The sequence below is a fragment of the Neltuma alba genome, unplaced genomic scaffold (genome assembly GCF_004799145.2).
Source record: "Neltuma alba isolate B1F8T4 unplaced genomic scaffold, ASM479914v2 tig00002902_pilon, whole genome shotgun sequence".
Lineage (NCBI taxonomy): Eukaryota > Viridiplantae > Streptophyta > Magnoliopsida > Fabales > Fabaceae > Neltuma > Neltuma alba.
In genome coordinates, this window is record NW_021633064.1 from 47,322 (window position 1) to 177,303 (window position 129,982).

Here is a 129,982-nt window from a genome sequence, read left to right on the forward strand (position 1 = left end):
TAGGAATTGAATATTCAATTTGGAATTTGATTAATGAGTGTTCATATAATAACTATATTTTCAACGCAGAAAAAGTTCATAATTTCATCATTACCAAAAAAAAAAATCATCATATACCTACCAAACAAATAAAGAGGGAATCATATAACAGTCATACTTAAATCCTACCTTCATCAGAAGATTAAGGCATTCAAGTTATGAGTCTTTATTAGTCATATGCTCCTAATTATCTACTGGTCCCGACTATAATGTGAGACCTTAACCTCCCCTTCAATTCACACTATCAATGCTGATTTAAATTAAAGAAACAGCTTATAAATACATATATATATATATATAATACAAATGTAATTTTTTTCACATTAGAATTGAAACTTGGGTTGCGACTTGCGACGTAGGTGAAGGAAATAACAATACAATTGGGGGGATTAATTATGCGTACACAAAGGCAATCACGACTTAAGAATCATAATCAAAAGTGGGAGATGACAAAACTGATTATAAATTGGCCGAACAAAGACAAGGCAGAAGCGGGTAGTTGCGTCCCAAAGAATAGTTTCGAACGAACCTTTTGAGGAGAAAAAGCTACTCTAATGTTGAAGAAGAAGCCAATCGAATGTTGATGGAAGCGAAGATGAACAACAAGTCGGCAGACCGCAGCAACTATGGAAGCCTCAAAGAAAAAGGAGGAAAGAGCGGCAGAATAGAAAGGTTAGGGCACACAAAAGGGAAATTGAAAACTGAAAAGGAGAAAGACGAAAAGTGTCTTGGATTATTGGATTGGGCACTTGGGCTTGGGCTCATATTTTGCATTCTATTAAGTCACATATATTTGAATATGTAATAAAATTCCACCTGGACCGGGCCAGACTATATGGTCTGATGCATCAGTCTTTAACCCGGTCTTACCCGGTATTTTGGTCTAACCCGATTGGTCTAGTCTGCTCTTCAGGTTGTTTTTTACAGACCGGGTCGGTCCGGGTTCGTCCGGGTTGGACCGGGTTGACCGGGTCCCGGGTTTTTTTGCACAGCCCTACTGAAAGGAATGAATGGCCTCGGAGGACTAATAAATTCATAAAGATAAGGTTAACGTGTTTATTATTTTTCTCTTCTATCATGATAGTATTTTAAAAAAGGAAAATTTGTAAATTTTTATAGTTTCATCTGATTTTAAATTAAGTTTATATAGTTTCTTTCTTTTTTATTATGTCCTTAATTATAGTTGCATTTGATTTTTGATCAGGTCTTTATAGTTTCTCTTTTTTTCTTACCAAGTCCTTATAATAATCATATCTCTTTTGCTTTATTATTTATTATTAATATTAATTATTCCAAATTAAGAAAATCAAATTCGTTTTAGTTTTAATTTTAATTTGAATTACTTTTGAATTATTTTTCCATTTTTATTTGTTTATGCTAATATTTACGCTGCTTTATAATTAATAGTCATTATTTTATTTTTTTTTATTTTCTGGCTCAAATTTATTCTAGTTAAAATTTTCTTATTTTATACATTTTTTGTTTAATTAATAAGTGAATTTTTTTATTTCTTTTTATTTGTTAAATTCTTAAAAAGTGTAGCAGATTATGGTTTAATTTGACGATGGTGATGTCCTCCGTGTGTTGAAAAAATAATACTATAAGATATTTTTCTTAACGAACTGAATATACTTTATCAAATGATTGTATTTGTATTGAGAAAAACAAAGCAAAATGAATGTGTATCAACAAATAATGAAAAGAAAAAGGAATGTAAAAAAATTCGAGATAAATTCTCATTTGAGAAATGTATTGGGTAATGGTCCCTCAAAGGTTTGTGAAGGATTGACGTTTTCAAGAGAAATAAATATGCTCATGAAATGATCACAATACTCTTAACGAAGATGCGTAATATATTTTGAATAGAATGAAAGATAGGTGGCATGTAAGGGAACTTAGTTGCACTTCCTTGTGCAATTGGACTTTCATACATACAAAGCATATTTCATTAAGTGCACCTGAAATTCCCTTGCATACCATGTGTCCTTCTTTGTGCAACTAAACTTCCATACCTACAAAGCATATTCCATTTAGTGTAATTAAGCTTCATTACATGCTATTTATCTTTCATTTTATATAAAATGTGTTATACACAACTAAATTTCCATATGTGCAAAGCATTTTTCCTCAAGTGTAACTAAATTTCTTTGCGTGCTTTCATTAAAGGTACTATGGTCACTTATCCTTCACAAAGTTCTAAGGACTAGTGGCCAGTGGGCTCAAATTTGCAGCTTTACAAAATTTAAACAAGCTTTTTTCTTTTTTACTACATAAAAAATTTAAACAATGTACTGTGTTGTTCATTCTCAAATGAAATTTTGAAAATAAAGGAAAGGTACGTATTACATAATCCAGGTTAAAATTATTTAAAAACAATAAATATATAAGATATATAATTTTTTCTAAATATATTATTACTTATGGAGAGAGCAAGTAAAATTTGAGTAGAAAAAATTAGAAGAGAATGTTTAATAATTTATTGAATGAGAGAAAATGTGTAATATAATCAATGTACATACACGTATTTATAATTGAGGTGAAAACGAAAAAAAAAAAATTAAATTTTCAAGTAAAAATAAAGTGAAATTTATGCATAGAACCCGCCCTTTCTTAAGACGTATAACTTATATATAGGATTCGAGGGACGGAGGAGTAATATTCAATGTGAAGGGAAGTTTGAGGAGATTTCCAAAATAAAAGAGAACTCTTTGCAATAAATAAAAATAAAACGAAGTTCAGTGCATTTGACTCTAAAATTAATCATCATATCATCACCAACCAAAGATGACCAAGTTAGGCCCTAATGTGATTATCCCCTGGAAGGAGAAAGAGCGTCTGGCGAAGAGATGGAAAAATAGATGTAGGCTTTGAACCGGAGTTGGAAACAACCACTAAAATAGCTGCTTGGATTCGGATAGCAAATTTGTCCTTGGATTACTGTGATGCAGGGATTCTTCATGTGCTAGGAACTCAGATATGGAAGGTGCTGAAAGTGGACAAGACTACGTTGAAACGCAAAAAAGTTCACTTCGCCCGTATTTGTGTTGAGTTGGATTTGAGTACACCATTGCGATCGTTTGTTCTGGTAAATGGGAAGGCAAAGAGGATTCAATACAAAGGCATGCATTTTATCTGTTTCTCATGTGGACGCTATGAGCCGATCGAGGGGACGGCGGCACCAGGCTATGAAGATGAGACGACGGCTCGCAACCAGGGATCACTACAAAAAAATTGACTTTCAGTGGCGACTCGCCGACGAAAGTTTTTTGCGGCAACAAGTCGTTGCCGTAGCAACCGTAGCTAAAAACTTTCAGTGGCGACTAAAAAGGTCGCCGCTAAAAGATACTTTCAGCGGCGACTTTTAGAAGTTTCGGCGGTGACGAAAACACTTTCAGCGGCGACAAAAAAGTCAGTGGCGACAAGAGTGTCGCCGCCGGAAGTGTTTTCTGCGGCAATTTTTTTGTCACCACTGAAAGTAACGCCTAAAAAGAATTGGCTTTACCAATGTCATATTATCACCGCCGGTGCCACGTCATCGTCTTCAGCCTCCACGTCATCACCGTCGACCGCCACATCATCACTAGCCACCTCCACATCATTGCCACATCACTCCTCGCCACGTCATCATCCAAATATTTTCACCTTAAATGTGTCTTCTTCCAGGTTCGAACTCGTGACCGCCTCCTTTTGTGTCCAACCTTCTTGCTACTGAGCCAGATTGAATTTGTTTATTAATATTGTAAAATAAAATATATATTATTATATTATACTTTCAGTGGCAACAAAAAAAGTCGTCGCTGAAGATCCACTTTCAGCGGCGACACTTTTGTCACCGCGGAAAGTCTTAGTTTCAACAGCGAACTTTCAGCGGCGACAAAAAAAGTCGTCGCTGAAGGTCCACTTTCGGCAGCAACACTTTTGTCGCTACTGAAAGTCTTGGTTTTAATAACGAGCTTTCAGCGGAGACTAAAAAAGTTGCCGCTAAAAGTCCACTTTTGGCGGCGACACTTTTGTCGCCGCTGAAAGTCTTGGTTTCAATGGCGAACTTTCAGCAGCGACTAAAATCGTCACCGCTGAAAGTCGTCGCCTAAAGTCTGTTTTTTTGTAGTGGATCCAGAAAGAAAAACCGTCGGTGAGTGTAGGACCTGTTAGACGCAGCACGGCGGCGCCAATGAAAGGTGATGAACAAAAATTTTCGAAATGGATGATAGTACAACGTCCCCGCCATAATCATCACGTTGGACCTGTGGAAGGGAAGGTGAGTAATGAAAAGCGGATTCTGCGGATGAAAAGCGGATTTTCCCCTCCCCCCGAATTAAACACGGATAAGGTATCTTTTTAATAAGAGGTTTTTACAAAAATCTAAAATTAATTTGTAATAATTTCAGAGTTTACCTGAAAATATGGTTTACACTTTTGATTTTTGAGTAAAATAAACCGACCACCTTTCTATTTTATCTCAATTATAAAAACCTCCCCTCTATTTTGAAAACATATATAAATCTTCCTTACAATTAAAATGTATGTTACACAATCCTTAAAAATATAAAGACTTCAATATTGCCTGAATAGATTATTCTTTAATTGCAGCAACAGTTTTTGTCTTAAACTGATATTAACATGTCTTAATCACCCAACGTTCAGAAACTATCTCATTAAGCCGCTTCATTGCTTCAGCGTTTGAAATGGTGATATTAACACATTTAAACGTGGCTAAACAGGGTTCAACGGTGTAGTGGGTTGAGGCCTATATAAGGTGCTTCAAGACAAAGGCTTATGCATTTACACTTGAGCTTTCATGCATAGCTCCTTACTCCTCTAAAATTTTTGCTGCTTGGCTGGGTTTATCTTTTGCTTTCTGCTGTTTTGTTCATCCTGTTCTTATAGGAAGAGTCTGTTTAATCATGGAGAGTACTGCTTTCTCATCTACTGATGGTCACAAAAATAACTTTTAACAACAGTATTCATAGGATATGATTTGGACTAATCATTTTTTGCAGGTGCTACTGCCAGCATTAATTTATACCCTAGACAATATAATATGTTTCTTTGTGCTTTCCCAGCATTAAAACAATGAAATGTTTTCAGATATTGGACCGCAAGCACATATTTAATTTCTCACTCACACGTCTCCTTTATGTTTCTCTCTTCTTCTTCTTCGTTATTTTCTTCCTTCAGTACAATGTCTAGCATTTTATCTTCCTCTGACAATACAATGTCTTTATCTTTCTCGATCGACTTGGATTAGCTAGTTCTTTTTCTACTAGTTATTATTCTTATAATCATCAAAAAATTTTAGATGAATTTGATTGATGATTGAGTTGTTTGATAATTTGCATTAATAAATGATGAGATATTTTTATTTTGGGCCATTTAACAACCACATACTCCAAGTGCATGTTTATGATGACGTCATATATCATATCTCAATTTTCTTGAATCAACACTTGCTCATACAAATGTTAACTACTTTAAGGAGCAACACATTGTACAATATCCCGGGTCCATGACGCTAAAATATGTCTCATTTAGGCTTAAATTATTGAAAAAGTCTGTATATATAAGTTCTTATAATATTTTCATCATCAGCTTTTTCTGGGTTAATCCATGGCAGGTGTAAGAATTTTATTAAAAAAGAAATTGTGTATTTCAAATTCAATTATACAGCTCGTTGAATTGTTGTTGAAACTCTATCATTCTTACAATAAATGAAAAGGATAACAAACAGGAAATAAAAATTTAAAATTAATCAAGTTTTTAAGACGTGAAAATGATTTTTTTAAAGAATATTTTTAATGTTTAGGAACATAAGATAATGCATTATAAAAAGGCCAGTAAATAATCAAATTAAAGTCATTGCGGTAGAATATGTTTAAGAAACAATTTTTTGGGAAATAACGTAAGAATTAAAAAGATATTATGGTTGATAACCTCAAACTGGAGATATTTCTAAAGCTATTTTTCCTTGTGTTATTTTTAAAATTATTTTAAATCACTCAATGATAAAATAAAGCCTCAAATTTAGGTGAAGTATGGCCAAGTAGTTAATCAGCTTTTGCCTTGTGTTTTAATTATTCACATTATCACTTAATCTTAGTTAAACTGTATTAGCACCAATCCTGTGAAAACTGAAAAGGCGGCCATCGAAGTTGAGTTGCACCTTAGAAGCATTGTTGGGTTGTTTCGTATAAAAACTAATTGATTAATTTAAGTAGATTAATCAAATTGGTTAAATTAGTTATTTGTAATAAATAGGTGTTGTCCTTCCTAAAATATCTTTACTAATTAAGTGTTGGCTAGAACTACTATTATTACAAAGACTATCTTAAAAAAAAAATCAGAGATAAAATGGATTAGGGTGTTATATTTAGGACTAAAATAAAAGATAAATGAACTCTTATATTGAAGACTAGAGGGAGGTAGTACATTGATTGTTTTCATCCATAAAACCCAAAAAGTCTCGTGTCTCCAAAAATCCAAGGTTAGGTGTCTCACTCTGAAAATTAATTTAGTGTCTGGGAGTATTTTCTCATTAAGAAAAAAGGTCAAAAAGGACTTTCAAAAAAGGAAAATTACAAAAAGGGATCAATTACAATATTAATATAAATTTTGACAACAATTAATAAGTAAATAACAATTTTTGTGAATGAGTTGCTGTATGTAATTTTCTTCATTTTTAAGGTTTTTTTCCCCCCAATTTTTCCTTCTTATTATCCTCCTTGTAGCCTTACTGTGTCATTATAGGCAAAGTTTCCGAGGTCTGGAAGATTGCATCAGAGGAACGATTTCATAGTTTGAAGCTATGCGTCCACTCCTTCAATTTCGATTGGGTCGATCAATTTTGGGAGATTGAATCGAGTAACCTTGGATTCCCGGGCAATCGTAAGTCGACTTATTAAGGGGTACTTGGATAGAATCAAAATCATAATTTTAAAAATATTTTTAGGGTATACGAAATAAATATGTAAAAAAATTTAACTCGATGTGCGAAAAAGTGCTTTTCAAAAACACTTTTGGTGTTATCCAAACTCCTCCTTAGGTGGCTACCTTTTTAGTTACTTGGGTCTAAGTATGGGTATGCCTAATAAAAGTGTGGCAAAAGCTAATTGACTACTTTGATATATTTGATCTAACTAACTTGATTTCAGTTTGATCTTAAAAATATATATTTACATATTTTTCATTCTTAAGTAATTTTAGCAGATTTCTTAAATCACAATTATTTGGATCATATAAAATGATAAAAGCTATGTAAAATTAAAATTTAGGGAAAAAATAATAAAAGGATGTGTGTTAAAAAAGATGATAAAATACATATTATGAAGAGTAATTTACTACTTCTCCGGTTTTTAATATAGAATCTAATTGTTAAGTTAGTTTTGGTCATAAATATAAGATCTATTCCTCTTATTTATCAATTTTTTCTAAATTACCCATGTGGATACTCCCTCAATCATAATCAAGTGAAAAAAGGAGAGGGAGTATTAAGAAAGATGATTATAATGTTTTAGGAAAAAAATTTTACATTTCTTATAATTAACTAACTCACTTAACTTTCTTAATCTAATCAAATTAGTTAAATAGGTCTTATATTAAGAACCAAAAGAATACTATTTTCAGAGTTCATTGGCTAATTTGAATAGATTAAAAAATTAATTAAATTAATTATTTGTCTTTAAAATATTCTTACTAATAATATATATTAATTAGAATTATTATTCCATAAAATCTTTTTAACATGTATACTACTCTAATGACTACTTTAAAAAGAAAAGATAAATATAAAAGATAAAAATAAAATAAATTTAAATTATATATTTAAAATCAAATTAAAAATTAAATTACTTTTTATATTAAAAATAGTTCTATATTTAGGACCAGAAAAGTAATATAAAAATAAATTTGACATCACGAATTCTGGTATCCCTACGATAAAGCCGCGTAAAACATTGCTAGCTAGGGCACCCCTACGACTTCCGTCAGCATCATGTCGGTCTCCACTGGAAAAATGAATTTGAGGGGACAAAACCATACCTGCTATTATTTTTTTGGAAAATATAGATATTTATAGTGTCAGATAAAGTTTGTTAAAAATAAATAAATTTCTGGTATTTCAAAATTATAAGAATTTCTTCTTTCTTAGAGAGTAGAGACCATAATTTTAGTTATGAAAATTAGTTTATGTAATTGTATACCTTCTGTAAAATATATTTTCATAATTAATGACAAAAAAATTATACGGGGAGACAGATGGAAATTTATACGGGGACACAAATGTAATTTGATTGAGGAGGGCGAGTAATAAACAAAGGGAAAATCACTAACAGGTCCCACAGAAGACAATTTATTACTCAGAGGTCCCACGAAATGTCAAAATCACTGACAGGTCCCAAGGGACCTCAGAGTAATATTTTCGTTTTGTAAAATGACATTACTGCCCCTCATATTCCAGATTCACATTTGCTCTGTCATTACGATTTACAACCTCAGCAGCGACTATTAACAACCTAATGAGAGGGCATTAACAACCCTAGCAGTATCCGTTAACAACTTACTTTATAAAATTATATAACCTCTACATAAGAGTAAATTATAACCAAATAATATAATACAACAACTTTAACACTAAAATGGGAAGCTTTTTGATATCATTAAGAATTTTAACTAGATCCAATAAGATTATAGTAATATTTTAATGCGAATATCCATTTACAATCTCAACAGCGATTATTAACAACCAAATGAGAGGGCATTAACAACCTAAGCAGTAGCCGTTAACAACTTACTTTATAGAATTATATAACCTCTGCATAAGAGTAAATTATAACCAAAGAGTATAATACAACAACTTTAACACTAAAATGGGAAGCTTTTTGATATCATTAAGAATTTTAACTAAATCCAATAGGATTATAGTAATATTTTAATGTGAAGATCTATTTACAACCTCAATAGCGACTATTAACAACCGAATGAGAAGGCATTAACAACCTAAACAGTATCCGTTAATAACTTACTTTATAGAATTATATAACCTCCGCGTAAGAGTAAATTATAACCAAATAGTATAATACAACAACTTTAACACTAAAATGGGAAGCTTTTTGATATCATTAAGAATTTTAACCAAACCCAATAGGATTATAGCAACATTTTAATGCAAAAATCCATTTACAACCTCAACAGTAAGTATTAATAACCTAAGGAGAATTGTTAACAACCTTAGCAGTGTCTGTTAACAACTAACTTTATTGGATAATATAACTTCTAACTATAACTAACTAAACTATAACTAAATAGTCTTAAAGTTAATCTTATATAGTTGTTAGAGGTTATATTATCCTATAAAGTCAATTGTTAATAGATACTGCCTAGGTTGTCAACAGCTCTCTTTGGTTATTAATACTCACCATTGAGGTTGTAAATGGATCTTCGCATTAAAATGTTACTATAATCCTATTGGGTTTAGTTAAAATTCTTAATGATATCAAAAAGCTTCCCATTTTAGTATTAAAGTTGTTGTATTATACTATTTGGTTATAATTTACTCTTATACGGAGGTTATATATTCTATAAAGTAAGTTGTTAACTGATACTGCTTAGGTTGTTAATGCCTTCTCATTCGGTTGTTAATAGTCACTGTTGAGGTTGTAAATGGATCTTCGCATTAAAATATTACTACAATCCTATTGGATCTAGTTAAAATTCTTAATGATATCAAAAAGCTTCCCATTTTAGTATTAAAGTTGTTGTATTATATTATTTGGTTATAATTTACTCTTATGTAGAGGTTATATAATTCTATAAAGTAAGTTGTTAACGGATACTGCTAGGGTTGTTAACGCCCTCTCATTAGGTTGTTAATAGTCGCTGCTGAGGTTGTAAATCGTAATGACAGAGCAAATATAAATCTGGAATATAAGGGGGCTGTAATGTCATTTTACAAAACAAAAATATTACTCTGAGGTCCCTTGGGACCTGTCAGTGATTTTGACATTTCGTGGGACCTCAGAGTAATAAATTGCCTTCTGTGGGACCTGTTAGTGATTTTCCCATAAACAAATGAGCAACACGGCATGACTCATCGTGCAATTGGACCTGCAAAAGGGCACAAAAAGTGGGACCCGTGACGGTCAATAATTGTACGACGAGTGACGACACTTGCTGCCAGCATCCGTAATACGTATGCATTTCATCATCATTTCTGCCGTGCATGCTCCTCTAATCTTATTTATAAGGTATTTTTAACATGTTTCACACAGATAAAAAAATCTTAAATTGCATTAACACTTCATTAAAATATAATAATTTTTTAACTTTATTATATATTCCTTTAAAAAAAATAAATATCCACATTATAATAAATAAAAGACAATATAGTATATTCATGGTAAAAATTTAATGAAGTGACTTATAAATATGACAAAAAAACCTTCTCTCTCTGCCCTATAAATAAGATTAGAGGAGTATTTGTTAAGAGTAAAATATATTAACCACCATTTTATTTTACACAGAAACTTCTTCCCTATTTTAAAAATGTACTTGAATATTTCTTAAATTTAAAATGTGAGTTATACAAATCTCTTTTTTATAATTTAGAATTTATTTTCAATCACCCAAATTGTTAATTGACCATAAAATTTGACTCTTAAATTTTTGTTTTGAGTAAAATATTTTTATTTAATACAAGAATTATTTAAACATTTTCAAAAATAATTTTTATATAACTCAAAAATTACTCAAATGCATGTATTTTCAAACTTTCTAATATGCTATAATATTTATTAATTTTGATTATATCATCAAAATTTTATGATTTTAATTTTTTATTACATTTTTCTAATAATGGCTAAAAAATATTTTTTAAACTCATATTTTTTAATCATGTCATATAAATGATATAAGTTTGAGATTACGTAAACCAATTAGATTTATAATTTAAAATTTGTCAACACATTTTTTTGCCACAGACAAATATAAACATATTTAGTCAAGTGTTATTAATTAAAAAAATTAATCACAATTGTAATATCTGTTTTAATTAAATTACTTGAATTTTTGGCCTAATATGTAAAAAATAAAAAAATAATTAATTTTCAAAAGGAGAGAATAAAATCAAACAAGAAAACTCTTAAATTCTTCAAAAGAATTTTAGTCGATATTAAGGATTTAGTACAGTGAATGGTAGATTAGTGAATAAAATTTATTTAAATATAATTTAAGAAGACTCTTAATAGAGTTAAGTACAGATCCATGTAATTAGGATAAAAAGCAAAGAAGATTAGAGTAATTTATTCATTTATCTATTATATAAGCTTCCCATTATGTTCGAACTTTCCTGACATGGGCAAGGTACAAAAATCTGAGCAGGTTAATAAACTGGTTAAGGTAGCATTTCACGGTTAGCAATTTAGACCGGAAATAATTAACATAAGAAAAAATGTGTAAAACTATTCATATCTTAATAAATAATATCTATTATTATACTGTTTTTGATTAACGGTGATTTACAATTTTTTTATAAGTATTGATTACATTTTAATAACTATTAATAACTTGGTTCCAGCAAGTAAGAAAGTCACTTTTTAAAGCCATTCACAACTTTTATAAATATTGATTACATTTATAATGTTAGATAAAATTTATTAAAATTGGATAATCTTATGTTATTTTTTAAAAAATTAAATAATTCTTTGTTTCTTAGAGCCCAAAATTTTAGTTGCTAAACTTTAATTTATTTTATTATATAATTTCTCATAAATTTTAAATTCATAATTAATGTGAAAAAATTTTAGGTTTAATTAAGTCAGTCCAAAAAAAAAGTTTGTTTGAGATTTTAAAGTGTTAAATAGGGCACAAATGGAATTTTATATGGGGACACAAATGGAATTTTGATGTTCCAGTTGGGGTAGGGAACGTGATGTCGTTTCCAGTGATTTGCCACTGGCTAGAGTAACGTAATTTGCCGCTGGGAGTGAGAGCGCACTGTCCTCAAAAGAGGTCGGAAAGTGGGACCGGCAACGGTTAGTCGGTAACCAATAATTTGGAAAAAGAAAGTGCATGGAAATGGAGTGTGAGCGAGGAAGGCAAGTGGGAGAAATTCTATACATGCGCGAAGAGATAAAAATCCTTCAAATCGCATAGTAGGATCCATACTCATAATTTTATTTATAAGACACTTTCAACGTGTTTTATATAAATTAAAAAAAATATTAGACTATATTAACTCTTTATTAAAATATAACAACTCTCCAACTTTACTCTTAGTTATATATACACCTTAAAAAAATAAGTATATATACTACATTAAATAAAAGACAATATGGTATATTCATAATAAAAATTTAATAAAGTGACTTATGGATAAAAAAATCTTCTGTCTTTACCCTCTAAATAGTACCAGAGGAGTATCACTTTTATTTTCACACGCGCGTTCTCTTTTCTGCCTTTCAACTCTCCCTTTTTTTTTTATATTTAATTTTCTCCCTCTTTTTAATAAAACTTCGTCCACTCATTTTATCTCTCTGTTTTATTTTCTCACATACTCACACACTCTCCCTCCCTCTCTTTATTTTTAATTTTATTTATCTCTCATTTAAATAATAGTGCTGCTTTTTCAAATAAAAAAATTGTAAAATAATTATATGAAAATGGAAATTTTAAAACATGACCGATACATAATTTATATTTTACAACCTAAACTCTAAATTCTTTCTCAACTTTTTAAAATTCCCTTCTTTTTTATGGTTTATTTTATGTTGACATGTGAACATTATTTGACAAAAAAAAGGGACATGTGAAAATTATAAGCAGACTTTGATAAAGCGAGTCAAACTAAATAAAATATCCATTTAGGTCTTTTTTAACTTCAAATGACATACATTTGCTTGTAATAACTTGTGCTTATAAAAAGTATTTTTTGTTTTTCTTCATTTTTTTCAAAAAGTAATTCTCCTTGCACCGAAAAAGTGAATTTTTCATTAATATTCACGGATGATAGCTTATGTTTACAAAGGTATTTTATTTTTTCTTATTTTTTGATTAAATTGCTGAAACAATTATTTTAATAAGTATAAAATTTAAAATAATTTTCAAAAGATAATTTTTTTATTTTAAAATAATTAATTAAAAGTTTAGATCCAAAGCTCAGGGTGCAGACACCCAAACTGGTTCAGGAAAACCAGAGTACACTGGATTTTTCCAGATCCCCGTCAAGAGGGAAAAAATTCTTCCTAGATGTGGCGTTCAACCCCACCTCCATTGATGTGTCCTGTGGGATCGCGTTCTTTCCAAGCTAGTTTCATAGTATATACTGTTACTTGCAGGCTCACTTAGCTACCAATCAATCCATTGCTCCGTACAAAAGACTCAAGCATCTGCTTCATACTCCACCTTTCTTGTTCAGTCAACGAGCATCGTTGTATTCATGGCTCACCAAAACACCAGCATCATCTTCGCGATGATGATGATTCCCTGGATCCTCGAGTTGCGGAGGATCTTGACGAAATGCTTCCTGGTTCTGATTCTCAAGTCGTTACCAAGGAGCCTGCGAGAAATGAATGGCCTGAGGACTAATGAATTCATAAAGATATGGTTAAGGTGTTTATTATTTTTCTCTTCTTTATAAATTTATCATGATAGTATTTTAAAAAAGGAAACAACTTTTGCTTTTACCTATAAAGAAAAATTAATAATTTGTAAGTTTTTATAGTTTCACCTGATTTAAATTAAGTTTATATAGTTTTTTTTTTTTTATTATGTCCTTATAGCTGCGCTTGATTTTTAATCAGGTCTTTATAGTTTTTTTTTTTTTTTTTCATACCAGGTCCTTATAGTGGTCATATATCTTTTGCTTTATTATTTATTATTAATATTAATTATTCCAAACTAAGAAAATCAAATTCATTTTAATTTTTTAATTTGAATTACTTTTGAATTATTTTTCCATTTTTATTTGTTTATACTAATATTTGTACTACCTTATAATTAATAGTCATTATTTTATTTTTTTTATCTTCTAGCTCAAATTTATTCCCCTTAAAATTTTATTATTTTATAAATTGTTTATTTAATTAATAAGTGAACTGTTTTATTTGTAAGCCGTTATGTGTGATTTGCCATCATTGAAGCCCTCAAATCTGATTATTGTCACAAAAACCAAAGACACAACCAAGACCCGAAAGGCACACACGTAAAATGATAAACATTACTTTAAAGAGGAAGATTCCGCGAAAGACTCTCACCCCACTGACGAGAAAAACGCTCTCACCGCCCTGAAGAATCGAGAGAGGGGGAGAGAGAAAAGGCACTACGAGGTTCTTTCAACCTACTTCTCTCCTTTTCTTTAATATTACTTCTGATTCTATTTATACGATCTTATTTATAAATAATCTATAAAGAAGATCTTATAAATAGGATAGGAGGTAGTCGCGCATCCACCGCGTGTAACATAGGTTGATTCCTATTTCCTTTACCCAAAAAAAGAAAATGGATAAGTCGTAGTGATTCTACTTGCGTGTGGTTTTGGAACATGAAGGCAAAAGATCAACGGTTGTTCTCTCTATTTCCATCACTTTCAAAATAAGCAAAACTCAGATATTTAATTTTGTATGTTTGATATTTTTATCCAATTAAATTAGATCTAGAGGATTTTTTTTTTAACCATTAGATCAAGAGAATTTCAAAGTGCTAATAATAGTATTTGTTAAAGAATAAATAATCTATTAAAAAACCCGACATGCCATGAGGACACAATATAAGAACTAAATATCTAAGGCCTTTTCATTAAAAATCCATCGAAATCATCCATTTGAAATTTATAATAACTTATGTAATAAAGTATGTTAAATTTGAAGTTCTCTTAGTAATGAGATTAATATATTATTAGCGTTTTACGGTAATATTTTCATAGATCAAATCAACTTACATTGATTTCACTTTAAAAGCGACACAATATTATTTGAAATGAATACAAGTAATAATGTTCCAGCTTATCCTACTGATTTTTTCGCTTTTGCGGGCGTATTTGGATGCTCCAAACAACTTCTTCCCTCATTAACTGTCATATTGATTTCCGGGAAAAAAAAAGAGCAGAAAAAGATATTTAACGAAAAGGTAAACACTATTTGCACTAATGCTTCATTAAATCTCATTGTCTTTTCCTCTAAAATTCATAAAATAAAATTACAAAACAAGAATATAAAAACATGAAAATGAACTTAAGATCATGACTAATTCATTTTCACATGACATGATCGAGCACTAAAAAATGATAGAAGCAAAAAGACACAAAATAACGTAAAATCTGATTAATTAGTTAGCCGCCAATTATCATATTTGCAAATTATTCATAAAAAATCTACTGAAAAATGTATATTTTCAGAATTATATTGTTCAATAAAACATAATGTCTATTTGGAGAGTCAATATGTCGATGGTATCTACAAGCAAGTGACTTTATATATGATGATGAATTCATTTAGCAGTCACCTAAGTTTGAATAGTTTTGTACAGAAAGCCAGAGTTAAGTAAATTATAATGTTTTTGGGCCAGAAGTCAGTCAATGTAATTATATAATTTTGTTAGGTCTGGTTATTATATATCATTATCTTTCTAGCCTTTTAATTGATACATCCATCATTGACGAAGAAAAAGGATTTCATCCTACTCCCTCTGTTCCCACCTACAAGAGAAGCGACAATGAATTAATTAAGTTTATCAATAAATTAAACTTCTCATGTTTGTCTTAGTTACGTAATCGATTTGGTCCATCAATTTTGTCCCAACTTCCAAGACGAAGGGACAACGAAGGAGAACATAGAAGGCTTACCGGAGAAGGAGACGCACCATATATGACCTTGACGCAATGATTCCACTACTGCATAATTTTAATTAACAACTTTATTTATCCTTCAGAACGTAATGAAACTTTTGGAGGCGTAATTAAAGTTAGCTCGCAAACCCCACTCATCCCAAATCCATATCAACAAATTATTCGAATTGGACATCATACAAAATAAGAAGAGTAGAAGAAATTGGGTCTATATATTGTGTGTTTAGACTTAAATCTGTATAGTGTTCATGACAAAAAAAGAAAAATCAAAATGACAGGGGCTCTTAGGATATGAGACAAAGAACATAACATGAAGCAAGTGAATAGGTTCTTGCTTTTCATTAGGTATACTTAATTTTGGGAGAATTGCAATAAGGTCCCAAGGAAGTAAAATAATTACTAAAATAATCCGAATAACAATTTAAACAGCCTATAACAACAAGTTTCAGAGTAGGAAATGACACCTTCTAAAATTTATTTTGCAATTATTTTTCTTTCTTGAGACCTCATTGTAATTCTGCCATTAATTTTTTATTGATATCCTTTGAGTTTGGCAATATCATGAAAATATCATTCATCGTATTCTACTTTATCATATATCTAGTGGTCGTGTTAGATGGCGTTGCTAGGAAACGATTATTTCCTATTAAAGTGATACGTATGGGTGAAAGAGAGATTACTCTTTTTTTTTTAACCAGGAAAGAAAGATTACTTGAAATTATGATGATGCCTCTTATAATACTATCATATAAATTCCTAAATGGCTTTTAAACTAACTCCAGGGGATTAGATTGACCATAGAAAAAGGTGTATATAAGTAATCTTAGGATATCTAAAATATAAAATTGATGTAAGGACAAATCATCAAGAGATCAATTGTTTTGGACAGTTAACTGAGACATCACGGACACGTGGTCATGTTAAATCACTTTAATCTGAAGTAGGGAGGGGAGCATCTGTGAAAAAATAAATACATCAAGGTATGAGTGGGAGATATGGGGTTCTATGAAAGATCCACAAGTAAGGGATTTTGGTAAATAATATTTAATTATTTTTTAATTTATTACTTTTAAAAATTCAAATAATGATCCGTAGAGAAAAAAGTGGAAGAGGTTATTCTCTTTTGAAATAACTAAGCAAAAAGCTCCCCGGCAATTCAAGGCTAAGGGGATGTTTGGAATGTTTTGAAAAAAATACTTTAAACAAATACTTTTACATTAATCGAAATAAAATCTTTTTCACATATTTATTTAAAACTCTGTAAAATTAATTCTAAAATCATAATTTAGTTTTTACCCAAACATTCTCAAAACTGTATTATAAAGTTCATTTATATCTAGAAACTCATCTCTCCCTTTCTTTAATTAGTGGCGTATCCTCCACGGGTAGCATAAGGTGAGTCCTAGTGGTCCTTTTTTCACAAAAAAAAAAAAAAGGTAATTTGTCTGCCTGTCTTGTAAAATGCGAGTTTGAATAGTAAATACGATGGTTTTTTTTTTAAATCACCGTGAGTTAGTCCGTTAATAATCATGGTTAGATTAGTTGGACCAAAATAAATAATATTAAAAAATAATAATACGTGCACAACACACATCGTTATAAAGGGGAAGATTCCGTGAACGAGCTCGCCCCACCGCCCTGAAGAATCGAGAGAGGGGGAGGGAGAAAAGGCATTACGAGGTTCTTTACATCTAGAAACTCTTCTCTCCCCGCCTCCGGAGGTAGAAGAGATCCTCCAAGAAGATATAGTTGGAACTGAGTTTCCGCGTAGGATAGTAGTTTAGTTTTACTTGATTGTTCTGTTGTAACAGAAACAAACAAAAAAGAAACTCTTCTCTCCTTTTCCTTAATCTAGTCGTGTATCTACCGCGTCTGGCATAGGTTGAGTCCTACTGATTCTTCTTTCTTCTTTTTCAAAAAAGAACTGGACAAGTCACTTGCGTGTGGTCTTGGAAGATGAAGGCAAAACATCTTCCATCACTTTCAAATTAAACAAAACTTAGATATTTAATTCTATATGCTTAATATTTTTATGCAATTAAATTATGATCAAGAGAATTTCAAAGCGCTAATGATAGTACTTGTTAAAGAATAAATATTCTATTGAAAAATCCGACATGCCATGAGGAAACAATATAAGAACTAAATATGTATCTATGTCTTTTTAATTAAAGATCCGTCGAAATAATCCATTTGGAATTTATAATATGAAGTTATTTTATCTTTCTAATGATATGTCGTAATCTTATGAGCTCTAGTTTGTAACCTCGTGTGCCGGATAGTTTTTCACATTCAGAGTTCGATTTACATACAGATCAATATTTCTTCTTAAAGCCTCACATTCGAAACCGAGCATGTTCTTTTACACATAAAACACAAATTAAAAAATAAATCAATCTGGACTTCAACCTAAACTTTAAAGGTTGGAGGATCCAGTAAAAGAAAACAAACTGTGCAAAAGTACAACCAAGTGCCAAGACAACACGAAGCCAATCGGCAGAGACTTGGATCGATCATCAGTTAACCCGAGTTCGACACACATAATACAAACAAAGCTCAAGGATTACGAGCAGTATAAAAATACCATTACGTAAATTATATAGATATGTATCACATACTGGAACTGCATCCGTTTGCTTCAATCCAGCAAGTTTTCAGCGAGGGCAGTAAACAGTGGAGTTGGATTTCCGAGTAGAACTGATATTATAACGCTCAAACCTATCTTCGCCAGTTTGATCAGCCCACGAGTAAAAGATGATCTCGACGAGCGTCTTCTTGCCAAGGCCGAAGAACTTTTGGCTGATGTGATCGACCTTGAGCTTGCAGTCTCATGTATGGACAAGTTTCTTCCCCTCAGAGACGAAGAAGAACAAGAGGAACCAACATTGAAATAGCCACTTTTCCATTTTTCCAGAATCAATTTCTTCACACAATAGACATGGTAACAATAGTTTCCACAGGAAGACACGTAAGACCACCCTCTGAACGGCCTTTTGCTCTGTACTTTTAAATCCTTCTCCTTACATTCCACACACTTGGAGGGCATCTTGTCATTAAGAATCAGAGTCAGACTTTTAGAGGGATCAGACATGGTGCTCTTCAGGTTAATGCAACGAGGGTGCAAGTCAAGATTGTGTTTGCGATCATGATACACAAACCCCTTAACATCCCTCCCGCAAGCGTCGCAAAACCGGCGTTTCGGTCCGCCGCGAGGTTCCCAGAGAAACTTGAATCTGCAGTTACCCATCAACGGATGGGTTCTGGATGGATCCTTAGGGTGAGCCTTGAAACAGTCCTCGTGTAGGACAAAGGGACAACCCCTTTCACATCGGTACCTAGGGCCTAACCCCGGTTCTTTGCATCCACTGCAGTCAAATGAGTTTGGTTCGTCTCCTTCCAGCCTCACTGGGCGGTCATGCCGTGGGTGCTTCATTGTCTCTCCGAAATCACTTTCTATTTGATAATAAGCTTCTACGTTGGTACTTCCCGGTTCTTGATCAATGGGCTTATTATATAGATGGTGTTGCCTTCCTCTCACTTTTTACGCGGATCGGACGCGTCGCGAAAAAGCAGAGGATACAAGATGGAAAGGGATTTGGATATACATGAGGTGATGGGGGGGGGGGTGATAGAAATTAAGGGAGGGAAGAATAGTCAAAGTAAATTGATCAACTACAGATGATATCTAATTTTAAAACCAATCTCATTTTTTTTAAAAAAATTTTAAAAGTTTTTTAGTTATTATTTTCTCATCAATGTTTCATAATTGATAAATAATACATTGCTTACTTTAGATGCGATATGATATATATCATATAACGTGCGAAAAAAATGCGTGGAACATAAAAACATTGAAGCCTTCAAATCTGATCATTGTTACAAAAACCAAACACACCACCAATACCCGAAAGGCACACACGAAAAATGACAAACATTACTTATTTACTTCAAAGAGGAAGATTCCGCGAAAGACTCTCACCGCCCTAAAGAATCGAGAGAGGGGAAGAGAGAAAAGGCATTATGAGGTTCTTTACATCTAGAAACTCTTTTCTCCCTTTATTTAATCTAGTCGTGTATCGCGTATCCACCGAGTGTAGCATAAGTTGAGTCCTAGTGATCCTTCTTGTTTTTGTTTTGTTTTGGAACAGGAAGGCAAAAGATCAACCGTTGTTCTCTCTATTTCCATCACTTTCAAAATAAACAAAACTTAGATATTTAATTTCGTATTTCCATCATACCAAGCTAGTGGATCAAACTGGGATCTTTATGGTTGGGCTTCAAACGCGGTAACCATCCAATCCCAAAGCGATCCATTCAATATCTTCGATTAATAAGTTCTTTAGATGTAATAGTTAACGATAGTTTTTTCAAAAAATTTAAAAAATTACCCTTTTACAACTTCACCAACACGATTAAAAGTTAAATTAACAACTCTCACAGCACTATTAACAAAATCTTCATAGAAAAGTTGAAGTTTTTAATATCAGCTCTCTATGAAAGTTGTACAACAAAATTGTCCCATTTATTAAGCACTCACTATAACTACGAAAGTCATTAATATCATTACATGACTTGTTATTATTTTTGTTAATGACTTGTTATTAGAGTTGTTAATAATATTATAAGAGTTGTTAATATCATTACAAGACTTATTACATGACTTGTTAACCGAGTTATTAGGTTACTAAAGTTGTAAAAATACCTCTTTTTCAATTTTTCAAATAACCTGTTATTAAATGTCATATCAAACTTATTAACAACATTCCACAACTTGTTAACCACATTACTCAATTTATAAAAAGTCACATTTTAAATTTCCTAAAAACTAATTATTAACAATTATACTCAACTTTTTAATAACATTAAATAACTTCTTAGTCACATTATTGGATTTAAAATAAATCCTCAAAAAAAATAGTTACCGACCGCCAAAGACCGGAGCTCTAATGCCCAATGACCACAAAGCTCTAGCAAGGATATTTGGGTTGTTTTTTTGCCAAAAACAAAAGAATGATATTATTATTTCAGCCAATTTATATATCCCAATTTAGTCACCTATGTTTAAACTAAAACTGTGCTTATTTGGGTCACCATTTGAAGATTTCATCATTTAACTATCGTTTTTTTCATGTCTTGTTCCCTTCTTTTAATTGATAGCAAATGAAACAGAATAATTGTAAAGCTCAATAACATATAAACACATCAAAATAAGATATTGAAAAATACAAAACACTACCGAGTAAGTATACTATCGATCAACTAACTTATCGTGTAAACAAAACTATCCCCATATTTTCAGTTTTAAATTGTTCAATTAAAAATACTTTGAAGGACTTGAGACGACTAATTTTCACTGTCTCACCTAGCTGCATGAATTATGGCTTCACAGTTCACACAATTAAAAACAGATTTAAGTCTCTCAGAACGATCAATAAGTCAAAACTGCGCTGTGATCTGTATGATCCAGCAGGTGCTGATGCACATATCACAAACAACCTCGAGAGTCGAGAATCATAAATTCAAAGATCAAGTGTCCCGTTAGGGAAACAAGCTGTATTTATCTTTGCACATGGATATCCCATAAAAATGGCCACAATACCCACACTGTACCGTCAATAACCCAGAATGATTTGGATCAAGAAAGCAAAAGTAAGATGCTGGTTCGACTCGGGGATACATATGTAAATAAATAAAATAGTGACAGTCAATTGTCACACCCCAGAAATTTAGAGGTGACCGGTACAGAACATGAGAAAACTCACACTCCTTAAGTCTTAAAACAACTCATCAAACACTTGATATAATTATAGTATGATTTCTAATATTACAATTAATGTAATAACCTCCACAATGTATCTATCAATTCTAAATCATATATATTTTAAAAAAAACAACCATAAGGTTTTACATTAGTTTAGAAATCTTTCAAACAATGCTTCAACTCTTAGTGTATTAAACTCAGTGATAAGAAAGAGGAACAAGGTCAATTACACTATCTGAGGCCAAAAATAATTTATTGGTGAATAATATCCCGTTAATAAGGTAAGAGAAACAAATGTTGAAAAAATAAATTATGCATATTTAATTCTATGAAATAAATGATTCACTGTTGCTTCCAATTTCTGAGTAAACTGCTAAAATATAAAAGAAAATATATAAAGCAGTTTTGATATCCAAAACTAATTGAGTAACTCATTTATAAAACAAAATCACAAAATAGTGTGAAAACCTCTCTTCAGTTGAGGATTGTAACAGAACGAGCAACAAGCGTGGACACACATTCTATGAGGGCAAGTAACCATCAACCGTAGTCAAAACCACGAATACAAGCACGGGAACTGTGCCCACGAATGTCAAGCGAGCCCGGTGTTAACCATAGCTCACCAATACAAGTGCAGTCGAAGCCACGAATAAGAAGCGCGACCGAAGTCACGAACAACAAGCGCAGCCAAAGCCACAAATACAAGCGCGACCTAAGTCATGAATAATAAGTGAGCTTGAGCTTAATCCTAGCACGCCAAGGGCTGACAGTAATGCTGTTAGCAACCAGCATTTTGTAGCCAGCCCTCTCAAAAACATTTCCAAGCATACATGGGATCAGTTTACTGTTAACAAATAGAAAGGATCTTTTTCTAGTGATAAAATCTCAAAAGCAATACTTTATAACGAAAGATCCCAGCATGTGAGTTTTGAAATAACATCTCATAAACTTTTCTTTCGAAGTCCAGGTATGAATGTTAATCAAAAACAAAATATTGAGGAGGAAGTATTCTCAAATAAAGTATGTCTTCCAAGAGCTAATCCAATAAATAAAAAGGAAAATGATGAAAGTAAAAAAAATTTATGTGATAACCATTTGGTAAGAAAGTTGATAATCTAATTAAATTGGTAACAAGCAGTAAAAATCATTTGTGAAAAATATTATGGGACACTGTTCACTCACTTGTTACGCAACCAAAAGTATAACCTACTCCTACTAAACAGCTTCTGGCTCATATACACTCCTAATCTCCTAGTACCCGAACAAAATCATTATTTTTCCTCTTTATGAACCTATTGAATTCATAACGTTATTCACGTCATCCAGGTCTTAATTTCAATAATAAATAATTCTTACACCATAAGTGATTCAATGTTACCATTAACATGCCCAAGTAAGCAAAACCAAGTTCTTCATAATTTATAGAACATTTAATGATTCTCTCTCACTCAATCCATCAAACGCTTTATGGGCATTCAAAAATTAAATTATAAACAAATATCTTAATTCATGGACTGCCATTCATGTACTCCCTAGCATTAATATCAATATAGTCTCCTTTCTCAATCCAATTTCTTCACAAAGCTTATTTGAGTTCTTGATTTATCATCCAGCTTCATTCCATAACATCATAAAATTTCACTGCTTCCAACTTTATCTTTAAGCAAGATTTAAATGAAACTCCTTTGAAGACAATTGAAATTATGCTCCACCGTGAAAAGGCTATAAAAACATATACTCAAGTAGGCCTCTTTCATTTAAACATTCTATCAAATAATTTTAAGGGCATTCCAAGGCCAACACAAAGTAAATAACTTCTTTAAAATTTCCTACAAGAAAATCCCCCACTTTCTCTTTATTATTTTCACACAGCAAATGGGGAAAAAACAAAAGGAATGAATGACCAAAGCTTCAAATCACCTAGCACGCATCAACACAACTGGAAAAGAAGAAAGCTTTAACCATACCACGTCAGCGCACTTAGACAAGCAGGGATGAAGGCTGACGCTTTTAGCACACAACAGAGGAAGGAGGGAGACAGAAATTGAAGCAGTCAACAAGAGAGAAACATCAACAATCTGGGCAGGGCAGTAACAGAGGAGAAGAAAAAAATCAATGCTGAACAGGGGAGACAAAATAGTAAACGGAACCTTGAACGGCGGAGGAGTCGACAGCTGTGAACGCCGGTGATGACCAAGACAAATGAAGGTGAAGAACTGGAGCTGGACGACATCTGCAGTCCTTCTTTTTAGAGTCTCGAAACCTCCCTCTTCACTGCTCCTCCCTCTCGCTCCAACTGGGATCCCCCCTCCAAAAAAATCTCTGATGCTCCGCTCCTCTCCTCTTCCCCTTCTTATGTTATTTTTTCCAAAAGGAGCATGTAAGGAATTTAGAGAGAGTATAAGAAGTTAAAAACAAAATAAAACTCTCGTGATGATAAAACTGGGCTTGGACCATGTGCCCCATGATACCCAAAAAGCCTCCAATGCCAGCCATTTATTAACTTCTCTTCGTTACCAAATTATATTGTTAAGATTCCTTCCCCACATTCCCTCCTCTTTTCATGTTTTTAGTTGTCCATGATGCTGCTGTTTCTTGGGCTTTAGACAGTCGCCAAGCTGCAAAGTAATGTGAAAACCCTGCAAGAAATACCCAGCAATCAAATAGTCTAACACCTCACTGGGATATAAAATAATACCCCCTCCAACTCTTAATATTTAAGAGCTAAATAACTAATTTGAAATATTAAGAAAATTAGTTAAATTAGTTATTTGTAATAAATAAGTATTGTCTTTCTTAGAATACCTTTGCTAATAATGTATATTAGCTAAAACTATTATTTAATGAAACCTTTAATATATGTAACTATTATAAAGACTACTTTGACAAAAAAATAGATAAATTTAAGAGACAAAGTGGATTGAGATATTATATTTAGAATCAAATTGAATGTCAAACTAGCTATTATATTAAAGACCGGAGGCAGCATATTTATTTATAGGTCTTCCACGTGTTTGAACATATGTAGGGCTTGTTTGGATTGACTTATAAGTAGCTTTTCAAACGTGATTTACGGAATACGAGGTAAGCATGTGATGAGAGTTTTGTCTCGGCTTACGTGAACTTGCTTAAAAGCCCGTTTTGAACGGAGCTCCAAACAAGCCCGTAAAGTGTTCAATTCTAGAGATCAATTTAAAAGTATAATAAGTTAATCATTTCTCAGTAATGCAGTCTGGCATGGATCCGATACAAGAAGTTAGATGGTTTTTTGAAGTTTTGCCGCTCCATGATTTCAAGTGTGTACTTTTTGTAAAAGTAGAGAAGTTACCTGGGAAAACAAAATACATACAAGAGAGAATTCCCCTGCGACTTTCAGCTTCATGATTCCCCTTCAATTCTTTGTTTCTTCGGCTTTTTCACCTTTGCATTTTGCAGGGAAATTGGTTCCCCAACCGCAGCACTTGTTCCAGGATCAGCGATTCTCCTTCATTTTCTCTCTTCTTCTTTGCACTTCTGTATGGATTATGCCAGAGTAAAGCGCAAAAATATCCCCTTCGCAGTAATGTTATCAGTCTAAAGATGCGTTACAGTATAAAAAAAAAACTGTCGCTTTGGGGAACATCTTCCAAGTTCTTATCTAACCAATGAATGCTGCCTGTAGTATCTGGCGTCACGGATCCAAACAAATGAAGTATTTCCTCATCAAAGCAGCAGAGATGAATCATTGATGTGAGTAATATGATGAATAACTTGCCCGATGAAAACTTGGCACACTTAAAAGCTACATAACCATATGATCTAATAATTATAACTCAAGAAGTTAGAAAACAAATATAATGAACAATAGCAAATCATGTTACGAAGTTGCAATATCAGTAGATATATCAAATGAATAAGCGAGGGAATGCTCTGTCCTTTCACCCGGGAAAGCATCTTCAAGAAAACCTCCATGAGAAAAATATGAAAACACATAGGAATGCATGAAACCTAATTCTTACTTGTAACAAATCAACCAACGAGTGACCAAGGCTCCAGGAAATATTTGACAGACCAAACAAGTAAACAGCAGAACAAGATGAACAATAGCTTTTACACAACATGGAAAAAATGATAATCACTTGATTCCTGCACATCATATTATTTAGGATAAAGGTGCATTCAGCATCTAATTTTATTGCTCATGTGCATCTAATACCCTAATCTTATTTATGGTGTCCTAATCTTATTTTTCTGGTACATATAGCATCCCGATGTTATGTATATCAGTTTATATATATCCAACACCATAATCTTTGTTGTGCTGGATGCACTATAAATAATATCAATGTGCAAGATGTATTTTTACCCTATTATTTAGAACTCATTAAACTCCTTAAGTTCAACGGACATTCATTATGCTCTATTCAGGATGCCCAGCAAAGAGTGCCTAAAAAGCAATCAGAAAGGCTTGAACACAAATATCTAAAATCAAGACTGACAAAAAAATCAACTCCAATTATTTCAGTTATGATGATTTGCAAAACCTTCACTTTCTAATGAATATGTTTTTGCATATTATTATTTTTAAGTAATTTTGACAAGCTTTTTAAATCACAATTATTTGGATCTTATAATATGATAAAAGCTAGGTCAAATTGAAAGTTTAGGGGGGGGGGAAATAATAAATGGATGTTTATTGAAGACGATCAAATACATATTAAAAAGAGTAATTTAGTATTATTTTTAGAGTTTATTAACTAATTTGAATAGATTAAAAAAATTAGTTAAATTACTTATTTGCGTCTAAAATGTTCTCACTAATCATATATATCAGTTAAAATTATTATTTGATAAAAAAATTTTAACATATGCACTATGATAACGACTAGTTTTAAAAAAATATATAAAAAATAAAGATAATATGAATTTAAATTTAATATTTAAAATTAAATTAAAAATCAAACTGAAGAATAAAAACTAAAAGTAAAGTAAATTTGACACCTTCAATCCGGACATCCTACGATAAAGCTACGTCAAACATCACTAGCTACGGCGCCCCTACGACTTCTGTCAGCATCATGTCGGTCTCTACTCGAAAAATGAATTTGAGGGGACAAAATCAGACCGGGAAAATCACAAACAAGGACTGTGGAATTTGAATAACACAGATAAGAACCCGTAACAATAGGTTTTGTCAATAATAGTAGAAGTTTTGACAATAATTTTTGTGAATCGATCCTTTTCTATAGTTTTTCAAATTCTACAGTCTTTTTTTTGCAATTTTCCCAATCATACCTACTATTATTTTTGGGAAAATATAGATATTTATAATCTTAGATAAAATTTGTTAAAAATAAATAAACTTTTGGTATTTAAAAATTATAAGAATTTCTTCTTTCTTCTAGAGTAGAGACCATAATTTTAGTTGTGAACATTAATTTATGTAATTATATACTTTCTATAAAATTTATTTTCATAAGTAATGTGAAAAAATTATACGGGGACACAGATGGAATTTTATACGGGGAAAAATGGAATTTTGTTGAGCGGGGTGATATTTTTAATTTGGTGAGAAGAAGGCAGCATAAAAAGACAAAAGGAGAAAAAGAGGGCATTGGGGCAAGACTTCGGGAGTATTTGGATAGAAATCAAATTATGGTTTGAAAAATACTTTTACAATTTACGAAATAAATATGTGAAGGAGTTTGTCTTGTTTTGTGAAAAAGTACTTTTTAAAAACACTTTTAGATGATAAAAGTGTGAGAGATTATGTAAACCAATTAGATTTATAATTTAAAATTGGTCAACACATTTTTGCCACAAACACATATCAACACATTTAGTCAAGTGTTATTAACTAACAAAATTAATCAAATTTTAATATCTGTTTTAATTAAATTACTTGAATTTTTGGCCTAATATGGTAAAAAAATAAACAAATAATTAATTTTCAAAAAGAGAAAATAAAATTAAAAAAACTCTTAAATTCTTCAAAAGAATTTTAGTCGATATTAAGGATTTAGTACAATGAATGGTAGATTAGTGAATAAAATTTATTTAAGTATATTTTCAGAATACTCTTAATAGAGTTAAGTGCAGATCCATGTAATTAGGATAAAAAGCAAGGAAGATTAGAGTAATTTACTCATTTACTTATTATATAAGCTTCCCATTACGTTTGAACTTTCCTGATGTACTCCCTTATGAAGATGGAGATTCAGACGTGCACACGCAAGGAAAAAAAGTATTTATAAAATGCGTAAAAATATCCATATATTAATTATAAAAAATATTTTCATAAGAATAATATTTAAAGGTATTCTAGTATTAAACTTTTCTTAACATTAACAGTCATTTGCAATTTTTTTTTTCATAAGCGTTGACTACATTTTAATAAGTATTAATAACTTTTATCTAGCAAGTAACAAAGCCACTTTTTAAGGCTATTCACAACTTTTGTATAAATATTAATTATATTTATAATGTTAGATAAAATTTATTAAAATTGGAGAATCTTATGGTATTAAACAAAAACTAGCATTTACCCTGCGGGATGCATTAACATCACTAAAATCAATAATCATAAGCAAATTTAAAGCAACGCCAGCAAAATCAGTAATTCTAAATAAATGTAAATCAACTCTATCAAAACAAAATTGCATATAATTTATCTACAATTAATAATATCTAAATTATTGTAGGAGCGACTATATGGAAGTGAACTATTTTGAATTATAAATTTTGATTCAACTCTAACATTGTTTTATGGCTAGAGCTGGAATTAAAATTTACAAGAGCAGCATACAAACAATTAGTGGTTTATCTTTTATCATTGAGAAAAATAAACACGAAAGCCCTCAACCCCAAAAAAAGATTTCCCGTAATATGAACCTTCAATAAAGTTAGGCTAACATTAGTAAGAGGATAATTAGTGAGACACAACACTTCTGATTGTAAACAACGCTGGCAACAATAAATAGAGAAGGAAAACAACAAACATAAAAATACTGATATAATAATAGAGTGAGAGCCAACCTTGATCTCTATTCACAAAAGCAAATTGAATCACTCGAACTTGTTTTTCCATGTAAATTTAAGGCTCAGTTCATATCTTCACAACGCAATATCCAAGCAAAACACACCTTCTTCTATTCACGTTATCACAAATCAGCTCTATTACTTCCCCATGAAAACATGATCTGGACCATAACACTCAAGTAACTTATTACGCCATTCAGTCTTTTAACATATTTGGTGCAAGGATTCCAAAAGGCTAATGTTATATAATACTATCTTAATACTTAGGGCAATAGAATGACATGTCAGTTTGTGTTTCTAAACCTACTGATGCCTCCACATCATTTGAAACACAACGATCACAATTTTGAATTTATGAACCACCACAGCTTTGACAGAGTTGGAATGAGTTGGCAGGCCAAGATCTCACTCAAGATTGGGGATCATTTTCTGGACTTCCTATTAAATTTTATGATCCTTGATGTAACTACATACCAAATGTAAATCTCCAGTCCTGCTGCAAATTTGTATAAACATGAAATAAGGAGCTAAATGATATTAGACATATATATCAAATAATCAAGAAACCCAACAGCTACCCATAAAAACATGAAGAGGAATGACCACAAAGCTTAGCACATTAACATACATAATTTCCCCCTCTAAAGTTCATGGAGAAAAGGCTCATTGTACGACCACCAACCTATTAGGAATGCTCAAATTTATTCACCAACTTAGGAGGGATTTAAAACTTAAATTTAGAGGGGTAAAACAACATTCAAACACCACAATTAATGCAACCATTATTCACCAAGTATATCTTAGGAAATATAAACATGGGTGAGATATGATATTATGTTTTAGATTTAATAGAGTAACAATACACAAAGAGTTCACAACCAAGAAAAAAACAAATGAGTACAAGTTAAATTCATATAAGTCCTTTTTTAATGAAACATAATTCATGTAAGTTAACCAAGAATTGCACCATTTTTTGTGCATAATTTTTCAGAAACATAAAAGGTTGCTAGTCTAGAGCAGTTTTTACCAGTGTAAAAACCACTTCATTGTTCAGCTTCCTTGTTCTTTATTCAACGGCAAAGCTGCTGAGTTGGTAGAGTGCAATTCGCAAAAAATAAAAAGGTCAATAACCAACTTTAAGGAACACATGAATCAAAAAATAATGGTGCGCATTTACCAAACACAAATTAAAATTAGTTTTAGCAAGTTTTTCACTCGATGTAGCTGTGGCAAGCCTGACTGCCATCTTATTTTAGATTCAAATCCAACCACAAACAGAACATTAAAATTGAACCGATGATACACAAGGGGATGCGGATGAGAAACAAAGATCTCGTGGGCCAGCAATCATTCAGCTTCAGGTAGAAGCAAAAAGCAACAAAATATGCATCCATCAAAATAATCTTCATCTTCATTCACTTGGGACTCCTTTTCATTGACAGCAAATTATTACATTCACTCAATAATCTTTTATTCCCAAATATCAAAGATTAAAAATTATTGCACCATATATATTAGTCAAGCGGAAAAACAGAATAGAGAGGATATACCAAAAGGGGGGAAAAAAAAGCACCACCCACGCAAAAATTTCTCACATGTATTTTAACAAACACCCATCAAGCAGACATATTCTAGAGCAAGCTATATTCTCCCTCCCCCCCAAAAAAATTTTAATCTAGAAGAACCAAGCATAGGACAGCATAAAAATTAAGTTAGCTGAACATAGCAAAGTGAGAATAGCAATTTAACAACAGAAGAACTAAACCCATAAGAATCAAGCAGAAGATTTGTGTGTAGAGCATTGGTCGTGGCCTTGTTCGTCTGCGTCAAATCTCGCCATATTTGATTCTCACATAGAGGGACTTCAACTTCTCTTCCAGAGTCCAGTTCAATTTCCCAATCTTGGCTGTCTCTTCTCCCTTCATCCTCAACCTCTTCATCATCGCCACTTCAATTGCCTCTAAAATCCTCTTCGCTTGCCTTTTCTGCTTCTCATCTAAGACCACCCTCACGTTTTCCATCTATAACTGATTCCACAAGAAGAGACAATAAAGCAATAGTGAGAGAGAAAGACGTGAAGAGAAGCCTAGGGAGAGCGGATATGCACAACTGATGTGTAAGAAGGAAAGAGATCTCTCTCTTAATCCTAATTCTTGGCCTCTTCTATAAAGGAGCTAGGCACAGCCACCAATTCTCCTCTTTTCCAGCGATGTGAGGTAGAAGGTTTTATGCGAAATCCTTTCCCATCTATATAGAAAATATTACCCATGTAGAAAATTTCCTCCCTTCTTCCCTTCTTTCTTCTCAGGTTTGGTGAAGAAAAGAAGAAAATAAGGGGGAAAGGAAACAAACAGAATTTGAATTTTAAATTTAAAGTGGAAAAATGTTAAAAATGGGTAGGTGTAGACATGTAATGAGTGTACAAGAAAGTAGCAGCCTGACACACAAGCGAAGTAAAAAGAAAGGAAGCCGAAACACTCTTCACGGAAGCCGAAAATATGACAGATGTAAATAATATTTGCACTTTCTTAGCCAGCAGGAGAGAGAAAATTAAAAATGAAAAAAGTTCATCCCACGGATCTATGCAACCTCATGACAAAAGAACTTGGAGCCCCATGCATGAGCTGGTACTGTTGACATAGCTGTTACTGTTCTCTGTTCATAGCACAGTAAAATAAGAAAATGGCTCAACTTGACTTTGATTTTTATTTATTGTATATATAGATTAAAGAATTCCTTGTTGCATAGAGACCATAATTTTAGTTTGGAAATTTAATTTATTTTATTATATACTTTTTTTATAAAATTTATTTTCATAATTAATGTCAAAAAATTGTAGGTTTAAATATATATGATTAAGTCACCCCAAAAAATGTTTATGTTTGAGACTTTAAAATGGTAAATAGGGCAAATGGAATTTCACATGGGGACACAAATGGAATTTTTTGGGCGGCTGGGGGAGGTGAAGTGATTTTTACTTTTTAGGGATTTGCCAGGGTCGTGTGATTGGATCAGAGTTGGAGCGCACTGTCTTCAGAAGAGGCCAATAAGCGAGACGCGTAACGCCGACCAATAATTTGGATAAGGAAAAAGAGAGTGGAGGGAAATGGCGAGCAATGGAAGCAGAGAGATCTTTCAAGCATAAAAGCCTATAATTTTTGGGGTGAAAATCAGAAAAATCAGATTGGGTGGTCGTCATTCAAAATATATTAACCACCATTTTATTTTACACGGAAACTTCTTCCCTATTTTAAAAATGTACGTGAGTATCTCTTAAATTTAAAATGAGTTATACAAATCTCTTTTTTATAATTTAGAATTTATTTTCATTTACCTAAACTGTTAATTGACCATTAAATTTGACTCTTAAATTTTTGTTTTGAGCAAAATATTCTTATTTAACACAAGAATTATTTAAACATTTTCAAAAATAATTTTTACATAACTTAAAAATTCTCAAATGCATGTATTTTCAAACTTTCTGATATGTTATAATATTTATTATTCTTGATTATGTCATCAAAATTTTATGATTTTAATTTTTCATTACATTTTTCTAATAATGGCTAAAAAATATTTTTTAAACTCGTATTTTTTAATCATGTCATATAAATGATATAAGTTTGAGAGATTGCGTAAACCAATTAGATTTATAATTTAAAATTTGTCAACACATTTTTTGCCACAGACATATATAAACATATTTAGTCAAGTGTTATTAATTAAAAAAATTAATCAAGATTTTAATATCTGTTTTAATTAAATTACTTGAATTTTTTGCCTAATATGGTAAAAAATTAAAAAATAATTAATTTTCAAAAATAGAAAATAAAATCAAATAAAAAAAATCTTAAATTCTTCAAAAGAATTTTAGTCGATATTAAGGATTTAGTACAATGAAATTAGTGAATAAAATTTATTTAAATATATTTTCAGAATACTCTTAATAGAATTAAGTAGAGATCCGTGTAATTAGGATAAAAAGCAAAGAAGATTAGAGTAATTTATTCATTTATTATTACTCTTCCGGTCCTAAATATAAGACCCATTTCATAGTGTAATTTACACTACAAAAAGGGTCTTATATTTAGGATCAGAGGAGTATATAAGCTTCCCATTATGTTCAAACTTTCCTGATGTACTCTCTCATGAAGATGGAGAGATTCAGACGCTCGCGCAACAAAAAAGGGTACTTTTCTAATTTTTGATATAAGACCTATTTAACTAGTTTGATTAGATTAAGAAAGTTAGGTAAGTTAGTTAATGATAAGAAATGTGACACGTTTTTCCTAAAACAATATAATCATCTTTCTTAATACCCCATCCCCCTCTTCTACTTGATTATGGTTGAGGGAGTATCCATATGGGTAATTTAGAGAAAATTGATAAATATAATAAATGAGTCTTATATTTAGGATCAAAACTAACTCAACAATTAGGTCCTATATTAAGGATCGGAGGAGTATTTATAAAATGTTAGCACACTTCAAATTAAAGATAGACAGCATATATATATTGAGAGGTTTTTATTGAATGAATTTTGTAATACATAGATATATAATTTTAATTTGGGAACAGATATAATGGATAGCATGCTGCTCAAATATTTATATCCGGTCAATAAGAATTTATTTAATTAATTATATATTGCAATAACAAAAAAATATTCACGTGCACACTCTTATTGATATGGGCAAGGTACAAAAATCTGAGCAGGTTAATAAACTGGTTAAGGTAATAAGCTAGTAAAGGCAGCATTTCACGGTTAGCAATTTAGACCGGAAATAATTAAAATAATATAATAAAACTATTCATATCTTAATAAATAATATTTATTATTATACTGTTTTTGATTAACGGTGATTTACAATTTTTTTTTATAAAGGCCTGCGCTTCTTGAAGTATCTCAGGAAAGGCTGAGCATCGACATCAAAGTGTTGAGGGTAAAGATGGATTCCGGTATCCGGCAAGTAACAAAGTCACTTTTTAAGGCCATTCACAACTTTTATAAATATTGATTACATTTACAGTGTTAGATAAAATTTATTAAAATTGGATAATCCTATGGTATTTTTTTAAAAAAAAAATTAAATGATTCTTTGCTTCTTAGTGCCCATAATTTTAGTTGCTAAACTTTAATTTATTTTATTATATAATTTCTTATAAAATTTATTTTTATAATTAATGTGAAAAAATTTGGGGTTTAAACATATATGATCAAGTCAGCCCAAAATTTATTTTTATCCCTCTGTTTTATTTTCGCATATCCTCTCTCACACACACTCCCTCCCTCCCCCTCTCTCTCTCTCTCTTTATTTTTAATTTTATTTATCTCTCATTTAAATAATAGCGCTGCTTTTTCAAATAAAAAAATTCTAAAATAATTATATGAAAATTGAAATTTTAAAATATGACGGATACATAATTTATATTTTACAACCTAACCTCTAAATTCTTTCTCAACATTTTAAAGCTCTCATCTTTTGATGGTTTATTTTATGTTGACATGTGAACATTATTTGACAAAAAAATAAGGGACATGTGAAAATTATAAGCAGACGTTGATAAAGGGTGTCGAACTAAATAAAATATCCAGTCAGGTCTTTTTTTAACTTCAATGGCATACATTTGCTTCTAATAACTTGTGTTTATAAAAGCATTTTTTTGTTTTTGTTCATTTTTAAAAAAAGCAATTCTTCTTGTACCAAAAAAGTGAATTTTTCATTAATATTCACGGATGATAGCTTATGTTTACAAAGGTATTTTATTTTTTTTCTTATTTTTTGATTAAATTACTGAAACAATTATTTTAATAAGCATAAAATTTTAAAATAAAAGATAATCTCTTAACTGCTATTTTTTTTTTCAAAAGGTAATTTTTTTATTTTAAAATAATTAATTAAAAGTTTTAGATCCAAAGCTTAGCGTGCAGACACCCAAACTGGTTCAGGAAAACCAGAGGACACTAGATATTTCCAGATCCACGTCAAGAGGAAAAAGAATCTTCCTAGATGTGGCGTTCAACCCCACTTCCATTGACGTGTCCTGTGGGATCGCGTTCTTTCCAAGCTAATTTCACAGTATATACTGTTACTTGCGGACTCACTTAGCTACTAATCAATCCATTGCTCCGTACAAAGGACTCAAGCATCTGCTTCATGCTCCTTACGATTCCACCTTTCTTGTTCAGTCAACGAGCATCATTATATTCATGGCTCACCAAAACCCCCAGCATCATCTTCGTGATGATGATGATTCCCTGGATCCTCGAGTTGCGAAGGATCTTGACGAAATGCTTCCTGGTTCTGATTCTCAAGTCGTTACCAAGGAGCCTGCAAGAAATGAATGGCCTGAGGACTAATAAATTCATAAAGATATGGCTAAGGTGTTCATTATTTTTCTCTTCTATCATGATAGTATTTTCAAAAAGGAATCAACTTTTGCTTTTACCTATAAGGAAAAATTAATAATTTGTAAGTCTTTATAGTTTCACTTGATTTAAATTAAGTTTATATAGTTTTTTTTTTTTTAATTATGTCCTTGTAGCTGCGCTTGATTTTTCATCAGGTCTTTATAGTTTTTTTTTTCCATACCAGGTTCTTATAATAGTCATATATCTTTTGCTTTATTATTTATTATTAATATTAATTATTCCAAATTAAGAAAATCAAATTCATTTTAATTTTTTAATTTGAATTACTTTTGAATTATTTTTCCATTTTTATTTGTTTATACTGATACTTGTACTACCTTATAATTAATAGTCATCATTTTATTTTATTTTTTTTTATCTTCTAGCTCAAATTTATTCCCGTTAAAATTTTATTATTTTATAAATTGTTTATTTAATTAATAAGCGGACTGTTTTATTTGTAAGCCGCTGTGTGTGATTTGCCGTCATTGAAGCCCTCCAATCTGATTATTGTTACGAAAACCAAAGACGCGACCAAGACCCAAAAGGCACGCGCGAAAAATGATAAACATCACTTTGAAGAGGAAGATTCCGCGAAAGACCCTCACCCCACTGACGAGAAAAACACTCTCACCGCCCCGAAGAATCGAGAGAGGGGGAGAGACAAAAAGGCATTATCAGGTTCTTTACATCTGGAAACTCGTTTCTCCCCGCCTCCGGAGGTAGAAGAGATCCTCTTTACTACCTCGTGTCCAGATAGTTTTTCACATCCAGAGTTCGATTTACGTACAAGATCAATATTTCTTCTTAAAGACTCACATTCGAAACCTAGCATGTTCTTTTACACATAAAACACAAATTCAAAAAGAAACCAATCTGGACTTCAACCTATAATTTAAAGGCTGGAGGATCCAGTAAAAGAAAACAAACCGTGCAAAAGTACAACCAAGTGCCAAGAGGACATAAAGCCAATCGGCAGAGACTTGGATCAATCATCAGTTAACCCAAGTTCGACACACATAATACAAACAAACTCAAGGATTACGAGCAGTATAAAAATACCATTACGTAAATTATATAGATATATATCACATACTGGAACTGTATCCGTTTCCTTCAGCCCAGCCAGTTTTCAGCGACGGCAGTAAACAGTGGAGTTGGATTTCCAAGTAGAAGTGACATTATAACGCTCAAACCTATCTTCACCACTTTGATCAGCCCACGAGTGACAGATGATCTCGACGAGCGTCTTCTTGCCAAGGCCGAAGAACGTTTGGCTGATGTGATCGAGCTTGAGCTTGCAGTCCCATGGGTGGACAAGTTTCTTCCCCTCAGAGACGAAGAAGAAGAGGAACCACCATTGAAAGAGCCACTTTTCCATCCATCCGGAATCAATTTCTTCACACAATAGACATGGTAACAATATTTTTCACAAGAAGACACGTAAGACCACCCTGTGAACGGCCTTTTGCTCTGTACTTTTAAAACCTTCTCCTTACATTTCACACACTTGGAGGGCATCTTGTTATCAAGATTCAGAGTCAGCTTTTCAGAGGGATCAGACATGGTGCTCTTCAGGTTCATGCAACAAGGGTGCAAGACAAGATCGTGTTTGCGATCATGATACACAAACCCTTTAACGGCCCCCCCGCAAGCGACGCAAAACAGGCGTTTCGGTCTGCGGGGAGGTTCCCAGAGAAACTTGAATCTGCTGTTATCCACCAATGGATGGCCTATGGATGGGGACTCAGGGCAAGCCTTGGAACAGTCCTTGTGTAGGACAAAGGGACAACCCCTTTCACATCGGTACCTAGGGCCGCACCCTGGTTCTTTGCATCCACTGCACTCAAATGGGTTTGGTTCGTCTCCTTCCAGCCTCACTGGGTGGTCATGCCGTGGGTGCTTCATTCTCTCTCCGAAATCACTTTCTATTTGATAATAAGCTTCTACGTTGGTACTTCCCGGTTCTTGATCAATGGAAACGGCGGCTTATTATATAGAGGGTATTGCCTTCCTCTCAAACTTTTACGCGGATCGGACGCGTCGCGGAAAAGCAGAGGATACAAGATGGAAAGGGATTTGGATATACATGGGGTGATGGGGGGCGGTGATAGAAATTAAGGGAGGGAAGAATAGTCACAGTAAATTGATCAAGTACAGATGATATCTAATTTTAAAACCAATCTCAATTTTTTTTTTTTTAAATTTTAAAAGTTTTTTAGTTATTATTTTCTCATCAATGTTTCATAACTGATAAATAATACATTGCTTACTCTAGATGCGATATGATATATATCATATAACGTGCGAAAAAAATGCGTGGAACATTAAAAAACACCACAAGACCCGAAAGGCACCCACGAAAAATGACAAACATTACTTATTTACTTCAAAGAGGAAGATTCCGCAAAAGACTCTCACCCCACCGACGAGAAAAACACTCTCACCGCCCTAGTCGTGTACGGTGTATCCACCGAGTGGAGCACAAGTTGAGTCCTAGTGGTTCTTCTTCTTCTTGTTTTTTTTTGGAACAGGAAGGCAAAAGATCAACGGTTGTTCTCTCTATTTCCATCACTTTCAAAATAAACAAAACTTAGATATTTAATTTCATATTTCCATCATACCAAGCCAGTGGATCAAACTGGGATCTTTATGGTTGGGCTTCAAACGCGGCAACCATCCAACCCCAAAGCGATCCATTCAATATCTTCGATTAATAAGTTCTTTAGATATAATAGTTAACAATAGCTTTTTCAAAAAATTTAAAAAATTACACTTTTACAACTTCACTAGCATGATTAAAAGTTAAATTGACAACTCTCACAGCACTCTTAATAAAATTTTCATATAAAAGTTAAAGTTTTTAATACCAGCTCTCTATGCAAGTTGTACAACAAAATTGTCCCATTTATTAAGCAATCAGAACTATGAAAGTTATTAATATCATTACATGACTTGTTATCATTTTTGTCAATGACTTGTTATTAGAGTTGTTAATAATATTATAAGAGTTGTTAATATCGTTACAGGACTTATTACATGACTTGTTAACCGAATTATTGGGTTACTAAAGTTGTAAAAATACCTCTTTTTCGATTTTTCAAATAACCTGTTATTAAATGTCATATCAAACTTATTAACAACATTACACAACTTGTTAACCGTGTTACTAAATTCATAAAAAGTCACTTTTTGAATTTTCTAAAAACTAATTATTAACAATTATACTCAACTTGTTAATAACATTAAATAACTTGTTGGTCGCATTATTGGATTTAAAATAAATCCTCAAAAAAAAAAGTTACCGACCGCCAAAGATTGGAGCTCTAATGCCCAATGACCACAAAGCTCTGGCAAGGATATTTGGGTTGTTTTTTTGCCAAAAACAAAAGAATGATATGATTATTTCAGCAAATTTATATATCCCAATTTAGTCACCTATGTTTAAACTAAAACTGTGCTTATTTGGGTCACCATTTGAAGATTTCATCATTTAACTATCATTTTTTTCATGTCTTGTTCCCTTCTTTTAATTGATAGCAAATGAAACAGAATAATTGTAAAGCTCAATAACATATAAACACATCAAAATAAGATATTGAAAAGTACAAAACACTACCGAGTAAATATACTATCGATCAATTAACTTATCGTGTAAACAAAACTATCCTCATATTTTTCAGTTTTAAATTGTTCAATTAAAAACACTTTGAAGGACTTGAGACGACTAATTTTCACTGTCTCAGCTAGCTGCATGAATTATGGCTTCACAGTTCACACAATTAAAAACAGATTTAAGTCTCTCAGAACGATCACTAATTCAAAACTGCGCTGTGATCTGTATGATCCAGCAGGTGCTGATGCACATATCACAAACAACCTCGAGAGTCGAGAATCATAAATTCAAAGATCAAGTGTCCCGTTAGGGAAACAAGCTGTATTTATCTTTGCACATGGATATCCCATAAAAATGGCCACAATACCCACACTGTACCATCAATAACACTGGTCACTATGCGTTGTTAATCATCATTTTAATATATCCCAGTTATGAAGGATAACCCAGAATGATTTGGATCAAGAAAGCAGAAGTAAGATGCTGGTTCGACCCGGGGATACATATGTAAATAAATAAAATAGCGACAGTCAATTGTCACACCCCAGAAATTTAGAGGTGACCGGTACAGAACATGAGAAAACTCACACTCCTTAAGTCTTAAAACAACTCATCAAACACTTGATATAATTATAGTATGATTTCTAATATTACAATTAATGTAATAGCCTCCACAATGTATCTATCAATTCTAAATCATATATATTTAAAAAGAACAACCATAAGGTTTTACATTAGTTTAGAAATCTTTCAAACAATGCTTCAACTCTTAGTGTATTAAACTCAGTGATAAGAAAGAGGAACAAGGTTAATTACACTATCTGAGGCCAAAAATAATTTATTGGTGAATAACATCCCATTAATAAGGTAAGAGAAACAAATGTTGAAAATATAAATTATGCATATTTAATTCTATGAAATAAATGGTTTACCGTTGCTTCCAATTTCTGAGTAAACCACTAAAATATAAGAGAAAATATATAAAGCAGTTTTGATATCCAAAACTAATTGAGTAACTCATTTATAAAACCAAATCACAAAATAGTGTGAAAACCTCTCTTCAGTTGAGGATTGTAACAGAATGAGCAACAAGCGTGGACACACATTCTATGAGGGCAAGTAACCATCAACCGTAGTCAAAACCACGAATACAAGCCCAGGAACAGTGCCCACGAATGTCAAGCTAGCCCGGTGTTAACCATAGCTCACCAATACAAGTGCAATCGAAGCCACGAATAAGAAGCGCGATCGAAGTCATGAACAACAAGCACAGCCAAAGCCACAAATACAAGCGCGACCTAAGTCATGAATAATAAGGGAGCTTGAGCTTAATCCTAGCACGCTAAGGGCTAACAGTAATGCTGTTAGCAACCAGCATTTTGTAGCCAGCCCTCTCAAAAACATTTCCAAGCATGCATGGGATCAGTTTACCGTTAACAAATGGAAAGGATCTTTTTCTAATGATAAAATCTCAAAAGCAATACCTTATAACGAAAGATCCCGGCATGTAAGTTTTGAAATAACATGTCATAAACTTTTCTTTCACATCAGCGCACTTAGACAAGCAAGGATGAAGGCTGACGCTTTTAGCACACAACAGAGCAAGGAGGCAGACAGAAATTGAAGCAGTCAACAAGAGAGAAACATCAACAATCTGGGCAAGGCAGTAACAGAGGAGAAGAAAAAAATCAATGCTGAACAGGGGAGACAAAATAGTAAACGGAACCTTGAACGGCGGAGGAGTCGACAGCTGTGAACGACGGTGATGACCAAGACAAATGAAGGTGAAGAACTGGAGCTGGACGACATTTGCAGTCCTTTTTAGAGTCTCGCAACTTCCCTCTTCACTGCTCCTCCCTCTCGCTCCAACTGGGATCCCCCCTCCAAAAAAACCTCTGATGCTCCGCTCCTCTCCTCTTCCTCTTATGTTATTTTTTCCAAAAGGTGCAGTGAGAAATTTAGAGAGAGTATAAAAAGTTAAAAACAAAGTAAAACTCTCGTGATGATAAAACTGGGCTTGGACCAGGTACCCCATGATACCCAAAAAGCCTCCAATGCCACCCATTTATTAACTTCTCTTCGTTACCAAATTACCATTAATGGTAAAAGATGTTCATTATGCCCTCATTCACCAGGAAAAAAAAATGTTAATTAACTCATAAATATTATTATTTTTTTCCATTCATTTTTCTTCACTACTGTTTTTTTTCCCCATGGCTATTGCAAGGATATACCAATCTTGGGTTTAAAGTAATGCCGAACATGGATTACAAGGTTCAACAAATTTGAGTTTCCATGCTCGTAAATAAATCTGGTAGCGTATAAGAGTAAAACTAAAAGGAAAAAGACAGAAAAATGCTATCTTAACTTTATAATGACTAGAACATCTGCTAAATTTGCAAAATACCATTTTAGTCACATAAGACCAAATTGGCATTATTATATCAAATGAAAAGACCAAATTGTCCTTTCTTTTAAATATTGTCTTTAAAGTATCACAACCCCACTGTCCGGCCGGTTGCCGGAGCTCCGGCAACGGCAGTCACCGGAGCTTCGGCGACTAACAGACAATTGGTCATCCGAGCTTTGTCAGTCAGAAAATTTTTTTTGGAAATTTTTACAATTTCAGTATAACGGTTAACAACTTTTGTGACGCTATTAACAACTTCAATATAATATTTAACAACAAGTTTTCTGAAAAATTCAACAAGTTCCGGCGGCCAAAAATAAAGTTTTTGCAAATTTTTACAATTTCAGTATAACAGTTAACAACTTTTGTAACGCTATTAACAACTTCAGTATAGCGGTTAACAACAAGTTTTTTGAAAAATTCAACAAGCTCCGGTGTCCAGAAATAATTTTTTTGAAAATTTTTACAACTTCAGTATAACGGTTAACAACTTTTGTAACGTTATTAACAACTCCAGTATAGCGGTTAACAACAGGTTTTTCGGAATATTCAAAAAATAATATTTTTACAACTTCAGTAATACCGTTAATAAACTCAAAAACTCGTTGTTAACTATTATATCAAAGTTGTTAATAGATATACAAAAGTTGTTAACTATTATACTGAAATTGTAAAAATTTTCAAAAAAAAAGTTGTTAAAGTTATAAAAATGCCATTTTTTTCGAATTTTTAAGAAAACCTATTAGTAGATGCTATACTAAAGTTGTTGATACAGTTACAGAACTTGTTAACGACATTATTAAAGTTGTAAAACTGTTACTTTTTGAAATTTTTTGAAAAACTTATTGTTAACTGTTATACTGAAGTTGTTAATAACATTATAAAAATCGTTAACCATTATACTAAAATTATAAAAATTTTCAAAAAAAAATTGTTTCCAGTCGCCGAAGCTCTGGCGACCAATTGTTGAATTTTCCTAAAAACCTGTTGTTAACTGTTATACTGAAGTTGCAAAAATTTTCAAAAAAATTGTTTCCGGCCGTCGGAGCTCTGGCGACCAATTGTTGAATTTCTTCAAAAATCTATTGTTAACCGCTATACTAAAGTTGTTAATAGCATTATAAAAGTTGTTAACTGTTATATTGAAATTGTAAAAATTTTCAAAAAAATGCTGGAGCTCCGGCGACCAATTGCTGAATTTCTCGAAAAACTTGTTGTTAATCGCTATATTGAAATTGTTGATAGCGTTACAAAAATTATTAACCATTATACTAAAGTTGTAAAAATTTTCAAAAAAATTATTTCCGGACACCAGAGCTTGTTGAATTTCCGAGGTTTTGTATTTAATTTTCTTGGATGGGATTGTGTTTCAATTTTTCGAAAATCCTTTTCTCACCAAAAGGAAAAAGACATAAAAATCCTCCAAATGGACCCATACTAATTGTCGGTTTTTATACATCACCTTTGTTTTCGCGCGCGTGCTGTGTCTTCTGACCCTCAGCTGCCCCCTTTTTTCTTTTTGATTTAATTCTCTCCCTCTTTCTAATAAAACTTCGTAAGTTCACTTTATCTTTCTGTCTTATTTTCACATACTCACACCCTCTCCCTCCCTCCGTCTCTTTTTATTTTTAATTTTATTTAATCTCTCATTTAAATAATAGTTCTGCTTTTCCAGAGTTCTAAAATAATTATATAAAAATTTAAATTTTAAAATATGGCGGATACATACTTTGTATTTTACAACCTAACCTTTAAATTCCTTCTCGTCCTTTTAAAATTCCCTTCTTTTTTATGGTTTATTTTATGTTGACATGTGAACATTATTTAACCAAAAAAAGGACATGTGAAAATTATAAGCAGACTTTGATAAAGAGAGTCAGACTAAATAAAATATCCAGTTAGGTCTTTTTTAACTTCAATGACATACATTTGCTTATAATAACTTGTGTTTATAAAAGTATTTTTTTGTTTTTGTTCATTTTTTCAAAAAGTAATTCTTCTTGTACCAAAAAAGTGAATTTTTAAACCCGTTTTGCAGCTTCATTAATATTCACGGATGATAGCTTATGTTTAGAAAGCATTTTATTTTTTCTTATTTTTGATTAAATTGCTGAAACAATTATTTTAATAAACATAAAATTTAAAATAAAGATAATCTCTTAACTATTATTTTTTTCCTAAAAGATTTTTTATTTTAAAATAATTAATTAAAAGTTTTAGATGCAAAGCTTAGGGTGCAGATAGATTTTTCTAGATCCCCATCAAGAGGAAAACATCTTCCTATATCTGGCGTTCAACCCCACTTCCATTGATGTGTCCTGGGGGATCGCGTTCTTTCCAAGCTAATTTCATAGTATATACTCGGTTACTTGCAGACTCACTTACCTACCACTCAATCCATTGCTCCGTACAAAAGACTCAAGCATCTGCTTCATACTCCACCTTTCTTGTTCAGTCAACGAGCATCATTATATTCATGGCTCACCAAAACCCCCGGCACCACCGTGGTGGTGATGATGATTCCCTGGATCCTCTCAAGCTCACAAAAATTTCTGCCATGAAGGATTTACCACATACTTCGTCAGCTCCTTCATCGCCGTTTCAGTTGCTCCGCCAGCCCCTCGCTCGCTTCGCTTCTCTTCCTGGTGGTTCTGAGCAGAACTTTTCTCAGCTTGCGAAAGTTCTTAACGAAATGCTTCCTGTTTCTGATCCTCAAGTTGTTACCAAGGAGCCTGCAAAAGCTTCACTTGGTATGGTTTCTTTTCACATTTCAATTTTTTCGTCTTATCTCCTCATACCTCTTGCTATATATGGTTCTTCGCATGTATAAACAAAATCTAATCCTGGGTTGATTCTAACATAACCAACTTGCCCGAATTTGTATATATTATGCATGATTATTCAAGCATAATATGCTCAAACGGGTGATATTGGTGCCACAGAAACTCACCTCAGAGAGGCATGAGGATTGATGCACTTCCATTTCTCATATCAGTTCTGAGAGCAAAGGCATAAAGTAAAGCCTTTGGTCTTTATGAGGGAACGGGTAAGCATATATTTACAAACTACTACTTCCACTACTATTATTATTTTGAGGTACTGATACTTGGTAATGCTGCAGGTTGCCAGTATTCTTTGAAGCGTATTTATTTCAAAGTGATGAGAGAAAAAGAGATGTATGCCATGCCACAGTCAGGATTCCTCCCTATTTTCTCCTTTCTCGCTCAATTTTTACTTCAAAGGATCTAGAAAACATCAGTGCAAGACACAGCTGTTCTCAGATAAAGCAAGGACTTTGACTGAAAGGCCTGCAAAAGGAGAATATGACAACTCTCAAGTCTCATCAGAACTGATCCTTTCTTTTGTCAGTTTACTATAATATCCTCACCGCTGTTCTGTACCTCTAATTAGTTCTTTATTCTTGGAAGCATTTGCATGTACAGGATCCAAGTTGAAGGATGAAGAGCAAGCTCGTGGAGATGTTAATGCTGCCGTAATCAATTCTAATCACTCCCGTAGTTTGTCCTCAACAAGATCTATCACAAACAGTTCTGGCGATGTTTTTACTATTCCAAATCCTTCTGTTTCTCCCGAAATCTCAGTCCAGCAAACTAATTCTTCGAGGCCTAATGATACTTTCATTAATATGCCTGTGACCCATCCTCCTGCGTCATCACCGCACGAACACAACAAACTGGGGTTCATAGTTTTTCCTGTTGAACTTCTAAATGCTATAATCAGTCTTGCTGTTTCATCAAAGGCAAAAGATAACCAGGTTCTGATTTATGCTGCGGTGGGTTGTTCTACACTGGCATTCTCCATTTCTTCAACTGCTCTTGTGCTGCATAAGAAAAGGCCTCCGATGGCGAAGAAGATGCAAAAGGCTGCGTTTCTGATCGGCACGTTTGGATTCTTGGGAATGATGGGCATGCTTTTGCCTTCAAGCATCAGTTGGTGGTTCACTATCTCAGCCTTCCTTGTTTGCGTGCTGATGTTTGCCGTTGCAAATTTGATTGGGCGAGAGGAACCTGGGTGAACTCGAACGAGTCACTTCGCATGTTACGAGTGCCTATTGTCGTTGCCCTTGTCCATGCACTACCAAAAAACATGTGACGTGCATGTGGGTCTTTCTTGGTTCTTGCCTCAGTGTGGGTTTCGTGGAGAACACTACTTTATAAATAGGGAGAATTATAATGAAGTCCCAAGCAAAGAAGACAATTAAAAAACAAGTTTTAGAGGTTATCATTTCCACTGTATAACTTATTATTATAGACTGTTCAGATTGTTATTGGAACTTTTTGATAATTATCTCTCTTTTATGGGATTTGATTGTAATTCTCTGTTATAAATAATGCAAAGTGACGTGCATATGGACAAAAGTGATGTCTCCATTGTTCCCTTGATCTCTTGTGATGCATCATTCTTTCATCTTTCTTTTTTTTTTTTTTTTTAATTTTTCCCCCCAGAAAATGACTTATAGGACCACTGAAAGGAACGAATGGCCTCGGAGGACTAATAAATTCATAAAGATAAGGTTAACGTGTTTATTATTTTTCTCTTCTATCATGATAGTATTTTAAAAAAGGAAAATTTGTATATTTTTATAGTTTCATCTGATTTTAAATTAAGTTTATATAGTTTCTTTCTTTTTTATTATGTCCTTAATTATAGTTGCATTTGATTTTTGATCAGGTCTTTATAGTTTCTCGTTTTTTCTTACCAAGTCCTTATAATAATCATATCTCTTTTGCTTTATTATTTATTATTAATATTAATTATTCTAAATTAAGAAAATCAAATTCGTTTTAATTTTAATTTCAATTACTTTTGAATTATTTTTCCATTTTTATTTGTTTATGCTAATATTTACGCTACTTTATAATTAATAGTCATTATTTTATTTTTTAAAAACTTACAAATCTTCCAAGAAAGAAGTGAATGAAATGATATTTGCCAAAGAGCCGAATAAATTTCTCTATTTCCCTTCTTGTTAATGAGAATATTACCTTCAAAATTGCAGGGGTTAAAGAGCTGGGACCTTTAGAAGAAAATGTCGCCATAAGAGGTGCAGGCTGAGTTCCAAACACTGTCTTTGCTCTGAAAATTCTTGACGTGGGCTTACTGTTCAGCATCATAGAAAGCTAGATTAGAGAATAGCTGAGACCTAAGAGAGATCAAAAGAAATGTCCATACTTTTGAATGTAAAACAAACCGTGTGTTATTAACATAAGACAGAATCCTTTCTCCCGTTTCCCTTCTTACGATGGCTGGAGGAATTATAAATGGGATGGCAACATCTAGATCTAATTCATCAATAAGTATCATTCCCTCTCCTCCGGCCTCTTTCACCACTTTACTCTTTACTAGTTTTGACTTTGTTGAACTGTCTGCCTGGCGACACACCAGAACATTCCCTTTTGCCTTGGACGCATTGAGGGAACTGTCCAAACAATAACTACAGAAACAAATAGAAACAGAAAAAAATTTATGTTTAAGGGATCATTTTGCCTCAATGTTCATATAAATACCACTTTTCACGTTTCAACAACCTTGTGCGTCACCTGGATTGATAAGGGGTGAAATATCCTGCGAAGGCTTCAGATGCGGGAAGTATCCTTGTGTTGCCTTTCATTTCCAAGAGACTTAGACTCTCACCCTGTTCCAATTACACAGTAATCGTCCCGGTCTAAATACAGTGCCAAAAAAAAAAATTCCATCAATGAGAAGTGAACAGATTTACCTTGATGTTAACCCCATTTCCTAATCTAATATCGGATGTGAAATCCCTGTCTGTTGAGCTAGCAGCAAAAGTGATCATCCATGGTGCAAGATTTGTAGCAGAACCAGGATTTCCACTATTCCCAGCTGATGCGACCACAAGCACTCCATGACTAGCAGCATGGAATGACCCCACAGATATGGCATCACTGAAATAGTTTCCTTGGGGAGCTTCAGGACCGAGAGAGATAGACAGAATGTGAACCCCATCTCGGATGGCATCATCAAAGGCAGCTAGTAAGTTTGCGTCATAGCTACCTGAGTCCCAGCAAGTTTTGTACACAGCAATCCTAGCCTTTGGCGCCCCTCCCCTAGCATTTCCAGCTCCAAATCCCTTGTAATTCATGTTTGCCATGTGGCGTCCTGCGGCTATTGAGGCAGTATGACTGCCATGGCCAGAGCTGTCCCTAGGAGATTTGTAAGAAAATTTGTTATCTAGGCTTTCCTCTGCTTCAAATCCACTTGCATAGTATCTAGCTCCAATCACTTTCCTATGCCATTAATTATTGACCAATGAAAACAACACATCTACAAACCGAAGTCAATAAAGCTAAAAGATAAAGATGATGTTCAATCAAAAAACCTGTTGCAAGATGAAGCGTTGAAAGCTTCTCCTGTTTGACAATGTCCCTTCCATTTGGATGGCACTGGAGGCATGTCTGGGTCTTTAAAACTTGGGGATTCTGGCCAAATTCCTGTTTGAATAGTGATCATGATTCAAGTTAGATCAACTGTGATTAGGTGAACTGTGATTCCCATTTATTAACACCAGACCATCAATTAAGGCTTGCCAGAAGGGAAAAGAGACAATACAAGTCTTCTGAGGTTGAATTTTTTTAAGAAAATACTTTGCTCTTAAGGGGCAACTGATAAAATGAGAGTGGGAAAGAAACACAGTTTCTATTGTCAAAGTAATAAATGAAGCGTGGAAATAAATGCCTGAGGGCCGATGAAAATGCCTGTATGGAACAGTGATGAATTAGCGCGCAGGGAGTTTGCTTCGTAGAGGTAATAAAGAATCTTTCCATAACTGGGAAAACTGCTTACCCGTATCAATGAAGCCAACTATTACATTTGCTTGGTTTCTGGTGTAGTGCCCAAAAATCTTCATGTTTTCGTCGTCTGGAAGTCCCATAAAATCCCAGGAATGAGTTGTGTGCAGAATTCTCTTAGAATTGGGGAAAACAGAGACTACTCCGGGCATACCTGTCAATATTAAAGTAGATTACAGAAGCAATTTTTTTTTTTGAGCGTTAAAGCGTGACTACATATTTTAAAAGTAAAAAGAAAGAGAAATAAAAGAGATTACCAGAAATTTGGGAAGCTTGATCATCCGTCAACTTGGCTGCGAAGCCTCTGAAGCCGTGTCTGTAGCTGTAAACATGGGCAGCTTGTGCCTCCTCAACACTGCTCAACGTTTCCAATAAGGAAAAAGTAGAAAATCAAGCATCTGAAATAAAAGAGAAGGGCATAGAAAACTTTTCAGAAAAGGAAAAATAGCAAAAAGTCTGACCTCCCTTGTGAACAAAAGCGAGCATCTGATGGTGTTGCTTCAGAATATGATCAGGGTCTTCGCCAGTTTTGCTTCCCATGTAAACTACATAAACCTGCCATTCAGTCCAACATTAAGTCATCCCCAAAACCAGAACGGAGCAGTTAGAATTTGATTCTACCTTAGATGAGAAGCAAAATCTAGTCTCTGCACAAATAACCGCAAGAAACAGGTAAGCGATGGCAGTACGGCTTCTATCATAACTAGAATAAAACATATTGGAAGAAGACCTGATCAAGGAGAACCAGCATGTATAACAAAGGATGAAACAGATAGCAGAAATTGGCAATCAATTTAAGCCTAGGAGGAGAAAAGACCAAGCCATTTTTTAAGCACCAAGGACGCAGATAAAAAAACGTGGAGTAGTGTGATGGCAATGTTTAGTGTGTGAAACGGACGAGAGTGTCTGTTGCTTCTGTAGGAGGCCAAGTAACCACAAAGCGTTAGGGAATAAAGATGTATTTTGGGCTATCACTGAACTAGGCCACTGTGATCCTCAGAAGCCGGGATTCTTTTCTGACCTCAATAAACGATGATTGATAGCTTAATAAAATGTGTTATAAATTAATTTGTTTTGCCAGCGTGTTACAAATTAATTATTATTTCGTAGAAATAATAAATTATGAAAGTTTATATATCGAATTTGATTTACGAAAAATTACATCACTCAAATAGATGAAGGACACAAAATTTACAATCAAACTAAAGACTTCATTAAAAACAGTGAATTCTACCCTTAACGAAGCAAAAAAGAATCCTCATATGTTGCCAAAAAATGCAGTTGAAAAATTGAAAATTAGGAGGAAACGATGATGAATTGATGATGCGATGTAAGTACAGACGTAATCAGGACTGATAAGCAAACTAACTATTACCTAATTGGAATTCAATTGGAATTCAAACATACGGCTTCTCCTTTTCACTGATCATACGAATACTAGGCCATATAGCATATGCCATTCACTGAATTTTTCTCGGCTGCGTATGAGCGTGATCGATTTAATTTTACTGGTTTTATCGCTCACCTCAGCTCAGCTCGGATCTTGCGTCGCTGGATTCTTTTTTACCTTCATCGCATCCCTCTTACTTAAAGCACGGACTCTGCGATGGATTTTGAAATGTTGCGGGAAATTCCAGATACTAGCAACGCCTTCCTGAACACGGAAGATAACTTGGTCCGCAGTGAAATCAACTGAGGAAAGATTGCTCTTAATTCCATGTCGCATCCTCTGAGGAGTTCTACCTCTACTGAGCTCTGGACCAAACGCTTTGCCGTTGAAACTCGCTTCATTTCCCCAGAGCATTCTTCCAAGTTCAAAGTAGCTCTGTTCAATTAATAAGCAGCTCCTTCACTAGTTGAAGAAACAACCCCGTGGAACTCACAAGCATTGGAAATTTGGAATGCACAAGACCAGTGTGAGGAATCCATGTGGAAAACGGTAAGAAAGGGGGCACGCAGAGAGACGTTTTGATAGGCATCCGCCTCTGGTCGGTGCTGGGGGGCACTGACATAGATCATTCGATGGTGGAGTGTGGGAACGTATAAAATTCATCAGCATTTTTTCACAAGGCAAAGATAAATTTTTTTATATATTTATTTTTTATACTATAAAAATATTTTTAAAATTATAATTTCATTTCCATCCAAACACTTTTTAATTATGTTTAGAATTCTTTAAATTTTAAAAAATTTATATATCTTCTTAATAAAAAATTTACATTTTTTTTAAAAAAATAACACTTAGAATAAATTTAAAATTAATTATTTATACTTTACATTTAATTATTTTTTCAGCAATTACGTTGAATTGGTTTAAATTTTTATTGCAAAAGTGGCAAGGTAAGTTGGCTCACAACGAACAGGGCTAATGTGAAATTCATTAAAAAGGCTCGACCCAAGATAAATTTTGACATTTTGTAATCCTGATCCAATTAAAGCGGGTTGGGGAATTGAAGTAATTTACATTTTTGCCAACTCAAACTTTTTATTTGCCAATTTAACTCATAATACCAACTCTATTTCATTATGAGCATTTCAGACTTATATTTGATACGAGTATTGTATTATTTTATTTATGTTTGATATAATTTTATTCTTTTTTAAAAAAATCAAATTTAAGTATGAATATTTTATTTCAAGTGAAGAGACCATTAATCATTGGATTGAATTTAATAATTTAAATGTAATAACTCTCTCCCTAGCATCTTGACATAACAATTCTTAAACCTTTGAAATTGAACCAAGTATGATTAAGTTTTGATAAATGATACTTTATTAATATTTTTCATCTAATCTCACAATTTCTTTCTCTCTTTTTCCATTTTTTTTTAAAATTCTATCTTTTTGATTTGTGTGCCAATTGTGCATTGTTACAATTTTATCAGATTTTATGATGGAACATTAGGGTATCCACCAGCAGACCCAATGATTAATCCATTCGCTGATTTGTAGGCACTTCGATGGGTGGGACAGCTGGCCCAGGGTCAATTTTATCAGATTTTATCATATCAAATGTTATCCTAGAAGCCAATTGCAATTAATAAAACCCTATACCTAGTGTGGCTGGTGCGCAATGAACATATGCCCGTTCTTATATTCTTCTCCATTTCTTTCAATAGAAGCCAGGTATTTTATTGCACAATTTAATCTTGATAATTAGAAAGATCTATTGTTAAAAGTTTAAAGCTGATAATTTATAATTGGGAAAAATTAATTTGAATCTTTTACGCCTTGTAATAAAAAGCTTAAGAAAACATCACAGTGCTCCTATTCTAGACATTGCTTATGGGCGCTTTATACGTAACTTGTGATTAACTTAATTATATCATTAATTAATTCCAAGTGCAATGTGAGTTGGCAAAAATATAATAAAGTATATATTTGGTTTTTTTATCTTTATATAAGGTTTTGTTTTAATCTCCTAATTTTAAAAAAGTGTATTTTTAGTCTTTTTAGCTTAAAATTATTAGTCTTAAATGATTTTTTTTTTGTAACAATCATAGTGGTTTTGAAATTTAAACTTAATATATTAGCATTTAAAAATTTTTTATTGACACTCAAGATCCCAATATCATTATTTTTTATTAACCATTTTAGGATTAAAAGGACTAAAAATATACTTTTTAAAGTTAATGGACCAAATTGAAACCTTATATAAAACTAATTAAAGGACTAAAACTACATTTTAGCTTAAAAAAAAAAGTAAAAAGAGTAGGGTTATAGTCATCCGCAACCCTGCATCATCGTCCATGAATATAAACAAGTAACTTATCCTCAGATTTACATTCCTCCCCCCCCCCCAAAAAAAAAAGGATTTTACAAAAATAATTGAACAAGTCTTGAGTGTTGTTTATTCTCAAATTAACTATTCGAGACATGTAATCCAAAGCTATCCTCATTATATTGCTGATCAAACTATGAGTTTTATTGTAAAACATCAAAATTTGAAGAATACAAAACTTTTTACCATTTAAAATTTTTAATCTATCTATCTCTTAAACTATAACCTCATGTTATGATAAATAACTTGTACTATTATCATTTTCATGTTAATTAACTACATTACTTTGATAAACTATACATGCCTTTGGTTATATGGGTAACATATTATTTTTGAACTAGCATTTGATAAATGGACTTTTTGACAATCATTCATCTAGTGATCAAACTTCTTGTACTAGCAACAATAGGCTATGAATCCTTGTATTATATATGAAACCTTGAAGTGAGAGAATTCTAGGGCTTTTTTTTTCCCCGAAAAGAAAATTTTCAAGAGAACAGAAAGAAAGATCCTATAGAATATTAATGAATTCTACTTGTTACATATAGATCCCACATGGTGAAACTCATCATTTATGTTTTTATTTTCTCTTTATCATGATAAAGATACAAGTATAAGGGAAAAAATTGTGCCAAGTATAATTTTAAAAGTGATAATTAAGATCATATTTCTCTTTTTATTCCCTTAACAGTCTTAATTATGCCCTACACAATATAATTTGTTTGTCCTTTCCCAGCATTAAAAAAAAAAAAATGTATCTCTCTTCTTCATCATCGTTATTTTCTTCCTTCAGTACAATGTGTAGCATTTCATCTTCCTCTGACAGTACAATGTCTTTATCTTTTTCGATCGACTTGAATTAGCTAGTTCTTTTTCTACTAGTTAATATTCTTATAATCATCAAAAATTTTAGATGAATTTGCTTGATGACTGAGTTGTTTGATAATTTGCAATAATAAATGATGAGATATTTTTATTTTGGGCCCTTTTAATAACCATATACTCCACCTGCATGTTTATGATGACTTCATATACTACCTTCGGTCCTAATTATAAAACCCAGTTGACTAATTTGGAAAGATTAATGAATTTAGTTAAGTTAGTTATTTGTCATAAATATGTGTTGTTTTTCCTAAAATATTCTTACTAATCAAGTGTATTGGCTAGAGCTACCATTGTTAGAAGGACTATCTTGAAAAAAGTGGATAAATATAAGAGATAAAGTGGATTGAGATCTTATATTTAGGACCAAAATAAAAGTCAAATAGGGTCTTATAATTAGGACCGGAGGTAGTATCATATCTCAATTTTCTTGAATCAACACTTGCTCGCACAAATGTTAACTGCTTTAAGGAGCAACACATTGTACAATATCCCGCGTTCGTGATGCTAAAATATGAGGGTATTTGAATGAAACCAAACCATGGTTTAGAGAATAGCTTCTGAAAAATAGATTCTTGAGAGAATAGCTTTTGTGAAGAATAGATTTTATAAAAAAGTGATTTTGATAAAGTGAGAGTGTGTGGATAGTTGTTATCAGAAACATTTTTTATATATACAAATTACTCAAAAAGACATAAATTAATATGATAATTACATAAAATATAGATTTTATTATATATTTTAATTTGAAGGAATAAAATTATTAATAATATATTTTTTACCAACATAATTAATAATACATAAGATAATGTAATTAATAAATAATTAATATGAGTGTATATATTTATAAGATATAAGATTAAATATGTTTATAAAAAAAATAATTGAGGAGTGTTAAAGTAATATTATTGTTGAGATCTACTCTGACAGGTACAATCATACTCTCTAATTTGAGTTAGAATCAAAATGGATTTACTTCTTGTGAAACCATGGTTTCGGATTATTTCTTCTTGTTTGGCTCACTCTTTCCCCAAACCATCGTTTGGGTTCCCAAACCATGTTTTGGGATGATACTCAAACACCCTCATAGGCTTAAATTATTGAAAAAGTTTGTATATATAAGTTCTTCTGATATTTTCATCACCAGCTATTTCCGGGTTAATCCAGGACAAATATAATGAATCTCCATGATCATTACAGGGCAAGTGTAAGAATTGTTTTTTTAAAAAATAATTGTGTATTTTCAATTCAATTATACAGCTCGTTGAATTGTTGTTGAAACTCTATCATTCTTGTAAAGAACGAAGAGGATAACAAAAAGCAAATAAAAATTTAAAAATAATCAAGTTTTTAAGACATAAAAATGAGTTTTTAAAAAATATTTTTAACGTTTAGGAACATGAGATAATGCATTATAAAGAGGCCAGTAAATAATCAAATTAAAGTCATTGCGGTAAAATATGTTTAAAAAACAATTTTTTGGGAAATAAAGTAAGAATTAAAAAGATATTATGGTTGGTAACCTCAAACTGCAGATATTTCTAAAACTATTTTTCCTTTGTTAATTTAAAATTATTTTAAATCACTCAATGATAAAATGAAGGATCAAATTTATGATAAAATGAAGGATCAAATTTAGGTCAAGTATGGCCAAGCAGTTATACGCATTACCACTTAATCTCAGTGAAACCCTATTATAGCATTGACCTGTGATAACCGAAAAGACGGGCATCGAGGTTGACCTGCACCTAAAAAAAAGGTGGTGGATTGTTTTTTTACTACTTTTTATTCTTAATATAATAACTAATTGATTAATTTGAATAGATTAAAAAAAATTAGTTAAATTAGTTATTAATAATAAATAAGTATTGTTTTTTTTAAAATATACTTGTTAATCAAGTGTATTAGCTAGAAACTACTAGACTATTTTAGGAAAAAAATGAATAAATATTATAGACAAAATAGATTGAGGTATTATATTTAAAACTAAAATAAAAGTCAAGCGAGCTCTTATACTACCTCCTGTCCCAATTATAAGACCTTATTTGATTTTTATTTTAGTGCTAAAAATAAGACTCCAATCTATTTTTTCTCTTGTATTTATATGTTTTTTCCTAAGATAGTCCTTGTAATAATAGTAATTCTAATTGATATACTTTATTGGTAAAGATATTTTAGGAAAGATAACACCTATTTATTACAAATAACTAACTTAACTTAGTTTTTTGATCTCCTCAAATTAGTCAACTAGCTCTTATTTTTAGGACTGAAAGTAGTATTAAGGACTAGATGTAGTCTATTGATCGTTTTCATCCATAAATCACAAAAACTCTTGTGTCTCCAAAAATCTAATGTTAGTCATCTCACTCTGAAAATTAATTGTTTAGTGTCAAGGAGTATTTTCTTACTAAGAAAAATAGCAACAAAAAAAAACCTTCAAAATAGAAAAATTGTAAATAAAGGCCTATTACAATATTATTATAGGTTTTGATAATAATTAATAAGTAAATAATAACAATTTTTATGAACGGATCCCTATATATAATTTTTAATTTTTAAGGTCTTTTTTTTTTTTTTTACGATTTTTCCTTTTTATTATCCTCCTTATAGCCTATCTGTTTCATTATACGTAAAGTTTCCAAGGTCTGGAAGATTGCATCAGAGGGACGATTTTGCAGTTTGAAACTATGCGTCCACCCCTTCAATTTTGTTCAATCAATTTTGAGAGATTGAATCGATTAACCTTGGATTCTTGGGCAATAGCAAGTCGACTTAGATGGCCGCCTTTTTAGTTAATTGGCATTAAGTATTGATGTGCCCAATTAAAACACGTGGCAAAAGCTAATTAGCTACTTAGATATACTTATCTAACTAACTTGATTTAAGCTTGATCTTTTAGAAAATTTTTTTTTTGCATATTTATTTATTTTAAGTAATTTTAATGGATTTTTTAAATCACAATTATTTGGATCTCATAATATGATGAAAACTATGTAAAATTGAAAGTTTAGGGGGAAAAAAAAATTAAAACAACGTGTATTGAAAAAGACGATCAAATGCATACTAAAAATGAATAATTTAGTGCTATTTTCAATCCTTAATAGTAGTATAAAAGTTAATTAACTATAAAAAACTTAGTTAAGTTAATTATTTATAATTAATGAGTATTGTCTCCTTTAAAATATTCTTACTAATTATGTACATTAGTTAGAATTATTATTTGATAAAATCTTTTAATATGTGCACTACTATAAGGAGAAAAATTTGACAAAATAGATAAATATAAAAAAAAATAAATTAATATCTTATATTTAAGATCAAATTAAAAATTAAATTAGTTCTTATATTAGAAAACAGAAATATTATAAAAAATAAATTTAGCATCACCAGCTTGGGCATCCCTCGATGAAGCCACTTAAAACATCACTAGCTAGGGCACCCCTACTATAGAGCCGTGTGAGTTTTGTCTTCATAACGTCGGTGTCCACTTTTTTGAGTGAATATGCCAATTTCGATACACTTTAAATAAAAAAAAAAAAACAGTTTTGACGTAAATCAAGTAAGACGTAGGAGTGACGAACGCTATTTTTGTTGTTGTTGGAAAATATAGATATTTATAATGTTAGATAAAATTTATTAAAATTAAATAAATTTCTGGTATTTAAAAATTATAAGAATTGCTTGTTTCTCAGAGAGTAGATACCATAATTTTAGTTGTGAAAATTAATTTATGTAATTATATACTTTTTTATAAAATTTATTCTCATAATTAATGTGACAAAAATTATATGGGGACAGATGGAATTTTACAAGGGGACGCAAATGGAATTTTGTTGAGGAGGGGGAGTGATTTTTTCATGTGGTGAGGATAGGGCGGCAAGACTTTATAATAATAATAAAAAAACTAAAGTATATTTTTTGTCCTTTAATTTTATATAATGTTTTATTTTGATTTCTTGATTTTAAAAAGTAAACTATTAGTTCTCTAATACTAAAAATATTAACAAAAAAATGATGATATTGAGTTTTTGAATGTTGATAAAACATTATTAGATGCTATAATATTAAGTTTAATTTTTAAAACAATCATGATTATTATAAAAAAATCATCATTTAAAACTAACAATTTTAAAATTAAAAGATTAAAAATATACTTTTTAAAATTATGGGACCAAATTAAAAACCTTATGTTAAGTTAAAGGATCAAAATTAAAAGACCAAAAGTTTATTGTAATTTAATATAAATAAACTAGAACGCGGCGAGACTCATCATGTAATTGGACGCGTAACGGTCAATAATTGGATGACGAGTGCCGACCCTTGCTGCCTGCAGCCGTACTACGTATTCATTTCATCACCATTTCTGACGTATTTAGTCAAGTGTTATTAATTAACAAAATTAATCAAAGTTTTAATATCTGTGCTAATTAAATTACTTGAACTTTTGGCCTAATATGGAAAAAAATAAACAAATAATTAATTTTCAAAAATAGAAAATAAAAGAAAAAAACTCTTAAATTCTTCAAAAGAATTTTAGTTAATATTAAGGTTTTAGTACAAGGAATGGTAAATTAGTACATAAAATATATTTAAATATATTTTTAGACTATTCTTAATATAGTTAAGGATAGGATAGAAAGCAAGGAAGATTAGAGTAATTTATTCATTTACTTATTATATAAGCTTCCCATTACGTTCGAACTTTCCTGATGCACTTTCTGATGAAGATGGAGATTCAGACGCGCACACGCAAGGCAAAAAAAGTATTTATAAAATGTTAACACTCACTTCAAATTAAAGATAGACAGCATATATATAGATATTGAATGAATTTTCTAATATATAGATATATAATTTTAATTTGGGAACAGATAATGGATAGCATGCTGCTCAAATATTTATATGCGGTCAATAAGAATTTATTTAATTAATTATATATTGCAATAATTAAAAAAAATTATTCACGTGCGCACTCTTATTGATATGGGCAAGTTCCTAAAATCTAGGTTAATAAATTAGTTAAGGTAATAAGCTAGTAAAGGTAGCATTTCACGGTTAGCGATTTAGGCCGGAGATAATTAAAATAATATAATAAAAAATGTGTAAAAGCATCCATATATTAATTATAAAAAATATTTTAATAAGAATAATATTTAAAGATATTCTGGTATTAAACTTTTCTTAACATTAACAGTCATTTACACTTTTCTTTGTAAGTGTTGACTACATTTTAATAAGTATTAATAACTTTTATCTAGCAAATAACAGAGCCACTTTTTAAGGCTATTCACAAATTTTGTATAAATATTGATTACATTTATAATGTTAGATAAAATTTATTAAAATGGGAGAATATTATGGTATTAAACAAAAATTAAAGAATTCCTTGTTGCATAGAGACCATAATTTTAGTTTGGAAACTCAATTTATTTTATTATATACTCTTTTTATAAAATTTATTTTCATAATTAATGTGAAAAATTGTAGGTTTAAATATACTACCTCCGGTCCTTAATATAAAACCCTATTTGACTTTTATTTTGATCCTAAATATAAGACCCCAATCTACTTTATCTTTCATATTTATGCATTTTTTTTCAAGATAATCCTTCTAATAATTGTAGTCCTAGCCAGTATAGTTGATTGGTAAGGATATTTTAGGAAATGCAACATCTATTTATTATAAATAACTAACTTAATTTCTTTCCTTAATCTCCTCAAATTAGTCAACTGGGTCTTATAATTAGAACCGGAGGTAGTATATGATTAAGTCAACCAAAAAATGTAAATGTTTGAGATTTTAAAATGTTAAATAGGGCAAATGGAATTTCACATGGGGACACAAATGGAATTTTATTGGGCGGCTGGGGTAAGTGAAGTGATTTTCATTTTTTGGTGATTTGCTTGGGGTCATGTAATTGGATTAGAGCTGGAGCGCATTGTCCTCAGAAGAGGCAGACACACGTAACGGTGACCGACAATTTGGAGAAGGAAAAGGAAAGTGGAAGGAAATGGCGAAGGATGAAAGTGGAGAGACCTTTTAAGCACAAAAAGCCTATAATTTCTGGGGTGAAAATCAGAAAAATAAGACCTTGCAAGGGTTGTGTGATTGGATCAGAGTTGGAGCGCACTGTCCTTAGAAGAGGCCGATAAACGAGACGCGTAACGGTGACCAATAATTTGGAAAAGGAAATAGAAAGTGGAAGGAAATGGCGAGCAATGGAAGTAGAGAGACCTTTCAAGCGTAAAAAGCCATAATTTTTGGGTGAAAATTTAAAAAATCAGATTAGGTGGTCGTCATTCAAATTCTATTTATTTGAAAAAGGAAAAGGAAAAAAAAAGTGGATGAAAATAACAAGAAATGAAAGTGGAGAGGCCTTCCCCGCACCAAAAACCCAAAACTTTTGGGGTGAAAATCAGAAAAATCAGATTGAGTGATCGTCATTCAAATTTTATTTACCAATAATTTGGAAAAGGAAAAGGAAGGAAAAAGTGAATGGAAATGGGGAGGAATGAAAGTGGATATACTTTTCTCGCACAAAAAACCCAGAATTTTTGGGGTGAAAATCGGAAAAATCAGTTTGGGTGGCCTTCATTCCAATTTTATTTAGATGGTTTACATTTGATTTTTTTTATTTTTTAAAAATAATTCTTTTAATAAGTATAAAATTTAAAATAAAGAGAATTTCTTAATTATTTTTTTCAAAAGATAAATTTTTAATTAAAAATAATTAATTAAAAGTTTTTAAATTTATAGAGTACTATCCAAATTAAATTTGAATGTTACGTGTATAACGAGCATAGCCTAGGTGCTCACCCTCAGACTAGTTCCAGAAAACCAGAGTACACTAGATTTTTCTAGATCCCCGTGAAGAGGAATAGATCTTCCTGGATCTGGCGTTCGATCCCGCTTCCATTGATCTGGGGTCGCGTTCTTTCGAAGCTGTTGTGGCTTTATTCATAATATAAATCAATCCATAGCTCAGCGCCAAAAACCCAAGCATCTGCTTCATACTCCTTACGATTCCACCTTTCTTGTTCAGTCAACGAGCATCATTAGATTCATGGCTCACCAAATCCCCCAGCATCATCTTCGTGGTGATGATGATTCCCAGGATCCTCAAAAGTTCAAAGAGAGCATCTTCCAAGCATCAAGCGACAACAACAAAATGATCGAGTTTCCTCGCAAGTATTCAGCCTCTCAGAAACGGAAAATGATTGAGGAACTGGGAAAATTTCCTGTCATCGCGTCAGCTCCTTCATCGCCGTTTCAGTTGCTCCGAGAGCCCCTCGCTCCCTTCGCTTCTCTTCCTTGTGGTTCTGAGCACAACTTGTCTCAACTTGCGAAAGATCTCAACGAAATGCTTCCTGTTTCTCATCCTCATACCAAGGAGCCTGCAAAAGCATCACTTGGTAGGGTTTCTTGTCACACTTCAATTTTTTCGTCTTATCTGCCCATACCTGTTGCTATATATGGTTCTTCGCATGTATAGACAAATTCTAATCCTGGGTTGATTTAAGCATGACCAACTTGCCGGAATTTGTGTATATTATGCATGACTATTCAAGCATAATATGCTCAAAGGGGTGACATTGGTGCCACAGAAACTTACCTCAGAGAAGCATGAGGATGGATGCACATCTATTTCTCATATCAGTTCTAAGAGCAAAGGCATAAAGTAAAGCCTTTGGTCTTTATCACGGAAGAGGTAAGCATATATCTACAAACTACTACTTCCACTACTATTATTATTTGAGGTACTGATACTTGGTAATGCTACAGGTTGCTAGGATTCTTTGAAGCGTACTTGTTTCAAAGTGATGAGGGAAAACGAGAGGCGTGCCATGCCATAGTCAGGGTTCCTCTCTATTTTCCCCTCTCTCTCGCTCAATTTTTACTTCAAAGGATCTAGATAACATCAGCGCAAGACACAGCTGTTCTCAGATAAAGCAGGGACTTTGACTGAAAGGCCTGCAAAAGGAGAAAGAGTTAGATAAAAGCCTCCAACGGCGATGACAACTCTCAAGTTTCATCAGAACTGATCCTTTATTTTATCAGTCTAGTATTATATCCTCACCGCTGTTCTGTACCTGTAATTACTTCTTTATTCTTGGAAGCATTTGCATGTACAGGATCCAATTTGAAGGATGAAGAGCAAGCTCGAGATCTTGATGCTGCCGCAATCAATTCTACTCACTCCCTTAGCTCGTCCTCAACAGGATCTATCACAAACAGTTTTAGCGATGTTTTTACTACTCCAAGAGCTGCTTTTTCTCCCGAAATCTCAGTCCAGCAAATCAATCGTTCGAGGCCTGATGATACTTCCATTAATATGCCTGTGCCACATCCTCCTGCATCATCACCGCGCGAACCCAACAAACTGGGCTTCATGGTTCTTTCTGTGGAACTTCTACAGGCTATAATCAGTCTTGCTCTTTCATCAAAGGCAAAAGATAACCCGGTTATGATTTATGTTGCGGTGGCTTGTTCTGTACTGGCGTTCTTCATTTCTTCAACTGCTCTTGTGCTGCATAAGGAAAGCCCTGACATGGAGACGAAGATGCAAAAAGCTGCGATTCTGATTGTTGCGTTTGGATTCTTGGGAATGATGGGCATGCTTTTGCCTTCAAGCATCAGTTGGTGGTTCACTATCTCAGCCTTCCTTGTTTTTGTGCTGACGTTTGCCGCTGCAAATTTGATTGGGCGAGGGGAACCTGGTTGAACTCGAACGAGTCACTTCGCATGTTATGAGTGACTGTTGTCGTTGCCCTTGTCCCTCAGTTGGTGGTTCTTGTTTTAGTACGGTTTTCGTGAAGAACACTTGACTTTCCTGTAATATAAATAATGCAAATTGATGTGCATATGGACAAAGTGGTATCTCCGTTGTTCTCTTAATCTCTCGTGCTGCATCATTCTTTCATCTTTCTTTCTTTCTTTTTTTTTTCCCCCCGGAAAATGACTTATAGGACCACTGAAAGAAATGAATGGCCTCGGAGGACTAATAAATTCATAAAGATATATATGGTTAAGGTGTTTATTATTTTTCTCTTCTTCTCTATAAATTTATCATGATGGTATTTTAAAAAAGGAAACAACTTTTGCTCTTACCCATAAAAAATATTAATAATTTGTAAATCCTTATAATTTCACCTGATTTTTAATTAGGTTCATATTTTTTTTTTTTATGTCCTTATAGTTGCACTTGATTTTTAATCAGGTCTGTATAGCTTCTCTTTCTTTTTAACCAGATCCTTATAATAATCGTATCACTTTTGCTTTATTATTTATTATTAATATTAATTATTCCGAATTAAGAAAATCAAATTTATTTTAATTTTAATTTGAATTACTTTTGAATTATTTTTCCATTTTTATTTTATACTAATATTTACGCTACTTTATAATTAATAGTCATTATTTTATTATGCTGTTAGTTTCTAGCTCAAATTTTGTTCTAGTTAAAAATTTTATTTAATTAATAAGTGACTTGTTTTATTTCTTTTTATTTGTTAAATTCTTAGCAAGTGTAGCAGATTATGGTTTAACTTGACGATGATGATGTCCTCCATGTGTTGAAAAAATAATACTATAAGATATCTTCTTAAAGAAATGAATACAATTTATCAAATGATGGTGTTTGTATTGTCAAAAACAAAGAAAAAGGAATGTGTATCAACAAATAACGTAAAGAAAGAGGAACGTAAAAAAAAATTTGAGATAAACCCCCATTTAAAAAATTTCTTAGGTAATTGTCCTGAAAAGTTTGTGAAGGATTGAGGTCTTAACACATAGGCTCATGAAATGACCACAATACCCTTAATGAAGATGCATAACATATTTTGAACAGAATGAAAGATAGATGGCATGTAAGGGAGCTTAGTTGCACTTTCTTGCGCAACTGAACTTTCATACATATAAAGCATATTTCATTAAGTGCACCTGAAATTACTTTGCATACAATGTATCCTCCTTTGCGTAATTAAACTTCCATATGTGCAAAGCATATTCCATTTAGTGTAATTAAGTTTCTTTCATTTTATTCAAAATATTTTTATATGCAACTAAACTTACTTATATGCAAAACAAAACCTTCTTCCTTTCAGTGTAACTACTTTTTCTTGTGTGCTTTTCTTAGAGTTACTATGGTCATTTATCATTCACGAAGGGGGTGTTTGGATGAAACCAAACTATAGTTTAGAGAATAGTTTCTAAAAAATAGATTTTGTGAAAAAGTGATTCCGAGAAGTGAAAATATTTGGATAGTTGTTATCAGAAACACTTTTTATATATACAAATTACTAAAAATGCATAAATTAATATGATAATTACATAAAAGATAGATTTTATGATATATTTTAATTTGAAGGAATAAAATTGTTAATAATATATTTTTTTACTAACATAATTAATAATACATAAGATAATATAATTAATAAATAATTAATATGTGTGTATATATTTATAAGATATAAAATTAAATATATTTATAAAAAAATAATTAACGGATGTTAAAGCCATATTATTGTTGAAATCTACTCTGACAGGCACAATCATACTGTCCAATTTAAGCCAGAAGCAAAATGGATTCACTTCTCCTGAAACCATGGTTTTGGGCTCCAAAACTATGGTTTTAGCCTAAACCATGGTTTCAGATTATTTCTCCAAAATTAAATACTGTTTGAGTGATATCCCACCCAAACCATGATTTTGTCTCCCAAACCATAGTTTTAGGAGGCATCCAAATAGGCCCGAAGTTTAAAGGACTAGTGGCCAGTGCGCTCAAATTTGTACCTTTACAAAATTTAAACAAACCTTTTTTTTTACTAGATAAAAAAATCAAACAGTTACTGTATTGTTCATTCTCAAGTGAAATTTTGAAAATTAAGGAAAGGTACGCATTACAGACTCCTAATTAAAATTATTTAAAAGCAATAAATATATAAGAGATGTAATTTTTTTCAAATATATTATTATTTGTGGAGAGAGTAAGTGGAAGTGAGAAATGAGTAGGAAAAAAATTAGAAGAGAATGTGTAATAATTTATTGAATGAGAGAAAATGTCTAATATAATCAATGTACATACATGTATTTACTTGAGGTAAAAAAAAATTTCAAATAAAAATAAAGTGAAATTTATACATAGCACCTTCCCTTTCTTGAAAAGTATAACTTATATGTAGGATTTGAGGGACGGAGGAATAATTTTTAATGCGAAGGAAAGTTTGTAGAGATTTTAAAAATAAAAGAAAACTTTGTAATTAAATAAAAATAAAAGGAAATTCGGTGCATTTTACTCTAAAATTAATCATCATATCATCATCAACCAAAGATGTGACTAAATTCATTGCCTTTGTGGAAAATGTGTGTGTGTGTGTGTGTGTCTGTGTGTGGAAGGAGGCATATATAACCATTGAAATATTATATGATTGTGACAGATTGAAATAGAAATGGTTCCATGCGTATTTATTACCAATTTGCCATCTTATAGTATTCTTTATGCGAGTAATTTAATTAAGACCTCAAAATTTTAAATTATTTAAGGAAAGAAAATTCATTTTGATATCGTTAGTGAGTCTAAATCTCAAATGGTCAACAATATTATATCACTGCCCGGACAAGAGCTAAGAATATGTAATCATATTCGCACAAATTAAAAGACTTCAACAAAATTATGCATTAAATATTTCTAATTTTTAATCTAAAGGTGTGTATACACAAGGTTAGACCAAGTCGGGGATTGGTTGAGACTTTGTGGAATACAAAGTTGACTGTTAAAAATTCAAAATTGAGCCGAGCAATGGCGATCCAGTATTACTCATGAGACGTTGCAGCATATGATGGATTCTGCAGTGCATAAGATTTGAATTATATGCATATTCTACACTCGTATTAGTGAGGGGGTTTCAATGTATCATTCTTTAAATTTACATTTTGTCACTAGTGTTTGCTGTTCCAATTGTAAAACTGTGGTATGCATTGAAAATTCAGTATGAATCTGGTATTAGTGCCTATATGAATCGTTATTCACAAAAATTCTAAATAAGGCTGGTAAAATAGGCCAACCCGTGAGTTGCGAGTTGACCTGTAATGGGCCGTGGGTTACATGGTGTGAGCTCAAAAGGCTCATTTTTTGAAGGGTTGGCAGAACTAACCCACCAAGGTGGGTTAGCAGGTCAACCCACCAACCTACTAGAATTTATATTTTTTTTCTTACTTTTTTTTTAAATTTTAGCAGTTATATATAATAAAAAATAAAAACACTATAAATGATATAAAATATTACAAATATTCAAATAAAAATTATAACACAATAAAATACAAATAGTATATGATTGTCCAATTTTCTAATATGATAATACACAAGTTCACACATTTTTTTCCAATGAAATCAATGACCAGCACTAATAACCTTTTTTATCTAATTATTTCTAATGGCAATGAAGTTTGAAGTGGAAGTCTGTCTTACTTTTCCCTTCATGATTTTTTTTTTTAAAAAAAATAGGAAGGTTGGCCCATGAGTTGGCTAGCAGGTTGGCGGGTCAACCCGTTGCGGGTTCGGGTTATGACGGTGTGAGCTATATTTTTTAAGATAGTGGCAGGTTGGCTTTTAGCCAACCCTAACTTGTCATTTTTAGCGGGTTGGACCTGCGGGTCCAACTCATATTACCAACTCTAATTCTAAGCTAATACATACTCCCTCCGTTCCTTATTATAAGAGACATTTGATGCTTATGGCATGTTTCTACATATAAGAGACACTTAAAAGTTATCTCTACTTTTTTGTGTTGATTTCCTATTTTACCCATATTTATTGTTTCCAACTCACACTCTCTCTCCTTCCTACTTCTCTTTCTTTTAATAATTTACCATTGTTTTCTCTCCTTATTAATGAAGGCATTTTTGAAAAAAAAAATTATACTTTTTACACATTGATTGTTTTTAACTAATTTTAACTGTTTTTTTTATCAACGTAATTCGGTTATTCGTCTCTTATAATAAGGAACGGAGGGAGTAATATTTACGAGCAAAAGCATTGTTAGCTTGTTACCAGACCATCCCAAGGTTCGCTAGTGCAGCCCTGACAACTAGAGGATTAGTGACCTGTGATTTTCTGTTCTTCCATGACAAGAAGCCAAATGAATAGCCTTTAGAGGGAGAAACTACTTTAAAATTCACAGTGAACCCGATGCTCTGCCCAACTCTTGTGAAGTTTAGCTGGCTTGGCACAACAGTGACTTTAACTCCAGCAGGAGGAGACACTTCAGCTTTATATATACTTCGTGCCTTTCCAACATTAGTCACAGTTCGAGATACTGAAATGTTGTCTTTTCGATTGGGCACTGTAATAGATGGATAGTTGAGGTCAGAGGCAGTTTTGAATTTTCTACGGCCATTGCGTGTACTGTTGTCTCTGGTAACAAGCCGGAGCGACTTGTCATCATAATTTAGTGAACAGAGGAACTCTATGTAATCTTCTGGCTTTGTATCATAGATGAGGCCAGGATCAAGAACATTTGCAGGGTTCACAAACCCTGATCCATAATCAAATGCATTAGCTTTTCTTCGTCCACCATCTGCTCGTATGGGTTTATGTTGTTTGTCCAGAGTTGTAGCTGCGCATATCATAATTAAGATTAATTTCTTGACAGCCAGTAATGAAGCTTGTGCACTATAAGAACATGCGTTGTGATGTATTTTTGGATTCTGTTGAATTGTTTGGCACTATATTTGAGAATTTATTGACGTTTGATGTCTCCGGAGTCTAGTAACAATTTGAGTAAGAAGGAACTCGGGCAACATTAAACTATATAGACGACAAGAATAACGTTATACCAGTTGTCATGATGGCGACCACAAAGGATGAACCGCTTTGACTAAGGTTGCAATTCCAGTTATGTGGGAACAAGACATAGAGGTTCTTGAGAGAATGTTATAGATTATGTTTCTTTTAGCTGGTGACCATGCTGCAAGGATGTTCAATCCCGGAGCTGTGACATCAGGCTATACAGCAGCAGAGTCAAAACTTACAAATCTTCCCTTAATGAAGTAAATGAAATGATATTTGCCAAAGAGCCGAATAAATTTCTCTATTTCCCTTCTTGTTAATGAGAATATTACCTTCAAAATTGCTGGGGTTAAGGAGTTGGGACCTTTAGAAGAAAATGTCGACATAAGGGGTGCAGGCTCAGTTCCAAACACTGTCTTTGCTCTGAAAATTCTTGACGTGGGCTTACTGTTCAGCATCATAAAAAGCTAGATTAGAGAATAGCTGAGACCTGAGGGAGCTCAAAAGAAATTTCCATGCTTTTGAATGTAAAACAAACCGTGTGTTATTAACATAAGACAGAATCCTTTCTCCCGTTTCCCTTCTTACGATGGCTGTAGGAATTATAAATGGGATGGCAACATCTAGATCTAATTCAACAAAAGTATCATCCCCGCTCCTGCGGCCTGTTTCACCATTTTACTCTTTACCAGTTTTGACTTTGTTAAACTGTCTGCATGGCGACACACCAGAACATTCCCTTTTGCCTAGGACGCATTGAGGGAACTGTCCAAACAATAACTACAGGAACAAAATAGAAACAGAAAAAAATTTATGTTTAAGGCATTATTTTGCATGAATCTTCATATAAAAACCACTTTTCACGTTTCATCAACCTTATGCGTCGCCTGGATTGATAAGGGGTGAAATATCCTGCGAAGGCTTCGGATGCGGGAAGTATCCTTGTGTTGGCTTTCAATTGCAAAGTAATTGTCCTGGTCTAAATACAGTGCCAAAAAAAAAATCCATCAATGACAAGTGAACAGACTTTCCTAATCTAATATCGGATATGAAATCCCTGTCTGTTGAGCTAGCAGCAACAGTGATCATCGATGGTGCAAGATTTGTAGCAGAACCAGGATTTCCGCTATTCCCAGCTGATGCAACCACAAGCACTGCATGACTAGCAGCATGGAATGACCCCACAGATATGGCATCACTGAAATAGTCTCCTTGGGGAGCTTCAGGACCGAGAGAGAGAGAGAGACAGTATGTGAACCCCATCTCGGATGGCATCATCAAAGGCAGCTAGTAAGTCTGCGTCAAAGCAACCTGAGTCCTCTCCCCTAGCATTTCCAGCTCCAAATCCCTTGCAATTACATCGAATTGGCTTAAATTCTTATTGCAAAAGTGGCAAGGTAGGTTGGCTCACAACGAAAAGGGCTAATGTGAAGTCCATTGAAAAAGCTCGACTCAAAACAAGTTGATATTTTCTCATCTTAACCTAATTAAAGGGGGTTGGTGGACTGAAATAATTCACGTTTTTGCCAACTCAAACTTTCTATTTCACAAGCTAAATTTGCGCGTTTAGCTCATAATACTGGCTCTAATTACTCATACGTAATACAGGTTTTGTATTATTTTATTTATGTTTGATACAATTGCAGTTAATAAAACTCTATGCCTATTGTAGCTTCCGCGGCTGGTGCGCAATGAACATGTGCCCGTCCTTGTATTCTTCTCCATTTCTTTCAATAGAAGCCAGGTATTTCATTGCACAATTTAATCTTGATAGTTAGAAGGATCCATTATTAAAAGTTTAAAGCTGATAATTTATAATTGGGAAAAAAATTAATTTGAATCTTTTACGCTTATAACAAAAAGGTTGAGAACACATCACAGTGTTCCCGTTCTAGACACTGGTTATGGGCGCTTTATACGTAACTTATGATTAACTTAATTATATCATTAATTAATTAATTCCAAGTGCAAGTGTGTTGGCAAAAATATAATAAAATAAAGACTAAAGTGTATATTTAGTTCTTTATCTTTATATAAGTTTGGTTTTAGTCTCCTAATTTTAAAATGTATATTTTTAGTTTTTTAACATAAAATTATTAGTTTTAAATGATGATTTTCTTTTTGGTAATCATAGTAGTTTTGAAATTTAAACTTAATATATTAGCATTTAAAAATATTTTATTAACAATCTAGATCTCAATATCATTATTTTTTGTTAACAATTTGAGGGTTAAAGGATTAAAAGTATACATTTTAAAGTTAATGAATCAAATTAAAACACATTAAGTTAATTAAAGGACTAAAACTACATTTTAGCCTAAAATAAAATAAAAAGAGTAGGGTTATAGTCATCCGCAACCCTGCATCATCTTCCATGACTATAAACAAGTAACTTATCCTCAGATTTACATTCTTTTTTCCCCCAAAGAAATAAAAGGATTTTACAAAAATAATTGAACAAGTCTTGAGTGTTGTTTATTCTCAAATTAACTATTCGAGACGTGTAATCCAAAGCTATCCTCATTATATTGCTGATCAAAATATGAGTTTTATTATAAAACATCAAAATTTGAAGAATACAAACCTTTTTACCATTAAAAATTTTTAATCTATCTATCTCTTCAACTATAACCTCATGTTATGATAAAGAACTTGTACTATTATCATTTTCGCGTTAACTAACTACATTACTTTGATAAACTATACATGCCTTTGGTTATATGGGTAATATGTTATTGTTGAACTAGCATTTGATATATGGACTTTTTGACAATCATTCATCTAGTGATCAAACTTCTTGTACTAGCACCAATAGGCTATGAATCCTTGTATTATATATGAAACCCTGAAGTGAGAGAATTCTAGGGCTTTTTTTTTTTCCCGAAAAGAAAATTTTCAAGAGAACAGAAAGAAAGATCCTATAGAATATATTTGAATTCTACTTGTTACATATAGATCCCACATGGTGAAACTCATCATTTATGTTTTTATTTTCTCTTTATCATGATAAAGATACAAGTATAAGGGAAAAAATTATGCCAAGTATAATTTTAAAAGTGATAATTAAGATCATATTTCTCTTTTATTCCCTTAATAGTCTTAATTATACTCTACACAATATAATTTGTTTGTCCTTTCCCAGCATTAAAAAAAAGAAAAGAAAAGAAATGCGTCTCCTTCTTCTTCATCGTTATTTTCTTCCTTCAGTACAATGTCTAGCATTTCATCTTCCTCTGACAGTAAAATGTCTTTATCTTTCTAGATCGACTTGGATTAGCTAGTTCCTTTTCTACTGGGTAGTATTCTTATCATCATCAAAATTTTTAGATGAATTTGATTGACGATCGATTGAGTTGTTTGATAATTTGCAATAATAAATGATGAGATATTTTTATTTTGGGCCCATTTAATAACCATATACTCCAAGTGCATGTTTGTGATGACTTCATATATCATTTCTCAATTTTCTTGAATCAACACTTGCTCATACAAATCTTGACTACTTTAAGGAGCAACACATTGTACAGTAACCCGGGTCCATGACGCTAAAGTATATCCCATTTAGGCTTAAATTATTGAAAAAGTTTGTGTATATAAGTTCTTCTAATATTTTCATCATCAGCTTTTTCTGGGTTAATCCATGACAAATATAATGAATCTCAATATACATGGCAAGTGTAAGATTTTTTTTTTAAAAAAAAGTAATTGTGTATTTTAAATTCAATTATACAGGTCGTTGAATTTTTGTTTAAACTCTATCATTCTTACAAAGAATGAAAAGGATAATAAAAAGGAAATAAAAATTTAAAATTAATCAAGTTTTTCAGACATAAAAATGATTTTTAAAAAAATATTTTTAACGTTTAATAACATAAGATAATGCATTTTAAAAAGGCAAGTAAATAATCAAATTAAAGTCACTGCCGTAAAATATGTTTTAAAAACATTATTTGGTAAATAACGCAAGAATTAAAAAGATATTACGGTTGGCAACCTCAAACTGGAGATATTTCTAAAACTATTTTTCCTGTGTTAATTTTAAAATTACTTTAAATCACTCAATGATAAAATAAAGGATCAAATTTAGGTCAAGTATGGCCAAGTAGTGAATCACCTCCGTGTGTTTTAATTATACACATTATCGCTTAATCTCGGTGAAACCCTATTAACACCGACCTGTGAAAACTGAAAAGAGGGCCATCGAAGTTGACCTGCACCTAAAAAAGTGTGGTGGATTGTTTCATACTGCTTCTTGTTCTTAATATAAAAATTAGTTGATTAATTTGAGTAGATTAAAAAATTAGTTAAATTAGTTATTTATAATAAATAAGCATTGTCTTTCCTAAAATATCTTTGTTAATCAAGTATATTAGCTAAAAAGTACTATTATCACAAGGACTATTTTGAAAAATAAATAAATAAATAATAAAGTCAAAGTGGATTGAAGTCTTATATTTAGGATCAAAATAAAAATCAAACGAGTTTTTATATTAAGGACCAAGTGTAATCTATTGATTGCTTTCATCCATAAAACACAAAAACTCGTCTCCAAAAATCGAAGGTTAGTCATCTCGCTCTGAAAATTAATTGTTTAGTGTCTGGGAGTATTTTCTTGCTGAGAAAAATGGCAAGAAGAAAAGACATTCAAAATAGAAAAATTGTAAATAGTGACCTATTATAATATTAGTATGGGTAAGCAAATAAGAACAATTTTTGTGAACGGATCCTCATATGTAATTTTTCAATTTTTAAGGTTTTTTTAACGGTTTTTTCTTCTTATTATCACTCCTTATAGCCTAACTGTTTCATTATACGTAAAGTTTCCAAGGTCTGGAAGATTGCATCAGAGGGACGATTTCGTAGTTTGAAACTATGCGTCCACCCCTTCAATTTTGTTCAATCAATTTTGAGAGATTGAATCGATTAACCTTGGATTCTTGGGCAGTCGCAAGGCGACTTAGATGGCCGCCTTTTTAGTTAATTGGCATTAAGTATTGATATGCCTAATTAAAACACGTCGCATAAGCTAATTAACTACTTAGATATACTCATCTAACTAACTTGATTTAAGTTTGATCTTTTACAATTTTTTTTTGCATATCTATTATTTTTAAGTAATTTTGACAGATTTTTTAAATCACAATTATTTGGATCTTATAATATAATAAAAACTATGTAAAATTGAAAGTTTAGAAGAAGAAAAATTAAAACAACGAGAATTGAAAAAGACGATCAAATACATACTAAAAAGGAGTAATTTAGTACTATTTTCAATCCTTAATAGTAGTATAAAAGTTAATTGACTAATTTGAGTAAATTAAAAAAATTAGTTAAATTAGTTATTTATAATTAATAAGTATTGTCATCCGTAAAATATTCTTACTAATCATGTATATTAGTTAGAATTATTATTTGATGAAATCTTTTAATATGTGCACTATTATAAGGTGTAATTTGAAGAACTGGACAAATATAAAAAAAAAACTAAATTAATATCTTATATTTATAATCAAATTAAAAATTAAATTAATTTTTATATTGAGAAACGTAGGTATTATAGAAAATAAATTTGACATCACCACTTCAGGCATCCCTCGATGAAGCCACTTAAAACATCGCTAGCTAGGGCACCCCTACTATAGAGCTGTGTGAGTTTTGTCTTCATAACGTCGGTCTCTACTTTTTTTGAATGAATTTGCCAATTTGGATACACTTAAAAAAAAAAAAAACAGTTTTTAAGTTGGGTCAAAATATCAAATAGAAGAAAGAGTCAAGATAAAAATCAAGTAAGACGTAGGACTGACGAACGCTATTTTTTTTCTGTGTGGAAAATATAGATATTTATAATGTTAGATAAAATTTATTAAAATTAAATAAATTTCTGGTATTTAAAAATTATAAGAATTGCTTGTTTATCAGAGAGTTGATACCATAATTTTAGTTGTGAAAATTAATTTATGTAATCATAAATTTTTTTATAAAATTAATGTGACAAAAATTATATGTGGACACAAATGGAATTCTGGTGAGGAGGGGGAGTGATTTTTTTATGTGGTGAGAAGAGGGCGGCAAGACTTTATAAGAATAAAATAAATAAATTCTAAAGTATACTTTTAGTGTGTTAATTTTATGTGAGGTTTCATTTTAATTTCTTAATTTTATAAAAGTAAACTTTTAATCTTCTAACTCTAAAATTATTAAAAAAAAAAGTGATATTGGGCTATTGAATATTGATAAAATATTACTAAATGTTAATATATTAAATTTAATATTCAAAGCAACCATAATTATTACAAAAAATTATCAATTAAGACTAATAATTTTAAAATTAAAAGACTAAAAGTATATTTTTTTAAAATTAAAAAAATCAAATTAAAATTTTATATAAAATTAAAAAACTAAATATATACTTTAGCCGTTAAATAAGTAAAGGGAGAACGCCGCGAGACTCATCATGTAATTGGACCTGGCGAAGGGCCCAAAAAGCGGGACGCGTAACGATCAATAATTGGATGACGATTGACGAGTGCCGACCGTTGCTACCAGCAGCCATACTACGTATGCATTTCATCACCATTTCTGACGTATTTAGTCAAGTGTTATTAATTAACAAAATTAATCAAAGTTTTAATATCTGTGCTAATTAAATTACTTGAACTTTTGGCCTAATATGGAAAAAAAAACAAATAATTAATTTTCAAAAATAGAAAATAAAAGAAAAAAAATCTTAAATTCTTCAAAAGAATTTTAGTTAATATTAAGGATTTAGTACAAGGAATGGTAAATTAGTAAATAAAATTTATTTAAATATATTTTTAGAATATTCTTAATAGAGTTAAGGATAGGATAGAAAGCAAGGAAGATTCGAGTAATTTATTCATTTACTTATTATATAAGCTTCCCATTACGTTGGAACTTTCCTGATGCACTCTCTTATGAAGATGGAGATTCAAACGCGCACACGCAAGGGAAAAAAAGTATTTATAAAATGTTAACACTCACTTCAAATTAAAGATAGACAGCATATATATGTATTGAATGAATTTTCTAATATATAGATATATAATTTTAATTTGGGAACAGATAATGGATAGCGTGCTGCTCAAATATTTATATGCGGTCAATAAGAATTTATTTAATTAATTATATATTGCAATAATTAAAAAAAATTATTCACGTGCGCACTCTTATTGATATGGGCAAGTTCCTAAAATCTAGGTTAATAAATTAGTTAAGGTAATAAGCTAGTAAAGGTAGCATTTCACGGTTAGCGATTTAGGCCGGAGATAATTAAAATAATATAATAAAAAATGTGTAAAAGCATCCATATATTAATTATAAAAAATATTTTAATAAGAATAATATTTAAAGATATTCTGGTATTAAACTTTTCTTAACATTAACAGTCATTTACACTTTTCTTTGTAAGTGTTGACTACATTTTAATAAGTATTAATAACTTTTATCTAGCAAATAACAGAGCCACTTTTTAAGGCTATTCACAAATTTTGTATAAATATTGATTACATTTATAATGTTAGATAAAATTTATTAAAATGGGAGAATATTATGGTATTAAACAAAAATTAAAGAATTCCTTGTTGCATAGAGACCATAATTTTAGTTTGGAAACTCAATTTATTTTATTATATACTCTTTTTATAAAATTTATTTTCATAATTAATGTGAAAAATTGTAGGTTTAAATATACTACCTCCGGTCCTTAATATAAAACCCTATTTGACTTTTATTTTGGTCCTAAATATAAGACCCCAATCTACTTTATCTTTCATATTTATGCATTTTTTTCCAAGATAATCCTTCTAATAATTGTAGTCCTAGCCAGTATAGTTGATTGGTAAGGATATTTTAGGAAATGCAACATCTATTTATTATAAATAACTAACTTAATTTCTTTCCTTAATCTCCTCAAATTAGTCAACTGGGTCTTATAATTAGAACCGGAGGTAGTATATGATTAAGTCAACCAAAAAATGTAAATGTTTGAGATTTTAAAATGTTAATAGGGCAAATGGAATTTCACATGGGGACACAAATGGAATTTTATTGGGCGGCTGGGGTAAGTGAAGTGATTTTCATTTTTTGGTGATTTGCTTGGGGTCATGTAATTGGATTAGAGCTGGAGCGCATTGTCCTCAGAAGAGGCAGACACACGTAACGGTGACCGACAATTTGGAGAAGGAAAAGGAAAGTGGAAGGAAATGGCGAAGGATGAAAGTGGAGAGACCTTTTAAGCACAAAAAGCCTATAATTTCTGGGGTGAAAATCAGAAAAATAAGACCTTGCAAGGGTTGTGTGATTGGATCAGAGTTGGAGCGCACTGTCCTTAGAAGAGGCCGATAAACGAGACGCGTAACGGTGACCAATAATTTGGAAAAGGAAATAGAAAGTGGAAGGAAATGGCGAGCAATGGAAGTAGAGAGACCTTTCAAGCGTAAAAAGCCATAATTTTTGGGTGAAAATTTAAAAAATCAGATTAGGTGGTCGTCATTCAAATTCTATTTATTTGAAAAAGGAAAAGGAAAAAAAAAGTGGATGAAAATAACAAGAAATGAAAGTGGAGAGGCCTTCCCCGCACCAAAAACCCAAAACTTTTGGGGTGAAAATCAGAAAAATCAGATTGAGTGATCGTCATTCAAATTTTATTTACCAATAATTTGGAAAAGGAAAAGGAAGGAAAAAGTGAATGGAAATGGGGAGGAATGAAAGTGGATATACTTTTCTCGCACAAAAACCCAGAATTTTTGGGGTGAAAATCGGAAAAATCAGTTTGGGTGGCCTTCATTCCAATTTTATTTAGATGGTTTACATTTGATTTTTTTTATTTTTTAAAAATAATTCTTTTAATAAGTATAAAATTTAAAATAAAGAGAATTTCTTAATTATTTTTTTCAAAAGATAAATTTTTAATTAAAAATAATTAATTAAAAGTTTTAAATTTATAGAGTACTATCCAAATTAAATTTGAATGTTACGTGTATAACGAGCATAGCCTAGGTGCTCACCCTCAGACTAGTTCCAGAAAACCAGAGTACACTAGATTTTTCTAGATCCCCGTGAAGAGGAATAGATCTTCCTGGATCTGGCGTTCGATCCCGCTTCCATTGATCTGGGGTCGCGTTCTTTCGAAGCTGTTGTGGCTTTATTCATAATATAAATCAATCCATAGCTCAGCGCCAAAAACCCAAGCATCTGCTTCATACTCCTTACGATTCCACCTTTCTTGTTCAGTCAACGAGCATCATTAGATTCATGGCTCACCAAATCCCCCAGCATCATCTTCGTGGTGATGATGATTCCCAGGATCCTCAAAAGTTCAAAGAGAGCATCTTCCAAGCATCAAGCGACAACAACAAAATGATCGAGTTTCCTCGCAAGTATTCAGCCTCTCAGAAACGGAAAATGATTGAGGAACTGGGAAAATTTCCTGTCATCGCGTCAGCTCCTTCATCGCCGTTTCAGTTGCTCCGAGAGCCCCTCGCTCCCTTCGCTTCTCTTCCTTGTGGTTCTGAGCACAACTTGTCTCAACTTGCGAAAGATCTCAACGAAATGCTTCCTGTTTCTCATCCTCATACCAAGGAGCCTTCAAAAGCATCACTTGGTAGGGTTTCTCGTCACACTTCAATTTTTTCGTCTTCTCTACCCATACCTGTTGCTATATATGGTTCTTCGCATGTATAGACAAATTCTAATCCTGGGTTGATTTAAGCATGACTATTCAAGCACAATATGCTCAAAGGGGTGATATTGGTGCCACAGAAACTTACCTCAGAGAGGCATGAGGATGGATGCACATCTATTTCTCATATCAGTTCTAAGAGCAAAGGCATAAAGTAAAGCCTTTGGTCTTTATCACGGAAGAGGTAAGCATATATCTACAAACTACTACTTCCACTACTATTATTATTTGAGGTACTGATACTTGGTAATGCTACAGGTTGCTAGGATTCTTTGAAGCGTACTTATTTCAAAGTGATGAGGGAAAACGAGAGGCGTGCCATGCCATAGTCAGGGTTCCTCTGTATTTTCCCCTCTCTCTCGCTCAATTTTTACTTCAAAGGATCTAGATAACATCAGCGCAAGACACAGCTGTTCTCAGATAAAGCAGGGACTTTGACTGAAAGGCCTGCAAAAGGAGAAAGAGTTAGATAAAAGCCTCCAACGGCGATGACAACTCTCAAGTTTCATCAGAACTGATCCTTTATTTTATCAGTCTAGTATTATATCCTCACCGCTGTTCTGTACCTGTAATTACTTCTTTATTCTTGGAAGCATTTGCATGTACAGGATCCAATTTGAAGGATGAAGAGCAAGCTCGAGATCTTGATGCTGCCGCAATCAATTCTACTCACTCCCTTAGCTCGTCCTCAACAGGATCTATCACAAACAGTTTTAGCGATGTTTTTACTACTCCAAGAGCTGCTTTTTCTCCCGAAATCTCAGTCCAGCAAATCAATCGTTCGAGGCCTGATGATACTTCCATTATTATGCCTGTGACACGTCCTCCTGCATCATCACCGCGCGAACCCAACAAACTGGGCTTCATAGTTCTTTCTGTGGAACTTCTACAGGCTATTATCGGTCTTGCTCTTTCATCAAAGGCAAAAGATAACCCGGTTATGATTTATGTTGCGGTGGCTTGTTCTGTACTGGCGTTCTTCATTTCTTCAACTGCTCTTGTGCTGCAGAAGGAAAGCCCTGACATGGAGACGAAGATGCAAAAAGCTGCGATTCTGATTGTTGCGTTTGGATTCTTGGGAATGATGGGCATGCTTTTGCCTTCAAGCATCAGTTGGTGGTTCACTATCTCAGCCTTCCTTGTTTTTGTGCTGACGTTTGCCGCTGCAAATTTGATTGGGCGAGGGGAACCTGGTTGAACTCGAACGAGTCACTTAGCATGTTATGAGTGACTGTTGTCGTTGCCCTTGTCCCTCAGTTGGTGGTTCTTGTTTTAGTACGGTTTTCGTGAAGAACACTTGACTTTCCTGTAATATAAATAATGCAAATTGATGTGCATATGGACAAAGTGATATCTCCGTTGTTCTCTTAGGGTGTGTTTGGATGAAACCAAACCGTGGTTTGGAAAAGTGATTCTGGAGAATAGATTCTGGGGAGAATAGATTCTGTGAAAAATAGATTTTATAAAAAAGTGATTCTGAGAAGTGAGAGTGTTTGGATAGTTGTTATCAGAAGCACTTTTTATATATACAAATTACTAAAAAAAAGACATAAGTTAATATGATAATTACAGAAAAAATAGATTTTATGATATATTTTAATTTGAAGGAATAAAATTGTTAATAATATATTTTTTTACCAACATAATTAATAATACATAAGATAATATAATTAATAAATAATTAATATGCATATATATTTATAAAATATAAGATTGAATATGTTTATAAAAAAATATATTTATAAAAAAAATAACAAGATACATATCATATAGGCTCTCACACTCTCCCTTTTTTCTCCAAAAGCAAAAAAAATTTGCTTTTTCCAAAACCATGGTTTTGGAGTCAAAACCATGGTTTTGACCCAAAACCATGGTTTTGGTTTTGGGGGGGAGTGTTTGGGTGATCTATTCCCCAAACCATGGTTTGGGTCCCCAAACCATGGTTTGGGGTGTCACCCAAACACACCCTTAATCTCTCGTGCTGCATCATTCTTTCTTTCTTTCTTTCTTTTTATTTTTTTTTCCCCCGAAAATGACTTATAGGACCACTGAAAGAAATGAATGGCCTCGGAGGACTAATAAATTCATAAAGATATATATGGTTAAGGTGTTTATTATTTTTCTCTTCTTCTCTATAAATTTATCATGATGGTATTTTAAAAAAGGAAACAACTTTTGCTTTTACCCATAAAAAATATTAATAATTTGTAAATCCTTATAATTTCACCTGATTTTTAATTAGGTTCATATAGTTTTTTTTTTATGTCCTTATAGTTGCACTTGATTTTTAATCAGGTCTGTATAGCTTCTCTTTCTTTTTAACCAGATCCTTATAATAATCGTATCACTTTTGCTTTATTATTTATTATTAATATTAATTATTCCGAATTAAGAAAATCAAATTAATATTTTTAGAATATTCCTAATATAGTTAAGGATAGGATAGAAAGCAAGGAAGATTAGACTAATTTATTCATTTACTTATTACTCCTCCGATCTTAATTATAAGACCCAATTGACTTATTTGAGGAGATTAAGGAAGTAAGTTAAGTTGGTTATTTATAATAAATAAGTGTTGTTATTCCTAAAATATCCTTGCTAATTAAGTATATTGGCTAAAACTATTATTATTAGAAGGATTATCTTGGAAAAAAATGCATAAATATAAGAGAGAAAATGGATTGGGTCTTATAATTAGGACCAAATAAAAAGTCAAATTGGGTCTTATAATAAAGACCGGAGGAGTATATAAGCTTCCCATTACGTTGGAACTTTCCTGATGCACTCTCTTATGAAGATGGAGATTCAGACGCGCACACGCAAGGGAAAAAAAGTATTTATAAAATGTTAACACTCACTTCAAATTAAAGATAGACAGCATATATATGTATTGAATGAATTTTCTAATATAGATATATAATTTTCATTTGGGAACAGATAATGGATAGCATGCTGCTCAAATATTTATATGCGGTCAATAGAATTTATTTAATTAATTATATATTGCAATAACTAAAAAAAATTTATTCACGTGCACACTCTTATTGATATGGGCAAGGTCCTAAAATCTAGGTTAATAAATTAGTTAAGGTAATAAGCTAGTAAAGGTAGCATTTCGCGGTTAGCGATTCAGGCCGGAGATAATTAAAATAATATAATAAAAAATGTGTAAAAGCATCCATATATTAATTATAACAATTTTTTTTTAATAAGAATAATATTTAAAGATATTCTGGTATTACACTTTTCTTAACATTAACAGTCATTTACAATTTTTTTATAAGTGTTGACTACATTTTAATAAGTATTAATAACTTTCATCTAGCAAATAACAAAGCCACTTTTTAAGGCTATTCACAAATTTTGTATAAATATTGATTACATTTATAATGTTAGATAAAATTTATTAAAATGGGAGAATATTATGGTATTAAACAAAAATTAAAGAATTCCTTGTTGCATAGAGACCATAATTTTAGTTTGGAAACTCAATTTATTTTATTATATACTCTTTTTATAAAATTTATTTTCATAATTAATGTGAAAAAATTGTAGGTTTAAATATATATGATTAAGTCACCCCAGAAAATGTATATGTTTGAGATTTTAAAATGTTAAATAGGGCAAATGGAATGTCACATGGGGACACAAATGGAATTTTATTGGGCGGCTGGGGTAGGTGAAGTGGCTTTAATCTTTTAGCGAGTTGCGAGGGTCGTGTGATTGATTCAGAGTTGGAGCGCACTGTCCTTTAGAAGAGGCCAATAAGGAGACGCGTAACGCCGACCAATAACTTGGATAAGTAAAAAGAAAGTGGAAGGAAATGGCGACCAATGGAAGTGGAGAGAGACCTTTCAAGCATTAAAAAAAGCCATAATTTTGGGGTGAAAATTAAAAAAAATCAGATTATGTGGTCGTCATTCAAATTCTATTTATTTGAAAAAGGAAAAGGAAAAAACAAAGTGGATGAAAATAACAAGAAATGAAAGTGGAGAGGCCTTCCCGGCACAAAAAAACCCAAAACTTTTGGGGTAAAAATCAGAAAAATCAGATTGAGTGATCGTCATTCAAATTTTATTTACCAATAATTTGGAAAAGGAAAAGGAAGAAAAAAGTGAATGGAAATGGGGAGGAATGAAAGTGGAGATACCTTTCTCGCACAAAAAACCTAGAATTTTTTGGGTGAAAATCAGAAAAATCAGTTTGGGTGGCCTTCATTCAAATTTTATTTAGATGGTTTACATTTGATTTTTTTTTAGTTTTTTAAAAATAATTATTTTAATAAGTATAAAATTTAAAACAAAGAGAATTTCTTAATTATTTTTTTTCAAAAGATAACTTTTTAATTAAAAATTTTAAATTTATGGAGTACTATCCCAATTAAATTTGAATGTTACATGTATAACGAGTATAGCCTAGATGCTTGCCCTCAGACAAGTTCCAGAAAACCAGAGTACACTAGATTTTTCTGGAACCCCGTCAAGAGGAAAAGATCTTGCTAGATCTGGCGTTCACCCCCCTTCCATTGATGTGGGTCGCGTTCTCTCCAAGCTATTGTTGCTTTATTCATAGTATAACTAGCAGGACTCACTTAGCTACGAATCAATCCAAAGCTCAGCGCAAAAAACCCAAGCATCCGCTTCATACTCCTTACGATTCCACGTTTCTTGTTCAGTCAATGAGCATCATTATATTCATGGCTCACCAAAACCATCAGCATCATCTTGGTGATGATGACGATGATTCCCAGGATCCTCAAAAGTTCAAAGAGAGCATCTTCCAAGAATCAAGCGACAAAAACAAACTGATCGAGTTTCATCGCAACTATTCTGCCTCTCAGAAACGGAAACTGATTGAGGAACTGGGAAAAATTTCTGTCATGAAAGATTTACCACATACTTCGTCAGCTCCTTTACCGCCGTTACAGTTGCTCCGAGAGGCCCTCGCTCCCTTCGCTTCTCTTCCTGGTGGTTCTGAGCAGAACTTGTCTCAACTTGCGAAAGATCTTAACGAAATGCTTCGTGTTTCTGATCCTCAAGTTGTTACCAAGGAGCCTGCAAAAGCAACACCTGGTAGGGTTTCTTTTCACACTTCAAGTTTTTCGTCTTATCTGCTCATACCTGTTGCTATATATGGTTCTTTGCATGTAGAAACAAATTCTAATCCTGGGTTGATTTTAGCATGACCAACTTGCCCGAATTTGTATATATTATGCATGATTATTCAAGCATAATTTGGACCCACAGAAACTCACCTCAGAGAGGCATGAGGATCGATGCACATCTATTTCTCATATCAGTTCTGAGAGCAAAGGCATAAAGTAAAGCCTTTGGTCTTTATGAGGGAACAGGTAAGCATATATTTACAAACCACTACTATTACTAGCTACTGCTATTATCTAAGGTACTCATACTTGGTAATGCTACAGGTTGCTAGGATTCTTTGAAGCGTATTTATTTCAAAGTGATGAGAGAAAACGAGAGGTATGCCGTGCCACAGTCAGGTAAAAGCAAGGACTTTGACTGAAAGGCCTGCAAAAGGACAAAGAGTCAGATAAAAGCCTCCAATGGAGATGACGACTCTCAAGTCTGATCAGAACTGATCCTTTATTTTATCAGTTTGGTATTATATCCTCACCGCTGTTCTGTACCTGTAATCAGTTCTTTATTCTTGGAAGCATTTGCATGTACAGGATCGAAGTTGAAGGATGAAGAGCAAGCTCGAGATGTTAATGCTGCCGCAATCAATTCTAATCACTCCCTTAGCTTGTCCTCAAGAGGATCTATCACAAACAGTTCTGGCGATGTTTTTAAAACTCCAGGCCTTTCTTCTTCTCCCGGAATCTCAGTCCAGCAAACTAATTCTTCGGGGCCTAATGATATTTCCATTAATATGCCTGTGACCCATCCTCCGGCATCATCACCGCACGGACACAACAAGCTAGGCTTCATAGTTTCTCCTTTGGAACTTCTAAATGCTATAATTAGTCTTGCTGTTTCATCCAAGGCAAAAGATAACCAGGTTCTGATTTATGTTGCGGTGGCTTGTTCTACCCTGGCGTTCTTCATTTCTTCAACTGCTCTTGTGCTGCATAAGAAAAGGCCTCTGGTGGCGGAGAAGATGCAAAAAGCTGCGTTTCTGATCGGCACGTTTGGATTCTTGGGAATGATGGGCATGCTTTTGCCTTCAAGCATCAGTTGGTGGTTCACTATCTCAGCCTTCCTTGTTTGTGTGCTGATGTTTGCCGTTGCAAATTTGATTGGGCGAGAGGAACCTGGTTGAACTCGAACGAGTCACTTCGCATGTTATGAGTGACTATTGTCGTTGCTCTTGTCCATGGGTCTTTCGTGGCTCGTCTTAGTAAGGGTTTCGTGGAGAACACTTGATTTTCCTGTAATGTAAATAATGTAAAGTTATGTGCATATGGACAAAGTGATATCTCCATTGTTCTCTTGATCTCTGTGAGGCATCATTCTTTCATCTTCTTTCTTTTTATTTTTTATTTTTTTTCCCGGAAAATGACTTATAGGACCACTGAAAGACATGAATGGCCTTGGAGGACTAATAAATTCATAAAGATATGGTTAAGGTGTTTATTATTTTTCTCTTCTCTATAAATTTATCATGATAGTATTTTAAAAAAGGAAACAACTTTTGCTTTTACCTATAAAGAAAAATTAATAATTTGTAAATTCTTATAGGCTCACCTGATTTTTGCTTAGGTTTATCTTGTTTTTTTCCTCTTTTGTTATGTGCTTATAGTTGCACCTGATTTAAAACATTATATTTCTTATAATTAACTAACTTATCTAATTTTTTAAATCTAATTAAATTAGTTAAATAGATTTTATATTAAGGATGAGAGGAGAATTATGGTTGATAACCTCAAACTGGAGATATTTCTAAAACTATTTTTCCTTTGTTAATTAAATTATTTAAATCACTCAATAATAAAATAAAGGCTCAAATTTAGGTCAACTATGGCCAAGTAGTGTGAATTAGCTTTTGCCGTGGGTTTTAATTATACACATTATCACTTAATCTTAGTTAAACCCTATTAGCACTGATCCTGCAAAAACTGAAAAGACGGCCATCAAAGTTGAGTTGCATTAAAAAGGGTGGTGGGTTGTTTCATACTACTTCTAGTTCTTAATACTCCCTCCGTTTCTTATTATAAGAGACATTTGATACTTATGACATGTTTTCATATATAAGAGACACTTAAAGGTTGTCTCTATTTTTTTGTATTGATTTCCTATTTTACCCCTATTTATTTTGTCTCCAACTCATACTCTCTCTCCCTCCCACTTCTCTTTCTTTTAATAATTTAATTGTTTTTTCTCATACTCTCTCTTAATTAATGGGGGCATTGTTGGAAAAAACATTATACTTTTTACATATTAATTATCCTCAACTAATTTTAATTGTTTTTTTATCAACGTAATTTGGTTATTTGTCTCTTATAATAAGGAATGGAGGGAGTATAAAAACTAGTTGACTAATTTAAGTAGATTAATAAAATCAGTTAAGTTAGTTATTTGTAATAAATAGGTGTTGTCTTTTCTAAAATATCTTTACTAATCAAGTGTTGGTTAGAACTACTATTATTATAAGGACTATTCTAGAAAAAAAATATGAGACAAAATGGATTAGAGCTTTATATTTAGGACTAAAATAAAAGTCAAATACGCTCTTATATTAAGAAACACAGGTAGTATATTGATTGTTTTCATCCATAAAACCCAAAAACTCTTGTTGTGTCTCCAAAAATCCATGGTTAGTCGCCTCACTCTGAAAATTAGTTGTTTAGTGTCTGGAAGTATTTTCTTATTAAGAAAAATGGTAAAAAAACTTTCAAAATAAAAAAATTACTAATAGAGACCTATTACAATATTATTATAGGTTTTGATAATAATTAATAAGTAAATAATAACAATTTTTATGAACGAGTCTCTATATGTAATTTTTAAATTTTTAAGGATTTTTTTGTTGCTATTTTCCCTTCTTATTATCCTCTTTATAGCCTATCTGTTTCATCATAGGTAAAGTTTCCAAGGTCTGGAAGATCGCATCGCATATTTATTATTTTAAAGTAATTTTAGCGGATTTTTTAAATCACATTATTTGGATCTTGTAATATGATAAAAACAATGTAAAATTGAAAGTTTAGAAAAAAAAATAAAATAAAACAATGTGTATTAAAAAAGACGATCAAATACATACTAAAAAGGAGTAATTTAGTATTATCTTTGGAGTTCATTGGTTAATTTAAGCAGATTAAAAAAATTAGTTAAGTTAGCTATTTGTTTCTAAAATATTCTTATTAATCATATATATTAGCTAGAATTAGTATTTAGTAAAATCTTTTAACATATGTACTACTATAATGATTACTTTGAAAAAAAAATAAACAAATATAAGAGATAAAGATAAACTGAATTTAACCTTATATTTAAAATTAAACTAATTTTTATATTAAAAATAAGAATTAATATAAAAGTAAATTTGATATCACGAATTCCGGTATCCCTACGACAAAGCCACGTCAAACATCACTAGCTGGGGCATCCCTGAGACTTCCGTCAGCATCATGTCGGTCTCCACTCGAAAAATGAATTTGAGGGGACAAAACCATACCTAACCATTATTTTTTTGGAAAATATAGATATTTATAATGTTAGATAAAATTTGTTAAAAATAAATAAATTTCTAGCATTTCAAAATTATAAGAATATCTTCTTTCTTAGAGAGTGCAGACCATCATTTTAGTCATGAAAATTATTTTATGTAATTATATACCTTCTGTAAAATTTATTTCCATAATTAATGAGAAAAAAATTATACGGGGAGACAGATGGAATTTTATACGGGGACACAAATGTAATTTGATTGAGGAGGGGGGAGTAATAAACAAATGAAGAACGCGGCGTGACTCATCGTGCAATTGGACCTGCAAAAGGGCCCAAAAAGTGGGGCCCGTAACGGTCAATAATTGTACGACGAGTGACGACACTTGCTGCCAGCATCCGTAACACGTGTGCATTTCAATATTTCATCATCATTTTTGTCGTGTATACTCCTTTGATAAACACTTTTAATACGTTTCATATAGATTAAAAAAAATCTTAAAATACATTGAATGTAATAACTTTCTAACTTTACTTCTATTTAATATATGTTCCTTTTAAAAGAAAATAATTATCTACACTATAATAAATAAAAAACAGTATAGTACATTTATAGCAAACATTTAATGAAGTGATTTATAAATAGGATGGAAAAAAACTTTCCCTTCCTGTCATATAAATAAGAGCAGAGGAGTATTTGTTAAAAGTAAAATATATTAACCACAATTTTATTTTACACAGCAACTTCGTCCCTATTTAAAAAATGTACGTGAATATCTCTTAAATTTAAAATGTGAGTTATGAAAATCTTTTTTTAATAATTTAGAATTCATTTTCATTCACTCAAACTGTTAATTGACTATTAAATATGATTAAATATGTTTGAGATTTTAAAGGGTTAAATCAATGTTTTGAAAGCCGAACCGAAAATCAAATTGGAAAGATCAACGGGTCATAGTTCAATCAGTCAGATCAATCAGACCGTTTGGTTAGACCGGTGACGTAATAATTGATTAAAAATAATATTATATACATATAATTAATATATATAAAAAATCAAATTATTAAATAATTTAGAAATACATTTAAATAATCTAAAATAACGGTGAAATCATTGAAAATGCACTAAAACCTTATATTTAAATTTATATATGTTTAAAATATTTAATAATATTAAAAATTATTAATTCATTTAAATCAAAATATTGTTTTAAAAGTTAGACCAAACACCGAAATAAAAAAGCTAGTGACTCACGGTTTTAACATCACAATATATGAAATTTTCAATGAAATAATACTATATGGTTATAAATAGTCTAAAAATATATTAGGATATCTAGGGGGTCAATTTTTTTTAAATTTTTTACTTCTTTTTATTTTTATTTTTTAATGTTTTTTTTCAATCAGGCTAAACCGTCCAGTTTTTTGAAAATCGTTTCAGTTCCTGGTCCAACTCCGGGTTCCACCTTAATGACAACTTAATTCCGGTCCAATTCGACTCAACTATATGATGGTTTTTTTAGTCCAAATTGAGCTGTTAATAAGTCGGGTTGGTGGTTCAACTAGCCAGACCATCCGGTTCGGTCATGTTCTTTAATCATTGGGTTAAATAGGGCAAATGGAAGGCAAAAAAAAAAAAAAAAAAAGGGCAAATGGAATTTTATTGGCGCAGTTGGGGTGGGGAAAGTGCTTTCGTTTTCAGTGATTTGCCGTAATTTGCCGCTGGGAGTGGGAGCGCACTGTCCTCAAAAGAGGCCGGAAAGTGGGACCCGTAACGGTCAATAATTGTACGACGAGTGAGGGACGCAAGTGGGAGAAATTCTATACATGCACGAAGAGGTAAAAATCCTTCAAATCACACAGTGGCATCCATACTTGTTGTCGGCTTTTATGTATCACTTTTATTTTCGCACGCGCGTTATCTTTTGATTTAATTTTCTCTTTTTAATAAAACTTCGTCCACTCATTTTATCTTTCTGTTTTATTTTCGCATATACTCACACAACCTCCCCCCCTTCCGTCTTTATTTTTAATTTTATTTATCTCTCGTTTAAATAATAGTGCTGCTTTTTCATACAAAGAATGCTATAATAATTATATGAAAATTGAAATTTTAAAATATGACGGATACATAATTTATGTTTTACAACCTAACCTCTAAATTCTTTCTCAACTTTTTAAAATTCCCTTCTTTTTGATGGTTTATTTTATGTTAACATGTGAACATTATTTGACAAAAAAAAGGGACGTGTGAAAATTAGAAGCAGACTTTGATAAAAGGAGTCAAACTAAATATAATATCCAGTTGGGTCTTTTTTTAACTTCAATGACATACATTTGCTTGTAATAACTTGTGTTTATAAAAGTATTTTTTGTTTTTCTTCATTTTTTTCAAAAAGTAATTCTTCCTGTACCAAAAAAGTGAATTTTTCATTAATATTCACGGATGATAGCTTATGTTTACAAACGCATTTTATTTTTTCTTATTTTTTGATTAAATTACTGAAACAATTATTTTAATAAGCATAAAATTTAAAATAAAAACAATCTCTTAACTATTATTTTTTTTCCAAAAGATAATTTTTTATTTTAAAATAATTAATTAAAAGTTTTAGATCACCCAAACTGGTTCAGGAAAACCAGAGAACACTAGATTTTTCTAGATATGGCGTTCAACCCCACTTCCACTGATGTGTCCTGTGGGATCGCGTTCTTCCCAAGCTACTTTCATAGTATATACTGTTACTTGCAGACTCACTTAGCTACCAATCAATCCATTGCTCCGTACAAAAGACTCAAGCATCTGCTTCATACTCCACCTTTCTTGTTCAGTCAACGAGCATCATTATATTCATGGCTCACCAAAACCCCCAGCATCATCTTCGTGATGATGATGATGATTCCCTGGATCCTCGAGTTGCGAAGGATCTTGACGAAATGCTTCCTGTTTCTGATTCTCAAGTTGTTACCGAGGAGCCTGCAAAAGCATCACTTGGTATGGTTCCTTTTCACACTTCAATTTTTTCGTCTTATCTCCTCATACCTGTTGCTATATATGGTTCTTCGCATGTATAAACAAAATCTAATCCTGGGTTGATCTAAACATGACCAACTTGCCCGAATTTGTATATATTATGCGTGATTATTCAAGCATAATACGCTCAAACGGGTGACATTGGTACCACAGAAACTCACCTCAGAGAGGCATGAGGATCGATGCGCATCTATTTCTCACATCAGTTCTGAGAGCAAAGGCATAAAGTAAAGCCTTTGGTCTTTATGAGGGGAGAGGTAAGCATATATTTACAAACTACTACTACTACTAGCTACTACTATTATCTAAGGCACTCATACTTGGAAATGCTACAGGTTGCTAGGATTCTTTGAAGCGTATTTATTTCAAAGTGATGAGAGAAAACGAGAGGTATGCCGTGCCACAGTCAGGTAAAAGCAAGGACTTTGACTGAAAGGCCTGCAAAAGGACAAAGAGTCAGATATAAGCCTCCAATGGAGATGACGACTCTCAAGTCTGATCAGAACTGATCCTTTATTTTATCAGTTTGGTATTATATCCTCACCGCTGTTCTGTACCTGTAATTAGTTCTTTATTCTTGGAAGCATTTGCATGTACAGGATCGAAGTTGAAGGATGAAGAGCAAGCTCGAGATGTTAATGAAGTTTATATAGTTTTTTTTTTTCTTTTTTATTATGTCCTTACAGTTGCACTTGATTTTTAATCAGGGCTTTGTGGTTTCCCTTTTTTTTTCCCCCTTACCTGGTCCTTATAATATTCATATCTCTTTTGTTTTATTATTTATTATTAATATTAATTATTCCAAATTAAGAAAATCAAATTTATTTTAATGAGATTAACATGTTATTAGCGTTTTACGGTAATATTTTCATAGATATTGAATAGATCAAATCAACTTACATTGATTTCACTTTAAAAGCGACACAATTATATTTGAAATGAATATAAGTAATGATGTTCCAACTTATCCTATTGATTTTTTCGCTTTTGCGGGCGTATTTGGATGCTCCAAACAACTTTTTCCCTCATTAACTGTTATATTGATTTCCAAAAAAACAAGAAGCAGAAAAAGATAATTAACGAAAAGGTAAATACTATTTGCACTAATGCGTCATTAAATCTCATTGTCTTTTCCTCTAAAATTCATAAAATAAAATTACAAAACAAGAATATAAAAAAATGAAAGCGAACTTAAGATCATGACTAATTCATTTTCAAATGACATGACCGAGCACTGAAAAATGATAGAAGCAAAAAGACACAAAATAACGTAAAATCTGATTAATTAGTTAGCCGCCAATTATCATATTTGCAAATTATTCATAAAAAATCTACTGAAAAATGTATATTTTCAGAATTATATTGTTCAATAAAACATAATTTTTATCTGGAGGGTCAAGTATGTCGATGGTATATATCTACAAGCAAGTGACTTTATATGTGATGATGAATTCATTTATCAGTCACCCAAGTTTGAATAGTTTTGTACAGAAAGCCAGAGTTAAGTAAATTATAATGTTTTTGGGCCAGAAGTCAGTCAATGTAATTGTATACCTTTGTTAGTTTCAATCTACTCCCTCTGTTCCCACCTACAAGAGAAGTGACAATGAATGAATTAAGTTTATCAATAAATTAATTTTCTCAAGTTTGTCTTAGTTACGTAATCGATTTGGTCCATCAATCTTGTCCCGACTTCCAAGACGAAGGGACAACGAAGGAGAACATAGAAGGCTTACCGGAGAAGGAGACGCACCATATGTGACCTTGACGCAATGATTCCACTACTGCATAATTTTAATTAACAACTTTATTTATCCTTCAAAACGTAATGAAACTTTTGGAGGCGTAATTAAAGTTCTCTCGCAAACCCCACTCATCCCAAATCCATGATACTTCTAACGAGTCAACAAATTATTCGAATTGGACATCATACAAAGTAAGAAGAGTAGAAGAAATTGGGTCTATATATTGTGTGTTTAGACTTAAATCTGTGCAGTGTTTATGATCCCAAAAAAAAAATGACAGGGGCTCTTAGGATATGAGACAAAGAATATAACATGAAGCAAGTGAATAGATTCTTGCTTTTCATTAGGTATAATTAATTTGGGAGAATTACAATAAGGTGATAAGGAAGTAAAATAATTACTAAAATAATCTGAATAACAATTTAAACAGCCTGTAATGATAAGTTTCAGGGTCAGAAATGACAACTTCTGCAACTTATTTTGTAATTATTTTTTTTCTTGGGACCTGATTGTAATTCTGTCATTAATTTTTTAATTGATACCCTTTGATTTTAACAATATCATGAAAATATCATTCATCGTATTCTACTTTATCATATATCTAGTGGTCGTGTTAGATGGCGTTGCTAGGAAACGATTATTTCCTATTAAAGTGATACGTATGGGTGAAAGAGAGATTACTCTTTTTTTTTTTAACCAGGAAAGAAAGATTACTTGAAATTATGATGATGCCTCTTATAATACTATCATATAAATTCCTAAATGGCTTTTAAACTAACTCCAGGGGATTAGATTGACCATAGAAAAAGGTGTATATAAGTAATCTTAGGATATCTAAAATATAAAATTGATGTAAGGACAAATCATCAAGAGATCAATTGTTTTGTACAGTTAACTGAGACATCACGGACACGTGGTCATGTTAAATCACTTTAATCTGAAGTAGGGAGGGGAGCATCTGTGAAAAAATAAATACATCAAGGTATGAGTGGGAGATATGGGGTTCTATGAAAGATCCACAAGTAAGGGATTTTGGTAAATAATATTTAATTATTTTTTAATTTATTACTTTTAAAAATTCAAATAATGATCCGTAGAGAAAAAAGTGGAAGAGGTTATTCTCTTTTGAAATAACTAAGCAAAAAGCTCCCCGGCAATTCAAGGCTAAGGGGATGTTTGGAATGTTTTGAAAAAAATACTTTAAACAAATACTTTTACATTAATCGAAATAAAATCTTTTTCACATATTTATTTAAAACTCTGTAAAATTAATTCTAAAATCATAATTTAGTTTTTACCCAAACATTCTCAAAACTGTATTATAAAGTTCATTTATATCTAGAAACTCATCTCTCCCTTTCTTTAATTAGTGGCGTATCCTCCACGGGTAGCATAAGGTGAGTCCTAGTGGTCCTTTTTTCACAAAAAAAAAAAAAAGGTAATTTGTCTGCCTGTCTTGTAAAATGCGAGTTTGAATAGTAAATACGATGGTTTTTTTTTTAAATCACCGTGAGTTAGTCCGTTAATAATCATGGTTAGATTAGTTGGACCAAAATAAATAATATTAAAAAATAATAATACGTGCACAACACACATCGTTATAAAGGGGAAGATTCCGTGAACGAGCTCGCCCCACCGCCCTGAAGAATCGAGAGAGGGGGAGGGAGAAAAGGCATTACGAGGTTCTTTACATCTAGAAACTCTTCTCTCCCCGCCTCCGGAGGTAGAAGAGATCCTCCAAGAAGATATAGTTGGAACTGAGTTTCCGCGTAGGATAGTAGTTTAGTTTTACTTGATTGTTCTGTTGTAACAGAAACAAACAAAAAAAGAAACTCTTCTCTCCTTTTCCTTAATCTAGTCGTGTATCTACCGCGTCTGGCATAGGTTGAGTCCTACTGATTCTTCTTTCTTCTTTTTTCAAAAAAGAACTGGACAAGTCACTTGCGTGTGGTCTTGGAAGATGAAGGCAAAACATCTTCCATCACTTTCAAATTAAACAAAACTTAGATATTTAATTCTATATGCTTAATATTTTTATGCAATTAAATTATGATCAAGAGAATTTCAAAGCGCTAATGATAGTACTTGTTAAAGAATAAATATTCTATTGAAAAATCCGACATGCCATGAGGAAACAATATAAGAACTAAATGTGTATCTATGTCTTTTTTTTTTTTTTAATTAAAGATCCGTCGAAATAATCCATTTGAAATTTATAGTATGAAGTTATTTTATCTTTCTAATGATATGTCGTAATCTTATGAGCTCTAGTTTGCAACCTCGTGTCCGGATAGTTTTTCACATTCAGAGTTCGATTTACATACAGATCAATATTTCTTCTTAAAGCCTCACATTCGAAACCTAGCATGTTTTTTACACATAAAACTCAAATTCAAAAAGAAATCAATCTGGACTTCAACCTAAAATTTAAAGGTTGGAGGATCCAGTAAAAGAAAACAAACTCTGCACAAGTACAACCAAGTGCCAAGACAACACGGAGCCAATCGGCAGAGACTTGGATCGATCATCAGTTAACCCAAGTTCGACACACATAATACAAACAAAGCTCAAGGATTACGAGCAGTATAAAAATACCATTACGTAAATTATATAGATATGTATCACATACTGGAACTGCATCCGTTTGCTTCAATCCAGCAAGTTTTCAGCGAGGGCAGTAAACAGTGGAGTTGGATTTCCGAGTAGAACTGATATTATAACGCTCAAACCTATCTTCGCCAGTTTGATCAGCCCACGAGTGAAAGATGATCTCGACGAGCGTCTTCTTGCCAAGGCCGAAGAACTTTTGGCTGATGTGATCGACCTTGAGCTTGCAGTCTCATGGATGGACAAGTTTCTTCCCCTCAGAGACGAAGAAGAACAAGAGGGACCAACATTGAAATAGCCACTTTTCCATTTTTCCAGAATCAATTTCTTCACACAATAGACATGGTAACAATAGTTTCCACAAGAAGACACGTAAGACCACCCTCTGAACGGCCTTTTGCTCTGTACTTTTAAATTCTTCTCCTTACATTTCACACACTTGGAGGGCATCTTGTCATTAAGAATCAGAGTCAGACTTTTAGAGGGATCAGACATGGTGCTCTTAAGGTTCATGCAACAAGGGTGCAAGTCAAGCTTGTGTCTGTACTGATCATGATACACAAACCCTTTAACATCCCTCCCGCAAGCGTCGCACAACCGGCTCTCTGGTCCGCCAGGAGGTTCCCAGAGAAACTGGAATCTGCAGTTACCCATCAACGGATGGGTTCTGGATGGGTCCTTAGGGCGAGCCTTGAAACAGTCCTCGTGTAGGACAAAGGGACAATCCATTTCACACTGGTACCTAGGGCCAGACCCTAGTTCTTTGCATCCACTGCATTCAAATGGGTTTGCTTCGTCTCGTTCCAGCCTCACTGGATGGTCATGCCATGGGTGATTCATTGTCTCTCCGAAATCACTTTCTATTTGATAATAAGCTTCTACGTTGATACTTCTATTTGGTTCCTGATCAGTGAGCTTATATAGATGGTGTTTTGGCTTCTTGAGTTAGTCTCTCTCTTTTTCTTGCTCCGTACCTTCCTCTATAAGTTCTTTACGCGGATCGGATGTTTCGCAGAAAAGCAGAAGATACAAGGAGGAAAGGGAAATGGATATACATGAGGTGATGGGAGGCGGTGATAGAAATCAAGGGAGGGAAGAATAGTCAAAGTAAATTGATCAAGTACAGATAATATCTAACTAATTTTATAATTAATCTCAATTTTTTAAAAATTTTAAAAGTTTTTTATTTATTATTTTCTCATCGATGTTTCATAACTGATAAATAATACATTGCTTACTTTAGATGTGATATGATATATATTATATAATGTGCGAAAAAAAAGTGTGAAACAGAAAAACATTCCTAATCTCTTTTTCCTTCTTTTGTAATTTTTTAATATACTCTTCTTTCCCTTTTTTGTTATATCAATATATTTTTAACTTTAGTCTACGTTCCAGAATTTCGCTCTGCCCTCCTATCCATTTGTCTCCTTGTGAGATGAAAATGATCATATAAAATTTTATTTGTTACTTTTGAGGAATATCTGTTCATGTTTGAATTGAAGAAATTTTAATACGTATAGACACACAAATCAAAGATAAAATTTTAGGAGCACATTTTTATTTGTGTACATATATATTTTTCTTTTCAGTTATCCAATTAATATCGATGTATAATTTTTTTTAAAATAATATCAACATATATGCCCGGCAAAAAAAAATCAAAATATCATTTAAAATGGACAATTAGCTAAATTGCGTCACTGATGAATAACCAACGTATAGGAAAATGTGTCAGATCCACAATATTCCTACCCTTTTTACATCAAAATATATTTCAAATTTTATCTGCTTTCCACCCCACCCTTATTATTTGAACATGTTCTGAAAAGCATATATTTCACCCCCAGAAAATTGTTATAAAATTATATTTTTTATTTTATTCAATATCTTTTTTTTGTAATTCCATCATACCAAGCTGGTGGACTGGGATCTTAATGGTTGGGCTTCAAACGTGGTAACCGCCCAATCCCTAAGCGGTCCATTCAATATCTTCGATTAATAAGTTTTTTTGACGTTATTAATAAGTTATGTAACCAGTAAGTGTTAGTCCAAATAAAAGAGACCAAGGGGGTGTTTGGATAGAAACCAAACCATGGTTTCAGAAGTGCTTTTACGGATTACGAAGTAAATATGTGGAGGAGATTACCTCGTTTTGCGGAAAAGTGCTTCTGAAACCATGGTTTTGGGTTTCCCAAACACCCCCCAAGACACTTTAAATATCATGTCCTAGATTTGATCCCTGTAACGGTGTGTATGAAAAAAGCACTGTTCGGAGGGATATCCACCATAGCGCCAGTATTTTGAGAGATTAATCTCTTATCGTTTAGGTAAGAGGATACTCTGGGCAATCACCAAAAAAAAAAAAAAATTCAGTATAATAGTTAACTATAGTTTTTTCAAGAAATTTAAAAAATAACATTTTTACAATTTCAATAATATGGTTAAAAGTCAAATTAATAACTCTCACAAGGCCATTAAGAAAATTTTCATATAAAAGTTAAAGTTCTTAACATCGACTCCCATGAAAGTTGGACAACAAAATTGTCCTATTTATTAAACCATCACTATAGTTATAAGAGTTATTAATATTATTACTTGACTTGTTATTATTTTTTTAATGACTTGTTATTAGAGTTGTTAATGATATTATAAGAATTGCTAATGTCATAAATTATTGTGTTACTAAAGTTAGAAAAATACCTCTTTTTAAATTTTTTTCAAAAATCTGTTATTAAATGTCATATCAAATACTAAATTTATAAGAAGTCACTTTTTGAATTTTCTAAAAACTAGTTATTAACTCTTACACTAAACTTATTAAATTACTTTAAATAACTTGTTAATTACATTATTGGACTTAAAAAAATCCTCAAAAGTTAGTTACCGACCGCTAAAGACCGGAGCTTTGATGACCAACAACCCCAGAGCTCTAGCAAGGATGTTTGGCTTTTTTTTTTTTTTTTGCCAAAAAGAGGAATGATATGATCATTTCAGCAAATTTACAGATTCCAATTTAGTCACCTATATCTAAACTAAACCTGTGCTTATTTGGGTGACCATTTGAAGATTTCATCATTTAACTATCATTTTTTTCATGTCTTGTTCCCTTCTTTTAATTGATAGCCAATAAAACAGAATAATTGTAAAGCTCAATAACATATAAACACATCAAAATAAGATACTGACAAATACAAAACACTACCAAGTAAGTATACTATCGATCAATTAACTTATCGTGTAAACAAAATTATCCTCATATTTTCAGTTTTAGATTGTTCAATTAAAAATACTTTGAAGGACTCAAGACGACTAATTTTTACTGTCCCAGCTAGCTGTATGAATTATGGCTTCACAGTTCACACAATTAAAAACAGATTTAAGTTTCTCAGAACGATCACTGATTCAAAACTATGCTGTGACCTGTATGATCCAGCTGGTGCTGATGCACATATCACAAACAACCTCGAGAGTCGAGAAGCATAAATTCAAAGATCAAGTGTCCCTTTAGGGAAACAAGCTGTATTGATCTTTGCACGTGGATATCGCATAAAAATGGTCACAATACCCACACTGTACCATCAATAACACATGTCACTATGCGTTGTTAATCATCATTTTAATATATCCCAGTTATGAAGGATAACCCAGAATGATTTGGATCAAGAAAGCAGAAGCAAGATGCTGGTTCGACTCGGGGATACATATGTAAATAAATAAAATAGTGACAGTCAATTGTCACACCCCAGAAATTTAGAGGTGACCGGTACAGAACATGAGAAAACTCACACTCCTTAAGTCTTAAAACAACTCATCAAACACTTGATATAATTATAATATGATTTCTAATATTACAATTAATGCAATAATCTCCACAATGTATCTATCAATTCTAAATCATATATATTTAAAAAGAACAACCATAAGGTTTTACATTAGTTTAGAAATCTTTCAAACAATGCTTCAACTGTAAGCCAGTAGTGTATTAAACTCAGTGATAAGAAAGAGGAACAAGGTCAATTACACTATCTGAGGCCAAAAATAATTTATTGGTGAATAACATCTCATTAATAAGGTAAGAGAAACAAATGTTGAAAGAATAAATTATGCATATTTAATTCTATAAAATAAATGATTTACCGTTGCTTCCAATTTCTGAGTAAACCACTAAAATATAAAAGAAAATATATAAAGCAGTTTTGATATCCAAAACTAATTAAATAACTCATTTATAAAACCAACTCACGAAATAGCATGAAAACCTCTCTTCAGTTGAGGACTACAACAGAACGAGCAACAAGCGTGAACACACAGTCCATGAGGGCAAGTAACCATCAATCACAGTCAGAACTACGAATATAAACACAAGAATAGTGCCTACGAATGTCAAGCAAGCTTAGTGTTAACCATGGCGCAAGAATACAAGTGTAGCCGAAGCCATGAATAACAAACGCGACCGAAGTCACAAATAACAAGTGAGTTTGAGCCTAATCCTAACATGCCAAGGGCTAACAGTAATGCTGTTAGCAACCAGCATTTTGTAGCCAACCCTCTCAAAAACATTTCCAAGCATGCATGGGATCAGTTTACCATTAACAAATAGAAAGGATCTTTTTCTAATGATAAAATCTCAAAAGCAATACCTTATAACAAAAGATCCCAGCATATAAGTTCTGAAATAACATCTCACAAACTTCTTTCGAAGTCCAGGTAATGTTCATCAAAAACAAAATATTGATGAGGAAATATTCTCAAATAAATTATATCTTCCAAGAGTTAAAACATTATAATATCCAATAAATGAAAAGGAAAAATGATGAAAGTAAAAAAAAAAATTATTTGATACCTATTTGGTAAGAAAGTTGATAATCTAATTAAATTGGTGACAAGCAGTAAAAATATCATTTGTGAAAAATATTATGGGACACTATTCACTCACTTGTTGCACATCAAAACTATAACCTACTCCTACTATACAGCTTCTGGCTCATATACACTCCTAATCTCCCAATACCCCGAACAAAATCATTATTTTTCTTCTTTATAAACATATTGAATTCATAACGTTATTCACGTCATCAGGTCTTAATTTCAATAATAAATAATTCTTACACCGTAAGTGATTCAGTGTTACCATTAACATGCTTAAGTAAGCAAAACCAAGTTCTTCATAATTTATAGAAAATTTAATGATTTTCTTTCACTCAATCCATCAAACGCTTTATGGGCATTCAAAAATTAAATTATAAACAAATATCTTAATTTATAGACTGTCATCCATCCACTCCCAAGCATTAATATCAATATAGTCTCTTAAGTTTTCTCAATCCAATTTCTTCACAAAGCTTATTTGAGTTCTTGAATTATCACCCAGCTTCGTTCCATAACATCATAAAATTTCACTGCTTCCAACTTTATCTTTGAGCAAGATTTAAATGAAACTCCTTTGAAGATCATTGAAATTATGCTCCACCATGAAAATACATAACATTGGGGTGCTACATGTACCAGAAAAATATGATTAGGGCACCATAAATAAGACTAGGGTATTAAATGCACCTGAGAAATAAAATTAGATGCTGAATGCACCTTTATCCTAAATAATATGATGTGCAGGAATCAAGTGATTATCATTTTTTCCATGTTGTGTAAAAGCTATTGTTAGTCTTGTTCTGATGTTTATTTGTTTGGTCTGTCAAATATTTCTTGGAGCCTTGGTCACTTGTTGGCTGATTTGTTACCAGTAAGAATTAGGTTTCATGCATTCCTATATGTTTTCATATTTTTCTCATGGAGGTCTTCTTGAAGATGGTGAAAGGACAGAGCATTCCCTCGCTTATTCATTTGATATATCTACTGATATTGCAACTTCTTAACATGATTTGCTATTGTTCATTATATTTGTTTTATAACTTCTTGAGTTATAATTATTAGATCATATGGTTATGTAGCTTTTAAGTGTGCCAAGTTTTCATCAGGCAAGTTATTCATCATATTACTCACATCAATGATTCATCTCTGCTGCTTTGATGAGGAAATACTTCATTTGTCTGGATCCGTGACGCCAGATACTACAGGCAGCATTCATTGGTTAGATAAGAACTTGGAAGATGTTCCCCAAAGTGACAGTTTTTTTTTTTTTTTTTTACTGTAACGCATCTTTAGACTGATAACATTACTGCGAAGGGGATATTTTTGCGCTTGACTCTGGCATAATCCATACAGAAGTGCAAAGAAGAAGAGAGAAAATGAGGGAGAATCGCTGATCCTGGAACAAAATGCTGCGGTTGGGGAACCAATTTCCCTGCAAAATGCAAACGTGAAAAAGCCGAAGAAACAAAGAATTGAAGGGGAATCATGAAGCTGAAAGTCACAGGGGAATTCTCTCTTGTATGTATTTTGTTTTCCCAGGTAACTTCTCTACTTTTACAAAAAGTACACACTTGAAATCATGGAGCGGCAAAACTTCAAAAAACCATCTAACTTGTTGTGTTGGATCCATGCCAGACTGCATTACTGAGAAGTGATTAACTTATTATACCTTTAAATTGATCTCTGGAATTGAACTCTTTACATATGTTCAAACGCATGGAAGACCTATAAATAAATATATTACCTCCGATCCTTGATATAATAGCTAGTTTGGCATTCAATTTTATCCTAAATATAATACCTCAATATACTTTGTTTCTGATATATATCTATTTTTTTCAAAGTAGTCTTTATAGTAGTTACACATGTTAAAATGTTCATCAAATAGTAGTTCTAACTAATATATATGATTGGCAAAGATATTCTCAAAAAAACAATACCTATTTATTACAAATAACTAACATAATTAATTTTTTTAATATTTCAAATTAGTTATTTAGCTCTTAAATATTAAGGGCCGGGGGCAGTATTATTTTATATCCTAGTGAGGTGTTAAATTATTTGATTGCTGGGTCTTTCTTGCAGGGTTTTCACATTACTCTGCAGCTTGGCGACTGTGATCTAATGCCCAAGAAACAGCAGCATCATGGACAACTAGAAAACAAGAAAAGAGGAGGGAATGAGGCCAAGGAATCTTAACACTACTTGGGGTTAGTTTTGCTCTTATACACTGACAGATTTATTTACAAGCATGGAAACTCAAATTTTTGAACCTTGTAATCCATGTTCGGCATTAATTTAAAACCAAGATTTGTATATCGTTCTAATAGCCGTGAAAAAAAATTAATGGACAAAGATAATAATAGTTATGAGGTAATTAACATCTTTTACTATTAATGGTAATGTGGCAACCAAAAGAAGCTACTGAATGGGTGGCATTGGAGGCTATTTGGGTACCATGGGGTGCCTGGTTCGAGCCCAGTTTTAGCATTATGAGATTTTTATTTTGTTTTTAACTTCCTGTGCTCCCTCTAAATTCCTTAAATACCCCTTATGGAAAAAAAAAAAAAGAAGAGGAAGAGGGGAGAGGCATTAGAGATTTTTTCCCCGGGGGGGGTCCCAAATGGAGCGAGTGGGAGGAGCAGAGAAGAGGGAAGTTTCGAGACTCTAAAATGAAGGGCTCCAGATGTCATCCGGTTCAAGTTCTTCACCTTCATTTGTCTTGGTCGTCGCCGGTGTTCACAGCTGTCGTCTCCTCCGATTGTTGAAGTTTCTCTCTTGTTGGCTGCTTCAATTTCTGTCTCCCTCCTTCCTCTATTCTGTGCTAAAAGCGTCAGCCTTCCTCCTTGCTTGTCTAAGTGCGCTGATGTGGTACAGTTAAAGCTTTCTTTTTTTCCCCGTTGTGTTGATGCGTGCTGGGTGATTTGAGGCTTTGGTCATTCATTCCTTTTTTTTCCCATTTGCTGTGTGAAAATAAGAAAGAGAAATTGGGGGATGTTCTTGTAGAAATTGACCTTGTCCATGAGTGTTTCTTGGTTCTTGTCTTAGTATGGTTTTCGTGGAGAACGCCTGATTTTCCTGTAATATAAATAATGCAAAGTGCTGTGCATATTGACAAGAAGTGATATCTCCGTTGTTCTCTTAATTATCTTGTGCTGCATCATTCTTTCATCTTTCTTTCTTTCTTTTTAATTTTTTTCCCCAGAAAATGACTTATAGGACCACTGAAAGAAATGAATGGCCTCGGAGGACTAAAAAATTCATAAAGATATGGTTAAGGTGTTTACTATTTTTCTCTTCTCTATAAATTTATCATGATAGTATTTTAAAAAAGGAAATAACTTTTGCTTTTACCTATAAAGAAAAATTAATACTTTGTAAATTCTTATAGGCTCACCTGATTTTTAATTAGTTTTATATAGTTTTTTTCTTTTTTATTACAAATAGAGACCTATTACAATATTAGCATAGATTTTGATAATAATTAATAAGCAAATAATAACAATTTTTATGAATAAGTCTCTATATGTAATTTTTTAATTTTTAAGATTTTTCTTGGTTGCTATTTTCCCTCCTTATTATCCTCTTTATAGCCTAACTATTTCATCATAGGTAAAGTTTCCAAGGTCTGGAAGATTGCGTCAGCGGAACGATTTCATAGTTTGAAACTGAGTCCACCCCTTCAATTTCGATTTGTTCAATCAATTTTGGGAGATTGAATCGATTAACCTTGGATTCTTGGGCAATCGCAAATCGACCTAGATGGCCACCTTTTTAGTTAATTGGGATTAAGTATTGGTGTGCCTAATTAAAACACGTGGCAAAAGCTAATTGACTATTTAGATATATTTGATCTACCTAACTTGATTTAAATTTGATCTTTTAAAAAATATTTTTTTACATATTTATTATTTTATTATTTTTGATTAATTTTAACAGATTTTTTAAATCACAATTATTTGGATCTTATAATATGATAAAAACTATGTAAAATTGAAATTTAGGGAAAAAAATAATAAAAGGATGTGTATTAAAAAAGACGATCAAATGCATACTAAAAAGGGGTAATTTAGTATTGTTTTTGGAGTTCATTAGCTAATTTATATAGATTAAAAAAATTAGTAAAGTTAGTTATTTGTCTCTGAAATATTCTTATTAATCATATATATTAGTTAGAACTATAATTTGATAAAATCTTTTAACATGTGCATTACTATAATGACTACTTTAAAAATAAATAAATATAAAAGATAAAAATAAAGTGAATTTAAATTTTATATTTAAAATTAAATTAAAAATTAAACTGGTTTTTATATTAAAAATAAAAATAAATATAAAAATAAATTTGCATCACGAATTTCGGCATCCCCATGGTAAAGCCACGTCAAACATCACTAGCTAGGGCACCCCTAAGACTTCCATTAGCATCATGTCGGTCTCCACTCAAAAAATGAATTTGAGGGGATAAAACCATACCTAATGGCTGTTCACGGGACAGATCGGGACTGGAACAGGTCCGTCTGAATTCCGTCCCGATGAACAGTAACACGACAAATTTTCTGTCTCGTGTCTCATCCCGGTGTTATCTCATTTTCGGTCAGGACTCGGGATGGGATGGAATCAGGACGGGACCGGGACATCCTGATATATTTTTTTAAAATTTTTTCAATTTTTTAATAAAATCTGTTTTTTTTTAATTGTAGTTTTTTGAGCTTAGGCCTTGTAAAAACATCTTTTTGTTTGCTTTTTTATTTCTTTGGGCACCTTTAAACAAAAGCTCAAAATATAACATATAATAGTCATTAAAAACTCTAAATAAAAGCTTTTAACATAATTAAAAACTTGTTAGAAATTCTAATCATCAGTAGTCTCAAATCATCAACAAATATAAAAGCTCTAAATAAATATATCCATAGTTCTATAGAATAGTTTCAAATCTTATAAAAATATGAAAAAAATGATATTATTAAATTGGATAAAATTTGAAAAAAAAAATAAAAGGAACCAGGACGGGACGATCATGTCCCGTGTCCCGTCCTGATTTGTCCCATTCCAAAAAAATTCAGGACAGGCCCGTCCCTTCTCAATAAGGCCGGCACCGGAACGGGCTGACCAGGACGGGCCGGTCTTGAACACCCCTAATACCTACCCATTATTTTTTTGGAAAATATAGATATTTATAATGTTAGATAAAATTTGTTAAAAATAAATAAATTTCTGGTATTTAAAAATTATAAGAATCTCTTCTTTCTTAGAGAGTAGACACCATAATTTTAATTGCGAAAATTAATTTATGTAATTATACAGTTTTTGTAAAATTTATTTTCATACTTAATGAGAAAAAAACTATGCGGGGACATAGATGGAATTTTATCCGGCTACATATGTAATTTTATTGGGGAGGCCGGAGGGGGAGTCATATTGTCATTTGGTGAGATGAAGGCGGCACAAAAGACAAAGGAGAAAAAGGCCGCAACAACTCATCGTGCAATTGAACCTGGAAAGGGACCCAAAAAGTCGGACCCGTGACGGTCAATAATTGTACGAGGAGTGACGACACTTGCTGCCAGCATCCGTAATACGTATGCATTTTATCACCATTTCTGTCGCGTATTTGTTGAGAGTAAAATATATTAACCACCATTTTATTTTACACGGAAACTTCTTCCCTATTTTAAAAATGTACGTGAGTATCTCTTAAATTTATTATTTTCATTCACCCAAACTGTTAATTGACTATTAAATTTGATTTTTAAATTTTTGTTTTGAGCAAAATATTCTTATTTAATACAAGAATTAGTTAAACATTTTCAAAAATAATTTTTATATAACTTAAAAATTACTCAAATGCATGTATTTTCAAACTTTCTAATATGTTATAATATTTATTAATTTTGATTATATCATCAAAATTTTATGATTTTAATTTTTCATTACATTTTTCTAATAATGGCTAAAAAATATTTTTTAAACTCATATTTTTTAATCATGTCATATAAATGATATAAGTTTGAGAGATCACGTCAACCAATTAGATTTATAATTTAAAACTTGCCAACACATTTTTTTGCCACAGACATATATAAACATATTTAGTCAAGTGTTATTAATTAAAAAAATTAATCAAATTTTAAATATATTTTTTAATTAAATTACTTGAATTTTTGGCATAATACGGTAAAAAATAAAAAAATAATTAATTTTCAAAAAGGAGAAAATAAAATCAAATAAAAAAAAACTCTTAAATTCTTCAAAAGAATTTTAGTCGATATTAAGGATTTAGTACAATGAATGGTAGATTAGTGAATAAAATTTATTTAAGTATATTTTCAGAATACTCTTAATAGAGTTAAGTACAGATCCACGTAATTAGGATAAAAAGCAAAGAAGATTAGAGTAATTTATTCATTTATCTATTATATAAGCTTCCCATTATGTTCGAACTTTCCTGATATGGGCAAGGTACAAAAATCTGAGCAGGTTAATAAACTGGTTAAGGTAATAAGCTATTAAAGGTAGCAATTCACGGTTAGCAATTTAGACCGGAAATAATTAAAATAATATAAGTAAAAAATGTGTAAAACTATTCATATCTTAATAAATAATATTTATTATTATACTGTTTTTGATTAACGGTGATTTACAATTGTTTTATAAGTATTGATTACATTTTAATAAGTACTAATAACTCTTTTCTGGCAAGTAACAAAGTCACTTTTTAAAGCCATTCACAACTTCTATAAATATTGATTACATTTATAATGTTAGATAAAATTTATTAAAATTGGATAATCCATTGGCATTTTTTAAAAAATTAAAAAATTATTTGTTTCTTAGAGCCCATAATTTTAGTTGCTAAAATTTAATTTAATTTATTATATAATTTCTTATAAAATTTATTTTCATAATTAATGTGAAACAATTTTATGTTTAAATATATATGATAAAGTCAGTCCCCAAAATATATATATGTTTGAGATTTTAAGGTGTTAAATAGGGCAAATGGAATTTTATGTGGGGACAAAAATGGAATTTTATTGGCGCAGTTGGCGTCGGGAAAGTGATTTCGTTTTCAGTGATTTGCTACTGGCTAGGGCAACGTAATTTGCCGCTCGGAGTGGGAGTGGGAGGGCGCTGTCCTCAAAAGAGGCCAGAAAGGTGGACAGGTAACGGTAAGTTAATTTGGAAAAAGAAAGTGCATGGAAATGGAGAGGAAGTGAGGAAGGCAGGTGGGAGAAATTCTACACATGCACGAAGAGATAAATATCCTTCAAATCACACAGTGGGACCCATACTTATTATCGGCTTTTATATATATCACTTTTATTTTCGCACGCGCGTTCTCTTTTCTGTCTCTCAACTCTCCTTTTTTTTTTTTAATTTAATTTTCTCCCTCTTTTTAATAAAACTTCGTCCACTCATTTACCTTTCTGTTTTATTCTAGCATATACTCAAACACTCTCCCTCCCTCCCTCCCCCCTTTTATTTTTAATTTTATTTATTCTCATTTAAATAATAGTGCTGCTTTTTCAAATAAAAAATTCTAAAATAATTATATGAAAATTGAAATTTTAGAATATGAAGGAAACGTAATTTATATTTTACAACCTAACCTCTAAATTCTTTCTCAACTTTTTAAAATTCCCTTCTTTTTGATGGTTTATTTTATGTTGACATGTGAATATTATTTGACTAAAAAAAAAGGACATGTGAAAATTATAAGCAGACTTTGTAAAGGGAGTCAAACTAAATAAAATATCCAGTTAGATCTTTTTTTTTAACTTCAATGACATACATTAGCTTGTAATAACTTGTGTTTCTAAAAGTATTTTCTCCATTTAGTTTCACCGAAACTTCACACCCTGGTCATGGATAGATCACCTAGGTTCGGGTTCATAAGCAGTGACAATTACCCTATGAAGACTCGCTTTTGCTACGGGTTTGGTGTTCCCTTAACCAAGCCACTGTCTATGTTTTTCTTCATTTTTTCAAAAAGTAATTCTTCTTGTACCGGAAAAGTGAATTTTTCATGAATATTCACGGATGATAGCTTATGTTTACAAAGGTATTTTATTTTTTTCTTATTTTTGATTAAATTACTGAAACAATTATTTTAATAAGCATAAAATTTTAAAATAAAGATTATCTCTTAACTATTTTTTCAAAAGATAATTTTTTATTTTAAAATAATTAATTTAAACTTTTACATCCAAAGCTTAGGGTGCAGACACCCAAACTGGTTCAGGAAAACCAGAGTACACTAGATTTTTCTAGATCCCCGTCAAGAGTAAAAAAAATCTTCCTAGATGTGGCGTTCAACCCCACTTCCATTGATGTGTCCTGTGGGGTCGCGTTCTTTCCAAGCTAATTTCACAGTATATACTGTTACTTGCAGACTCACTTAGCTACAAATCAATCCATTGCTCCGTACAAAAGACTCAAGCATCTGCTTCATACTCCACCTTTCTTGTTCAGTCGAAGAGCATCGTTATATTCATGGCTCACCAAAACCCTCAGCATCATCTTCGTGGTGATGATGATGATTCCCTGGATCCTCGAGTTGCGAAGGATCTTGACGAAATGCTTCCTGCTTCTGATTCTCAAGTTGTTACCAACGAGCCTGCAAAAGCATCACTTGGTATGGTGTCTTTTCACACTTCAATTTTTTCTTCTTATCTCCTCATACCTGTTGCTATATATGGTTCTTCGCATGTATAAACAAAATCTAATCCTGGGTTGATTTAAACATGACCAACTTGCCCGAATTTGTATATATTATGCATGATTATTCAAGCATAATATGCTCAAACCGGTGATATTGGTGCCACAGAAACTCACCTCAGAGAGGCATGAGGATCGATGCGCATCTATTTCTCATATCAGTTCTGAGAGCAAAGGCATAAAGTAAAGCCTTTGGTCTTTATGAGGGGAGAGGTAAGCATATATTTACAAACTACTACTTCCACTTCTATTATTATTTAAGATACTATTATTATTTAGGATACTGATACTTGGTAATTCTACAGGTTGCTAGGATTCTTTGATGCGTATTTATTTCAAAGTAATGAGAGAGAAAACGAGAGGTATGCCATGCCACAGTCAGGGTTCCTCTCTATTTTCTCCTCTCTCCCTCAATTTTTACCTCAAAGGAGCTAGATAACATCAGCGCAAGACACAGCTGTTCTCAGATAAAGCAAGGACTTTGACTGAAAGGCCTGCAAAAGGAGAAAGAGTTAGATAAAAGCCTCCGATGGAGATGACGACTCTCAAGTCTCATCGGAACTGATCCTTTATTTTATCAGTTTAGTACTATATCCTCACCGCTGTTCTGTACCTGTAATCAGTTCTTTATTCTCGGAAGCATTTGCATGTACAGGATCCACGTTGAAGGATGAAGAGCAAGCTCGAGATCTTGATGATGCCGTAATCAATTCTACTCACTCCCTTAGCTCGTACTCAACAAGATCTATCACAGACAGTTTTAGCGATGTTTTTACTACTCCAAAAGCTGTTTTTTCTCCCGAAATCTCAGTCCAGCAAATCAATCGTTCGAGGTCTAATGATACTTCCATTAATATCCCTGTGACTCCTACTCCTGCATCATCACCGCACGAACACAACAAGCTGGGCTTCATAGTTTTTCCTGTTGAACTTCTAAATGCTATAATCAGTCTTGCTGTTTCATCAAAGGCAAAAGATAACCAGGTTCTGATTTATGTTGCGGTGGCTTGTTCTACACTGGCTTTCTCGATTTCTTCAACTGCTCTTGTGGTGCTTAAGAAAAGGCCTCCGATGGCGAAGAAGATGCAAAAAGCTGCGTTTCTGATCGGCACGTTTGGATTCTTGGGAATGATGGGCATGCTTTTGCCTTCAAGCATCAGTTGGTGGTTCACTATCTCAGCCTTCCTTGTTTGTGTGCTGATGTTTGCCGTTGCAAATTTGATTGGGCGAGAGGAACCTGGTTGAGCTATTGTCGTTGCCCTTGTCCATAAGTCTTTCTTGGTTCTTGTCTTAGTATGGTTCTCATGAAGACCACTTGATTTTCCTGTAACATAAATAATGCAAATTGATGTGCATATGGACAAAGTGATATCTCCGTTGTTCTCTTAATCTCTTGTGCTGCCTGATTCTTTGATCTTTCTTTCCTTCTTTCTTTCTTTTTAATTTTTTTTTTCCGGAAAATGATTTGTAGGACCACTGAAAGAAATGAATGGCCTCGGAGGACTAATAAATTCCTAAAGATATCGTTAAGGTGTTTATTATTTTTCTCTTTTTCTCTATAAATTTATCATGATAGTATTTTAAAAAAGGAAACAATTTTTGCTTTCAACTATAAAGAAAAATTAATAATTTGTAAATCCTTATAGTTTCACCTGATTTGTAATTAGGTTTATGTAGTTTTTTTTTTGTTTTTTTATTTTGTCTTTAGGTTGCACTTGATTTTTAATATACTTTCTCTTTCTTTTTACCAGGTCCTTTTAATCATCATATCTCTTTTGTTTTATTATTTATTATTAAAATTAATTATTCCAAATTAAGAAAATCAAATTCATTTTAATTGTTTAATTTGAATTACTTTTTTATTTATTTTTTTCCATTGTTATTTGTTTATATATTAATATTTATATTACTTTATAATTAATAGTCATTATTTTATTATTTTATTATTTTCTAGCTCAAATTTATTCTAGTTAAAAAAATTTTATTTTATAAATTTTTTATTTAATTAATAAGTGAGGTGTTTTATTTCTTTTTATTTGTTAAATTCTTAAAAAGTTTAGCAGATTATGGTTTAATTTGACGATGATGATGTCCTCCTTGTGTTGAAAAAATAATACTATAAGATATTTTCTTAACGAAATGAATACAATTTATCAAATGATTGTATTTGTATTGTCAAAAACAAAGAAAAAGGAATGTGTATCAACAAATAACGTAAAGAAAAAGGAACGTAAAAAAAAAAAAAGGAGATAAACCCCCCATTTAAAAAATTTCTTAGGTAATAGTCCCTGAAAAGTTTGTGAAGGATTGAGGTCTTTGAGAGAAATACTTATGCTCATGAAATGACCACAGTGCCCTTAATGAAGATGCATAACATATTACGAGCAGAATGAAAGAAAGATGGCAGGTAAGGGAGCTTAGTTGCACTTCCTTGTGCAATTGAACGTTCATACATATAAAGCATATTTCATTAAGTGCACCTGAAATTCCTTTGCATAATTAGACTTCTATACGTGCAAAGCATATTCCGTTTAGTGTAATTTAGTTTCCGTACATGCAATTTATCTTTCATTTTATTCAAAATATTTTTATATGCAACTAAACTTACTTATATGCAAAACAAAACCTTCTTCCTTTAAGTGTAACTACTTTTTCTTGCGTGCTTTTCTTAGAGTTACTATGGCCATTTATCCTTCACGAGGTCCGAAGGACCAGTGGCCAGTGCGCTCAAATTTGCACCTTTACAAAATTTAAACAAAGCTTTTTTTTTTTACTAAATAAAAAACTTAAACAGTTACTGTGTTGTTCATTCTCAAGTGAAATTTTGAAAAATTAAGGAAAGGTACGTATTACATACACCTAATTAAAATTATTTAAAAGCAATAAATATATAAGAGATGTAATTTTTTTCAAATATATTATTATTTGTGGAGAGAGTAAGTGGAAGTGAAAAATGAGTAGGAAAAAAATTGGAAGAGAATGTGTAATAATTTATTGAATGAGAGAAAACGTGTAATATAATCAATGTACATACATGTACTTAATTGAGGTAAAAAAAAATTCAAATAAAAATAAAGTGAAATTTATACATAGGACCTTCCCTTTCTTAAAAAGTATAACTTATATGTAGGATTTGAGGGACGGAGGAGTAATTTTTAATGTGAAGGGAAGTTTGTAGAGATTTTAAAAATAAAAGAAAACTTTGTAATTAAATAAAAATAAAAGGAAATTCAGTGCATTTTACTCTAAAATTAATCATCATATCATCACCAACCAAAGATGTGACTAAATTCATTGCCTTTGTGGAATGTGTGTGTGTGTGGAAGGAGGCATATATAATCATTGAAATATTATATGATTTTGACATATTGAAAGAGAAATGGTTCCATGCATATTTATTACCAATTTGCCATCTTACAGCATTCTTTACGCGAGTAATTTAATTAGGACCACAAATTTTTAAATTATTTAATGAAAGAAAATTCATTTTGATATCGTTAGTGAGTCTAAATCTCAAATGGTCAACAATATTATATCAGTGCCCGGATAAGAGCTAAGAATGTGTAATCATATTCGCACAAATTAAAAGACTTCAACAAAATTATCCATTAAATATTGTTAATTTAAAGGTGTGCATAGACAAGGTTAGACCAAGTCGGGGATTGGTTGAGACTTTGTGGAATACAAAGTTGACTGTTAAAAATTCAAAATTGACCCGAGTAATGGCGATCCAGTATCACTCACGAGAAGTTGCAGCATATGATGGTTTTTGCGATGCATAAGATTTGAATTATATGCATATTCTACACTCGCAGTAGTGAAAGGGCTTCAATGTATCATTGTTTAAATTCACATTTTGTCACTAGTGTTTGCTGTTCGAATTATAAAACTGTGGTATGCATTGAAAATTCAGTATGTATCTGGTATTAGTGCCTATATGGGTCGTTATTCACAAACATTCTAAGCTAATGCAGGATATTTACAATCACTGTTGTTGTTTATAAGCAAAAGCACTGTTAACTTGTTACCAGACCATCCCAAGGTTCGCTGGTGCAGCGCGGACAACTAGAGGACTAGTGACCTGTGATCTTCTGTTCTTCCATGACAAGAAACCAAATGAATAGCCCTTTGAGGGAGAAACCACTTTAAAATTCACAGTGAACCTGATGCTCTGCCCAACTCTTGTGAAGTTTAGTTGGTTTGGCACAACAGTGACTTTAACTCCAGCAGGAGGAGACACTTCAGCTTTATATATACTTCTTGCCTCTCCAACATTAGTCACAGTTCGAGATACTGAAATGTTGTCTTTGAGATTGGGCACTGTAATAGATGGATAGTTGAGGTCAGAGGCAGTTTTGAATTTTCTATGGCCATGGCATGTACTGTTGTCTCTGGTAACAAGCCGAAGCGACTTGTCATCATAATTTAGTGAACAGAGGAACTCTATGTAATCTTCTGGCTTTATATCATAGATGAGGCCAGGATCAAGAACATTTGCAGGGTTCACAAACCCTGATCCATAATCAAATGCATTAGCTTTTCTTCGTCCACCATCTGCTCTTATGGGTTTATGTTGTTTGTCCACAGTTGTAGCTGCGCATATCATAATTAAGATTAATTTCTTGACAGCAAGTAATGAAGCTTGTGCACTACAAGAACATGTGTTGTGATCTTTTTTTGGATTCTGTTGAATTGTTTGGCATTATATTTGAGAATTTATTGACGTTTGATGTCTCCGGAGTCTAATAACAATTTGAGTAAGAAGGAACTCAGGCAACATTAAACTATATAGACCACAAGAATAACGTTATACCAGTTGTCATGATGGCTGATTTGATAGCAGATGGCGACCACAAAGGATGAACAGCTTTGACTAAGGCTGCAATTCCAGTTACATGGGGACAAGACATAGAGGTTCCTGAGAGAATGTTATACATTATGTTCCTTTTAGCTGGTGACCATGCGGCAAGGATGTTCAATCCCGGAGCTGTGACATCAGGCTGTGCAGCAGCAGAGTCAAAACTTACAAATCTTCCAAGAATGAAGTAAATGAAATGATATTTGCAAAAGAGCCAAAATAAATTTCTCCATTTCACTTATTGTCAATGAGAATACTACCTTCAAAATTTCAGGAGTCAAAGAGTTGGGACCTTTAGAAGAAAATGTTGCCATAAGGGGTGCAGGCTGAGTTCCAAACACTGTCTTTGCTCTAAAAATCCTTGACATGGGCTTACTGTTCAGAATAATAGAAACTAAGATTAGAGAGTAGCTGAGAGAGCTCAAAAGAAATGTCCATATTTTGGCATGTAAAACAAACCGTGTGCTATTAACATAAGACAGAATCCTTTCTCCGGTTTTCGTTCTTACGATGGCTGAAGGAATTACAAATGGGACGGCAACCTTTAGATCTAATTCATCAATAAGTATCATCCCCACTCCTCCAGCCTGTTTCACCACCTTACTCTTCTCTAATTTTGACTCTGTTGAACTCTCTGAATGTCGACACACCAGAACATTCCCTTTTGCCTTGGACGCATTCAGGGAACTGTCTACACAATAACTACAGAAACAAATGTATAAAAAAAAAAAAAAAAAAGCTTAAGGCATCATTTTGCATCAATATTTATATAAATCTCACTTTCACGTTTCAATAACCTTGTGCTTTACCTGGATTGATAAGGGGTGAAATATCCTGCGAAGGCTTCAGATGCAGGAAGTATCCTTGTCTTGGCTTTCATTTCCAAGAGACTCAGACTCTCACCCTGTTTCAATTACACCGTAATTGTCCTGGTCTGATTACCGTGCAAAATCTATCAATGAGAAGTGATCAGCATTACCTTGATGTTAACCCCATTTCCTAAGCTAATATCAGATACGAAATCCCTGTCTGTTGAGGCAGCAGCAACAGTGGTCATCCATGGTGCAAGGTTTGCAGCAGAACCAGGATTTCCATTATTCCCAGCTGAAGCGACCACAAGCACTCCATGACTAGCAGCATGGAATGACCCGACAGATATGGCATCACTGAAATAGTCTCCTTGAGGAGCTTCGGAACCAAGAGAGAGAGACAGAATGTGAACCCCATCTCGGATGGCATCATCAAAGGCAGCTAGTAAGTCTGCGTCATAGCAACCCGAGTCCCAGCAAGTTTTGTACACAGCAATCCTAGCCTTTGGTGCTCCTCCCCTAGCTTTTCCAGCTCCCAATCCCGTGTAGTTCATGTTTTCCATGTGGCGCCCTGCAGCTATTGAGGCGGTGTGGCTGCCATGGCCAGAGCTATCCCTGGGAGATTTGTAAGAAAATTTGTTCTCTAGGCCTTCCTCTGCTACAAATCCACTTGCATAGTATCTAGCTCCAATCACTTTCCTGTGCCATTAATTATTGACCAATGAAGATAACACAGCTATAAACCGAAGTCAATAAAGTTAAATGACAACGATTTTGTTCAACCAAAAAACCTGTTGCAAGATGAAGCGTTGAAAGCTTCTCCTGTTTGACAATGTCCCTTCCATTCGGATGGCACTGGAGGCATGTCTGAATCTTTAAAACTAGGGGATTCAGGCCAAATTCCTGTTTGAATAGCGATCATGATTCAAGTCAAATCAGCCGTGCTTCCCATTTATGAACACCAAACCATTAATTAAGGTTTGCCACACAAAGAAGCAGTTTTAGTAGGCTTCCCCCACCCCTCAAATCAATCCCCCTTTCTTTTCTTTCCTACTCCTTTTCATCTACTTGATATAGTGAGAGAAGATGCAAACGCGTATCAAACATTCTTACTTTTGATAAATTTAACCCTCCACATAAGAAGATTTGAGGAACTACATTTATATGGTAAATATGATATATGAAGGAAACCTTTTCCAAGATATAACAGTGCTCATTCGTAAATCTAATTGCATTTTAATTAGAACACCTGATAATAAGAAGTTAAATCTATATTTTCAATTGACAATACAAGTCTTCTGAGGTCGGTTTTTTTTTTTGTTTTTCCTTTTTTCAAAAAACTTTGTTCTTAAGGGGCGACTGGTAAAATTAGGGCGGGAAAGAGACAGAGTTTCTGCCGTCAAACTAACAAATGAAACCTGGAAATGCTTGAGGACCTATGAAAATGCCAGTATGGAACTGTGATGAATTAGCGCAGGGGAGGTTTGCTTCGTCTGAGTAATAAAGAATCTTTCCATAACTGGTAATACTGCTCACCTGTATCAATGAAGCCAACTATTACATTTGCTTGGTTTCTGTTGGAGTGCCCAAAAATCTTCATGTTTTCGTCGTCTGGAAGTCCCATAAAATCCCACGAATATGTTGTGTGAAGAATTCTCTTAGAATTGGGGAAAACAGAGACTACTCCGGGCATATCTGTCAATATTAGAGTACATAACAGAAGCGATTCATTTGTGAACTTTAAAGACTGATTGCACATTGAAAAAGTAAAAAGAGAGAGAAATAAAAGAAATTACCAGAAATTTGGTTAGCTTGTTCATCAGTCAACTTGGCTGCGAAGCCTCTGAAGCCATGTCTGTAGCTATAAACATGGGAAGCTTGAGCCTCCTCAACACTGCTCAACGTTTCCAATAGGAAAAAGTAGAAAATCAAGCATCTGAAATAAAAGAGAAGGGCATGGAAAACTTTTCAGAAAAGGAAAAATGGCAAAAACGCTGACCTCCCTCTGTGAACAGAAGTGAGCATTTGATGGTGTTGCTTCAGAATATCATCAGGGTCTTCGCCCGTTTTGCTTCCCATGTAAACTACATAAACCTGCCATTCAGTCCAACATTAAGTCATCCCCAAAACCAGAACGGAATTGTTAGAACTTGATTCTACCTTAGAACAGAAGCAAAATCTAGTTTCTGCAGAAATAACTGCAAGAAACAGATAAGCGATGGCAATACGGCCTCGAGCATGACTAGAGTAAAACATATTGGAAGACGAGCCAAACAAGTAGAACCAGTATGGATGACAAAAGATGAAACAATAGCAGAAATTGGCAATCAATTTAAGCCTTGGAGGAAAAACGACGAAGCCATTTTTTTAATGCAAAAATTAATGAGGTAAGCGACAAGGACTCGGACGACAAAACGTAGAGTAGTGTGCTGGCAAAGTTTAATGTGTAAAACGGACGAGAGTGTCGGATGCTTTTGTAGGAAGCCAAGTAACCGCAAAGCGTCAGGGGATGAAGATGCATTTTGGGCTAGAGCTGAGCTAGGCCACTGTGATCCTCAGAAACCGGGATTTTTCTTTTGACCTCAAGACGATGATTGATTCCTCAATAAAATATGTTTCAAATTTCTTGTTATTCCGCATAAATAATAAATTATGAAAATTCTTACTACCTCCGATCCTTAATATAAGATCTTGTTTGACTTTTATTTTCGTCCTAAATATAAAAACCCAATCCATTTTATCTATCATATTTATGCATTTTTTCCAAAGTAGTTCTTCTAACAATGATATTTCTATCCAGTATACTTGATTAGCAAAAATATTTTAAGAAAAACAACACATACTTATTACAAATAACTAACTTAATTTTTTTCTTTAATCTCCTCAAATTAGTCAACTAGCTCTTATAATTAGGAACGGAAGTAGTATATCAAATCTGACTTATGAAAAATTACATCACTCAAAATCTGTTTGAGTAAATATCTGTAGGTTTGGACATAAAAATTACAATCAAACTGATGACTTAATTAATAACAGTGAACTGTACCCTTAATAAATTTTTTTAAAAAAATTCCTCATGTGTTACCAAAAAAATACAGTTAAAAATTTGAAAATTAGTAGGAAAGATGATGAATTGACGATGCGATGTAAATGGAGATCTAGTCAGGACTGATACTCAAAGTCTCAAACTAGCACTTACTTAACTGGAATGAGAACCTATGGCTTCTCCTTTTCAAGAAATCCCACGAATATTAGGCCAGATGGCATATGCAAATCACTGAATTTTTCTTGGCTGCATAAGAATATGATCGTTTTAACCAGTTTTATTGCTCACCTCAGCTCAGCTCAGATCTTGCGGCGCCGCATTCTTTTTCCTCATCGCATCCCTCTTACTTAAAGAACGGACTCTGCTATCGATTTCGAAATGTTGCGTGAAATTTCAGATCCTAACAACTCCTTCCTGAGCTCCGAAGATAACTCGATCAGCAGTGAACTCAACTGCGGAAAGATTGTTCTTAAATCCATGTTGCATCCACTGAGGAGTTATACCGTGCTCTGGTCCAAATGCATTGCCATTGAAACTCGATTCTTTTTCCCAGAGCATTCTTGCAGGGTCAGTGCAGCTCTGTTAAGTTAACAAGCAACTCCATCGCTGGTTGAAGAAACAACCGAGTGGAACTCAAAAGCAAGGGAATGCACAAGATCAGTGTGAGGAATCCATGTAAACAACGGTGAGAAAGGTAACTCGCACAGAGACGCCTCATATCATTTCGTAGTATTTAGCGTCCAAATCCAGTCGGTGCTAGGGGCACTGTCGCACCGACGTTTAACCGGTCCCATAATATTTCTCTAGGACCCACCTTATTCCGTAGCATGAAGACTCATTTTCAATTGTAATTTAGAGTACAAAATAAATCTTTTACTACTTTTAATTCTACCTTCAGTTTTAATTATAAAAGTTAGTTAATTAATTTAAAAAATTTTAAAAAATAAGTTAAGTAGTTATTTGTAATAAATAGGTGGTCTTTTCTAAAATATTCTTGTTAATCAAGTGTATTAGTTAGAATTATCATTATTAGAAGGATTACCTTGGAAAAAAATATAAATATAAGAGATAAAGTGGATTGAGATCTTATATTTAAGACAAAAATAAAATTCAAATAAGGTTTTATATTAAGGATTGGAAGTAGTATAAAAGTTTGTTTAACATTTATTTTGGTTCTAAATATAAAGCCTCATTTTACTTTGTCTCATATTTATTCATTTTTTTTTAAGATAGTTCTTACAATAATGTTAGTTCTAATTAATACATTTGATTAGTAAGGATATTTTAAGAAAAATAACATATATTTATTACAAATGACTAGTTTAACTAACTTTTTTAGTATACTCAAATTACTTAATTAACTCTTATATTAAGAACAGAAGGTAATATTTTATATCGTAAGAATTCTTTTTCAATTGTAAAATTTCAAATAAGATCATTTGCTTTTTCAAGAATGGTCAATATTGCTATTAAAGCATATTAAATAAGACTGATTTAAAAATTTTAAAATTTAAGAGGTTCTTTTTTGTGGATTTTTTCTATTTTAAATCCTCAAGATTTAAAAAGGGTTTATATTTTTTTAAAAAAACACTTGAAATAATTATATTTACATTTATATCCATTAAAATTTAAATATTAAAAATAAAATAAAATTCTTACAAGTAATCTAGATTTAATTGGCATTATAAAACTTTTTAATTAATCAACTAAAATAGTAAAATGATTTTTATTGAGGACAATTTTTATATTTTATAAAAAATAATTATAAAATTTTTTAAAATATTTTGTAATTTATTTAGCACCCTAAAATTTTTTTTGAAATGTAATGTAGTTAACATCCAAAAATTTAACATTTTAAAATATTTTGTCATTCATTTGGTACCACATAATCTTTTGTGATATAAGTTTGCTCATAAAGTATTAAAGTGTCGGGTGGATACTAAATAAATTATAAAATATTTTAAAATATTAGACGTTCTTAAAAATATTTTAAAATGCTTAAATAAATCACAGAGTATTTTACAATACAGGATATACTTAAAACAATATCTCAAAATTACACAGTATACAGCTCTGCTTAGTGGAGCTCGTGCCTAGGGTGGCTAATGCACACATGCGTGACCGCCCTTATATTCTTCTCCATTCTTTCAATAGACGCAAAGCATTTTATTACACAATTTAAATTTGACAATTAATTAGAAGGATTTGTCATTAAAATTTAAAAGTTGATAGTTTATAAAAAAAAAAATCATTGGAATCTTTTACACTTTTGAAAAGAAAAGTTAAGAAAACATTGCTTATGGGAGTTTTATACGTAACTTACGATTAACTTAATTATATCATTAATCAATTCCAAACGCCATTGCACTGCTGGCAAAACTATAATAAAATAAGAAAAGTGAGGACGTCGTCATCCGCATCACCGCATCATCCTCCATGAACATGAACGAGTAACTTATCCTCAGATTCACATTCTATTTTGCCCAAAGTGAATGAAAGGCGGATTTTTCTAAACAAAATATTTGAACGAGTTTTCTTAAAAGGAAAAACCATATTGGAAGTACCTATACTTTCTCTCAATTTTTAATTTGGTACCTATGTGTTTTTTTCCCTTTAATTAAACATTTAATTTTATCTTTTTAGTAACATTGGCTCTTATAACTTTGTTCTATTGATATTTTTAGTCTCTACATAAGGATTAATGATGTTAATAGAGGAAAAATAAAGATTTAGTTAAGAACAAAAAACACATAGGTACCAAATTGAAAATTGAAAAAAAGTATAGGTACCTCTAATATAGTTTTCCCTTCTTAAAATGCGGATGAAATAGCTGTTGCTATCTGCTCCAATAACGAATCATTAACTAAATAAGATAAATAGACCCTTCTTTCTCTTCATATCAGGTCGATGAATCTTCTCAATTAAGAGGTCCCTTACACGAATAATATACATTCAAGTTAACGAGTCTAATTCTAATTGTTTTGTTCTGAAGCAAAGGCATCTACAGGACGGTTTGTCCTATTCTAATATTCACGACCAAAAAGTACTGAAATCTCTTTCCTTTTGTTGTGATCATCATAGAAGATAAAATGAATAAATAGAAGATAAAATGAATAAATATTGGAGACAAAGTAAATTGAGTCTTATATTCAGAATTAAATTAAATTTTTAATTAGCTCTTATATTAAGAATAGGAGGTAGTAGTTATTAGAACAATATTACTAATCAAAGATGTGATTGAACCCATTGCATTTATTAAATACAGAAGAGTGCACTTTTCATCCTTTAATTTAAAATAAGATTTCATTTTAATCTTTTAATTTTATAAAGTTCCTTTATAATAATCCTTTGACACTAATGCCCTTCATTTCATTAACAAAAATACTTGCATTAAAATTTTAAAGGGTTAATTACCATACAGATCTACTCATAAAGCATTTCTCCATAAAATTTAAATTTCCAAAATGACGCAAAATGGTTGACTGCTGAAAATCCTGCAATGGCGAATGGGACTACAGGGAGCAAAAAAGCTATGCAACACATATGAGAACTGCTTACTAAACAGTTTAACGCTGGTTTACTTAACAACCGTGACATTTATAAATATATCATCATTTTGTCAGAGACAAAAGCTCGCTTCTACTTTTTGATTTTCTTAGATTCTGGCAATAAGAGAAAATCTCCTTCAGTGGAAGCAAACCCAAGATAATTATGAAGCCGTTATCACTTTAGGATCCTGTGTTTATCACCCTTTTTTGCTTTAATACACCTTTATTGTTTCTTTATTATGGTGGTTAAACGTTGTGTGTATGTGTCCGCTACGCAATGAACTCTTTATTATTATTATTATTATAATAATTATTAGAGTAAAACACACCGATTACCCCTCTACTTTATCTCAATTACAAAGACCTCCTTTTTATTTTAAAAATGTATATAAACCTCTCTTACAGTTAAAGTATATGTTACACAAACCTCCCTCCTATATTTAAGATTTTATTTCTATCCAGCCAAACTGTTAGTTGACCATTAAATTTGACTTTAAATTATTTTTTGACCAAAATGCCCCTTTTTAAATTAATAAGTATTTAGACATTTATATTTTACAAAAAATGTTTTTATAAAATCAAAAATAATTATCTTTAAAATTTCTAATATGTTATAAAATTTATTAATTTAGATCTAAATCATAAAATTTTATAATTTTAGTACTTTATCACGTTCATTAGAAATTATTTACTTTGATTTATTTTATATTGTAAAAACATATTTCAAATACATAGTTTTTGTTTATCATAAAATTTAAATGATACAAGTTTAAAAGATTTTATAAATTATTTAAATTTATAATTCAAAACTTTTAAACACATCTTTGTTATAAAAATTGATAAACATATTTAATTAAGTTTTTATATATTTATTAAAAAATTAGTTAAATCTTCAATCAAATCTTTTATGTTTACCATAACCAAATGAAACTGATGTAATTGTAAAAATATAATTTAGAATTTTATTAGAATGAGGAGTACAATAGTAAATAAATTAGACTAAACTGTATATTTTTAAAATAGGAGAAGTCTATGTAATTGATACAAACTAGAAGGGTAGTTAGAGTATTTTACTCTAATTATTATTATTTTGTGTGTGTTTGGACCATGAACTCTTTAATTAGAAACATGTCATCCAAACCTAGTAATTATATGTTGATCATCACCATCCATGAAGATCCATATAAATACCATCAACTTCTAGTTCTCAACACAGTATGGTATTTTGTTTCATGTTAATTGACAAGAATAATTTTTTTTTTTTGTATTGTTGCTTGTAATTTTTTTGGCTTCACTATATAACATCCCTTCCTTTTTTAATTCTTGTAATGTTTTTAGCTCTATTAAATATCGAACAAAAATATATCAGACCAAAAAGTATTCTTGTCTCTTTTCATATTATATCAATTATGAGAATTCTAAAGATCAGATTTCATTGTATTGTTGTTTATGTACATTCTCATTGTTATTCCCTTAACTGTCTTTATATCCTACAAATTTGGACACAGTGACAATGTAAGTTATCTAATGAAACTATTTCGGTAGTTCCTTTAAATATACAATGGTCTCTCTGTCCTTTTTTGTGTGTTTTGAAAATGATATATTTCTTTTTTTAATTTATACTTATGATAAATTTGTAATTACTATTCAAAATCAAATATCTCACTCAACCATGATTAACTTAATATAGTATACCAATTAACTCAAGTTAGAATATAATGATTAATGAGTGTGATGGACTCTCATCCGTCAAGCTCGTGCTTGTGGATTCAATTACCAACTGTACACTGGGTTTAGTTGGAATGGTTATGCTTTGTCCTCGGTATCCAAGCTAGATTAACTTTTTTTTTTTGGTTACAATTTAGTGTACTTCCACCAATCTTTATCATAAACACCCAATAACAACTTTATATAAATTAATTAAATTATTTAAAACTAGTTAATTTTGGTAAATATTAAGATGACCTCCAATAAAGACCATTAATCAGAGAGGAGTTTGGTTAATTAGTAATTAGGAATATTAGGCGAGCAAAATTAATTCTTTAAACCAAACAACTAGATCAGAACCTACCCCATAATTAGGCCTCACATTTAGGACAAGAAAAGTAGAATGGCTTGCCCTATGATTGAAATATTTATTTAATAATGTAATATGCTGCTGGCCCTGAATTGAAATCAAACACTACTTTACATAGTTCCTTACGTATCATGTGTTTTATTCTCTCAATCTTGTCGCCACTTTGGACGATTCTTCAGTTTTATTTCTTCTCATAAATCCCACCCTTACCCATATCATCTCCTTCATTCCTCTTACAGATCCTCCTAATTTCTTAATTAATAACCACTTCATCATCAACATTCTGCCTCTGCAATGCCTTCAAACACATCACTTCGCCATGTCACTTCTGAAACAAACCTCTCCCCCAAATCTCACCTGACCTCACCCGCATCACCACGTGACACCACTGTACCTTCTTCCTCAAAGCTTCCTTCGTCTTCAAACACTGTCACAAACATTAAACTCAGAAGAAAAGGCCCTGATCTTCGAGCGTATGATCATCACCATCAGATAATAACCCAACATGAGCAGCCTTCGCTGTCTTCGGTCAGTCCGTATTACAAGGGTCTCCTTTACCAACCTCTCCCTAAGCAGAACCATCTGAACAGTGGCCATAATAATAATAATAGCAATTCTAGGGTTCCGATTTCTGAAGCCAGTCCATACTACAAAGGGCTTACAGATTTTTCACTGGCTATTCATGGAGGACAACATCTAGAATCGCAAGAAGATTATGGTTTCGGAATTCCTGAGGTTGAAGGAGCATACGAGTGTAGTCCATATTTTAGAGGCCTACTCAATGATAGCTCTCTAGCAAAAGCAATTCGTAAACTTGACGAAGGCGGTGGTGGTGGTGGACAAGGAGGATCCCGTGGGCAAGGTGGTGTTATGCCAATAAGCTTCTCGTCCTTAGGATTGAACATGAATCTATGCTTAGGTGGTAATAAGGATGAGATTTTAAACAACACTACAGCCCAGACCCAGGCGGACTTAGGAAGACAGCGTACTTTATCGCCGTTATCGCCTCCGGCACCGATACCGTTACCGTCGCCATCATTACCACTCCCACCACCGCCACTGTCTATGTTTCCTTCCAAAGGTGATTTTGATTCAGAGTTTTATATGAGAAAAAAATGTTTTAGATCAGGATAAATAATATATTGAGGAAAATAGCTTGGAATATATATATATATATATATATATGTATTACAATAAATTTTGGCAGAATATTCATTAAAAAAATGAGATATTCAGTTTAATTTTTCAAAATAACAATGGTTGACTCAAAAAACACCATTTTAAATCAATCGTATTAGGGATAGAAGATTTAAAATATACTTTATAAAATTAAAGACCAAACTGAAATATTGTATAAAGTTAAATAGCTAAAAGCTCATTTTTACACATAGTTAAAGGATTATATATAAAGGTGATTTTGATTCAGAGTTTTATATGAGAAAAAATGTTTTAGATCAGGATAAATAATATATTGAGGAAAATAGCTTGGAATATATATATATATATATATATGTATTACAATAAATTTTGGCAGAATATTCATTAAAAAAATGAGATATTCAGTTTAATTTTTCAAAATAACAATGGTTGACTCAAAAAACACCATTTTAAATCAATCGTATTAGGGATAGAAGATTTAAAATATACTTTATAAAATTAAAGACCAAACTGAAATATTGTATAAAGTTAAATAGCTAAAAGCTCATTTTTACACATAGTTAAAGGATTATATATAAAGTTGAATAATCAACGCCAAGATAAAATATAGAATCATATTTTAAAATAAACTGTGTTCTTTCGTTTTCTGTTGCAATATGTGAATTTCATGTCTCCATGTGTGTGTGTGTGGACACAGTAATTAATGAGCTAACAATAACCAAAAGATAAGACAGCTTTAAGCATATGGAGCTGAAAGTAGAAGATGGGAAGCGTTTTGGGGGAGAGAATCAGAAGAAACTGAAGATCAGGTAAGAGCTGTGGAAATTGAGAATAATAAGGAGGAGGCCATTAATGAATCTGGTTTGTCAAATGAAGAGTTGAAGGCTTCATCTTCAAACACTGAAGGCTAAACTCTGGAAAAAAGACGCTGATCTTTAAGCATATGATCAAGAGATAAAGTTGTCGTTGGTCATCAGTCCCTATCATAAGGGTCTCCTTCACCCACCTCTCGCTATCAATGACGAATATGGTTCGAAGAATCATCACCAGAACAATCTGAACATTGGCCGTAATAATAGTAATTTTAGGGTTCCGATTTCTGAACATAATTAGTTCATACTACAATGGGCTTGAAAGTTTTTTCACCAGATATTCATGGAGGAATAACTCTAGGATAGTATGACTATATATGATTGGAGAATTAATGTTAGGTTGAAGGAGGGTACGAGTGTGTCCATGTTTCAGAGGCCTCCTCATTGATATAGCTCTCTTGTAATGGCATCTGGTGGCTTAGTTATAATAAAGATTAGTTCTTTAGAAAGTGTCTTATAATAAAAATCATAATGATACATGAGATACTCAAAATGGCCACTTGAACACTAGGTTTTGACTCTAAATTCGTGTGAATAAAGCAAACTAGTGTTGTAGGTTTTATTTTCTTTACTTGCTTGTTGTTTGTAACCTTTTGTTTTTTTTTTTACAGTATAATTGCTCTATTTATAAAAATATACACGTCTCTAACTTTGATCGGGCAAATAAATATTTTGTTATTTTGATTTATTAGTATTTTTGGTAATTTATTACTCCATACGGAGAGACAATAGAGAGGTTTGCTTTCATTATAAATATAACAATTTAATCCACTTTTCCCCTCAAAATTCCCTTATTGATTTATAATTTGATCGATAAGTAGTTCAAAATCGAATTTATGTCACTTTTTTGCCACTTTAGTTAGGCAAATAATACCAACTAAATTAATTAACTATTATTTTGAAGTGGGGAAAACCATTTTTCTTCAAATGACAATGATAATATAATATTTAGCATCGGTTTTGAGTAGTTTTTTTTTTTGTAGATCCTTCAATATAACTTTACAGCGTACGATGCTTCAATATAACGTTGCAAATACCATCAACTTTATGTTCTCAACAGTATGGTACGTAGTTTGTTTCATGTTAATTAACAAAAATAATTTTTTCATTGTTGCTTATATTTTTTGACTTCAAAATTTAAGATTATTTTATTTTTATTCTTATTAGATATCTTTAGTTCTAGTAAATATCAAACGAAAAAACATATGATACCAAAGATATTGTCTCTTTTCATATATTATATCAATTATAAATCAAGATATTTCATTCTATTGTTGTGTGTGTATTCTCATTGATACTCCCTTAATAGTCTTTAATTACACCCTACAAAATATGTAACCTTGGACAGTGACATAATCTAAATTATCCAATGAAATTCCCATTAAAATATATAGTCATCTATTTGTCCTTTCATTATGTTTAAAGGTGAAGTATTTCTGTTTTATATATTATGATAAATTTGTAATTATTGTCCAAAATTAAATATCTTAACTCGGGTTGAAATGAGTGGCAAGGGCTTTAATATCCCTCAAGTAAGTGATTGTGGATTCGATTATCAATTCGTTGTGCAAGGAGTAAGTTTAGTTAGAAGGGGTATGTTCTTTGCAGAATTTTTTTTTTTGAGAAAATTGCTATGAAATTTTATGGAAGCTATAGTAATTTTTCCTATTTTTTTTCCCTCCTTATTGGAGTGGAGGATACTTCTGTTTCCATAAGAAAAAAAATAGAAAATATTTTTTTTTGTTACAACTATTTATATTCAGTATTATATCGACTATTCTAGATTATTCAAGAATGATAAAGAGAATTGAGTTTTTTTTTTGCCATACGTGATACGACCTGTTGAAACATTAGGCCCTACCAGAAACCCACACACACTACGCATAGAAACGAGCTATTTCCATTAATCTCATAACCTGATATTTACATCAAAAGTGGGCTTAATAGAATAAGCTAACACTGGACCCCTTTTATAGAGCCCAGCAGAAATAAAAAACAATACAAGAAAGTCAAGAAGAACCATCTAAAGCAATTTGGGCTTAAACTAATTAACCCAAAAATACAAAAATGACCCTCCTATTTCTCACACGACCAAACAAAAATCAATAATAATATATAGAAATTAATAGTTCTGAAAATGATTGAATTGTTTATTTAATCAGGTAATATGCTGCTGGCCTGAAGTCAGACACTGTTTTACATAGTTCTTAACGTAACATGTCTTTTATTCTCTAAATCCTATCGCCTTGTTTGGATTCTTCAATTTTATTACTTGTCATAAATCCCACTCTAACGCATCTCCTTCTTTCCTCACAGATCCTCCTAATTTCTTGACCACTTCGTCGTCATCAACATTCTCCCTCTGCAAAATGTCTTCAAACGCATCGTTTGGCCATGTCTGAAACCGACCTCTCTCCCATATCTCACGTGATCTCACGTGTCACCACACCTTCTTCCCCGAAGGTTCCATCTTCAAACAATGTCACGAAGGTTAAACTCAGAAGAAAAACCAATGATCTTGATGGAGCATATGATCACGAGATATCATCTTCGGCCAGTCCTTATTACAAGGGTCTCCTTTATCAACCTATCGTTATCGACGACGAATATATTTCGCCGAATCATGATCATCATCAGAACCATGATCTGAACAGTGGCCATAGTAATTCTGGGGTTCCGGCGACTTCTGGATCTAGTCCATACTACAGAGGGCTTACAGATTTTTCACTGGTTATTCATGGAGGACGGCACCTACAATCGCATGATGATTATGGCTATGGAATTCATGACGTTGAAGCAGCGTACGAGTGTAATCCTTATTTCAGAGGCCTCCTCACTGATAGCTCTCTGGCTATGGCGATTCGTAAACCTGACGGAGGAGGAGGAGGAGCATCGTGTGGGCATGGTGGTGTTATGCTACCTTTTGGGTTCAGCATGAATTTATGCTTAGGTGGTAAGGATGATATTTTGAACGACATCACAGCTCAGATGGAGTCGGAAAGGCAGCGTACTTTATCGTCGTTATCGCCACCGGCGCCCATACCGTTAACGCAGCCTTCGTTACCACTATCAGCACCGCCCCCGTCTGTGATTCCATCCAAAGGTAATTTCTTTTCTTACCAGCATCCAAAGGTAATTTTGAATAGGGAAATCAAAGTTTTACATGAGAAAAATTGTTTTACATGAACAAAAATATTGAGAAAAATAAGGGTGAAAATATGTTTTGGATAAAGAAAGAGATTGAGAAAAAGAAGGGGAAATTATATGTTGTACACGCGCGGTTTTAAATGAACGAAAACCAATAAAATAATAATTTTTACCGTTAAAATTTTTTTTTAAAGTGAGAATTTTTATTGACCAGCTGCCAACTTTCCACAGCATACAATAACCCTCTTATAACTTTTTTTCTCTCTGTTCTTTTTTTGGTCGTACGAACTTTGATAGTACATGAAAGTATTGGAAATTTAAACAGTCAACCTTTAACAATTTTACACCACATTTATATTGCCATAAGAAGATGTGTCAGTTAACATGGGATACTACTATATTAATATTTTAAAATCATGTACTGTATTCATTTCTTACATTAAAGTACTAATTAAGTCCAAAACCCATCGTTTAAATATGTGCCTTCCAAAAAACATCAAAGTTTTCTTTCAACTTTGCTCCCCATAATTTAGTATATAAACATAAAACTAAACGAATATATATATATATATATATATATAAAGATGTATTATCAACACCAAGATAGATTGCAGAATCATATTTTAAAACAAACTTTATCACTTAAAAGGTCTAATTAGCTTTTCATTTGCTGTTTCAATATGAGAATTCCACGTCTCCTAACACACACACACGCACGCACACACTCTATCTATACTAATTAACTAACTAATAATGATAACCAAAAGGGACGACTTCTTTAAGTACGGAGCTGAAAGTAGAAGATGGGAAGCCTATGGGCGGAGGAGAATCAGAAGAAACTGCCCATGAGGAAAAAGCTGTGGATATTAAGAATAATAAGGAGGAGGCCATGAATGAATCTGGTTTACCAAATGAGGAGGTAATAAGGAAGAAGAAGTCCTTGAGAGAGAGTGTTTCCAATATTTCTGAACAAACAGCGTCTGCATCATCATCATCATCAGAATCTGAATCTTCAAGTAATAAAGATGTTCCCCAGGAGATTAAAGTAGAAGAAGAAGAAGAAGGAAGCTTGAAAGAATATGTGTGGGCTAACAAGTATCAACCCAAGGCATTGCAACAATTTATCTGCCACAAACAGATTGTTTCTCAGCTATTAACGATGGTGAGATATAATATCACCTTTACTTCTTTCTTTTTTTTTTTGAATTTCACAATCCATTTGTTTATCCAACTAGTCTAAGTCCTTGCATAAGCTTATCAGAAAGTTACAAATTCTTCTTCATAGATTTGCACTAAAATGGAATCCCGAATTTCACTCTACTCATCACACCCACACACATCGAGTTTTAATTGCAGGTTAAGTAATTTTTAACTGTCGTTTTTATTTTATTTTAATTCAATGTTTTGATTTTCATCCAAAATCCATAAATGGTCTTTCTACTAAATTTTGTGGATCAATTTTATAATGATACTTTAATTTGGATGTAAAATGTTCCCCTTCCCTTGTTTTTTCCCCAATTTGCATGATTCCTATTATATCATAAAGTTTCTAAAACAAACATTTATGTAAAACAAGTCCCAACCGTGGTATATTAAGTTTCTATTAAGGTAAAAGCTAATTTAAGCAGACAAATAATTTAATCAACCTAAGATCAACATGTGAATGATATTGGTTTTGATGAACATGCAGGTAAAAGAGGGATCTTCTTGTGACCATTTTATTTTTGAAGGACCACCTGGTGTAGGAAAAAGAACCATGATACGAGCTCTACTTCGAGAGGTCTTTGGCAACGACGTTGTTAAGGTAGGTATATAACTATAAACTTTAAAAAGAAAATGAGATATAATTAGGCTCCTAATAAATTTTATTATATATACTTATATATGATATTAAACAAAATATTGTCAATCATAATGTGTGCTTATCACAGTTAGTTGTTGTTGTTTTTTTATATTCGTCAACTATGAAATTTTGATGTTGCTACTTCATTGAAATTTGCGTCTGTTTACAGGTGACTGAGGAATATAGAACAGTTTTATTAAAGGTAATGCTTTAATGCTTAACTATTAAAGAACTCTCATAAGTAGCTTACTTTATATGTACGAGTGATCATTTCAAAGTTTTGACTCTTAAGGTACTCTCAAATTAATATATCAAGTAATTTAAAGAGATCAATTCGTAATATCAACAAATAAAGCAAGGAGACGATGAGACTTGTAGCGAGGTTTTGTTGATAAAAATTTTAAAATGAATTAGATGAACTTTTTTCCTGTTTATTGTACGTATACCAAGTATGACAAATGTACCATATTGTTGATATTCTGTATATACACACTCTTTCCTTCCGATCCTAAATGTAAGAATTAGATAACTAATTTGTAAATATTAAGAAAATTTAGTGAAGTCATTTGTAAAAAAATGTATGTTAGTTTTTCTAGAAGACTATTCTAATCAACATGAAGAGTTTAGAAGGAAAAATTGGAATAAATTTGGGAGACGGTTGATTGTGGAGGTCTCAAATTATGCGTTAATTAAAGCACATGCCTCTACTTGCTCTTACGTTTAGGATCAGAGGGAATCGTATGATTTGATTTGCTGTATATTTGTATGTATGTATGAATGTGTGTGTATACGTATTAAAAGAATGATTAAGTGAATTGACAGGGAGAGGTGATAGGAAGCATCCAAGTGCCAATAATAAAATCAGGACATCATATGGAAGTCAATATCTCGCAAACAAAAGGCTATGAAGAGCATGTGGTTGCTTATTTATTACGAGAAACTTACGACAAGACCATCAACACTTCAATGCCTTGCGTGCCAGAAAACTGCCAAGGTAATTAATTTATCTGTTTTAAATTTCAGCTAAGACATATTGAGAATTCCTCTTGCAATTAATATTAATATCCAAGTGTTCATATGGTTGTTTTCTTATGTTTTGGAAGCCCTAATAATATACGAGGCAGAGACACTATCAACAGAATCGTTGTTGTACATAAAGTGGATGATTGGAAGATATAATAAAGGTTGCAATAAAGTCTTCTTTTGCTGCTCTGATGGATCCAAGCTCCAAACTCTCAAACCTCTCTGCAAAACCTTTCGTCTTTCTCCTCCTTCCACTCAAGAGGTCAGAGACTTTCTCTTTATTATTATTATTATTAGTCTTTGCTCTAAACCAGATTTGGTTGATTGGCTTCGAGATATTAAGCGTTAATTTGACGAAGTTAAGAATATTTTGTACTTGAAGTAAACAGATTGTTGAGGTTTTGAAATACATAGGGAAAGAAGAAAGGAAAGAATTGCCCCTTGAATTCCTTACCAAGGTTGTTGAGAAGTCAAAGAACAATCTTCGTCAGGCCATTCGTTCTTTGGAGGCCACTTGCCAGAACAAGTGAGATTTATTTATTTATTCAATATAAATGCCCATAAAATTCTTCATTAAATTAATTCGCCAATCCTTCTTATATATATATATATATGGTCTTTGGTCCTTAATATAAAACCCAATTGATTAATTTAGAGAGATTAAGAAAGTTACTAAATCACTTAATTATAATATATGTTACATGATGTCTCTAAAATACTTACGTATATTAGATGATATATCCACTTATAAGTGTAACAAATTAGTTTAGAGGAAAATAGATACTATAAGGTAATTTATTAATTTTGTTAACCTTTTGAAATAAGTCAATTGGGTCTCATATTAAGAACTAGAAGTAGTATAATATATGTGATTGAAGCATTTAGTAGCTAGACATAATTTAGTGATGAGGTATTTAATTTGGTGGTAATTTATGGTAATTTGTCTACTATGTCTTCTCATCGAATAATAACTATTTCGTTTGCAGGGATTCAATCAAAGATGACGAGCTAATTTTAACAGGATGGGAAGATGACATCTCAAATATTGCTAAGAGTATACTTAAAGAGCAAAGTCCAAACAGTAAGTGATGCATTTGTGTGTGTGTGTATAACTGAGCATATTTCTTCATGTCTTACTTGTTGTCTGGTATAAGTTCTATTATTTATAATTTACTCATTCAATTCTTAATAGAAGACCTAATTGATAAGTTAATTTTGGTCTCGAATGTAAGACTTATTTATCGTATTTATTAATTTTTTCTAGATTATTTTTATGAATATTCCCTCAACCATAATCAAGTAGAAAAGAGAGGGAGAATATTAAGGAAGATGATTATGAAATTATAGAAAAAAAGATGTCATATTTTTTATAATTAACTAACTTGCCTAGCTTTCTTAATCTAATCAAATTAGTTAAATATGTGTTACATTAAGGATAGGATGGGTAGTAACTATTTTTATATTTACTATTTGTTCATATATATGTTTCAATTATGGTTTGAATCATGCGCGCACACGAAAGATATCTAATTATTTTATAATAAAAAAGAAACTAATAACATTATTGATGTAATTTACTTTCAATAGGCTATACATGATTCATGTGAAGCTCGAAAGTCTCATGATTCACAAGGTTTCACCTGACTTTGTTTACAAGGCAAGTGCACATTCAATTTATGTTTATGTATATGGTTTTTAATGATTTTCTCTTCAAATATTGAGGATGATATATTTGTTGATACAGTACTTGGTATCAGAGCTAAAATCTCTGGTGGATGAATCACTAAGACCAGGGCTTGAAAAACTCAAGAAGGAGTACAAACATGTACAAAAACTCTCTATTTAATTTCGAGAATAAGTGATTATATGAATTCGTTTTCGTAATAAATTTATACCAGGATAAATATATTACGCAAAACTACTTTTTT

General features: G+C 32.2%; 4 protein-coding genes across 11 annotated transcripts; 2 read left to right on the forward strand and 2 right to left on the reverse strand.

Annotated features, from left to right (window-relative positions):
* Positions 1 to 36,177: 36,177 nt before the first annotated feature.
* On the reverse strand, positions 36,178 to 36,969 carry LOC114739741 (uncharacterized). Its single transcript, XM_028927820.1, has one exon. The coding sequence runs from the start codon at positions 36,967 to 36,969 to the stop codon at positions 36,178 to 36,180; it is 792 nt and encodes a 263-aa protein (XP_028783653.1).
* A 10,303-nt stretch (positions 36,970 to 47,272) lies between these two features.
* Positions 47,273 to 113,702, reverse strand: LOC114739743 (subtilisin-like protease SBT3.9). 2 transcript variants are annotated; one of them, XM_028927824.1, is made up of 14 exons: positions 113,501 to 113,702; positions 113,340 to 113,434; positions 113,137 to 113,234; positions 112,877 to 113,035; positions 112,132 to 112,243; positions 111,511 to 112,039; positions 111,341 to 111,435; positions 110,991 to 111,233; positions 110,792 to 110,906; positions 110,487 to 110,673; positions 65,923 to 66,194; positions 47,913 to 47,930; positions 47,449 to 47,560; positions 47,273 to 47,356 (listed from the first exon to the last, which is right to left on the reverse strand). In XM_028927824.1, exons 1-14 carry the CDS (start codon positions 113,594 to 113,596, stop codon positions 47,349 to 47,351), a joined length of 2,139 nt encoding a protein of 712 aa, XP_028783657.1. In that variant the 5' UTR covers positions 113,597 to 113,702; the 3' UTR covers positions 47,273 to 47,348. The 2 variants fall into 2 exon arrangements, with proteins under 2 accessions (XP_028783657.1, XP_028783655.1); XM_028927822.1 differs by lacking the exons at positions 47,273 to 47,356; positions 47,449 to 47,560; positions 47,913 to 47,930; positions 65,923 to 66,194 and adding an exon at positions 109,503 to 110,266.
* Positions 87,396 to 107,062, forward strand: LOC114739744 (uncharacterized). Of its 7 annotated transcripts, none has more exons than XM_028927826.1 (4): positions 87,396 to 87,689; positions 105,747 to 105,886; positions 105,979 to 106,035; positions 106,329 to 107,062. In XM_028927826.1, the coding sequence occupies exons 3-4, from the start codon at positions 105,996 to 105,998 to the stop codon at positions 106,916 to 106,918; spliced, it is 630 nt and encodes a 209-aa protein (XP_028783659.1). In that variant the 5' UTR covers positions 87,396 to 87,689; positions 105,747 to 105,886; positions 105,979 to 105,995; the 3' UTR covers positions 106,919 to 107,062. The 7 variants fall into 7 exon arrangements, 3 of the variants coding, with proteins under 3 accessions (XP_028783659.1, XP_028783660.1, XP_028783658.1); XR_003739630.1 differs by lacking the exons at positions 105,747 to 105,886; positions 105,979 to 106,035 and adding exons at positions 87,882 to 87,985; positions 88,064 to 88,118 and having other exon boundaries at positions 87,619 to 87,689; positions 106,036 to 107,062; XR_003739633.1 differs by lacking the exons at positions 105,747 to 105,886; positions 105,979 to 106,035 and adding exons at positions 87,882 to 87,985; positions 88,064 to 88,118 and having other exon boundaries at positions 87,619 to 87,689.
* A 10,733-nt stretch (positions 113,703 to 124,435) lies between the features above and the next one.
* On the forward strand, positions 124,436 to 129,879 carry LOC114739742 (uncharacterized; the record flags this gene model as incomplete). Its single annotated transcript, XM_028927821.1, has 7 exons — positions 124,436 to 125,144; positions 125,956 to 126,350; positions 126,879 to 126,992; positions 127,201 to 127,233; positions 128,444 to 128,580; positions 129,642 to 129,711; positions 129,799 to 129,879. Coding segments are annotated over exons 1-7 (1,539 nt in total), but the record flags the coding sequence as incomplete, so codon positions are not given.
* Between the last annotated feature and the right edge of the window lie 103 nt (positions 129,880 to 129,982).

Bases quoted from the DNA above. Each gene is read 5' to 3' on its own strand.
- LOC114739741 (XM_028927820.1), bottom strand. From the start codon at position 36,969: ATGAAGCACCCACGGCATGACCACCCAGTGAGGCTGGAAGGAGACGAA.
- LOC114739744 (XM_028927826.1), top strand. From the start codon at position 105,996: ATGCGTATTTATTTCAAAGTAATGAGAGAGAAAACGAGAG. The intron at 106,036-106,328 runs GTATGCCATGCC...TTGCATGTACAG, and splicing joins AATGAGAGAGAAAACGAGAG to GATCCACGTTGAAGGATGAA.
- LOC114739743 (XM_028927822.1), bottom strand. From the start codon at position 113,596: ATGTTTTACTCTAGTCATGCTCGAGGCCGTATTGCCATCGCTTATCTG. The intron at 113,036-113,136 runs GTAATTTCTTTT...TAATATTGACAG, and splicing joins ACAAGCTAACCAAATTTCTG to ATATGCCCGGAGTAGTCTCT. The intron at 111,436-111,510 runs GTAATGCTGATC...TAATTGAAACAG, and splicing joins GAAATGGGGTTAACATCAAG to GGTGAGAGTCTGAGTCTCTT.